Raw genomic sequence first — 114,810 nt, 5'->3', positions numbered from 1 at the left:
TTTCCCAGATGGTGCCTTTGTGTTTTGGGGGGTGTAGTAATGCCCTAAGAAGAACTTTCTTCTTCACCCCTGAAGAACATGATCTCTGGAGTTCTCCTTTTCATCTCTAGTAGACCCCAGACATCTGGAGCTGCAAACATTGAAGGACGGCTGTAGGGTTCAGAGAAGCCAGGAAGGATTGTGGAGCCTCTGTGGGTAGCAAGGAGGAAGCCAAGGGAACATACACAGAGCCAAGTCCCTCTTAGCCAACCAATGACAGAGCAGGCAGCAGAGAGCTCTGTGGGTAGGCATTAGGCAGCAGACCCTGGAAAGTCCCCATCAGTAAACTAGCCCGCAGTGGTCTGCCAGGAAGACCTTTCCACCCTCCGCCACACGGTGCCTTTATCCTACCAAATGGGATGAAGTTTCATTTCTACATATTTATTCTTTTAATTTCCTAGTTTTCCATTAGCAAATACAGATATCCTTGAGATACTGCATCTGCTATTTGTTTCCAGTAACACACCCTGGTCCCCAGTTTCCTCTTTTACACCCCACCTCAAGGAGGCATTGAAATCCATAAAAGCAAATGAGAAGAAGCTGACTTTGGCTCAACCTGCAGCAGGGCCTCCATACACCAACAGTGCAGGGGCTCCCTGTGAAATCTGAGGGCTCCAGCCACAGGGGAAAGAAACCTCACATTCCCAAAACGAAGAAGCCCCTCCCTCACATCACATGACTTTTTTTCTCTTCTCCTGTGTTCTCAGGCCTTTCCCTCCCTTCCCTTATCTCCCTTTCTGCAAGTGGTTTCACAGCCTCCAGCTCCTAAGTAGCCTTAACTAACTGGTCAGCCCTTCTAATAGATCTGCCAGGGATGGAGAAGAGGAGCTTCCTTCAGGGGTTTGGCCAGCAGGAAGATCTCTCTGGGCAACACTGATGGCGTTTCAGCTGGAGGAGAGTGTCCCAAAGCAGCACGCTCATCCCCCAGTGCTGTTGGGAGGTAGAGGATGCTAGCATCCTTCGATAAAATGGCATGGTGCACACATAGACCCTTCTGTCTCCTCTGAGTCATCTCAAGAGCCCTTATGAGAGCGACTGCTGTGTAAACGCAATGCAAATGTGTTGGCTGGAGAACAAGGTTAAGAAAAAAGTCTGTACACTTTCAGTAAAGATGTGTCTAAAACTTTTTATTAGTTACTTTTTCCCCACTTATTTGTTGAGTGGTGAACACATGGTCAGGTCAGAGGATAACTTTTAGGAGTTGGGTCTCTCCTTTTAGAATGTGGGTTTTGGGGATCACACTTGGGTCCTCAGGCTTGGTGACAAGTGCTGTTACTCACAGAGCCATTTCGACAGTGCTAATTTTTATTGTTGTTGTTGTTGTGTGGTTAATTGAAGCCACAGATGCAGGAACTTGTTTATGACCTATTGAGAGGGAGGGCAACTGGATTTGGTAGTACTGGCCTAACCCAACCCTGTGTTCATAGATCCCTCTTGGCATCCACAGCCTGAGTTCCAGGGGTCCCAGCAGCATAGCCCTAAGCAAGTTCACAGGAATATTCTTGGCCTGTTGACCTTTTTGGGAGCTTACTCAGTTACAATAACATCAAACATGGATCATGAGCGTCTTGGGGCCTATGAGAACTTAATCAATTTGCCACTGTGCTTCGGTTTGCATGTGTCATCCCAAAGTTCACATTTTGGAAACTAAGTCTCAAATTCACTGCTTGTATTTGGAGGGGGACCCTTGGGAGGTAGTAAGAAGTGCATTACGCCAACAGAAGGCTTTGTGTAGACGTACGTGGCTTTTAAAAAAGAAGGACATGAGTTGGTTGGCCTGTTTCACTGTGGAGTGTTCTTTTCCATAGCAGGATATAGCATGATGCCCTTGCCACATGCCAGCTGTGACGTCCAGAACCATGCTCTAAGTAAACCTCTGTTCTTTAAAGGTGACCAGGGCTCAAGCATTTTGATACAGAAGGGAAAATCAGCTGAAGACCATTCATTATCCACATGCACATAGCTCAGTTACTCAGTTCATCAGGCCTTTACATTTCTTATTTTAAGTATGAAAGCAGAAAAGGCACTATTTTGGGGAGGGAGGGAACCACCAAGAGGGAGAGAAGCAGGGCAGAGAAGGACAATGGGAAATAAAAAAGCATGGTGATATACATGTATGATGGTATTACAATGAAACCCATTATTTTATACCCTAACAACAACAACAATAATAAATAAGAGTAGGTGTGAGCAACTCTCCTGGTTTCCTAAGGGCTAAGGAGCTTTTGGGGACACAGGACTTCCGGTGTTGAAATGACAATCCTGAGTCACAATATGGAAGCAGAGCAGACAATGCCCTGAACAGAAAGGGTCACTGCAAATAACTGCCTCATTTCTGTCCATACTGTGTGCAGAATTTTAGCCATTTGAGTTTCTTGTTTTGCCGCATACACTATCATGAATCTAGATCACAAGCCCACAAGCCTAGGTCTTCTGTGGTGCCATAGATTGCTAAGCAACAATGAAGGTAGGTGCCCAGAGCTTTTTGCTTTTATAGATACCCAGAAAGCCTTTTGCACAGGCTGACTTGTTCACCACCAGGTCAGACTGACTGTTTCTTTCCGGCTGTGGGCACAGGGGTGGGGGTGGGGGATGGTGGTTATGTAGCCAAAGCCAAGGAACAGGCAGCTCCAGATTTTCATGAGAACCCTACTCTAGACACCTACTCAAAGACCTCAGTGCGGAGAACTTGGAGCCCGAAGGGCTTACTTATTCATCAGGTGACTAAGAGCCCTTGAGATATTCATCCCATTTTGATAATTGCATCGGTGCTTGGAGGGCCTCAGAGTCCTGGGCAGCTAATGGGCATCTGGAGGCAGTGGGAGTTTACATGGGTCTCCTGGGGGTGGGATGCTATGCAGGCACTGTTTCCCAGACTCTGGTCGATTGCTCACCACAGAGCTGAGAAACCCGCCCCCTTGTCGTGGTGCCCAGTGTCTCAGATGGTGAAACCAACTCAACAATTAGTGGAACTCAAGCCCAGTGCCAAGCTGCTGTGTTCCAGGAAGGGCCAGATGGGGGACGAAGTGTCACTAGGAGTGACTTTGTGTCAGTTTTCTCCATCCAGCCTGTTGACCACAGAGGACACGTGCTGTGTGACTACGGACACTCCTCCTGCCTGTAGCATCTATCTCTCACTTCTGTATTAACTGAGGCCGAGCTTTTCATGCAGGCAAACCTTGTTGTGGATGCACTTGTCTACCAGCTGAGAAATAAATCCACTACATGGGGATTTGATTTTTTTTTCAAGACAGGGTTTCTCTGTGTAGCCCTGGCTGTCCTAGACTCTCTTTGTAGACCAGGCTGGCCTCAAACTCACAGCGATCTGCCTGCCTCTCCCTCCCGAGTGCTGGGAGTAAAGAAAGGCATGTGCCACCACCATCACCAGCAGTGGGGATTTGATTTCTGAAGGCAGATTGTTATACAAGCCTCAAAGAATAGTGCTCATGGGTGACAGGCAGCTCACTTTCTAGACCTTATGTCTCTGAGTGTAGACAACCATCATTGCCTCAGTTTCCCCATCTGTAAAATGAAGGCGGTAGTAGATACTAGTGGCCACTAATAGCCATTGGATATTATATTTAATGAAAAATGAATGCTCAAGTGCTGTAGCTTTTACTATTATATTCATAACATTGATCATGGAGCCTTCTAGACAAATGAAGACCTTTAGGTCCACAGCTGACCCCTCGGGATGCCCTAACCCCTCAAGGACACAGCATGAGTGTCATATACCTGTGACTCTGCCTTCCTTACAAATAAGCTATCTCTGTTTACATACCCAAGAGCTGGGTGGACTGAGAGCTTCCAGAGTGTGACAAGGGGCTGGGCGCCGTTGTATCTGGAGGACTTTCTATTGTTTTGAAAAATTACATGTATTATCAGTAGACCCAGCTAGCAACCAATCAAGACACAGATGCTTGTTATATTTTAAAGTAGCCTTAGTTAACCTGGAGCAGGGCAGATATCAATCCTCTAAACTACTTTCCATAGTGGGGCCTCAGGCATAGGATCACTGTCTCAATCCCATGCCATCTGCTTCTAATAACTTCTACCAAGCTACCGCCCATCTATAAGCCCAAATACTTGCTCATGTTCTTCATCTGGGCCGGATTCTCCATCCATGCCGCTGGTCATGTGCTCCTCCATCTAACCCATGGCAGCCTTCCTCTCTTCACTTCAGGTCTCTCTCCTTTTCTCCTCATGGCTGTCTCTCTTCTTCCCAGAATTCCTCTCTCTCCTAGCCCCACCTATCTCCTTTGCCCTGTCCACGTGGGATGGCTTTTATTAAGCAAAAGGTAAGTCACAGACATCAGGGAGGGGAGTAGGGGGAAAATGGGAGGGAGGGAGGAATGGGAGGATGCAAGGGATGGGATAACCATTGAGATGTAATATGAATAAATTAATAAAATAAAATTTAAAAAAGAAGTATAGTTTAAAAAAAAGACTACAGGCAATAATTAAAAAAAAAAAGGTAAGTCACAGAGACAGTAAGCAGTAATTAGCATCAAAATACATCAGACCATCCCCTCCAACAACTTTCCAGGTCCCTCCTTCAGCATGGGTGGAGAGAGTTGTGAGCAACCTCCAAAGTGTCACCATAGGACTTCCCACGACACACATCTTCATTGACGCATTTTCTTGGTGCTCTGCGTATTCAGATGCTAAATTCTGAGCCCCAAGATCTGATTGCAGTCCAGATGAGAGCATTCTTACCTACACCAAAGGATGTTGTAAGTAATATTCTCCAATATTCTCTGATTGGTTAAGTAAGAAGCTGAGCAGCACATAACTGGGCAAAAGAGAAATAGGTGGGGCTTCAGTTCCTGGTGTTTGGGTACTCAGGTAGGGTCTGTAAGGCCTGAAGGGAAAAGGAGGAGGAACAGGAGGAGGAGGAGGCAGAGGAGGAAGAGGAGGAGGAAGAAGAAAATAAAGTATATGGCCTGATGGAGCAGATCCATCAAGATGAAGTCAGGACGACATATTGATAAGTAGTTTAGGGAATGCAACTGGGAGGTAGCCAGACTAGCTTAGAAGATTAGCGTAAATTATACCTGTCCAGTTATTGTGCTTAAAGCTTGTTCAAATAAATCAATATGTCTCTGTCTCAATTATTGGGGAAGTAGCCTGTGTTAGGATATAGGTCTCTGATGTCATTATTTGCCACAGCCAGGTGCTGCCAGGTGTGTGTGGGATACTAAGGATCCATCAGCCTCCCTAGCTCTGTCTATCTTGTTTTTTTCTCTCTATCTGTCTGTGTGTCTGTCTGTCTCTGTCTCTCTCTCTCTCTCTGTCTTTCTCTCTCTCTCTGTCTCTCTCTCTCTCTCTCACTGTGTCTCTCTGTCTCTCTCTGTTTCTCTTTGCCATGGATGTACTCTCCTTTTCTTTCCCCTTCCCCCTTTCCCACAATAAATCTCCTTCTTACCAGATCTGTTGTGTGGCATCTTAATCATTATTATAACAGCTGGGCCATAGAAAAGCCTTCTAGAATTTAATAAATATTCAACAACAGCTTTTCTGACTCTGTATTCTCCATCTAGGGGACTAATGCCTTTTAGACATTTGTATACTTCAGAAAAAAGAGAGGCCTTGGAAGTCTTCCCTCCTGGTGTGTGTGCCACACAGTCTGTGGCAGGGCTATTCGGCTACATCAGCTGTTAGTTTTCACCCCTTTCTAATTATTATGTGTATGAATAGGAGAGCCAGAAATAGTTTTTTAAAGGTGTATTTATGTTATGTGTATGAGTGCTTTGCTTTCGTGTACGTAAGTACACCACATACATACAATGCTGCCTTTATGAGTGTAAGTACACCGCATACATACAGTGTCTGCAGAGGCCAGAAGAGGGTGCAGGATCATCTGGAACCAGAGGTAGCAGATGGTAGATGGGGCACCATGTGGATACTGGGAACCAAACCTGAGTCCTCTGCAAGAGCAGCAAGTGCGCTTAACTGCTGAGCCGTCTCTCCTGCCCCTAGAAACATACTTCTTTAAGACACAGAGGGGAGAGAGAAGGGTGCACAGAACTGCAATTTGGGAAGGGATTGACTTGGCTGAGGTATGGGTCTGGAACATTCTCTTTACAAGCAATGCATGTAGGAAGACACAGAAAAAGTAGCCTCCCCTCTTTTAGAATCTCAGGGGGTGGGGTGGGGGGCAGAAACCTGAGGTGAAAGAGCTGAGGACGGAGGAGAGGGAGGCTTGACCTAAAGTCCTTGGGAACAGCTGGAGGACTTTAAAGAACAGTATATCTACTGCTGGACCTTAAAGTGTCTGCATGACTCCCACCCCCTTAAGCCTCCCATGAAGTAGGCCACACACAAAGGACGTGCCTGGTTTTTCTTTTTAAAAGTGAAAATTAAGGAATGTAATTGATGCAGACTAGCTAGGACATGGAGAAAGCCAGTACACTGCCAAGTCAGCGGGAAGCAGATGCTCAGAGTTCTAGGTGCCTGGGCAGCCCTTACCCTACCTACCTATGCACCATGTCCCCAACAACACACACACACACACACACACACACACACACACACACACACACACACTTACACACACACATGTGCACACACACATACACACATGGGTGTGCGGGAGAGGGAGGCACAATAGCAGAAGGATTGGTAGAGAAAGGAGCATATACACGGTGAGGTCACATTCTCACAAAATTAATTTAGCTCGAAACAATACATCTTAGCTGATTTCTGAGCTATGGAAAGAATAAAAACACCAGCGTCAGCGGGTACACTGTCCTTTCCAAAAGGACTTCCCATATTTGTCCATTTAACCACAGAATTCTGAGCCTCAACTTTCAGACAAGGAGAGTGCAGCCTCAGGACATCACGAGACTGCCTCAAAGGGACACCTTGCAGGGTCTGTGCCCACTTCTGACGGACCTCTGTTGACTCAGCAGAGAGGCATCTGTTTGCAAGAGTTTCCTAATCATTAGGGTATTAAGTGGTTCCAAAAATACTATGCGATGATTTCAAGAAGGTGAGGCTGAGCCTGGGGTTGAAGATCCAACTCTGTCTTGGCCCTGGAGTGCATGAGAGGTGAGTAGATGGAGCGCAGGCTAGCAAATGGAGTGATGTGTGTTTGGCCCTCCGGAGGAAGGCTGGTGAGGGGGCTGAGTCTCCCAGGGAGGTCAGAGAGGACCACATACAGCCAGAGCCCAGGACCTGCATGTATACAGATGGAGTTTAGAGCCACGATCCTCAGAAGAGTGCTAAGAGTAGCCATTTTGTACCAGGACCTTGCGGTAGCTCTCCCCTAACCTCCCTGAATGCAGGAGTGGCTTTGTTGACGTTTTTCTGAAACGCACCACTAGAGGGAGCTCATGTTCCCACTCCTTTCTGCTCCAGAGCGGTAGACTCCTAGCCTCACAACCATTTGGGAATCAAGCAGCAGATGCCGCCGGTATAGACGGTATAGACTTTTCTATAAAATGACCGCTGTTTCTAAATTATGTTGTGAGACTCTGCAATACCCAAACTGAGCAAGAATCCCAGGGTGAACTTGGATTTAGACCCCTCTCCTCACCAAGAGCAATATCTAGGGATTCCAGGGCCAGGAGCAGAGATAGAAGAGGCAGAAGTAACTCCACAGGGCCAGGTCCCTATTGGAAAGATCTGCCTCTCTGGAAGGGGAGGGAAAGGCTATGAAAAGCAGTATTTATTGGACCTCTCTGGGCACTCTACCCTCGATGGATTTCTTCTGCCCATCCACGAGCCCAGTAATGACATCAAACCCACCGCCCATCGAGGAGGCAGAATGCGGGGTGATTAGATCTATGGGCTCTGGATGCAGACAATTCTTGCTTCCAAACCCTCCCAAACTACACAGAACCTCCGCAGGTCCCGGAACCTTGTCTACCCTCTGTACCACAAAACCCCCAATGCCTAGAATAGAGCCTGGCACTGGAGGCCATTAAATATTTTATGAAAAAGCCAAAGGCTCCAATCGCCAGTGCTGTTTTAACCTTGGACTAGTTACTCTGTGTCTTGTTCTATGTGAAAAGGAACAAACCGTTCTAGGCAAGACAGAATGCTGCAGGACAAGGGAAAACACCTCTAAGGCCTTCGCTCGGAGTCAGTGGCTGGGCAGGCTTCTGTGGTGGTGACAGGATCTAAGTAACAGCCCGTGTGCATGTGTGTGTGTGTGTCTGAGGTCTCAGGCGATCTTCCTAGGGAGACAAGTCCGCCATCATCTGATTTCACAGCTAAGGAAACTGAGGCCAGTGAGGCGGATTGATGTGCTCAACTTGACCCTGCCCATAAGTGGTAATGGACTATTTTAAGACTGAGCAGCGCTGGGTGTGGTGGCGCATGCCATTAATCTCAGCACTCAGGAAGCAGAGGCAGGTGGGTCTCTGTGAGTTCGAGACCAGCCTGGTCTAAAGAGGGAGTCCAGGACTGTCAGGGCTACATGGAAAAACAAAGACTAGGCAGGACTCTATGGTTTTGTTCCTATGCTTAGAAATGGCTTCTAAGACACTTAGAAAAGCCCTTCCGGATACTATCGCCCATAAATGACAGTGTATGGTTTCCACTTGTCTTGTGCCAGTTTCCTGTCAACCATTTCTGCACCTGACACTCACAGCCCATGCCTGCCAGCGCAGGCACCTGGTCCACCAGCCAGCTGCGGATGGCAACATCACCCCGGCCCACAGCATGTGCAGATGCTGATTTCCATGCATCTGAGACTTTGGGACCTGCATCTCTATGAGTTATTATACAGTCTAACGTGTATATTCCTGGGGCATATGGGATGGTGGTACATGTTCACTTTATGTAATGTTCAAACCAGGGTGGCTAGCATGCCTGCCACCAGAATTTCTTTGCGAAAAGGACACCCAAACAGTTTCTCTCCTGGCTCATTTGGACTATGCACACATTGCTGTTAACCTTCACCATCCTGCTGGGCAACAGAACAGAGTGCTAAGACGCATTCCTCTTATCCCGTTCTGAGCAACCTCTACCTTTCCCTTTCTGTCCTCGGCCTACAAAACCCACCATTCTGCCTTTAGCTGCTAGTCCAACTTTAGGATTCCAGGAGTGAGAAAGCTGATCCAGTGTCTGTCTTTCTGGGCCTGGCTTATTTCACTTAGCATACTGTCCTGCCCTCTAGTTTCATCACAGGACTGCCCTCTTCTCTGTGGATGGTGATAGACCTGCATCTTTAACAAGCACTTGGCTAGTTCTAATGCAAGTGCTCGCCCCACTTTGGAAGTTAACTCCCTGCCCCTGCTCCAAGACAGACACCTTCCCTAGAGTTATTTAGTAGAGGATTGTTGGCCCCTTTTGGCTTTTCAGGGTCTCCTGCTTAAGACTGACTCCATGTCTCCCTCCTCCAGACTTCAGGTGTCATCCCTGTGGCCTTACCCTCCAAGGACAGTGCTGAGTCGGCTCCCAGGCAACCGCCAGCCCAGCCTTGCAGAGAACGTTGCACCCAGAAGAGGGAAAGAGCAGACAATGTGAGGCCATTCCCAGGCCTCCGTTCTCCATCTTGCTCTGCTACTACTGGGGAAAAACAGGAAACTGGCAAGTAATTGCTCCTTGACAACCCCTGCAGGTCCACAGCAGCTTGTTTTTGCTGGAATTATATTGAGGGATTGGTGCATTTACGTGAAAATCCATGAGCAGCACAGACCCTTTGTGTCTTTTTTTTTTTTTTTTTGCAGAATTAATTTTTTACTTCATTCAAGCAACTGAGAAATTCTTTTTTTTACATTTTTAAAGTTTTTTATTAATTTATTCAGATTACAACTTATTTGTTATCCCATCACTTATCTCCTCCCATTCCTCCCTCCCTCCCACTTTCACCCTATTCCCCTCCCCTAGGTCCATGGCTGAGAGCACAGACTGACTTAGACATGAACTCTGGTGCCCCATATTTGACCACCTCCTCTTGGTGGGGAGGCCTCATGGCACTCAAAGAAAGAATAAATAGGCTACCAAGATGAGACTTGATAGCCTATGACCATATAGTCGGGGAGGAGACCCTTTGTGTCTTAAAGGCAACCCCAGGAATGCGCCTCAAATTTGTAGTCCCCAAAGCCTCAAGTCATGTGTAGCCAGTGAGGTGGAGAGAGCAGCCCTGGACTGTCTGCAATGGTCGGGAGTGACAGTAACATGACTACACAGTAGCCATGTGCCACAGCCAAGCCATGCTCTTTCTCACCAGAATCCTTCCCATTCCACCTGTGGTGGCAGGAAGATGTTCATTTATTCCTATTTTGCAGAGGAGGAAACTCAGAATCCAGAGAGATAGTGACTTATCCATGGCCACACAGTGGCTGAGTGACAGGGCAGGGACCTGAGGCCTCATGCAGCCAAGACCTAAGCTTTGGTGTTTTCCTTTCAATGTTACTTCCTTTCCCAGGAAATGGGTGTGATGATTCCAGATCTGTGGACGTTCCAATCATACACGTGGCCCTCCTTCCTCTGCAGGGATATCAGGCAGGTGCCGTAGCCAGCCCTGGGCTTGGCATGGGCTTGGCTTCTCTCTCTTGAGAGTCTCAGAGTCAAGATGAGGTGCCTAGGGGGACTGAGGGAGGGGAGGAGGACCTTCCAGAGCCTCCTGGCTGTGGTGTTTTTCACTGTTGGCCCTTTAATTAGTTTTGGTTAGCATGCAGAGAGATGCCCCTGGCGCACTGTCACAATACACAGGTTATCCTGCACTCTGCACTCCCACCGACCTCCCTTATCTCTGCTTTTGCTGTTCCTCTTCCTCCTTCTGCTTTTATGTCAATATTCAAAGGAAAATGGGTGGAACTAGAGATTAGTCAGATCCAAATATGGAATTCACACACACACACACACACACACACACACACACACACACACACACACACACTGTTTGGTTATGACTAACCTGGAACTCACCATGTAGACCAGGCTGGCCTCAAAGTCACAGAAATTTGTTTGCCTGCTTCTGTCTTCTGAGAGCTGGGACTAATGTAGTTCACCATCATCCTTGGACATAGACACACACACACACACACACACACACACACACACATGCATGTGCACATGTATATGGAAAGGGGACTATGAGAGAAAAGAAGGGATCTAAAGGAGGAAACAGGCAAGGATAATGAACGCATGGCTTAGCCTGTTGCTTCTTCTGATAAATAATGCTGCCTTCTTTACACACCTCACCATAGTCTGATCCAACGTTTCCTCTACCTTCAAGATTCTTCAGTAACCTAGTGACTGATTTTGTAGAGTGAGGACTCAGGTGCAGCCCCTCCTCTGGCCAGGGCCAAGCTATTATTATTATTATTATTATTATTATTATTATTATTATTATTATTATTATTATTATTAAAGCATTGATGCAGAGCTGGGTTCCCATCCAGGGCACGGGCCTGTGAACACAGGCACACCTTCACATGGGCAGAAAGGAAGATGCTTCTGGCATCCACAGTGAGGTTACTGCAAGGAAGAGAGCTCCCGCAGGACCATCTGCTTCTCCTTTCTAAGCATCACCTAGACCTCATATAGCAGAGGTAATGCAAGGACCACCAAGACTGTGAACACAGAACACAAAGTGCAGAGCCAGGACTGTACTGAACCCATGGGACCTATGACCTCTACATGCTGGGTTATTTTTAACAGTATGCTAACATTCTTAACAATTCAGACCACAGGACAGTGAGTGACACAGTTATTTCCCATTTTCCAGATGGGAAAACTGAGGCCCAGAGAGATAAAGGAAGCCTGCATGAGACGTACAGGCAAATGGCAGATCCAGGTTCCAGGAAAATAATTAATTAATTAATTATCTTTCTTTCTTTTTCAAGACAGGGTTTTTCAGTAGTCTTGGCTCTCTTAGACTTGCTTTGTAGAACCAGGCTGGCCTCGAACTCACAGCTATCTGCCTGTCTCTGCCTCCCCAGTGCTGGCATTAAAGGCATGCGCCATCATGCCCGGTCCAGGAAATAATTTCAACACATCATCTCAGCTCTGGCACACCATGTGGTAGAACAGCATAATGGCTCTGCTTAGGCAGGGGGACTCAAGGGACAGAGGGACATGAGGCGCTGCTGACAGATTAACCCATGACCTGAGTGTGCAGCATCTTGGAAATGGCTCTTCCTAGTGAACCCGCACCCCAAAGAAACACAAGAGGCACGGGGCACCCAGTAGGTCAGGAGCAAAAGCCTGGTCCTCAAGGGACCTTCCCTGGTCCTGAGGAAGGACGAGGGGGGAGGCTTTTAGTTCATGATAAGCAAAGAAAATTCCATCAGAACTATGAAATCTTAAAGCCTCCCGCTCTCTGCAGATACAGTTTATGTTTTTAAAGAATATTCTGGGACCCTCAGATCCTCTCTTTCCCTCTCACACATCCCTCTCTGAGCCTGCTCTGACCTTAGCAGCTGCTTGGGCCCCAGCTCAGTGCCTGGAAGAAAGTAGCGCCACTGTTTATCATTGTAGTTTTCCCATTCTCAGGAACTCCTAGCTACCTCCTGGATGTAAATAAATACCATAGCAGCTGAGAAGGGTAGGACATGAATCAACTTGATTTCTGCAGAGCAAAACCTCTTACCTGAAAGACACGCATGCTCTATCTCACTACCTGGAGGGAGCAAAAGATGAAAAAGAAGAGGGAACCAATGAGCCAGGACAACCAGCCTGCCTCCATCTTGGGCTTAAACACCATCTTACAGTAAAGACAAACTAGGCTCATTCCTGCTTATGATTAAACCTCTGTTTCTGAAGGACTGCCTCACCTGTAACCCAACTATTACAAATGGTTCTGTACTGCCTGTCCCAAGAAACAGCAACCATGTTTCTGTTTCAAAAAGTTATATAACCATCTATGACTACCTTGTTATGACTACCTGTGGTTCTGACTATCTTGCTATGACCACCTGGCAATCATGAGGTTGTTATGACCAACTTGTTATGCTTCCTCCTTGGGAAACTCCCTACCTCTGAGCTATAAAAACCATTGTCTTCCTCACATCCAATGCTGACCTCTGGAACTTTGTCTTAAGGAGTGTACATGAATCAAAAAACCTTTTTTAATTAATTGTCTGCTTTAATTCCTATGGCCATAATGATTTGGTTTGGTGGTCTTTTTCATCCCATCTTTGGGATTAACAGGACCCAACCAGAAGAGTGGAGAAATAGCGGGCCCAAGAGCAGGTAAGAAAGAGTTGACACGGCAGGGAGAAGCAAGGTCACAGGGGACATCTCTCTTATAACACAGGGTGAAGAGTTTTGTAGGAAGCTGTGCATTCCACAGGCAGATGAACTGAGGTGATTCAATAGCAACCTTAGAAGGCAGGTTTTCTCTAAAAAGGGAAGGCAGAGACAGTACTTGAGGGTTTTCTGAACTCCGGAAGCGAAATCTGGAGTTCTGTCCTCTTCCTTCCTGTTGGAGGAACTAAGCTAGTCTCCGAGGCCCAGAATCGGTGAACCTGTGCACATGTGGTCCAAGTGTCTGCACGTGGTTCCTGAAGGCGGTGCTTTTACAGCCCGTGCTCGGATCCACTGACTGGGCAGCTCCTTAGCCACACTTTAGTGGAAGTTCACACACCGATACTAGCACCTTCACAGCAAATGACCACACAGACTCTAGCCTGGGGCAAGAGTGTGAATTCAGAGCTTCAGGGAAGCCTGGCGCCACTTCCTGAGGCTCACATAATGGCCACAGGGCCAAGGTGAGAGATGCTGCCACCACAGAGCACATTCCCGTACTCTCTGTGATGTGAGGAGATAGCACAGAGGAAACACTGGGCTCTCTCACACCCAGACCAGCTGAAAGCATGTAGGCTAATCATCGTTTCAGCTTTGCAAACTCAAAGGAAAGCTACTTAAACTGCATTTCCTTCAGCTGCAGACCTAGAGGTGAGGAGAGCGGAGAAGATAGTTGCTCTGCCCTCTGCTGGGGAGGATCAGCAGTGTCTCAGTTAATAACAGCCAAGGAGCTGGGGGTGTTTGGCTTGCGCCTCTTGGGTTTGCAGGTTATCTGAGTTGGCTAAGCCTGCCATCGCCTTGTCCCAGAATCATCTGCCTAAAGCACCTTGCTTTCTGTTTTTCACTGTGAGCTTTGTCAGGATCAAAACCAAGCAGCGTTTGCCAACCCTAACACACACAAAAAAGGAAACAAAGCAGAGAGCTGCAAGGCAGCTGTGACTACTGCCCAAGACTATCAGAGCCATGGCTTTGCACAGAGACCACCACGACCATATATGTTTTTACAGAGCTACCTGCTCAGCCACTTCCTACCACCTGGCTATTCCTTCTCCTCCTGGCCAAAGTGGGTTGCATTATGGCATCTTCTGTGGGTTTTTGTTTTGTTTTTCTTTACAAACTTCATTGAATTTGTACACAGTGGCTAGTGCACCTTGGTGTTTAGTGCTCTGCTGTACCTAAGTTGTTGTCATTGTATTATGGTGCCTATCTGCCCCTGAGCAAGACTGTGTGTATGGTCTTTGGTGGCTGATGGGTATCTGCCCCAGGAAAAAACCACTGGGAGAAGTTCTTTCTAGCAAACCTTCAGCTAAGAGTATCTATTTTTAATGTTCCCTTTCCCTCCCCAAGTTGAGCCCAGGTGTCTGTCTGATCTCTGGGTCCAGGAAGGTGTCTCGTTGACTGGTGACTGTTGTTTGAATTTCTGTCTTCCTGTGGTTTCACCAGACACTGCTGTTGTTTTGCACTATCCTGTTGTAGGGATTGGTGCAATGTTCTGGGCCCACCCAGTGACTCAGTAGTAGAGAGAGGCTTCTGCTTCCTCTGAGAGGTGCTAAGAGTATTGGTCAACGTCGCTATCACCAGGGAGCGCCCCTGCAGGCCTCTGCCTTAGACTCCGAGTGCCAGGAGGGAGGCTGCCAGCAGAAGTGACCCCTGGGGACAGCAAGCAGGTCAGAGCTGTGGCTGCTTTCCAACCTCCTTGACCTTCTCTTGCTCCTGCCCCTCCACCCAACCCTCTGAGTCGAAGAACCAGGATGGCAGGAGGCACCACAGGGAAGCATTTCCATCTGAGAAAGGAAGTCTGATCAGAGCCTTCCTGACAGTTCATCTCCCTGTCTCCCAGGGAACCATAGAACCAGCCCCTATGGCTGGTCACCTCCCCAGCAGGCCCCACCTCCTCTCCCACCATGATGCAATGAAGGAGAGTAGCAGCTCCATCCTCTTCTCTGCTTAGACTGGCCTGATGTGGGTGAAGGGGAGCACTGAGTGACAGTCCTCACCACTTCCTTCAAGGCCTGAGGTTTTAGGGAAAGGGGAGGGGATGAAGAGGCTGGCGGGAGGGATCCACTGTCCTCTCTCTCTAAAGGTTTCTGCTCCCAGGGAAAGTTTGGAAGCCTCAGAGGAACCGTGGTGCAACTATTAATGGCTGGCTTCCTTCCCATGGCCTAGCTTCGAATCTACCCCCTTCCCACTGTGACCCTGAAGACTCTTCTAAAGGACCCCGTGTGGCATGTGGCTCACATCTCCCCTCCCCCCCCTCTCTAATTGATGCAGCTATACACATCACGTCCCAGGCCTCACACATTTCAAGACCTTGACTGGGGACACAACATCCTTTCTGGGAACAGGGACCATATTCTTCCCAAGCTGTCATACAGTTGCGGGGATTTCCCTTGAGGTTAGGGCCACATCTTCTCAGTAACTCCTTTTGGCCCCAAATAGTAGAAGCCTTGTGCCCCAAACAAAACGGAATTGCCTGTGACTCATATCCAGCCCTAGTTTTTGAAAACTCTGCTTCAGGAGGTTGGGGGCCAGGAGTGTAGTGAAACTACAGCCAGCTAGGAGTGCAAGTGAGTGTGTGAATGTGTGTGAGGGAGAGATGGGGGGGGGGGTTGCTCCAGCAGCCTTTAAGTAAAATGCAACAGTGCTCTGGCTTTTGGGCTATGAAAATCTAGCTTTATGCCGTCTACCTCCTTAACAGGCAGTCTTCTGGCACCACCCAAACCTATTTAGACATTTTGCCTTTATTAGTGTCATTCTTCTTCTTCTTATTTACATATTTTTGTAGTGTGTATGGATGTTCATGTATGTGCAGATTCACAGATGCGTGTATGTGTCATCTGTGTCATATGCAGACACGTGTCATAGTACAAATGTGGAGGTCAGTTTGTCAGTTCTTTCCCTTCACCATGTGAGGCCTGAGGATTGAACTCGGGTTGTCAGGGTCAGCAGCAAGCTCCTTTACCCACTAAGCCATCTCACCACTCCTCTATATTTTCCATTTTATGTGTATGAACGTTTCTTGCTCATATATATATATATATATATATATATATATATATATATATATATATGTACTCTGTGTGTGTGTGTGTGTGTGTACCAGGTGTCCATGGAGGCCAGAAGAGGATGTTCCAATTCCTGGAACTGGAGTTACAGATGGTTGTGAACTGCTATGTTGGCTCTGGGAACTGAACCCAGGTCCTCTGCAAGAGAAATCGTGCTCTTAGTGGCTGAACCATCTGTCCATCCCTTCCATCTCTTTTCATTTGTTTATTTTTCTTAAGGAGAAGGAAAACAAAGTAGAACGGCATGAGAATAAAAGTCTCAAGCCATGTGCTCCTGAAGGAGCATCCCCACATGCATGGGGAGTAGAGGAATGTCCCTAAGGCCTCCTGTACACCAAGGCTTAGCCTTGTCCCTAGCTCCTCTCAGTCTTCAGCTCCCCCATCAGGCTTGGATTCCAAGCATCATGGAGAAGCCCAGAGGGGCCTCTGTGGGGGACCCTGCCACTAGCTTAGGTGGCAGCCCTGCAGGAGGGTGGCCAGGGTGTGTTCTGGGGGGCATCATGGGTGAAGTTGTTTTAGCTTAGGTTTTGCATATTGTTATTGTTACAAGAGGGAAGTGTCAATGGGGAGATATACAAAATGGGGAACTGAGACTCTTTGCCATTCTCTTTTATTCTCTCTCTCTCTCTCTCTCTCTCTCTCTCTCTCTCTCTCTCTCTCTCTCTCTCTGGTCTCTCTATGTAGCCCTGGCTAACTTGGAACTCACTGTACAGACCAGGCTAGCCTCTACCTCCAAAGTGTATTTTCACACACTGTCGGAGCAAAAGGGTTTCTGATGGGTCAGCCTAACCTCAGCCCCATTCTTAGAAAAGAAGAGGAGCCATGTTCGCCAGCACCGTCTTTGTAACAAGAATCTTATCAAACTATCGAGAATGTTGTAGAACTGCCTTATCTAATCTTCCTCCCTCAAACTCAGACACCCTGGACTCTCCCTTTCATGGTGGGGAGACTGAGGATGAGAAGTGCCTTATCCCAGATCTGAGATAAGGAGCTACCATTACAAATCTAATATGATTATCACCAAACGTCTCAGGGTTACTGGTTCCTCACTGTCTCTTGGCTCCTGCCCTCTCACTCCAGGCTGGTCTCACTTGCTCTGCTCTTTTCTGTTCCTCAAAAACACTCTGAAGCTCATTTTCACTTTAGGCCCCCCTGCCCCCTTCTGTTTGGTTGGATTTTTACTTTTAGTATTTACCACTTGTCTGTTTCTTTCTTTTGTCCTATTCTTGCGTTTCTTTTTGTTTGCTTGTTTGTTTTATGTTATTTTATTATTGTTCTTTAGAGGTCTTTGTTTTCCAAGGAGAGAGAGAAAGGGTGTAGGAAAAAGAGAGAGAGAGAGAGAGAGAGAGAGAGAGAGAGAGAGAGAGAGAGAGAGAGAATAAAAGAGAATGCTAAAGTGTGTAGATTTGGATGGTAGGGGAGGTGGGGAAGATCTGGGGGGAGTTCAGAGAGGGGCAATCATAATCGGAATATATTAAAAACCTATTTTAATAAAAGAAAGATAGAAAAAAGAAATGTGAATTATGCCTAACATAGCAAACAATAAAAAATTATGTAGTGGCACATGCCTTTAGTCCCAGTACTTGGGAGGCAGAGGCAGGTGAATCTCTGAGTTCAAGGTCAGCCTGGTCTACAGACTGAGTACCAGGACAGCCAAGGCTATACATAGAAACCCTGTCTCAAAACATATATATATATATATATATATATATATATGTTGAATAAATAAATAGATGAGGTCACTGACACATGAAATCACTGGGTAAGATCTCAGCACCCCCAGAGTGCTGAGAGTAACTGTCAGCTGAGTGCTCAGTCCTAGACAAGACATCTATACCATTTCCTATAAGGCTCATGGACCATTGTGGAGGAAGGAGTAGGAAAAAACAAAACACAACCGTAAGAGCTGGAAGGTGGGGGGAGGGAGACTGTGAACCGTCATCTTCTGTGGAACGACAACCATTGTAATCACAAACTCACTGTAGCTGTGGATGCCTGCCCTGCGCACTGGGTCTTCACAGAGACAGGCCTGTTAGCAGTCAGGAAGGAGGAAGGTCCAGGGAGAGGAGAGTTAGTTGCCTTCAGTTGTACAGCTGTTGATGATGTCACTAGGTGTTAATGGGCAGCTCCAATCCAATGGCCACACAGATAGCCCTTGTTAAACGAAGTGAGTCACAAAAACCAAGCCAAAAGTCATGAATCTGGGGAAGGAATTTGTAGGGAGGGGTTGATAGAAGTGAGGGGGGAGAGTAATCAGAATACATTATGTACAGGTATGAAACCGTCAAATAACAAAGTTAATCAATAAAGGTGAACTAAACCTTAATGATGCCAAGTGGTCAGCCCTTTTGAGATAAAAACATACATACAAGTAACACTATACAGACGGAACAAGTTGTATTCATGAATGAATGAATAAACAAATATATGCATATAATATTAAGTAATGAGTAAAGGGGCCATGAATTTGAAAGAGACCAAGGAGAGGTATATGAGAGGGCTTGGGGAGAGGAAAATGAGGAGATGGTGGCATTATATTATAATCTCAAAAGATAAAAGAAATATTAAAAATGCCCCATCTCAAAACAAACAAACAAACAAACAAAACTGCAAAAACAAATAACAAATGCCACCTTCTTGTGTGGTGACCTGGATATCCCTTTTAAAGTAGCCCCGAGGGATGCCACCCTGTTTAGTTTACTTCTATTGTAGAACACTGTGCTCCAAGCATAGATCCTGTTACTACCTCCGTCACAGTACTGTCACTGCTTGCAGGGGACCCTTCAGGTCCAGCCTGTTGACATTCCTGCAGGCAAGGGAGTCACCAGCTCCACACCTGAGACCTCAGCCACTGCCCCCAGCACCTTCCTGATAGCTGAATCTCCATTTTCCCCAACTGCACGTGGTCTTGGGAAGCCACAGAGTTTAGAGTCTGGGAGGCTAACTAGAGGGGAGCCTCCATCTCTGCAGCTGCGAAGATGTTAATGTTCACACGGGGGGTGGGGGTGGGGGGCGGGGTGAGACCTCTAGGTGCTACAGCTACTCTGAGGTCACCCATTCTCCTATAAATAACCTTTCACCCATGCTTCACCAGGAAGTCCAATAAGTGCATTGTTTCACCATTCAAAGCTTGGGGGGGACTCCTTACTGTGATAGGTGAGCTGGGAAGAGAAGACGATTTTTCCTGTCTCCCAGGGGGAAGCTCACAGAATGATGTTTCAGTGTCTCTCAGTCATTACTTGGCTTATTTCCCTTGTCCATGATGTCTACTACAGAATAGGGGGTGAGTGTTGGGTGGATGCATGGAGAGACAGAAGGATGGGCGTAAGAATAGATGGTGATAGATAAATGGATGGATGGATGGCTTGATACATGGTGGATGGACGGAAGAATGCAAGTTAATGTCCACTATGTACCAGCCCCCATGGGGATGTAGGAATAAACAAAGAGCTGTCCCTCCAATCAGAGATTCCACTCTGACATTCAAGAGACATTTTTTGTAGTCAGGTGTATCAAGGGGTGGTGGGTGCTCTGGGTTCTGAGGGAAGCTATACACGTATTAGTGATACAAGGGTGACTGTGGAAAGTTGCTGAGGAGAGTCACAATGATCTTGTCAGAGGGCTTTCCCCGAGTCTACAGACAGTGCTTGTGGCCTGTCCTATAGCAAGCCTTGGCCTCGGAGAGGAGGCCTGGGCAGGATTACAGGAACATAGCAAGAAGGAAGAAGGGCTTTGTAATGGCAGGTCGTATTTGTTAGAAAGATGGTTCATCCTTTCAAGGTGAGAGTACAGGCTTTGGGGAGTATGAGGAAGAGTTGACAGGGAAGCCTGGAAGTGGGGGAAGGACTGAACTAATCAGTGGTAAAATCAGAATGTCTTGGAAGAATCAGAGAGAGGAGATTTGGCAAATGGCGGGCATCAGCCCTGGCCAACTCTCTCAGTGTACAAGGAAAGGCTGCCGTGGAAAGCTCACAGATAAACTTGTAGGTGGGAGGACACGAGGGAGTTATGTCTGAGAGCTTCAGTCTTTTCCTGTGAAGTAGGACAAGAGATCATCTGTGGAAATAAGAATATACACAGCCTCTAGCTGCGGGGCTTTTAGGGGATACTATGATTAAGAACCTTAAGATCTCACTCAAGTAGGAAAACCAGGGTTGCAGAAACCAGAGTTGACGGTGACGTTATTAACATCCTTACAAAGCAGTTAACATCAACCAACAGAAAGCCAAGAGCACAGCAGACAAGATAAGGACATGGAAACAGTGCACACATCTTCATTAGGGCTCTATGGCTTATCTGAACGCACAGCCTTCCATTAGCCTGCCGTGTGTGAAACGTTTTAGGACCATTCTACTCTGCAACCTAAACAAAATGTTTACAATTAAAACTTTTCTCTGTGTGTGTATGTGTGTGTGTGTGTGTGTGTGTGTGTGTGTGAGAGAGAGAGAGAGAGAGAGAGAGAGAGAGAGAGAGAGAGAGAGACAGAGAGAGACAGAGACAGAGAGAGACAGAGACAGAGAGAGACAGAGACAGAGAGAGACAGAGACAGAGAGAGAGAGAGAGAGAGACAGAGAGAGAGAGAGACAGAGACAGAGAGAGAGAGAGAGAGAGAGAGACAGAGAGAGAGAGAGACAGAGAGAGACAGAGACAGAGAGAGACAGAGAGAGAGAGAGAGAGAGAGAGACAGAGAGAGAGAGAGAGAGAGAGAGAGAGAGAGAGAGAGAGGCTGTGCAATTGATAGCTACCACTTCTTATTATCAGTATCTTCTCCAACACCCGGATAACAATGGATTAATTAGTACTGGTGGGTTATGATGACCTAAAATCCAGGCTATACTCGGATTCCTTTAGCTTTCACCTACCATCTATCTTCTTTTCCTGAGTTCTGTGTCACAAGTCCTCATCACTCTGGGCTGCGTGGCCTTTGCCAGCTTGACACCAATTGGAGGGAGGGAGCTTAAAATGAATAACTGTTTCCATGGGATTGACATAGAGGTGTGACTGTGGCCATTTTCTTGATTGCTAATTGATGTAAGAGAACCAAGTGTTGGCTTGTTAAGTTGTATAAAAGTAGATGCTGTCTGTATCTAGGGAAATACTACTGTTACTTATATTGCTTACAATGTCTATATTTATTCTTCCCTGGAAATGAATATAATTAAAGGATTCTCATGAGAGAGAGAGAGAGAGAGAGAGAGAGAGAGAGAGAGAGAGAGAGAGAGAGAACCTAGCCCACTGTGGGAAGTACCATCCTTAGGCAGGTAGTCTTGGGCTTTATAAGAAGGCTACTGAGCAAGCCAGTATCAGGGTCCCTCCATGGTCTCTGCCTCAGTTTCTCTCTCTAGGCTTCTGCCTTTGGATCCTGCCCTGGTTTCCTTTGGTGATGGATGGTGAGCTGTAAACTGAAACAAGACCCTTTGCCTGCCACTTTGTTATTGCTTATCATGGTGTTAACCACAGTAACAGAGATATAAACTAAGAAATCTCCGGGGATCTTCTCGACTTGGCCTGTGTTTGATGACCTTTGACGGGCTGACAAGTACTCTTGAGGCTTTGTGTGAATGTTTCTGAGCTAGGAGCTATCTGCACAGTTTTTGACTGTTGTTGGAGATTAGGCTGAAGTTTAGGGGTGGGTGGGGGAAGGCCACAAAGGGAAAGCGGTGTCCTACTGTGCTGACAACATGTACTTCCATGCTGTTAAGTTTTAAATCTAGGACAAAGGAGCTGAGGTGCCTACTAAACATATGGAAGCTGACCTGGCCTCCAGGTTCTCCCAGCATCCCTCGGTCCCTGGGTATGTCTGGAATACTCCACCCTCTGCCCCCAAACTCTCCAGCCCAGGAGCTGAGCTGCCTTTCCCTATTTAATCCATTTTAGTTACCCGCCCCCTTCAGTACATTTGACCTGTTGGCTGCGCAGTCTTTTTCTCATCTCTCCCCTCCCCTTCCCCTCTCCATCTCCCTACTTGGCTCAGGGTCATGACCACTCTGGACTCTCCCAGATGTCTCTGACTCTGGGTATGCTTTTCCCACATGTAAACTTTTGCCTCCACCATATCTAGGAGCAGACATGTTCTTTTCTTTTTACTCTTGGTGATCTTCATCAATTAAAGCATGTTCATCACACTTCTCCAAGTGACTCCCTCCCTTTCTGTGCATGTTGTTTGGAGGGAAAATACTGCACACCCCACACTTAAACACTAGGGAATTCCACTCCATCTCCCTGAGGCCCGTGCAACGCACCAAGCGTTGTTTCTACTAGCTCTGGAAAGGTCTCGGGTCTTCCAGCAAGGCTAACCTTCAGTTTTAGCCTCCTGTTGTGACTTTCTATTGTCCTCTTCCCTGCCATGAGCAGCCAGCCCTTCAGGAGCCCAGGAAATTGAGGCTTTGGTCTAATGCGTTACTGGTGTGGCATGGCCCAGAATTCCACTTTCTTCCCCAAGGACACATTGATTCCAGTAGCTGGGCTGTTTTCCATTTAAATGTCCTTTAGCAATAAACATGCTGCCTCCAACAGTGGGCACTGAGTTTGCTTTGTCTGCAGAAACCATGCTGTAACTGGCAGCTTACTCTGGAAACGAAGGAGCTTGCAAAGTTCAGGGCAGCTTCTGCAAGTCCTCCTGGAAACATAATGATTATTCCATGCTGTGTTATCTTACACTGAAGCTCCTATTTCTTGATTTCCCCTCCTTGCACCTCGTAGAAATAGTTTGTCAGGAACTTAGACACATTTTACAGGTTAGGCATCCCTAACCTGAAAACCAACAATCCAAAATACTACAAAATCTAATAAAACTTTTGAAAATTACCGTGATACTGAACTTGTGTGATGGGTCACAGTCAAAATGCAAGTGCAGTAAAATATGTATAAAATCACCTGTAGCCAAGCGTACACATGCACATAATTAAAGATAATTAAAAAAAACAGTATTGTGGGTGCTATTTTTATCTCTATTTTTTTTGGAGGGGTTCCTTAATGCCTCTACCTCCCTTCCAACCCCCGGACCCTAGGTAGGAGAGAAAGAAGGTTAGAAAATAAAGGGGATGCCTTTAGACTTAGTTCTGGCTGGTTAGGGTGGGTTCTTTTTGGAAAATACCAAGCTTGGTCATCAGGATGTCTAGCAGTCCAGAAACAGCAAACGGCAAACGTAGAAGGATGAACAAGCATCCTTCTTCCTCCTCTGTCCATCTCCTCTAAAGCACCCTTCCTCTCTCCCGGCTTTTGTATTTATACCCTCCCAGAGTCCTCAGAATTCCACTAACTCCAGCTGTCAAAGACCTTGGCTCTCTCTGAGCTGCATGAGGCTGTTACCAGCTGGCACGGACCACACTTGGGATTTTTTTTTTAAAAACTGTGTACATAACAAAATTGATCTTTTTTAAAGAAACCAAAACTTCCACTACACAATATTTGAGAAAAAGACGAAGGTTTGGCTGCAACACCTGTTCGTGTGGCACTGGACGACAGCAGTTGGAGTTGTCATGAAACCTTTGCAGCCTGCCTGGCAGAAGCCCTATGGATGCTCAAATGTTCCTCCAATCTCAAGAACCCATTAGTTTTCAGAGCTGTTTGTGGAATTAGTTATTTGGGTCCCAGGTTCCATTTGTTCCTCATAGGGGAATCCCCCCCCCTTTTTTTTTTTTTACTGGAAACAAGCCCCAGGTTTGGTCTTTTTTTTTTTTTTTTTTTTTTTACTGGAAACAAGTCCCAGGTCTGGTCGCCACCTCTGAGTATTGTTGACCCATTTTTAGATAAGGAAGCTGAGCTGTGGGTTATGGAGGAGTCATGTGTGAAGGAATACCGGGTTCAGGCTGGCTGGGCTGATGTGGATCTCTGGAGTGCAGAAAAAGATGATAGCACTCGGGTTTTGTCTCTTAACGAGACCTACACACCAATTTACTTCCAGAGTCGTACAGCATTCTTGGTTGAGTTCAGGCCAGAGTAGCTGGTAACTTAGTATGGGATAGAGCTACAATGGCAGGTGCACAAAGCAAGCTGAGCCATACATGTGCTTTACAGACACAAGTATGTGCCTGCTCCTCCTCTGCACACACTGCTGTGTGTTAGAAAAACATATCAAGGTTACCTAATTTATGACTTCTTGTGACTCATTGCTCAGAAAAAAGGGAAACAGTGTTTTAAAAACACATTTATTTATTCATTCATTTATTTGGGGGAAGGAGGGACGCTTACCATCATGCTTGCATCAAGTTGCAGGAGTTAGGAGTCTCCTTCCACTATGTAGATTTTGGGGATCGAACTCAGGTTGTTGTGACAAGAGCCCTTACCAGGTAAGCCATCTTCCTAGCCCCAAAAATTTCTACTTAGTTAGTTAGTTAGTTAGTTGGGTAGTTATTTAGTTAGTTTTTTCAGGATAGCATTTCTCTGTGTATCAGAGCCCCTGGCTGTCCTGGACTCATTTTGTAGACCAGGCTGGTCTCAAGCTCACAGACATCTGCCTGCCTGTGCTTCCCTGAGTGCTGAGATTAAAGGTGTGTGCCACAGTACACAGAATAAATAAATGCACTCGTAGTTTATCTTAGGAAAGGCAAGAACACAATGGTAATGTATGACTGTCTGAAACTGAGTGGAAGAGCTGCTGAGGAAAGATGGCCCAGATGGGTCAGCTCAACTGTGAATCTGGTACCACCTCCCAGCTTCAATAGATGCTTTTGAAGTACCCACTTGTTCTTGGCAATACATTCTTTATCTGAAGATATGCAGAAAACCAGACCTGGACCGGGAGTGATGGGTTTTCTTTTTCCAGTGTCTAGTGAGTAAGGATGGAGATGGGGTAAGGTTTCTCTGGTTATTTATAAGGAAATTTCACAAGTGTGTAGGGTGGAGAATCAAGAATTCTTGCTGCTATGAACTCAGAGACACAGGAGAAAGTGTGTTTCCTGCAGGGGGCCTTTGCAGAAGCTCCGCCAGAGTCCCCTTTCATCTACTCACCCTTTTCTTTTGACATTCACTGAACACATCTTACTGCTCCCTTGTCAGGTACTAGTCACTAGCCCTCCAGACTGGACCAGGATCCAATACTGTCCTATGAGGTAGGTAACCAGCAGTTGAGTGGGGTCAATACAGAACATTGTTTATCATATGGGCCAAGGGACTCTGGTTTGGGGGCAAGTGGAATGGTGATGCTTAGACAGGGATTCAGAAAACCTTATTTAAGCCAATTTGGACAACTTGCTTACTCTTAACCATGTCTCTGTGTCCTCATTTATGAACCCCACAGATAGAACTAGACGATGAATTAAAAGAGAGTGGTTTGAAACAATGTCCCATGGCATGCCCATGCTGTGATCTTTAGCCTTTCACCTATGAAGGGACATCTCGGTTGCTTCCAATTCTTGGCCTCTGGGAATGAAGCTGCAGTGAACATGGTGTGTATGACTTGGCTTGTGTGCAGCATGGAGGAGCTTTGAGGACACTGCGCTAAGTGAAATAAGCCTATTTTATAAAGATAGATATTGAATAGTTTCAGATAGATGAGTTTTCTAAGATGATCAAACTCATAGGAACGAAACCTGGAACGGGCAGTTGCCTGGAGCTGCAGGGGGAGTGAATTGCTGTCCAAAGGTCACGGAATCTCAACACTGAGGAGAAAGTCTCCTAGAGATCCACCATACAGCAAAGTGCCTAAGACTGACAGTATGATGTATACACACACTTGTGATGGACACAGATTTCATACTGTGTTCTTTAACCACAGAGAAAAGGCATAAGCAAACACTACTATAAATATGCTTTATGAATATTTACATTCATAGAAAATGAATAAAAACAAGAGATGATGAAGGGCCATTAATGTGTAGCAAAAATTTTTGTCTAAAATATAACAAAAAAATTTCTACCACATCTGTAAAGTTTTATTTCTTACAACAAAGAGATATGAAGCAAATGTGGGCAGAATATTACCTTAGCTGAGATAGAGATGGATGTGCATTGCTGGTCATCATCTTTTATGACGTTTGAAATATTTAGCAGTAGTAATTAAGAATAAGGTCATGTTTAACAGAGTGTTTGGTACAGGGAAGGGCGCAGAATGTTTCAGCCAAAGAACACAACTGAAAATTCAAAACTCATTCAGAAGTCCAGAGCTGGGAGAGTGTTTCCTACATGGATCACAGCTCCATGAGGCAGGGGTGTGTGGGAGTAAAAGCTAGGGCAAAGTTATGAAGAGCTGCCACTCCCTGATGATGTGTGCTACTTGGGATCGCGTTGAGCCTGACAGCAATGTTCCCTTTTATCCTAAAAGTCCTCAAATATCCAATTTATGCTAGATCCAGCATATCTGATGTCTGCCCACAGTCTTAGGCCCACCTTTCTATAAGAATGGCCTGGCAATTCTTCTAAGGCTTCAGACACCTAGGACCCACCCGAGCTCTGAGTGGGAGGATTTGGTGAGACCTTGGGTTGTGAATTTTCCCCAAGATCATGAGCTGAGAGCCTTTGACCTGCTGATCGAGCCTGGTCTTGCCCTCCCCTTTGCCATGTTGAAGGCTCCCTAGGGCAACCATTATGGAAATGGAGCCTAGAGAGCCAAATAAAAATTCCCCGAGAAATGTAAAGAGGCATTGAGTTATGAAATACAAAACACAGTAAACACTGCAGGAAGTTAACCAACATGGGCATCTCTTCCTCTGAGATTAGCTGTTGCTCTGGGCACAAATCACCCTTGGCAGTTTCATGAGCCTCATAAGGGCCTCAAATAAAGTTTGCTGTGTTAACTCAAATTATTGCCTATTTCACGAAAACCCTAAGTGGTATGTGCTGAAGGCTCACATGGTACCTGCTCCTTGCTTTGGATTTGCTCCCCGCCCCTTGCAAATTCCATTTGATTTCTAACAACACCCACCAGGATGTGATATAATGACTCCATTTCCCAACTGGGAAAATTAAGGTTCAGGGAACTCTTGCCCAAGTCGGGGTTAGTATTCCAATTCAGGCCAGCGTGCTCTGTACTGTCCGTGTGAGGACTCATATGGGTATGATATTTCCTTAATCACGCATTGCTTGTTCCACTGACATACTGGAGAGGCTGGTATAAGCCACGCATGCGCTGAGATTTCACCGTTGTTAAAGATTACTCTCCTGGATAAACTGCCACCATCTTCATCAGACCAGCCATTTCAGAAGATCTCCACAGCTGGGCCTACTAACTATAGGAGGAGGAGCAGGAGAGTCACAGGACCCTCACCTGAGTGTCCAGACTCTGCTCCCAATCAGTTGTAGGCAATTCTCCCCTAACTGCATGTGACCTCAGAGACAGGCTGGGGAAGGAACAGCGGGGAAAGCTTCATGTCTGCAGTCCTGGGGACTCATCCTCCATCCTGGGTGCAGATCTTCTAGCACGGCTTCTTTAAGATTACCCATGCTCCCATGCTCCTGCCCCTTGCCTCTCGGCCCTTGTTCCCTATGTAAGTCTGATAAACTCATTGGTTCTCCAGGATGAACTTTGGAGGAGTTGCACCTTGCTTTGCCATTAGAACCTTAAGAGAAGGAGGTGGCTGTTTATTTCATCCCGGGGACAGGAATTTTAGCTTACACCCACCCTCCATCATCCCCATGGAGACAGGTTAAATGGGCACCCAAGGGTGTGTGACAGAAGAAAATGTCACAGGGTGACAAGACACATCTCCGTGGCCAATGGGCAACAGCCTAAGGGTGTTGGTGCAGACAAAACCTGAAAAGCTCACATCCTCCATCCAGTGGGTCGCGGGCATCCAGCAAAGAACCCTGAAGAAATAACCACAGTTGTGAGGGGCTGTTGAGGCAAAAGAAGGCTTTGTTTCTGCATCACAACAATGAAACCTTGGAACCAACTTAAAGACCCAAGCAGAGGGAATCACTGAAATAAATTCTGGTACCTGCATCCCGCAGGACACTTAGCAGCCATTAAAAAGATGTTTGGGATGGCATTCAATCACGAGGAAAGCTGTTCACAATATGTTGGATATATGAAACAACATTTAAAAATGCCCCACAGGGGTGCTAAATTAAATAAGCAGAGGCCTTTAGCTAGAGGCTGCCTCTGTTCTCTGAGTTCCCATAAACAAACTACACTATAGTTTGGTATGTAGACAAACTGAAGCCTAAGAGCATTTTCTATATTTACTTTTTGGTAATAGATGGCCAGGTTTCAGCTAATCATACAGAGATGAGCTTTAGCCAATCATAGGTAGCCACTGTGTCACGCCACATCCAGCTGTAGCCAATCAGGTAATGTCTCTGCTTTATTTTCATAGTTGGCTTATAAAAGCCAGCTGCTCACACTGTGAGGCTTTCTGACTTCTCATCTGGACCTGAGCTCTGCAGACTCATGAACTGTTGTCTCCCCAAATTAATGCTGTTACAGCTGTCTTTTTTTTTTTTTTTTAAATAAAGGCCATAAAGAACTGCATAAAAAGTGCAATCTCATCTGAAAAGTGAGAAAGTTTGAGGCTGGAGAGATGGACCAGCAGTTAAAAGTGTTTGCTGTTCTTCCATAGCTTGGTTCTCATCAGAGGCTCATAGCTGTCTGTCACTCCAAGTCCAAGTATCTTTATAGATGGCAGGTATGCGTGCACATGCATGCATGCATGCATGTGCACACCCCCCCCCACATTTTAAAAACAGTTAGACATATTTCTCTTTTAGAAAAAAGGAAATGCCAGTATTTTATTATTGTACTGATTTTCTCACCTGTATTTTGATTATGTTTCCATAATGGTTATGCTTTACTTCTGTTGACAGAAAAAAAATCATAATGTTGGTCAAACAAAATAAGTCACAGCTAAAAGGGATGGAAGTGATGAATATGTGAGGCCAGTTTTGCCTACTAAGCTCATCTGGCTGCCTCCCACACCTCTGCCTTCTCTCTGTTCAATGCTCTAAAGAAGGGACAAGGCCTCACTCCATTCTAAGCACACATCTCAGGGGTTTCCAGGAGATGCAGAAATCCCTGTGCCACGCTCTGGTGTGCTCCGTCCTGTCAGAGGGAGTCTAGGTTCTGTGGCTCTGAGTGGTCGGTGCGTGCGTGTTCTTTACTCAGTGGCTGTGTGCTCCTGATGCCTCTAAACCTTGCTGAACCCAAAGAGGCGCACCCCACCACCACCACCCAGGTCGAGCTTCTTTAGAAGAAACAAGAGAGGAAGTTGAAGAACCGCCATATCTGGAAAGATTCCTGCATGAGGAGAAGTCAAAAGAGGAAGTGAACTTTCCCAGAGTCCCGGGGCCCTGAGTGCAATCGTACTCAGAAGTAAGTGACAGAGCTAGCCAACTTCTCAGTCTGCATTGAGGGTGAGCAGACCAGAATCTAGCTGTAAGCTGTGGACAGAGGCGGGTGCCCACAGCATTGAAACAGCAGAGAGTTAGGGACAAGTGTTTCTTGGGAGAATTTACAGGTGCTGTGGCAGGGAGCAGAAGTGGCTGGTGTCTCCGCTGTCATTACAAGAGGCCTCCTTGGCCTTTTGTGTCAGCGGGAGAAAAACCGGTTAGGGTGCTCAGCCAGACATACTGGGGAAAGGGGGCAAAAACGGGAGGCTAAGTAGTTCCAGAGCCCTAAAACACTTGGGGGTTTCCACTGGGCCATTCCCACCTCCCTCTCCTGGTACCCTCTCCTACTCCATGGCCCTTCCTGACCCAGACCCAATCATCCGATGGAGAGTTTTCTCTGGGCTGTATGTGGTACCCGTCCGCATGAGAGACAATGTCTCCACCATCCAGTCATCCAACCGAGAAACCCCCAGTGTGCTTGCTTTTGGCACGGCAGTCAGTCTTCTCCTCAGAGCTTGACGGTACAGTTATTTTGTGTTCATCATCTTTTCTCTCATTGCTTGAAGGGGAAGTTAATTCTCTGAGGGTGGAACCTTGTCTGCCTGTGCATTGCAGTAACCTAGTGCTTAGAAAAGTGCCTTGTAATGCAGTATGGTTCAACTGAAAACTTGCTGAAAATTGCAAACGGAGGAAGGAAGGAAGGAAGGAAAGAAAGAAGGAAGGAAGGAGGGATGAATGAGGAGTGTGTACAGGTAAAGAAAAGCTCAGAGTTAGATTCAGACCCTAAGACTGAGCCCAACTTCATTTCTTACCCGAAGGGCTGCCACTGAGTCCGTGTTCTGATTGTGGTGAGGGCTATGCGGCACTGTGGGGTTTGCAAAATGCCCTGGCGCGCAACCAACACTCTAAAGAGCTCTTTACTATCCTGTCATTCAGAATAAAGAGGGAACTTTTGCTGTGGGGTGGAGTGAGAGAGCGTGAAGGACAGACAGCAGGCAGGAGAGCTGAGGCAGCCTGCTCCATTTCTTGGAAAGGGGAGGAGGAGTGGCGGGACCAGCTTTAAGAACCTCTCTGTCACCACCCAGATGGGAAGAAAGCCTGAAGCTGCGTTTAGGCGTGACCCCCAAATTTCATGTATGAAAAAACATAATCCTCAAACCACACGCTAGTGGTATGGGAGAAGTGGGACCCTTTGAGGGGAGCTTAGGTCTTGAATGGCCTGATACATCTGTGGATTAGCAATCCATGAATTGCTGCAGGAATTCTTCTGTTGTGAAAAAAAAAAAAGCCCCGCCCCCACTCTCTTCTGCTTTACAAAATAAGGCCCTCGGCATGTTTTGATGCAGCAAGAGGCCACCATCAGATAGACACCATTGCCATGTAGACTTTATAAGCCACCCAGGAGTGGGAAATGGACTATAGCACCCTGTTACTGAGTCGCTCTGCTCCTGCATAGGTACCAGCACAAATGGCCCGTCTACCGCCAGTGGCCGGCAGCAGCCGCAGCTGGGAAGAGGATGATGATCCTCCAGAGTCTCCACATTCTATAGCCCCCACCACCTCCCTGCCGGCTGCCTTTGCATCTTACCACACGGACTGCTGGGGTAGAAAACCCAGGTTAGCCGCCTTGGCATCTTTTCTTCCATGTGACGCAGTAACTCTTCAGACCTCACCGTTGGCCAGGTTTGCAGAAAAAGAGGAAAGCTCAGCCAAACAGGACAGCACATTCTGGAGACAATGGGGAGGAGAGTGAAGAACAGCTAGCGCAAGGAGAAAAAGTAACAACAGAGCAGAGGGCTCACAGAGAGCCCTGGGAATACAGAAGAGGCACCGAGGAGAAACACTGAGGGAGTACAGGGTGATGGCTGGGGGGCCTGGCGTCCGGCACGGCTCTGCTGATCACACTTTGTGGCTTCAGGCCAGTGACTTCCCGCTCTGAGTCCCAGTGTCTCAGCACCTGCTCTCTTGCCTACCGTATGCTAGTCATTCCTTGGTCCATTAAATCTACAATACCTTCTTGAACACACCTCCTTTGCGATGTTGTAGAATTTGGGGATTCAGCAAGGGACAGGGGTGGCAAAGCCACATTATCATATCATTGTATGGTCATCTCCTATCCTACCATATCACATCACATTGGTCCTCATACGGACAATGATCAAACTAGTAAAATATAGTATAAAATTAGTTTGGGGTAAGGAGAAAAAAAAAGCCAGAAAAGGGAGGATAAGGAGCCTACTATGAAAGGCTGATCGTAATAGTTCATTTTAATTATCAAGTTGATACAATCTAATCACCTGGGAACAGAGAGTCTCCCTGAGTAACTGTCTCAATCAAGTTAGCCTGTGGGGCTTGTTTGTGGGAAATTATCTTGATTAATTGGTTGAGGTGGGACAACCTGCCCATCATGGGTGGCACCATTCCCTGGGCTTGGGGTACTGGGCAGTGTACAAAGGAGAAAGCTGTGTGAGGACGAAGCATGCGCGCAGTCGTGCTCGCTCCTGAGTGATGTGGTCAGCAGCTGCTCGTTCCTATTCCTTGATTTCCCTTTAATGATGGACTGTAATCTGGTTTCGTGAACTAAAATAAGCCCCTTCTCTCGTGCAAGTTGCTGTCGTCTGAGTATTTTGTCACAACATTTGGTAACGAAACTAGGACAGAAGCCTCTGAGTCAGGACCCACGGAAGTGAGAGAGGACGTTCAAGCAAGAGTTCCCCAGGCAGAGAGACTTCCGAACGAAGTGCTGCCTGTGAGAGAAGACCTTGTGGGCCTCCATCCTTCACACCCTCGAGCTGGACCACTAGCTGAGCATCCCCTAACAGCTGGCCTAACTCCTGAGCCTCCCTCCTTCACCTCAGCTCTGTGGTCTTCACTTCACACATAGCTGGTCAGGATGACTTTCACATGTGAGCAGATGTCATCGCTTCCTGCTCAAAACCACCAAGCGCTCCCCATGCTCAGGACAGATGGTCAAGTCCATACTGTGGTTATCCTGCAGGTTCTCAAGCTGCGCTCTCTTCCTCAGCCTTATGTACCTTCTCCTACTGCCTTCACTGCTAGTCCTGGGCTATTCAAACAAACCTTAGTGTCGACTCTGGATACTTTTCCCACAGTGATCTCATGTTGGGGTTCCTTGCTCCCTTAGATACCACTCATTCAAAGCCTAAGTCCCACCCAAGCCAGCCCCTCCTGCCTTCTATCTCCTTGCTGCATGCTATTCCTGCCTCCCGTCAGTTAATGAGCATGAAACAGGAGCACTAATAGATCAAATGTCTACTGTATGCTAAGCACCCCCAAAACAATCCCAAACTAATCCACCTTCCCCCAAACTCCCTGGGGATACTCATACTAACCACATTTTGTAGATCAATATCTTGAGACAAGAGAGGCTGGGAAACTTGCTTAAAGATTCCCAGCTGGTGAGTTTCAGAGCAGGAGTCACACTTTGGAGCTTCCATGGCCGGCCACAGCACCCTGGCCTATTAATAGCAGGCAGAATTCTGCCCCAGTGGACACATCACGTATGTGTGCTGCCTCACATGTTATATTTAACTGTATGGGGTATGTGCTGCCAAACAAGCAAGGCTGGGATTCTATTTTACTCTTGTTTCTTTAGTGTAGGCGGCCAGGGTGGCTAGTGCACCGCAGAGACCCAGAGCTCCTGTTTGCTTCTTTGTCCTTGTCTGTCATATAGGCATGGGACTGCTGTGTCTCAGTTTCCTCGTTTTGCTGTTTAGGAAGCACTTTAGGGGACTGCGGGAAGTGTCTTTGGGGGCCTTGTTTCACCATCTTTAGGTACACCACAATCTTTATTTTACACAATCTATGTACATCCTCTGAAGCGCTTCAAATCATCTCTGTATGACTTGAACATCTAATGCAATGTGAACAATCATTAACTACATGGCTTAGAGGATGACAATGAGAAAAGAAGTCTACATAGATTTAACATGGATTTAATTCTCTTTTGACTGTTTTCAGTTTGCAATTTGTTGACTCTATTGATACCAACCCATGTATAAAGAACACTGAACCACATATATGTATATTATATAATCACTACTATATAATTGTATATAAGTATTACCTATAGTTGTATATATTATTATAAAAGAATACAGACACACACACACACACACACACACACACACACACACACACACATATGGAGAGAGAGAGAGAGAGAGAGAGAGAGAGAGAGAGAGAGAAGACCTGACACAAAGTAAATGTAAATGCTAGTTAATTATCCTTCCCACCATTATTATCACCTGTTAGACCCTTTTAGACCAACAGTGCTGCTTGTTCACTCCTGAATCCCATTCTTTGGCACAAAGCAGATGTTTAACAAATATTTGTTTAATGACTGAGCAAGTGAGCTGAACTGAGCTTGGGGCTTGAACAAGGTTATAGAGACACAATGGCAGTGGCTCTCTTGGGAGTCCAGCAAGGAGTCTAGATGAGTGAAGAGTGTGAATAGCCCTTGGGTCAAGTGAAGAGTGTGAATAGCCCTTGGGTCAAGTGTAGAGTGTGAATAGCTCCATGGGTTGAGTGAAGACGGAGAGTGAAGAGAACATAGTTTCAAGAGAATTTTCTTTGGCTGGAACAGAGAGGAGCACTGTGGTCCAAACAGAACATATATAGCTAGAAGTGGCTTAGGGCTGTCACTGGAGCCAAGTGACATCCTTTAGGACCCAATGTCTCTTTAACGAAAGCCTTTGGATCCATTTTCCAGGGCTCAGCAATACGCAGGACACTGTGCTGGTGGACATCATTTGTGTGTAAACAATCTAGTGACATTAGTATGAGAAGCAGATGACAGAACTGACAGCTGTGACTGTCAAAGAGCCTAGAATGATGCCATATGTCTTAGGTCGTGCAGTCTCATGTGGAGAAGGTTAACGTTCTGAAGAACACACCTACAGTTAGCCTGAGTGCACCTTCAGTACCGCAGTGCCACAGTAATCCCTTAAGTTGCCCTTTCTTCTTCCAACCCACGTCCAGTGTGCTGACAAGCACTGTAGCTGCCAAGTTCATCTATATGACTACCACACAGTCAGGGACTTTACCAACCACAATCTACCTCCATTCGCCTTGCAAACAGGAGGATGTACATAAGCTTCGCTCTAAAGTCTTAGCACCCTTGGCATGAGTCATAGCTGTGTCATCTTGAATGCCTCACTGTCCAAGTAGGTCATGGGGTTCCTGTTGGTGATTTCAAATCATTCTAACTTTTTTAAAAAAGCCTTCATTTTTCAGCAATCCTCAGCCAGTGGCATGAAGCTCCTGCAGGCAAAAGAGTTAGTTTGTTAAGCTTACATGGTATCTATCTATCTATCTATCTATCTATCTATCTATCTATCTGATCTTTTCAGCTGATTTCAGAAAGAAATTACACTAGTCCAAGTTTAAAGTAGACTGACCTCAAATGGTTAAGTTATACAAGCTGTGAGGTTTTAAAACCGTGACAAAGGACAGAAGTGAAATTCTCCTCGCTGTAAGGAGATCCTCACTCAAGCCTCAGAGAGTCACAGGCACACACACCTCAGACTTTAACTGACCATCCCCAGCCAGCTCAGTCTCTGTCAGAAAGTGTCACGAGTCACACTGCTCACCCTGTAGCTGAATGGTCTGAGTACTCAATGGCAGTACCACTGCCGCAAATGATTGTGTGGACAGTGGTTTCCTGATGTTCCTCTGCTGAATGATTGCATGGACAGAATCCTCAGTGCCAGCAGGAATCGGGCTATCTCCCTTGCTGGTATCAATGAAGGGGCCAAAGTGTGGATGCTCTAATATGGCTTGTGGAAGGCGGTTGTCGGAGAAGAAATCCAGCATATCCAGAAGCTAGGGGGATTGAGGAAGAGGTAGGTAAAGTGGCTCAGAGACAGGGTGGATCTCTTTCATTCATTTTTGGGTTGAGTTAGCTGATTAATTAGTTTCCTGTTTCTCCTATTACAAATTACATGGTCTTAGAGCAGTGGTTCTCAACCTTCCTAATGCTGTGACCCTTTAATAGTGTTCCCCATGTTGTGGTGATCTCCAGCTATAAAATTATTTTGTTGCTACTTCATAACTGTAATCTTGCTACTGGAATGAATTTTAATGTAAATATATGACATGCAGGATATCCAATATGTGAGCCCATGGCTCACAGGTTGAGAACTACTGCCTTAGAGACTTACAACAATATTAATGCATTACCATACAGTTCTCAGTCAACAATCCGATGCATCTCCTTGAGGGTAAATCCAGGGCCAGTTTTCTTTCTCTAAGTTCTAAGAGAGACACCCTTTCCTGGCCTTCAGCAACATCTAGAAGTCACGCATGTTGACTCTCTGTCTCTGTCTCTGTCTCTGTCTCTGTCTCTGTCTCTGTCTCTGTCTCTGTGTCTCTCTGTGTCTCTCTGTGTCTCTCTCTCTGTCTCTCTGTCTCTCTGTCTCTCTCTCTCTCTCTCTCTCTCTCTCTCTCTCTCTGTCTGTCTCTCTCTCTCTCTCTCTCTCTCTCTCTCTCTCTCTCTCTCTCTCTCTCTCTCTGTGTGTGTGTCTGTCTGTCTGTCTGTCTCTGTCTGTCTCTGTCTTTCTCTGTGTAGCCCTGGGGTGTCCCTTTTCCTTGTCTCCCCATGCTTCTGCAATTAATCTTATACCATGTTTTAAAGAAGAAGAAGAAAAAGAAGAAGAAGAAGAAGAAAGAAGAAGGAGAAGGAGAAGGAGGAGAAGAAGAAGCCACTTGTGTCTGGCTCATGCCCCTTTCTCCATCTCCAAGGCTCACACCAGCATCACACCTCTCCATTTTAATCGCTGGACACAGCTCCCTTTGTTCTGTTCCCGCCTTCCCGTAAGGACCATCATTTATAGCAAGCCCGGCTGTGTTCCATGCTTCCCAACTGCACAGTCTTCACAAACACGTAAGGAAGCCAACATTGTTATAACAATACTGTTATTTGGGTTTCCCCATCCTTGTGGGAAACTAAGGCAGAAAGAAAAACTTGAGTAAATCACCCTGGGGGCTGCTCAGCTATAGTGTGGTTGTTGAGGGATTCAGTGGTTGTTCCAACAAGGGCTTCACCCTTATTAAGTTCTGCCTTTGAGAAGAGATGATAGCTTGTGCTTTCAAACTTTTGAGGGAAACAATGCTTGGTGCTGAGAGACTTGTACTTTCAGATATACAGAAGGGAACTGTGTCCATCCTGTGGTCTCAGATTACCCTGGAAGCCACCAAAACAGGAACAAAAAAAAAAACTCAGCCTCTGTGTCAGAGGTTGTTTCCATTTGGGGAATTCTGGGCTTGAAGCTGCCTAGGCAAGACTTCCTGAATCACAGGGTGTGTACACCTCCAAAACAGCCTGACGTTAATGTTCATTCATCAGTCAAGGGATGGGTAGGGGACTGTGTGGGGAGAAAAGAGGTATTAAAGAAGTTGGGGTGAGGGGCTGGAGAGATGGCTCAGTGGTTAAGAGCGCCGCCTGCTCTTCCAGAGGTCCTGAGTTCAATTCCCAGCAACCACATGGTGGCTCACAACCATCTACAATGTAATCTGATGCCCTCTTCTGCAGATAAAGCACTCATATGCAATAAATAAAATAAATAAATCTTTTTAAAAAAAAAGAAGTGGGGGTGTGATAGAGTACGTATGACATGGGCTGGAGAGGTGGCGCAAAGGTCAGAAGAGCTTGTTGTTTATCAGAAGACACGGGTTAGGATTCGGGCACCCATGTAGTAGTTCATATAATCCCAGCTCCAGGGCATACGATACCCTCTTCTGGCTTCTGTGGGCACTGGACATGCACATCATGTATATACATACGTGTAGGCAAAGTACTCCTTCACATAATACACTTTTTAAAATGAGAGAATACATGTGGCATGAAAGGAGAAGGAGATAGTAGGTAACAAGGAAAAATGATGACAACTGGCTGGAGAGATGGAAGCTTGCTTAGGAGAACCTGGAGATTTTATTAGCCTATCCCAAGTTTCATTTAGAGCAAAGGACCTGTGTCATTTCTCTAGCCCAAGACCAACAGGGGTCCACTTCTGGTAGGGGAGGACGAGACAAGTGCTCTGAGGAGACTTCACTCTCCCAGCAGCTGGGCGACAGCCGCGACTGAGCTCAGTGAACAGAGCGTGTGGCTGTCACATTCTCAACACACTCTCCCGCCTGACTCATGTTCTGCTGACAGAATCCTGATTTCTCACTACAGGCAAATAGAGTTATCATCTTTCTGGGACAAGTGAGGAATAGGGAATTCCACAAATGAGACAGATGAGACAGGGCAGGGAGATGACTGACTCATCAACACGGGGAGGTGGGAGTGGGCGAAGGGTACCCTGGCATTTGTATTCTCTAGGAATGCCCCCAAGGTGTGCCTGTTGCTCAGCATCTTATAACTAAGGCTCCTTCTGTTTTCACCAGCATCCCTGTTCCCTGCTAACCTGTCTGATCACCCTCCAATGGCGCTCCATGGGAACGTTGCAGAATAAATCCCCACTACAGGATTGTTTGTGGGTTCTTTTGTATCTGCCTTTAAAGAGAGGCAGACAGAATTAATCAGCTACTGAGAGGATCACGGAATGCTAGCACAGAATGGAAGAACGAGCATTGTCTGGGGAAAGGAAATTAACTGGAGACGTCTCTATGTTATATTGGGTACCATGGACCAGTAACAGCTTCATTTATCAACAAAAGCACCATGAAGGATGTTGTGCGGTTCAGCCCATCCCCTCACTGTCTTTAAAGACAAGAAGGGCAGGGGATGTAGCATGTGCAAGATCCTAGGTTCAATCCTAGCTCTACAAAATAAAAATATAAAGACTGGGTGATGTTAAAGGGAACTCAAAGTCAGACCCTCCAGTGGTGGGGATTCACCACCAGGCAGCCTGTGGTCCACTGTGTAGTTAGACAAGGCTGTCCCCTTTATTCTTTTTTATATTGCATGGGGAAATTGAACAGTAATGTGCACCTGTTCTTGCACTTAGGACCCTGAGGATACCTGCAACAGAACTCAACTGTAATCTGACCAGCAAGGTAGCCTACTAGAAGGATTCAGGGATCTCACACATTTGCAAGCACAATGTTCAGAATCAAGCTTGAGATGTAAAGGCCCAGGCAGCAACTCAGGACTCATTGTGGCCCCGAATGGGAAAGTTGGGAGTTGATGATCTTTTTCTTTATCCAGTTTCCCCTTCTCCTCCAGCACCTCACCTCCAGTTCATCCTGATGCAGCAGAGCTATGTCTCGCTGCTAGCAGTGCTGTGTCTCTCTGATTGCAGTGCTGTGTCTCTCTGATTGCAGTGCTGTGTCTCTCTGATTGCAGTGCTGTGTCTCTCTGATTGCAGTGCTACATCTCTCTGATTGCAATGCTGTATCTCTCTGATTGCAGTGCTATGTCTCTCTGATTGCAGTGCTGTATCCCTCTGATTGCAGTGCTACATCTCTCTGATTGCAGTGCTGTGTCTCTTTGATTGCTATGCCCTGTCTTTCTGCTAGCAATGCCCTGTCTCTCTGATTGCAGAGCTGTGTCTGTCTGCTTGCAGTGTTGTGTCTCTCTGCTTGCAGTGCATATTTGAAGGGCTGGGCTGCATGACAAGCTATAGTAGAAGTTTTGGTTTCTTTAATAACTCAGTTATGTTACATAAATATGTTTTTGCTTTAACCCCAAGTGTGGGACATGGAGCTGCCTTAATTTATCCGCAGCTGATAACTGCTTCATGTGGGGGCATGGTCTTTCCCAGTCGGAGATAGTTTAATTCTGAGGACTCTGAAAGGATAGAAATACCACAGCCCAGAGAGAAAGGGACTGCTCAAGGAGAGAGAGAGAAAGAAGTGCTTCAAGGAGATGGTCGGAGGAGGAGGAAGGCTGCTGGTTTGTCTGCTGTTTGCTGGTTTGCTGGACTGCTGGACATCCTGATGACTGAGATTGACATTGCCCCCAAAGAACCCAACGACCCTTCTCAGCTGGAAGTAGTAAAGAGTCCTTCCCCCCCCCCCCCGTCTCCCCACTAACTGTCTATCTCTTCTACCCATTGTTGGGGGGGGGGGTTGGTGGAAAGGAGGTAGAGGTATAAAAACCCCTAAATGAAATAGATTTTTAAAAAGCATGCCTACAACAAACGCAGCATCAGACTCTCTTAGCCTGCCCCTCCCTTCCTCTCTAGAGAAGAGCATGTGCAAACACAGGGCGAAGGGGTTCAAAGCCTGGCGGATGTGGCCGGCAAGACCTGTTCTGGGTGAGTGTGGTTACTCAGATGTAAGGTTTCTACCCCTGGAAACCATGCCTCTTAGCATCAGACCCCATACTCTACCTCTGGCTCTGTGTGAGGCTTTCAATAAGCAGGTTCTCACCCTGTGCCTTTCTCTTTCTATTTGTAAAGCGAGTATGCCAGGATCCCTTCTGCTCTCATACAGGGGACGCTAGAGTTTCATGGTATAGTACATAATGCCCCACCTACCATTTCTTCTCTCCAAACCATGGAGGCCCCAGGGAAGTGGTGGTAGACTTTCTCAGTGCTTCGACTTCACTTAAAACCCACACCAATCCCTGAGTCTTGCTACTCTTTTTTTTTTTTAACCTCAAATCTTCCTCTCATAACGAGAGGAAGCTAGGCTAAGTCTGGCCTTGTTGTTAAAGGCTTAAATCCCCCTTGCTGTTTATTCTTGTACTCTGTCCTCCTCCCCCAGCTCTGCCACCTTCCAGCTTGACTGTGGAAGAAAGCAAAGGTTTCCCACCTATTAGGTAGAGAAGCTTGCCTTCCCCTGTTTTGACCTTGCCCACACCTACTCACCCTTCCTGGCACTTGGGGAGTTTCTCTCTGCAACATAATTATCGGAGTTCAGGTTACTAAAGTGAAAAATAGGACAGAGAAAAAGAGGAGGCGTGACAGGAAGTCCAAATAAGCACTTCCTCCCATTCACCTTTGAACTTCAGAGGCACCTCAACTGAACAGCAAAGCAAACGAATCAGAGCGAGAAGACTTTTTAAAAAAAGAAAAGAAAAGAAAAAAAAAGAAAGAATGAAGTTGTCAGCCACCAGGAAGTGGAAAATGTTACTGGTCCTTACCTTGCCTAGAGCAGCTCACTCATGTTTTCCTCCTGTGTTATCCATGGATGGGGGAGGTGATGACAATGTCCAGGATGGAGTGGGGGGGAGCTCTCAGTGGCTGTGGAGTCAGCATGGATGCTATCTGGAGAAAGGCTGGAATGGGGCTGTGCAAATCCATTTTCACCATCTCCTATTCTGCAGCTCCAAGGAACACTGGACTTCCCCAGGTGGCAGTGGTCCAGGGTCCTGTGCCCTGTTTCCTGAACTTTTTGGGAAAGTGTTCTTTTTTTCTGTGCCATAGCGTGTGGTGTCAGATGTCCTGCAGCTTTCTGGGTCTTCTCCATTGGCTCCCTCTACTCCTTTTTTTTTTTTCATCCAGAATGATCCCACACATAGGTGCCATCTCTATTGCCTGCCTCTAAGAGTGGTGAGAAGAACTTCCTTTAGCCTCTGCCTTAAGGAGGTCGACATATCCTCATGTGCAATGTTCCTACTTTTCCCTCTTCTCTGGTCCTGATGTGACAACTTCCCAGGATCCTTATTCCACAGGCACACACAGGACCAATAGCTTCATGGCCTCTTTTTAATAAATAATCATTTTTTATCATCTCTAAACTAGTTAGTAAAAATGTGGTTATGGCCTTTGTAGAGCGAGGAGAAGGTGGTTATAACATTCAGAGGTAATAACCACCTCTGACCTGTGGTTCTTCTGTGAGTAGAAGGAAAGAGGGGTGAGTGGGTGCTTATACACCTATGCTTAGAGGAAGGAGGCAGGGAGGAAAGAGAAGGGATAAATTTCCATTGTTTGGGGCTAAGTTCTAATCACCAGACATACTTTAAGTTGATTTCTTTCCCTCAGCTTCTCAAGTCCTATTCTTTGAGCCCCTGCCACTTGTACTTGCTCAATGCTGTCTGTGGGATGTTCTTACCTAACCCTGAGACATGTGGTTGGTCCTCTCTGTCTGCAGATTCTATAATCATACATTCAATCAACAGCAGATGGATAATGTTTTAATAATTGGACCAGCAGTGAACATAGAATTTCTTTTCCTTGTCTTTATTCCCCAAGTGACACAGTATCACAGGTACACACAGAGTGTTGTTACTGCTAGGTATTATCAGTCCTTGAGAGATGGCTTGAAGTATATGAGATGAACTGTATGTGTTATATATAAGAACTGTACAATTTTTTTATAAGGAATGTGGGCTCTGACAGATTCCGGGAACCAATCATTGGCTTAGCTAACTCTTCAACTTGCTTCTTCATAAGCACTAAGTTTCTCTACCTGGTTGAAGTTGAGAGAAACAGGGTCGACCAGTTGCCTCATCACAAGAGTCTCCTTTGGTTCCAGTGCTGGGCCTTAGCTGGTCCCCACCTGTTACTTTGCTTCACACTCATGCCAACAGAACAATACCTTGACATGAACTGAGTTCTTGTCATCCTGATGCCACTGCTGTCTTGGATGAATGAAAAGACTAGCCCAGGTAAAGAGACCTAGTTGGAACAAGTGAGCTGACATATGGTCACATACATACTTCTGATTTCCTGAGAGCCTTTTTTTCAGAGATTTTCTGCCTTAGGAGTTTCTAGAACACTTCAGCCAGACACAGGAAATGTAAAACTTAAAATTATTGGGAAATCACCAAGGATATAAAGAGAAAAGTCTAAGGCCTGATGTAAGCTTCCCTTCAACTATCTGTGCTCTCTCTCTCTCTCTCTCTCTCTCTCTCTCTCTCTCTCTCTCTCTCTCTCTCCCTCCCTCCCTCCCCTCCATATATATATGCTTTTATACATGTGTGTGAGGTACGGGTCTGTGGTCCAATGGGCAGGGGATGCAATGTGAAAGACATTTCATATCAACAACTCACTAACTTTTGTATGCTGCAGACCATAAGCTGTCCCTTATGAATACATAGGACACTGTAAAGGCTCTGCAGACAAGATTTGTTTGAATCCCAACTCCATTAGGGGCATTGTAAAAGCATCCCAGACCTTAAGGAGGCATATGGGAAGGGCCAGTGGCTCTGGGCTTAGGTATACTCTGGACAAGACTGCGGAATAGGGAGCAAGCAAGTGGCTTCTCCACTTTGACGTCATTGTAGGAGTAATAACTTGGCCAGTGAAGGGATGCTTGGTGTAAAGTTCTCATCACATCACCTGACACACTGGAGAGGCTTTCTGTGACCTTGCACATCTACTACCTTCATTGTCATTGTCCTGGTCTCCTACTATTGTGACTATCTTGTTACCGATCCCAATGGATTGTTAATCTTGACAACTTTCTATTGGATAGTTTTTCCCAAAGAAGTGTAGTGTTTACATTATCTTTAGTCTATCTTCTGCTTTTGTGTTGTTGTTATTGTTGTTTTACCGTGAGTTGCGTGAATAATATTTAAAAAGTACAAAGACAACAACCCTCCCCTCCCCCACCACTATTGCTTTTGTTCTGAAGGTTAATCTGGAATGTTTCTTCCCACAGAAGTTCTCTATTGGAGAGACTTTGGTTGATTGGTTAATTGATTGATTGACTGGGTCCAGAATTCCCACCAATCCACTCCTCTCTACAAGGCTCTGTATAAAGCCCAGTTTATTCCATCCTTACTCTACTTGAAAGTGATTGCTTTCCATTTTCAAATGGCTGCCATAACACTGATCTGAAAGATGAAATAATGTCTTTCACTAGTAAGGGAGCTTTGGAGCAGCAAGGCAGTGGTCCATTGAGCATCAGCAGTTGTTAAGTGCTTAATGTAACCTACCTGGGCTGATGCCTCTTGCACATCTTCATCATGGACCACTTTCCAGGGGCTGGACCCAGCACTGCATATGTATCTCATTTTATGCTCTTAACTAGGTAATGAGACTGCTACTAGAGGCAACAGGGCTTCCTATAGTGTATATAAAATGAAAAACATACATGACTAAGGCTACCATTGACAAAGCTTCGGGAAGAACACCTCAGGTACTAATGGTGCATTATTCAAACATTGGAACAGAGAGCTATGTACATTTGTGTATCTGTGCATTCCCGTATGTGCAGTCATGTATGTGCACATACATAGGGAATCCTGGAAACCTGTGTTTACAGGTTGCCTTATTGCACCAAAACATACTCTTAAGTTCAGGTCTCTTTCACTATCAAGAGTTGTTTCAATCTATGAGAAGTGTACAGAGTCTGAAACTGGTGGAGGAAAGAACAGATCCCCATTTCCTATCTCCAGGCAATATACTCTCTGGCTAGATCTATGGTAGAATCCATAGCAGATGGAATATAAGGCAAGAAAGCACAGTGTACAGAAGGTGCTGTGCCACCAATAACAACAATTCTTTAAACTTTTTATCTTTACATTTGCCTATCAAAGTTTTATGTGCATAGCCATTCTGTTTTCCAAACTTGCAGATACAGAAACTGATGATCTAGCCTGTCTCTCCATACACAACATTCACATAAGAGATGGAGCTGGTCCTCTGCCCTGTAGCATCCTTCTTCACTCTGCCCGGCTGCCTCGCTCACCAAAGACCCACTCATCGTAGCACAAAGAAGCAGCTGCAGGTGTTTCTGCTTTCAGTAAAAACAAACTGAGGGGAGGCGGGGTAAGGACGTTGGACAACATTGAGGGACTGTCATCTTTCTTCCCTCACAGTTCACTAGTGGATGAAAGTATAGATAAGTTTAGGGAACTGTTAAAAGAGAGTCTTATCTGCAAAGACCCAGCCAAGCAGTAATGGGGTATCCAGCTTTGGGTGTCTAAAATTCTAATGAAAAAAAAAACTCGAGCGGACACTGGAGTTTAAGTCTCCTTTGTCTTGTCTCCCACTTGTCTTGTCTGGGGTGTTTAAGCCAGTGGGGAGTTCTCTCTCTCTCTCTCTCTCTCTCTCTCTCTCTCTCTCTCTCTCTCTCTCTCTCTGCTTTGTGAGTCCCCGGAGCTGTCCTTCCTTGTTTACTTATTTAGAAGTCAGCAGAGGAAGTGGTAAAGGAAACTAGCTGAGTCGTTTTCTCAGAAGAACCATATTTGTTCACAGGGGAAGCCGTTGCTTTTTGGAATCTAGCTACAGCAGAAAAGACGCCTGTTCAACAAGGGTGTTGCCGAGGGCAACTGGGAATCAGAAAAGCCAAGGGCACCTCAGAGACCGAGATCTGGACCATTTCTCCGTTTCATGGCTGCAGTACCTCTCCTCAGCTTGTGAGCGTCCCCCTGAACAGCAGCCATGGCCTTGAAGAATGTGCCCTTTCGCTCTGAGGTCTTAGCCTGGAACCCGGACAGCCTCGCTGATTATTTCAAGAAGGTGAGTCTTTTACTTTTGGGCTTCTGGTTGCGCTGGCATGCCTTCGGTGGGGTGGCTAGAGACTGGAGGGCAAGCACGGACAGAATACAGAAAGTGTACAAGAGAGTGGTGGACTTTCCACCTACAGCTAGCTACCTAACTGGGAGCAGGCAGTCGATTGAGCTCCTTTGCCAATGGGTCCTGTAGAGAAAGATATGGGCTGAACAAGCCCCTAACACATACTGGCTGTGCACCCAGTGCTCTACAGACTGTCCCCACTGTCACAGGAGTTCAGGGTTACCATATTAATGATCTGCACTGACACCATTGCATTGCTACAACGTCAGTATTTTTGCTGAGCTGAACACTCAGTTCAGGTCGGAAGTTCTCAGTCTTATGTCATGGGGGTTGCATTGCAGTCATGCCTGTTTAGCTTTAAAGCACATGCTCTGAAGTGCAGAGGGTCTCTGTGGTGAAGGCTACTTACTAGGAAGGGAGAGATGGAGCCTGGGATAGGAGCAGGCTGGTCTGGAGGTAGAACAGAAGGCTGGATGAACAATGGTGTTATGATGTCCATTGTTCATGACCCCGGAAGAGGGCTAGAATCTCTTTATTGGCCAGAGTCTCACTGGAGCTTTATAAGAATTCTAAAAAGCAGGTCAGGTGACAGACAGGAGCCTCGGGATAGTTAGGGACATGGACGACCTCAGCAGATTTAGAAGTTGGGCTGGACCACAGTTCTATTGTTCTGCCTTCCAGGCTAGGAGGAGATAGTCAAGGGTCCTTTTTTTTTCCTCTGATAGCAGGGACCACATGTCTGTTTAGGTATATCCCTAGCCATATAACTTCCCTAAGGCGCTTATACCATAAGAGGTCTTATGAGCTTCTATTGTCCCCATGCCTGCAGACTGGCTTCAAGTTCCACTGATATTGCAGGCAGTGATGATGATGATGATGATGATGATGATGATGATGATGAGCTTTAAAGCTAAGACCAAAGAAGTCATCTGCTTTGCCCTTCTTTTTTTCCGGAAAAAATGGAAACCCAAGAGAATAGAATAGCCTCATTGGGGCATACAGTCAAACCTGTACTCTATCCAGTGGTTCCTTCCTAACCAACAGAAGAAACTGAGGATTTTGTGCAGGTGTAATGTGCCAGGAGCACTGCCCACAGATCCTGCTATTTGTCGCCCTTTGGGCATCTCATTTTGGTTACTTTTCTCTTTCAGCACTGTGGGTAGGACTACAGTCAGGCGACTGAATTTTGAAGCATGCTTTTGAGCTACTTTCCTTAACTAGAAACCAAGTAAGCTATGGCAGAAAGGTTAACATTGCCATGGTGGAGTGAAGTCCTGAATTAGGTCAATAGAGCAGTGAGAACGGACTCGAGAATTAAGGCAGGGAAGTTCAAGGAGGAACTAAGAGGCACAGAAAGGTCCCATATTGTCCCATATTCAGGCATAACTAGGAGATCATGGAACCCCAGGGTGCCACAGATAATGTGTAGGTCAGTTCCCTTCTGCACAGGGTAGGCTGTGGGTCCCAAGTAGACATCACTCTGAGTACAGGGAAGGAGGAGGTTTCTCCTCAGGGATCACAGACCTGGGTAAAAAGCCACATTCCAAGGACAGGCCTCATCTTCTGATGGGAAAGAACCAAGTGGAGGACTGAGGAAGCTGAGGGGAAATGGGCGATCCCAGAAGGAGCACCCCCTGCCACACACACGGATGAGACCCTTCCGATTAGAACTCACTGGTTCCCCCAGAGAAAACACTCTGTGAAATGACCACAAAGTCATCCAAGGATGCTCTTAGAGGGCTGTGTACCATTTAAAGGGTTGACCGGAAGTATAATACCTGCAGAAGCAGTAGGGTTGGGCTGCTGGAACTTCTACCCAGTTCTGGAGTCAGACACACCTTGGTTTGAGGTGTGCCCTTTCCAGCTACCAGCTAGCTTGGAGACTTACTGTTAGTTACTTCATATCTCTGTACCTAACCAGTGAAACAGAGGTATGGACAGTAGCTAACCAGATGACATGGAAGTGGGGGTGAAAGGAAATGTGTGTGAGGCACCAAGTTCCGAGTTATCCTTTTCTTCTAACCAGAGCTTGACGTGGAGGCTCTGCCAGCCTGGGAAGGCTTTGTGTCCTATTGCCTGAGATATGTGTGTGTCTTGCCCTGCGTTTGTGATGGCAACTGTGAGGACTAAGGCCACAGTCTGCATGTCCCAACCTCTTCCAGTTGGATTAGGCCTGGCAGGAGAGCATTCCTGGGCCACGCAGTCTAGTCACTGGCTCATAGCCTTGCGTTCTAACCCTGTTAAACATACCTCACTATGTGACCTTAAGCCAGACCCTTCTTCCCTCTGGGCCCCAGTCACCATCATTTACAAAGCTGAGTAACTGCTTGGTCAGTGTCTAATAATCTTGGAAGCTAATGAAAATTACTTAAGGTGCTTCTTAAAAAACACAGATTTTAGGTCCCAAGACTCAGATCTTACTAGACTGCGTCAACTGTCTAGGGTCAAGACTGGAGCTCTAGGGTCTAGGGTCAAAGTCAGTATTCTGCAGAACCAGCAATCCATCTGATAGTGATCGTAGTAAAATGAATTAAAAGAAGCTGGCAGTTCCAAGAGCCTGCTGCACACGCTGCATGTGGGTCAAGGGAACAGCTGGGTATGGCAGCTACTACCTGCCCTCAACATTGACCTATAAATCAGCTCCCTAAGTGCAACGTTCACTCTGCCCTTCTAAATTATGAGGTGACAGCATCTATATGTTAAAATTGTTATTATTGAGACAGGTTCTTGGAGTGTATCCCAGACTTGGTCTTGGACTGACAGCATTTCTGTCCTCCTCCCTCCGTCTTCTGGGTACTAAGGTTAGAGGCACGTTGCCACCATGCCCAGCTATATTTACTTTTTACATATTGTTTTTGGTCATAAGATAAGAAATTGATTTTAAATTTTTCTCCGAAGAAGATTGAACTGTTGGTGAGAAGAATCTAAGGTCCTCAGATAAAAAAAATATCCTATCTTAAATTCCCCAGGCCTCAATCTTGGAGGTATTTTAGATGTGAAATTTTGTGCTATTGAGGACAGAGGCACACAACAGTCATAGGGTAGCTTTGAACACTAACCAGGACCTTAAAAACACATATTTCTATTGATAATACGACTCTATTCTGAGAATTTGACTTCAGCAATTTACCTTACATAGAAAAAAATTAGGCAAAAGAACATCTCCTATGCATTATATGCTGTCTGGGCATAGCATTCGGCTGTACTCTTGGTTACTCACTGTGGGCACTTATGTAAGCGGAACGTTAAAGCCACGCTCTGCAGCTCAGTTGTCACATGTGTCACCTCTCCACCCATGCAAGTCGTTTAGCTTTCTGTGTCTCACCTGTCACCCATGAAACTGGAGGATTAAGAGACTTACAGATGGGAGCTCTGAGGGCCCGCAAGGGAGCTGTGAGAGCAGGGCCTGCCACATGCAGGGCACCCACTGCTAACCAGCTCATCCCTGGGCTGAGAACCACCTGCAGGTTAGATGTGATGGGGGTGACTCGGCACATGTGGTCCTCGACAAAACATTTAGAACATGTACATCTCAGTACCAGACAGTGTTTACATTGTTCTTTTTTGGTCACTTAAGGGGGAAAAGTCACAGTAACAAGCCTGAACAGCAAGTTGATTCCTCCATCATGTTTAGAAACAGGGCAGGCATAAATGATTGAAGTGGTCACCTATTTTGGGGAGCCACAAGACAGGGGCTGGTGTTTGGTGTTTTTGCTGTCAGTTTTTGTTTGTTTGTTTGTTTTTAACCTGCTCTCCTGCCTACTGGGTGGCTACCCTTCTTGGCCTTTGAAGACAGTGTTTTCCCAGAGGTTCTGGTGCCAAGGACTAGAATGCACAATTTCTCCATTTCGGACAGTCCCAAGGGGGTAGTGAAAGTCTGGCTGAGGTGGGGACTTGACCCCTCTGTTAGACAAAGGATCAGGAAGGGGCTGGCTAGCCACAAGTACCACAGATTGCTAAGCTCAGGGGGAGGCAAAGGAAAGGACATGCTGATGACACCTTGTCCTTCTCTGTGCAGCTGAACTACAGGGACTGTGAGAAGGCGGTGAAGAAGTACCACATTGATGGCGCTCGGTTTTTGGTAAGTCCTTTGCAGTCTCACACATTGAAACCAAGAATGTGCTGTGTTCTGCCCAGCAGCTACAGGGCCAACCGAGCTACCTGGTCCCTGAGACTTCCTATGGTCAATGTCTGTGGTCAATGCCACAGAAAGCCCTTTGTTTTGTTTTTTATCAAACAAAGTCTCTCTCTTTCGCCCACTCTCAGTGTCTGTTCAGGAGCCTTGTCAGCTCTTATACAGGCAGCAAGATACTCTCCAAAGACATATGCTGAAGGAATCTCAGCATAGTTTAACCATCCCTCACCGCACATGCACACACACACATACAGACACATACACACACATGCATGAACACACACATACTTACACAGGTATGCACACATGCATGTGGCACACACATACACATGTACAGACACATACACACAGACACTCACACACACATGTGGAAACACACATACATGCGCACAGACACACACACATGCACGGACACACAGACATTCACATGCGTGCATGCATACATACTCACATGCGTATGCACACATGCATGCATGCACACACACACAAGTGTGTACATGCTCTCACACACATGTATGCATGTGTACACACACACACACACACACACACACACACACACAGACACACACACACAGAGTTACAGCTTGAAATTCTGCTCAACTGTCATGCATACCCTTGTGAAGCCCAGGTGGTTAGCAGGAGAGACCACTGAAAAGCTGGAGATTTTCCCTCCTAGTTGCTAACTCTGCATACACACCCACCGAGTGAACTAAAGGGTGACCAAGCCCCTTCATCTCCATCTCCTCCTACTTATAGACTATGCATACTGACTGTCAAACAGGCATGTGACGCTATTCTCCTCATTGTAATTCTACAAGCTTTAAATATAGCCCCATGGTTCAGGTCCATGTTGAGTTCATGCCACCAAGGGAAAAGAGACCTAGCTCTGATGAAGGCAGAGGCACTTGGCTGTAAGGGAGGTGGTTGTCAAATTGTATGTCCATATGTCAGCAAAATAGCTTGGCCATGAGACTTCACCCAAGTTGAAAGGGACCAAGAGATCACATGCTGCAGCTTGCTACCCAACACACCGACTCATTCTTTAGATGCCTCCCTGCCTTACCCCCTGCTTCAGTTGCTTTAGGGATGGCAAGCTCACTCGCACCCTCAATCTCCCATTCCTTCCTGGGGACTTCTGAAGTCTGAAACGAGTCCCTTTTTCATCGTAGATCACGCCATATGCTGGGGAGAGAGGAATCATTCCAAAAGGCTCCTGCCTTCACGAAACCATTTTGTTTCGGTTTTTTTGTTTGTTTGTTTGCTTTCTTTCTTTCTCTTTTTTTTTCAGCAGAAAGATACCTCAAAGAAGACTTTCAATCACCTCATTTACACATGAGTAAACATATGCAGAGGTGTTCAGATTTTTTTTTTTTACCTAAGTCACAAATCTAATGATTAAACCAAAGCATGCCTTTCACTTAGTCCTATACTGTGCACATCATTAGCAATGTTATTGGTCCATACTAAGCTTCGAATGAATAGAATGCCTAGAGTTTTATTGTTGTTATTTTTGTAACTACACTCAACCCGTGTGCTTCATTATGATGCTTTGGCATCGAGAAAAGAGACACCACTTTGAGTAGAGAGGGAGGGCAGCATCTTTGAAGAGGGTCCTGGTTGCCCTATTGTCCTGGCTAATCTTGAGTAAGCGTTTGTCCCCTGCCCCTAACTCCCCCTTTGCTTCCCTCTTTGCCAACTGAGGGCCACGTACAGGGTCACAGTGGGGGATAATAATGTCATTTCTCTGCTCTGTGACTTTCCCCCAACTCTCCATGTGAGCGTCACGCCTGAGCTGACATGATATGATGGTTGTTTTCCTTGTTCGAGAGATGGTATCTGAACATCTGTGTCCTCTGGTCTAACCTCTGGGACCCACCAGCTCTTCAGAGAAATCAGCACATCCTACTCCCCCCTGGGGATAGGAGGGAATGAAAAGGGGGCGGGAGGGGCCCGAGAGCGGGGAGCAGAACCCAGGAGCTGCCGCTGAAGCTGGGGTATTCTGAAGTGCACAGTCCAGCATGGGTGATCCAAGCTCTAGTTACTCACTTCACACCTCTTTGTCCTCTAGAATATCCAGGACTATTCTGCTATTGAACACAACAGCGCCTGCCAGCCTCTTTCCCTTTGCCTCTCCCCTCCTTTCTCTCACTCTGCCATTCTCTTCCTTCTTTAATGCCGGAACTACTAGCCCCCCACCCCGTCACATTAGCCTTAATGGCACTTTTGCTTAACACTGAGGAGAAAGGAACGCTCTGTGTGTGTGTGTGTGTGTGTGTGAGAGAGAGAGAGAGAGAGAGAGAGAGAGAGAGAGAGAGAGAGAGAGAGAGAGAGAGAGAGATATGGAGATGTTGTACTTTGAAAAGCTCTAAGGAAAGAAGGAATGTACTTGATGTGTTAACTGGAAAGGTGTGTGGCCTTTCTCAAGGAATAAAAAGTACACAAGTGGACACTCCGGATTGAGACTTGTGGAGGAAGCCCCTAAACTCAGGCTCCATCCAGCCTGTGGAGAGCCTGGGGGTTGTGTGCTAGTCATCCCAAGATGGCTTCTAGTACCAGATCTATATGACAGGCCAGATCAAGAAGGGAAAGGCAGAGACAGAAGGGGCACGGTGCTTGGTGAATGCATCCTTACCCCCTTTGCAAGAAAACAGAAGAATGGAACCACCCTTCTGCAAATCCTTATCTCGTAAACTGCAGATTACATCTTACTGGCCACAAGTGAGTCATGTGACTCCACCATCTCCAAGGTAAAATGGAGAGTTAAATATTTTGTAAAACTCATTTTCCACCCTGAACCAAATTCAGGTTCTGATAATAAGGAAGACGCAAAGAATGGGCATTGCTGGCGAGCGGCCCTGTCTGCCGCCTCGCCTCTCTCTGGATCCCTTTCCTGAGCCCAGAATAGCATTGTGATTCCAAAAGCTACAAACTAGCTCCAGTAAAGGCCAGCCCAGAATGGCAGGAGGGTTTGAAAGAAGAGGTGGAGAAAGTTGTGTCATACAGCAAAACCTCCAAAGCCAGTCTCAATATTTCTCACCTTCCTTCCCAGCTGCTGTCTATGTTCTAGAAGCATTCCTTCCTTCCCATCATGCTCCCATCTTCTGTCTCCAGCCATGGTCACATGGTCACATACTCTTCTCCATCTCATCCTCCCTCAACTTTCCCAGCATGTGTCTTCTTCTTCTCATTCTCCCTAAGCCCCCTTCAACCCATCACACCACACTCTGACAACAGTCTTGGTCTTCCACCTTCTGGGTACATGGCTGTTCCCTTCATCCTTTGTAACCTGGGGCCTAGTCAGAAAAGGCACCACAAGTCAACAATGGCTGAGCCTGAAGCTCCAACAATCAGGTTGCCAAGACACCTCAGTCCGAGCTCCTCTCATGTCGCTAGACCCTAACTGCTTCCTTTCCATGTACAGCTGGGTGTGGACCTGAATCATTTGGGGTGAAAATAGAAGGAGGTTGCCAAATTTTGCCCATGAAAACAAATTCTGTTTGGTTTCACAAATTTTTTTACCCATGTTTGTTTATTGAAATCCTTTTCACTTATAACTCAGGAGATTTCACATCAAATTCCAATTTCAAGATCCCCTTTGGAAAAAGCAAGCCTCCCAAAGGGTGTTGCAGAGACCATGGTGCTCTGTCCTTCCTTTGTTACCCACCTGACCAGGACCCTTCCCGTGTGTGTCTTCTTTTCAGAACCTGACAGAAAATGACATCCAGAAATTCCCTAAGCTGCGGGTCCCGTGAGTATACGCTTGGTGGGCAGCAGGATGGGAGCAGGCTGATGTAAGGACCTGTCCAGGGGAAGGGAGCCAGGTGTATACTGATGCCATGTTTAATGGTAAAGCAGGTAGTGGGGTGGAGGACAATGGCAGGGGCTGGGGAAGAGGAACCACACTGACGAGGTAGAAGAAGGAAGTAACAGATGCAGCCCTGCTAGTGGTTGGATGCTTTCTTTGCCCAACACAAACTTCGACATAGGATTGTGTGTTTCGCTTCCTGTCTTTTTGATGGGGTAGCTTGGGCCTATGAACACAGTACCAAAGTCAAGAGACGCCACGCTTTCATCATGGCATCTTTTTGAAGATTTATTTTATTTTAAAATGGTGTGTTTGTGTATTTACACGTGTACGTGAGACTAAAGGTGCACTCATAGGCCAGAAGAATGTGTCAGATCCCCTGGAGTTAGAGCTACAGGCAGTTGTGGTGCCGCTGATGTGCGTGCTGGGACAGAGCTTGGACCCTCTGTTAAAAGCAGTACATGGAGCGGGTGTGGGGGTGCACGCCTGTAATCCCAGCACACAGGGAGGCAAAGGCAGGCCGATCTCCGTGAGTTTGAGGCCAGCCTAGTCTACAAAGTGAGTCCAGGACAGCTGAGTCATCTCTTTAGCTCCTCGTGGCATCTTCATTGACTTGTTGGTTTAAGATTTCAGGACTTCTGGTTTCTGGTTAGTAAACAAACGTGTACCCAAGTAGATAGTGGCAATGGAGATGATTTTATCTGTCTATACTGACTTCTCTGAAGAGCTGCTAGTGGCGTAGTGTTAAGAAGAATGTTGAGGAAAAGGAGCTGTAATTAATTAAGTAATGTCAACCCTGGGTACTGAAATGGGTCATAGCAATATGTATATTATGACATGTATTTTTTGTCATCCTAGCAGAAGCCTCACATGTTCAAATTATAGAGGCCAGGCAGGTGGTATAAATATACAAAGTAGGCCAGGCTGCCAACACAAATCCCTTTCGAGTTCTTTCTTTTTGTTATCCTTGAATACAAGTGTCTCTTGAGAAATATTTTTACACTGATAGAAGGACAGGAGATCATGATTTTGAAGGTAACTAATAGAAAGGTTGGTTGATGGTGAAACAGTAGGGAGCAGGGCTGGTTATGGCAAATCACACACATCACGTGTTCTAGCCTGAGAACACAGCAGCCACTCAGCTCGGGCCAGTATGGACCCATTGATGGCCAGTCTTCAAACTGATCAAAAATAAAAAAAAAAGCTAGAAACATGAGTTCAAATGCTCTATGTCTCAATCTTTAAAATATTGGCTCAAATGTTTTTAAACATTGTAAAAAATCAAAATAAAGTTGCTCGTGAGTTTGACTTGCTCTTGGTGCTACCAGTTTGAAACAACTACTTTGGGCATTCTCTTGAGTTTTTTTATTCTCTTGTCCTAAGGTCCCCAGAGTAGATAATGCTGCAAAGAAACTATCCCAGAGAAGTAGGAAGCTGGAAGATTCCTTGAGTACGTAGGAACTCCAGAGAAGTTCAAATAAGTAAAATAGACTAAGCCTGGCTATTGGGTCTCCTTTGTGCAGAAAAGTGAATGAAATGAAAGTATTAAGGGCTCACTTTTGCAGCTGCCAATCTTTGTTAGTTCTCCCTAGGTTTATTATTTATTTATTTATTTATTTATTGGTAAGGGCCAATGGATGATTCAATTTAGGTTAAGTCAAAGATACGGTCCTATCGGCCCGCCAGTCATACCTCAGTGGCTATCAACGCGCGCCGACTACTGTAGCGGCCCGTCTTCATTTGCTCTACTTTGCTCTACCAGTTGTCCTACTTTAATATCAGTTGTTGCTGTGAATCTACTATGCCCAGTTTATAGACTGGCCTTTGTCATACGTATGCCTGTACAAGTAGACTCATCATATATATTATACGAGGCTTAGTATCACCTATATCTTCAGGCATATCTGCTAGGGGACTTCCTGCGGACAAAGGGGGGTGACTTTCTATGGGGAGTACAGGCAGAGGACATTTCCCGAGTGACTCTCGAAAACAGAAACCAGAGTTCTGGGGTACAGGAGTCAGAACTGTCGGCCTTCGGATACTTTAGGTTTTGCTCATCCTGTGTTTTGAAATCACCAACGGTTTCACGGAATTTATTTCTTCAAAAAGAGATGGAAAGTATAATTCGAGGTCCATAGTCTATTGTGACAGCAGTCAGGCAAATCTGCTGTCCAGCCTCGTGTTGAAGTGGGGTTCGTTCTCATGAACTTACTGTAGTTGTTGCCGAAAAAGCACAGTGACAATTCCTATGCTTGCCCTCTGTTTCCAGTCCCCAGCCCTGGGCAAAGAGAGCTGGGAAAGCCTACATCTGATGGATCCTCAAGTTGAGGAGGCAGAGCTGAGACTGCAGGAGACTGGAGTCCACTAACCAGGTGCCAGAGCAGAGAAAGCTGGATAGACGCAGTTCAGGGGAAATTCCTAGCATCCTTTTCTAGTAGGTGCTAGTCAGCCTGTGTATAGGAGGAAACTTGTGCCTGACCTAAAAACACTATCCAATCAGACAGGTAACAGGAACTAAAGGGTTGAAAATGGTGCTTGTTTCTACCAGACAGGTGTCTGGATGCCCAGATTTGGAGGAGAGTGCACAGAAAGGGTGTGCCTCCAAAATGAAGAATGACCAGTCCTAACCTACAACCTATTCTGATTCAGCCCAGTGAATCTTAAAGACAAGGCAGAGGTGATACAGACTGTTTTTTAAGCAACTTTAGTACACCTCAAACAAAACGTGACTTCTGCAGAAGCATCCGTGATCAAACAGAAACACAGCGTGCAGCGTCTAGTCAGTAATTAACAAGGAAAGAAATAGGGAACTGTGACCCTCAGTGGAGGAAAATAGACATAGCTCACCCAGGTAGCTGGAGCTATGGGAAAGGAGCACAGTAACTGGCCTCCATGTGTTCAAAGTCAAGCTGAGGCACAGGAAACACAGATATGCACAGAACTACTTGAGATGAAAGTATCTGAGATGGGGAGGTAAACTGCGGTCGTTTCACTGTTTCTCGAGAAATGAGGTTTTTACAGAATCACTTGTCAGTGTCCTAGTTACTTCTAGGTTGCTGTAATCAACATTATAACCAACAGCAACTTGGGGAGGAAAGGGTTTATATGACTGGCAGACCACAGTCCATCATCCGGGAAGCCAAGAAAGGAACCTGGAGGCAGGAGCTGCAGCAGAGACCTCCAAGGAAGAAAATAAGTGCTTGCCACTTGCTCCCAGGCTCACAGAATGGTATCTTTTTTATACAACCCAGAATCATCAGTCTACAGGGCACCACAGTCCACCATGGGCTGGACCTTTCTCCATCAATTAGCAATCAAGAAAATGACCCATATTCTTGCCTATAAGCAACTACCTGGGGATAACTTCTCAAGTGAGGTTCCCTCTTCTCTGGTATCTCTAGTTCATGTCAAGTTGTCAACAACTAATCACACAAGTCATTGAATGAACATGGACACAGAACAAGAGAGACTACCCAAAGTCTAATGGAGGAGAAAGTATCACCAAGCAGAAGGTCACTGGGGAGCTGGGGGCTGGCTTAGGGGCAGAGTGCTTGCTGAGCATTCCTCAGGCACCAGGTTTGCTCTCCAGGGCCTGAAGTGGGCAGAGCATCTGGCAACTGTGGATCTAATTCAACTAGCTGAATGTGCAGAAGTAAGGTTCTCAAAAGATGTACCTGCCAAGCAGAGGAGATACAGAAATAAAACACACGAGGAAACAGTGGCCGAGAAATTCCTAAGTTGGATAAAAAGCGTGAAGTCCACAGATTCAAGAGGCTTCACAAACCCTAAGTCTAAGACACAGATGGAAGGCTGCGCTGTGATGCATTACCATCAAATGTCCCCAAAACAAATGGAACAAATAGAAATAAACAGTGAGGAGAAAAATCAGAGTAGTCAGAGAAGAGGAAACACATGGCCCCCTGAGGAGTGACTATAAAGACGAGTGAGGCAGGGAGGCTTCTGTCACAAACAAGGACACCAAGAAGACCCTTAAGGAGCAGAAGAAGCAGCCTCAAGATCAGCAAGTTATTTCAGAAATGAAGGCAGACGCTTTAGCCAGCTTGTCTTGACTTCGTCTTCACTACGCTTAGGGCTACTGCGCAAATAATCAAAATAATGCCCTGATAACTAATAGTCTGTGAGATTCGTGTTTCAGTTAGAGACCTCAAAGCACATTTCTGCCTTTGGTCAAAACACAAGCACGATAGAATGGGAGCGGTGGTGGCTGCACTTGCTCATCATGTAGAACTGTGCCCGGCACTTAGTAGGCATTCAATAAATGTGTGTTGTCCTAATGGCTGACAAGTGCAGGTAAAACAGGACTACTTCAGACATGTAAAATCAGAAAGAACTCATCGCAAAGGCAACACTCCAACAACTGTTAGAGAAAAATCTCCCAGGAGGAAGGGAACGGCACCTGCTGCCAATGTGGATCTTCATGGAAGGAAGCAAAGCATCGGAAGTAGTGGCCACGTGCCTGTAAATATATGGTTGACCGTTTGACAACATCTGAGTTCCATCTCTCAGTTTGTATACAAATTACTATTTCATGAATACTTCATTCATTTGGCAAAATGACGCTAGATGCCTACAATGTCTCTCAAGACTTGTCAGTGTGGGACTACAAAGATAAAGGATGGATCCACACAGAGGATGCTTGAATTGTAACACAAAGGGCAGGTAACGGTCTGTTGGCAGTCAGACATAGTGGTGCATGTCTGTAATCCCAGCACTCAAGAGACAGATACAGAAAGATCAGGAGTTCAAGGCCAGCCTCAGCAACATAGAATGAGTTAGAAGCTAGCCTGGGCTACGTGAAACCCTGTTGCCAAAAAGAAAAAAGAAAAAAAAAAAGAATGAAGGAAAGGGAGGAAGATAAGGAGCAGTAACAGGAAGAAAGGAACCGTGGAACATTCTAGGGGAAGGAAGCATATTATAAAAGCACAGGGGATAGGATACTCATTGGCACTACTACTGTGTGAGAGAGTCTGGGGCATGTGCAGGAGGGCAGAGGAAAACAAAGAGGTGAACACAGCTAGTTGCTATGTGCTGTTCACAATTTGTTAAGGCCCCTGACCCTCTGTAAGGGTTAGTGAAGGGAGTGTGCCAGGGAAAACATACATCTCGGATCTGCCCAAGATCTGCCCATCAAAGATGACTTAGAGAACCAGCTGAGGACATGAGAACAAGTGAGATACGGGCATCCCTGTACTCACAAGAGGCTGCGAGGACCCTGGGCATGCTATCTCAGCTCTCTGAGGCCCTTGTTCCTCATCTGCAAAATAGGGATAATGATGGGGCTGACCTCAGAGGGTCAGAAGGAAAATTAGAGGAAATACTGGGGAAACAAAACAAACAAACAAACAAAACCCCTCACTGAATAGTGTAAACTTGTCTTTCATGCAAAGTCTTCCTAAGTACAATTTCCAACTTTTATCTAATTCTCTTTTGCTAGAAAGAGAAGGTTACAAAATGGCAGGGGCACAAGGCTATGGGTCAGAGGGATTGATTCTACAGCTGAATTTGTCTCCTGCCTCCAATGATAAAGTTACCCATAAAGTCTGAGCCTCAGTTTCCCCACCTGTAGAAGATGAAAGTAGTAGTTCCCATGGAAGGAGGAATATGAAAGGAACATAAATCCCTTGGCTCTCTTCTCTATAATATCTATATTTAATAATGAGTTTCCACCATCTTCTACAGAGGTTGATTTGCCTTGAGCATTGTCCTAAAGGGCTATGAAGAAGGGATTGCAGTCAAGTACGAAAGCAAAATAAAATCACAAGCCTCTGGTATTTCTGTGTCCTTCCCTACTACTTAAAATACCAGAGGTAAATGGAGACCCAAAGCTGGACAATGTACAGGGTGTAAGGGACTTTGGAGTACTCGGTCCTAAATGGGATGTCTCTCTCAAACCCCTCCACCATCACCCCAGGGCTCAGGGAGTTATTAGGAGAAGAGGTGGAAAGACTGTAAGAGACAGAGGTGACTCCAAGCCTTGGTTGACTCCAAGGAAACACTGACTTCCAGACACAACAGGACTGCTGCATATAAGGACTCGCAGAGACTATGGCATCATGCACAAAACCTGCACAGGTTCAAGCCAGACGGGGTCCCAGCACTGAACAGAGGACATAGACACCCCAACCATAAAGCTATAAGCAAAGAAAGTAGTTTTCTCCCATGGAGTCTCACTGTGTATATTAACCACACTTTAGGGCAGGTCTCATGTCCAAATGTAGTGAGCCAACACAAAACGAACTCAGTAGTATTTTGTAAGGGAAAAAAAAAGTTAAGTAAATTTTATTTAAAAAGCTGATTCCGTAATGAAATTCTCTGTCTGCAAATGCAGTCACTCTCTTAGGACATGGTTAATATTAAGACAGCCGAATATTTTCACGACGAGGGGAGCATTGGTAGGGGTGGTGCAGGCAACAGATAGGTGTGAGACAATTCCCTCGGTTGTGAACACTCACAGTGCCAGTGCCCATCGCTTACAATGATTAGATCCGTCGGAGGAGCAGGGCAGAGCCATCTGCTCACGTGTCTCTCCTGGTAAAGCCGCAAGCTTCCTAAATGCTGAGGCAGCCTCCTATCTCCTCTACACAGTGCTTATCTTTATACCCAAGGAGGAGGAGAAGGCAGTGAGGACGGAGCAGGGGGAGCCTCAGAAGAGAAAAGAACATTCTCTGCCTGCAAATAAACAATCAGTCCCCAGCAACACAGAAGCAACTATTAACTCAAAGCTTACCTCCAACACTCCCCTTCCTTCTACCAGCAACTGGCTCACCCCAGTCCGGGTACCCAGCCCCTCACCCTCTTTCCCCGTGAGGGGTGCTTCGCCTCAGTGGCCACTCAGCTGCATGTGGACGCTGACTTGCAGAGTTTCACATGGGGGGAAGCAGAGCTAATTATATTCACTTGCCACGAGTGTGGTTGTGAGAGCCAAGTAAAACATAGGTGCAAAGCCCATCTAAAGAATAGGGGAGGTCATGTTGCTCCCTGAGACTTCCCATCTCCCTGTGGTGGTCCACTGAGGTCTAGGAAGCCAAAAAAGGCCCTTCCTGCATCCCCAGACAGACATAGGACTCTTCCTGTGGCTAAGGAAGGACTTGGAAGCTCTGCCTCATGGTTCAAAAAGGTGGATATTTGAAGGCACTTTGTTTGCTTAAAGAAGCTTGAAATTCAAAGTAGAGGCTATGATGGTGCCAAGGTGTTCTGGGAGGCGGGGGGGGGGGGGGGAATGAGGCCAGGGTTGCAGAAGACACGCTGGTAGTGCCACTCCAGGCAGGTACAGATGTCTATCCTGTCTTGGCCCTAGGGACATGCTGTTCTAGAGGGACCTCTAGGCAAGATATCAGCCTTTCAAGAGAGCACACCAATCAAAATGGGGGTAGAAAGCACTTTTACCGGACAAGCCACGACAAGAAATAGCCTTCCCTTGTACGCTAATTGGCTACTGGACAGCTACATATGGGACAAGTGCGTGAGGCGATGCCCAGTCTTTCTGCGTGTCCTGTGCGCTGATATTCCCCCACCCCCGCCGCATTTGTGCTCTCTCCCTCTCCCACGTCTTCTCCCTCTTCCTTCCCCTTTCTATTTCTTTCTTCTTGAGTGATCAGCATATTTGGTTTATGCCCACAGGCAGGCTACAGGCTACAGTTGGTAAACTACAGCAGACTGTTGAGAAGAGAACCGTGGAGCAGGTCTCAGATATGCAAGGCCCTTTAGTCTCTTTCACTCTGTCCTCCACCCTTATTCCCTTTGTAAGGACAAACTTCCTTCTCTCCTTTTTTCTCTTCCTTTAAAAAAAAAAATAACAGTTTCCACTAAAATCAAGAGTGACAGGAGTTACTTTGCAAGATTTTCTGATCATTACAGCCACCTCTGGGCTGGGGTGGGGGGGGGGTTACTCGCCACCCACTGTTGATTCTGTGGATCCTGGGATAGACGTGGGAATCTATGTGACAGATGCATAGGTGGTCCTGACAAGTAGGAAAGCAAGTAGTCAGAGGTAACCTACTTATTACAAAGATGGAAACAAACAAACAAACAAAAAAACCAAACATCTGTGACATTTGCATGGAAAATGGGGTGCCGGCCTTGGGGAAGGACATTATCATTGGAATCTCATGCCTGCAGTTTCTTTCTGTTTCTTGTGCCTCATTGGGAGAGGCAGCCTGTGACGATTAAGTCTGGCCCTGTCCCACAGCAAGTTAGAGATGCTTTTGGCCCCGGGGACTTGGGCCGTTATGTAACGCACCCTTCAGCAATGGTATGACTTCCTTTGAGAGGTTCAGAACCTTCCCAGGGCCAGTAGCACCCTCAGCGGAGGAAAAGCAGAAGGAACTACTGTGTGGATGCCCAGCCCTCTCTTCCTCCTTCCCTGGTTGGGGAGAGAGGGCTGGGGGTGGGGTGGGGTGGGGGGAGTTTGTGGGGAGAGGGAGAGTGAGTCACCTTTGCCATTCACTGTCATTTGATCTACTGGGGGTGGGGGTGCAACTTTGTCGGTTTGTAAAAAGCTAGCCTGACACTTCATTACCCTCTTGTTAGCAAAGCAACCCAGCAGCCTACCTCCTCCCAGCAGGGGGCCCAGCAGCTTCTAAGCGTTCTCAGAACGCCCTCCTCTGCAGGAAGGTGACAGGAGGCCAAGCTTTGCTGCCTACCCTTGCCTGCTCCAACTCAACCCTTTCTCAGCTCTTTGCTGCTCTGTGTGGGGCCTGCGGTTTAGCATTTCCTTCCTTTCCAGTTAGAGCCCAGGCAGCCCCAGCCTGGCTGTTAGAGATACTGGTGAGAGCTGCCACAGCCCAGAGTGGGAGACGTTTCAAAGAGTCAAAGCATGTGGGAGCCGGTTAAAGGCCAGCTAAGCTCTGTGGGATGGGATCACTGAGTTCTGGCTCAGCTCCATCCGGCTTCCTCAGGCCCTCACTCAAATAGTTCCCACTTGTTGAGTGCTGGTAGCTTTAACTTGCAACCCTGTTTTCCTGCCCAAGCTCTCCCAGCACCATCACTTGGACATACACAGTTCTTTCTTCCTTTGAATATTATTTCCTGAAGTATTTATTGTTAGCCAGGTGGCAGTGTGCTTCTGTGATCTCTCCTCTCAGGAGGCTGAAACAGGATTATTTTAAATTTCAGACCAGCCTGGACAAGGCAGTGAGGACCCGTCTCTCAAATAAACATTTATTAATCTCTCCCTCCCTCCCTCTCTCTCTCTCTCTCTCTCTTCTCTCTCTCTCTCTCTCTCTCTCTCTCTCTCTCTCTCACACACACACACCCCTTATTCTAGCTTTCTTATATTTTTGTGTATATGCATATGTAGACATGTGTGTGAGTCTATGTGAGTGTGTGAACGTGTATAGGTGTGAAGTGTGTAAAGACAAGAGGTCAGCTTCAGGTTTTATTCTTCAAGAGCAATCCACCGTGTTTTGTTAGAGCAGGGTCATACATTGAGACCCGGGCCTTCAGCTGGCTATCCAGTAAACTGCAGGGATCTGCCTGTCTCTGCCTTCCCAGTGCTGGGATTACAAGCGCATGAGACCTTCCCTAGTTTTTATGTGGTTGGAGAGGATCAAACGAAGTTATAGCCTCAGGTTACACAGCAAGCACTTTATTGACTGAGCCACCTCCCCAGTCACCTTCGTTTGTTGTTCTATGATTCACTGTGGAGTGCCCAGCAGAGTTCTTGTACTTAAAAGATGCTTAATGCTTGCTTGGTTTTGTTTTGTTTTGGTTTGGTTTGGTTTGGTTTTTGTATTATTTTTTTGAGACAGGGTTTTTCTGTGTAGCCTTGGTTGTCCTGGACTTGCTTTGTAAACCAGGCTGGCCTCGAACTCACAGCGATCTACCTGCCTCTGCCTCCCCGAGTGTTAGGATTAAAGATGTGCACCACCACACCCGGCTTTAATGCTTGTTTTTTAAGTAAGCAGGTGCCAGACCATAGTCATGTCACAAACGTCCTCATGCTGTGTTTAGAAGAAACTAGGAAGTGACCCACCTCCATGCTTTAAAGCACTACTCACTCTAGAACAAGGCTGTGACCCTTTAGTGCAGCTCTTCATTTTGTGGTGACCCCTCAACCATAAATTTATTTTTGTTGCTATTTTAGAACGATATTTTTGCTACTGGATAAATTGTAATGTGAATATCTGTGTTTTCTAATGGTCTTAGGCAGCCCTTATGAAGGGGTATTTTGACACCCCTGCCCTGACAAAGGGGTCATGACCCACATGCTGAGAACTCCTGCTATAGATGATGATTAAAGTCTAAAGTTTGAACAATGGCATGATTATGGAAGATTTACTGTTGCCTTATTTGTCTGAACTCTCGAGTCTCTAGACTGCTCAGATCCATCTGCCTTGTTGTCACTCATATGAGAGTCCTGAGCAGTTGGGAGCTCCTGAGAGTGAGGAAGGAATAAAAACATTAGGACTGTTAAGCACTGCCCTTGCTAATCTAGGAAACTTGCACAAGACTAACTTGTTCCCATGAGCTGCCAATCAGCAGAAGGGACACAGATTGAACATCATTGTTGTAGCTAGGAAGCAGCTCCAGAGTATCTTCTCCCAGGAAGAGGACAGCACAGAGACAAGTGCACAAGGGTGTGGTACCTTGAGGGGATACCGAGTTGGAAACTAGAGATGATGGCTTTGTTGGCATGGTGTGTGTGTTGGGGAGACCTCAGGTGATCCTCAGCGTTAATGTACAACATTCCTTTATTTGTCTGAGCTTCTGCCTCCTCCTGCAAAATATAATTGAGATGATCTCTGAATCTCCCTCGCTACATAATCTCCAAAGAGTGTGGAGCCCACTCACCAGGGAGGACCTCCTGGAGGCTGGAGTGTGGACTCTCCTGTTCTGGGGCTCTAAAGGTTGAGATGCAGCTCAGGAATCAAGGGCATCTCTGTGATGCTGGGCTAGGGGGGGCCTGCTAGTCCTGTATGGACATACCTGAGCACACAGGACAGTCACTTATTTTGACTGAAGTCAGGCCTCAGGGGCTGAGGACCACTACAAGCTGTGCCTTTATTAGGCATGCATTCCCAGAAGAGTCCATGTAGGTGATTTAGTTTTTCATCACTATGACAAAGTACCTGAGCAAGACAACTTAAAGGACAGATTTATGTTGACTCACCACTTTAGAGGTTTCGAGTATGCTCTTTGGCTCGGTGGCTTCTGGGCCTGTGGTGAGGCAGAGAACCAGTATGAAGGGGTGTGGAGAAAATAGCCATTCGTGCTCTTCATGGTGGCCAAGAAGCACAGCCACTCACTCGCGTCACGGTACCCAGAATGCAGAAAGATACAGGAGACATGAGGCTACTAGAAGGAGATGCCCAGAGAGGAGAAGAAGATACCCACAGAGGGTGGGGTGAGCTTCAAGGACAGTGGCCCTTAAGTGTCTTAGCAGTCCCTGTATATTCTGCTTGATTGCTCTCAAGTCACAGCTCACATGGTTACTAAGAACAGACATCCTCTCCCCTGTCTGTCCCTCTTTGATAAGGGAAATTACAGGATGGCTCTATACGATTACAATATTATAAAAATAAACCATGAGACACAAGGCTGGGCAAGGGGGTGAAGATAAGTCTTTCACTGCCAGTGGGGTCTACTGAGATGTCTAGACAACTGTAGCTTTTCAGCTGGGGCAGGAGAAAGGTCGTGTACACACAGGTCTTAAGCATAATTTATTGCTACTTTAACATTTTTATTAAAGTATATCTGTATAAAATGTCACTTAACACCTTTGCAGGAAATGTTGTCAGTTGTGTTTACATTCTTGGCTTTAAGATGACAAGAGTCTTTGAGCAGATCCTGGGTGAGGGGCTCTTCACCTGCATCTCCATAATTTGCACCATTTTTCTCTCCTGCCTCAAATAAGCTAAACTGTTGCTTTATCTAAAACGTCATGACCTGGTTATCTCTAGAAATGCTCTCACAGACACATAGGAAGTGTGATGTCCTCATTTCTTAGACATCTCTTAATCCAACCTAATTGATAAGCAAGATTGACCATCACACCACGTCACCAAGGAGACACAGTAGGGCACAGTGTTGGGGGAGAGGGACAACAGGATGAATAACAGCCCACTGGAGGGTGCAATAAGAAATACACATGGGCAGCTGAGCCTCTGGGTCTAACACATAGCTTGATCATGCATATGAACCAAGGGTTAGGGGACCACACCCTATGACTGACAGAACAGTAAGTGCTACTACTCCAGTGTTCAGATCCTAGGACCCCAGACCTTCAGAGGGGGGAGGAGGTGGGAGTAAGCTGACCCCTTTTTAAGGAGAGCTCAGAGCCAGACTTTGAAGGCTTAGGAAACATAGGTCAGCAGGTGGACAGAGGGCCTCATGGGAGTTAGAGAAGTGGTTGATACTAGGTCAGGTCCCGAGGAAAGAGGTGACAGGTTCTATCTAGGTCAGAGCAAGGTGTGAGGTTGGCTTGGGGATGACACAAAAGAAGACTGGCCAAGTTGGGTCTACATAGTTGGAGACCACATGGTTCAGGGAGGGGGAGGCCAGGAGGCTGTCTCTCTTCATGTGTATCTTTATCTTGTAGGATTCTCAGCAAATTAAGTCAAGACATCAACAAGAATGAAGAAAGAAGAAGCATTTTTACACGCAAGTGAGTGTGCGGCTCTGGCCGAGGCACCACTACAAGGCAACTCAAGAATTGAAATCCCAACTTGAGCCTTTAAAAGAATCTGCAGCACTTGTTTTGCCCTGGCTGTTTCACCTGTGGTTGTCTCCTCTGTCCCAGGGGTCATGAAGACAGTGCCCAAGGGGGGGTGGAGTTCCCACTTCCTGGCGAACATTTTGCCCCCAGATCTAGGACATCAGGGGACAGTCCTTAGATCTTGAAACAGCTTCCTTCTGCAACACCATTGCAGCTTTAGTGGTCTCCAGAAGCTGCAGGAGACAACCCAACCCTGGTTGCCAAGCAACGTGGGTACAAGTCTTGGGTAGTGAGACATAATCCCCATTGGTGCAGAGGGCTAGCCTGGGGAAAGGAGATGGCCTTAGATTGACAGGCTACTGAGATGCTGTGTTTTGCCTTTACAGACCCCAGGTTCAGCGGTTTCCTGAAGAGACAGGTAACAGTACTGGGGCTGAGAGGCGATTGCTTTAGGAGGTGATAGGTGCTTCAGTTCTGGTCTCCTTGAGTGCTGTGCATGGGACTTGACTCATTAGCTCCTCAGCCAAGTCTTCATCACATAAGAGTTTGGTTCTCGCTGAAAGGAGGAAGGATGCTGCTACAGAACTCTATTGTTCTGTGGGGGAAGCCTAGACTTAGTGTTGACCATCTGCGCTGAGCTAGTGTCTGAGTCTTTCAGGCAGTTTTCCACACAAAACATTTAGATTTGGGTTCCTGGACCCCACCTAATCCTGCGTGACTTTTATATACACACAAAAAAGATTAGGTACCACTGCTGCTCTCTGGTAGAATGAACTCTTCAGATAGAAATACTATGGCCAATAGTAAGTTGCTATCTTAGTATGTTTTCTGTTACTATAACACTGCTCCTAAAGCTGGCTACCTTATAAAGGAAAGAGGTTTATTAATTTCAAAGTTCTAGAGGTCTAAGAGCATGGTGCTGCCATCAGTTCAACTTCTGGCTGAGACTTCATTACAAATAGCATCCTGTAGGAAAATGTGAGAATAGAGAGGATCATAGGTAGAAGTGACCAAAATACCAGGAGTATGCTTGTAATAAGCAATCTAGTCTCTCAAGGCCAAGATGATTCCCATGACACCAACTCCAGTCTAGAGAGACCCACGCTGGTCTCCAGAGAAAGATGTTAATCAACGCATAGGGTCCTTTGACTTAATCATCTCTTAAAGATCCCAACACTTCTCAGTACCATTACAATAGGATTTAGCATGAGTCCTGGCAGGGAAATTATGCTCAGCACACAGTTGCTGGCCCCCATGCATGAAGAAGGAAGAATAAAGGCCTGTGATGGACACTGGGAGGGAGAATTGCCCAGACTGGGTGCTGATGATGGCGCTATCTCCTTTACAGAAAGCCACGAAGAGGACAATGGCGGCTGGTCATCCTTTGTGAGTACAGCTTGGGCTAAGTCACCCGTATAGCAATGGCCAGAGTGGCACTGATCTTAATGCTGAAAAAAGAGTAAGATCCCTCCACTAACAAGGCATTGAAATAACCCATTTGTGGGCCCAGAACATTTCCAGCTTTGGGGACTCAAAGGTTTCTCTTGTTACGTCTCTGCCCCTCTGGCTTAGAAGCAACCATGGGCAGTGAGTGCGCTCAGCTGTGACAGTAGAGCATTCTTGATGAGTACAGAGGTGGGCTGTAACTCACTGGCCACACTATTTATCACCACCACCATGTCCAACAGCACCTCTTCCCTTTCTACTATCTTTCCTAGAAATCTATGCTACTGTAACTTTTCTCATGGACGTAAGTCACCATTGGCAACACAGAGGGAAAAGTATTACAGGATGAAGTGTTAGCTCTGGAAAGGCTCCCACACCAATCTTACATCTGAAAGGTCACAGTGACGACACCTTTCAGAGTCTGATGGACTGTCCACTTCCTCTCACATGACTTCACATGGTCACCACATGCAAAGCCAATCGGGCAGGGACTAAGAATTCTGTGGCAGAAGAGAAAGCTGGCGGGGGAGGTGGGGGAGGGCTGCTGGGGGATGTGCCTTGTGCAAAGAAAGCCCTTTGCCAGGTAGAGACAGATGTGGGGCGCAGGCTTCCCAACTCTCAGTCTAAATGGTCTTTCTGGTAAGTGGCCACCTCTGGGCCTTTTAAAAACCATGCGCAGAGTGTCCCCTGTTATATTGGGATTCTAGTAAATAAAAGTATTTCATTAGAAAGAAAATGGCTTTTCGTAAAGTCTTTTTTTTTTAATGGAAAAATAAAGGAATGCAGCAGATTCATTTTGTACAAAAGGGACAGGAAAGCTGGTTTCCCCAGATGTGTTTGTACTTCAGCAGCTGGATCTCTGTCAAGGCTTGTCTTGAGTCCTCCGTGCTCACCCAGTCTTCAATCCTGTCCCCCAAAACATGAGTTCCCAGTCTCTGGCAGGTGGCACCCTTTGTAGTTCCCTTCTGTGGCACATCTTTTGGGAGGATGCTGGGGTCTTGGGCAAAGATCTCATGGAATCCATACTGTAAAATGTCATCCTGTGACACCTGTACAAGCTGTGCTGTCCCTTCACTGTGTTGACAGGAAGATGACTATGAAAGTCCCAATGACGATGATCTCGATGGAGAGGACGATGGTGACTACGAGTCCCCCAACGAGGAGGAAGAGGCGCTGGTGGACGATGCTGCTGATTATGAGCCCCCACCGTCCAATGATGAGGAGGCCCTGCAGAGCTCCATCCTGCCCGCCAAGCCTTTCCCCAACACCAACTCCATGTACATTGGTAAGAGCCTCTTCGCAGCCTGCTGGTCCTGGTTGCCCTGGAACGCGATGTCTATTAGCTTCTCTGGGTGCTGATTCCTGCTTTTCTGAAAAATCTGTGTGGCTTGTGGCCAAAGACTCTGCCTCTCTGGACACTTCTTCATGAGTGAAATGGGCTAACAATAGAACAGAGGAAAACGGCTTGCTGGGAAGAGGGCAGTGATGTGGTACTGCCACCTACAGATGGCCATAATGAATGTGAAAATACTCAGAGGGGTTGGTCCTGTCTTTACAGTGAGACAGACTTTAAGATACTCCTCATCTGCCTGCTTCTCTATACTCACATATACTTCATTCATTCATTCATTCATTCATTCATTCATTCTCAAAGTCATAAATGTTACTCTTCTCCTATTGTGAGCCAGATGCCATGTGCTGGAGGCCACCAGGAGGAAAGATGTACCTTTGTCTTTTGGGAATTACTTTTCAGTGGAGGAAGTGACAGAAAATGAACATAGGCACACTTGGCTTCTTCTATATCCAGGGAGCAATCTCTCTCACCCTGGGAGCTGTGCTATACTCTGTTTCAGACTCCATCCCAATTTGTGTATTGAAGGACAGAACACTAAAGCTAAAAGGCAGGGAGCTTCAACCATCATCAGGGTTGTTCTAGACTTAGGAAAGTGGGGTAGAAAAGGGAAACCAGGTTGGTGGTCATCTCTAGGTGCCTGTCACAAAGATGTAGAGTGAGCAAGACAGTCAGACCTCATCAGCAAGCACTCCTAATGCAGTGGGTGATGCAACACTAAACACACTCATCGCGTTATTTCACGACGCCTGAGTGATGAATGGGTTTGCTTCTCTAGGATATGATATTTGAGTGATGGCCTTTGGCTGATAGTAAATAGTGTATTAAGAATGAGCTAGAGTTGGTTAAATGGGGCTGAGTGGGGGAAGGGAGGCACATTTGAAGCAGTTGAAACGGCAGCGTAAAGGCCCCTGAGGTCCCAAGGAACATGGCCTATCAGAGGAGCCAAAAGGTGGCCTGTGGTGTGGAGACCAGGCTTGCCCTTGCTCCTTGCCTGAGCCCCTTCCTGGATGTCAACAAAAGGGCGGGATCAAGAGAGTACGCAATGGCTTGTCCAGTCCAACTTTCCAGACCCCCTCCACCATCTTCCCCGAACTAACAGAGTCAGTCTCTTAGTTAGAATTTCTGTAGCTGTGGAACACCATGGCCAGAAGTGCACGACGCTAGGCGGTCCTTGCCCACTTGCTGCTCTTGCCTCACTGTTCCCTGCTGGCCTCTCCCAGCCAAAGGGTTAAGAAATCCCAGACTTGTCAAGCTGGTCTTGGGCCGTTCTGTGGCAATCGCCATCATGTGAGTGTCCGTCTAAGGTGAGGCCACGTGCTGTTTAATTTGGCAACAGAAATAGGGCCATCTCCTCCCTGTAAGGGAGGGGACAGGCAGAAGGAGGAAGTAGAAGGGCAGAGCTGCCCAGAGAGCACTTGGCAAGGGAAGGAAACACCAGAACAAGAGGCCCAAGCGGGTGGCAGCTAGCTCAGTCCTGATAAGCAGCTGGCAAGCACAGTGTGAGGAAATGAGTGCAGGCATCCACACATGTGTCTCTGTGCATGCCTAAGTGCCAGTATACACTCATGTTTCTGGGCACACAGTTGAGCACATGCATGTGAACACACACATTTGTGCTCTGTCTGTGCGTATGTGTACCTATATGCACACAGACTGATGTGTGCAAGCGTACATAGCCTTGTATGTCCACATATGTAGAACTGCAGCTGAAACACTCACTGAGGTAATCCTGTGGTGGTTTCCTTTGACTGGCTGTGTCTCAGATATTACCTGTTTGTGAGAGGCATGATGGGAGTTTTCCGCCTGTATATAAAGAGTCAAACCAACTCTGCCGGAAGAGGAACAGATAGGGGCGAGGGTTTCCTGCCTCCTGCAGGGCCCAGGCTGGGTCTGACTATAGCGGGGACTCGTGCTGGTGCTGATGGAGGCCTGGAGGGCAAGGATCTCAGGTGCTCCTGGCATCCCAAGCTGCATGCTCAGGCACAGCACGTTCCAGAAGAACTCTGAACTTAGACAACACTCACTTCACATTTTCATTCCCCCTCTCCCCCTTTCCCCCTTTCCTTTCTTCTTTTCTTCCTTTCTTCTTGCTTTTTGTTTGTTTGCTTGCTTTTATTGTTTTTGTATTTTTGAGAGACAGGGTTTCTCTGTGTAGCGCTGGTTGTCCCGGACTTGTTTTGTAGACCAGGCTGGCCTCGAACTCAGAGACCTGCCTGCCTCTCCCTCCCAAGTGGAATTAAACAACAGTTCTTTCTTTTTAATATTATGTTTCCACAGATAGGCCTCCCACTGGCAAGGTCTCCCAGCAGCCTCCGGTGCCTCCCCAGAGACCAATGGCCGCCCTCCCTCCCCTGCCAATAGGACGGAATCACTCGGTAAACCTCCTCCGTTTTTCTTCCAGGCTACTTTGAGTCCGCAGCAATTCTTTCTTCCTGTACACAGAAAAGGAACTAAGTATCTTTACCTAATTTTAAGATTGTTAAGAGATCTTGATGCCAGGGAGTGCACACTTTCACATTCCACTCAGTGGTTCCATTTTGTGGTGATATATAAGCAGTTTCTATTTATGTCATAATATTTTGGACATATTTTTTTGGAACCATAAATAACATGAACTGCGTGTGTAATGAAAGACTCCCCTTCCAATACTCACTGTGCTACCTCCACTATTTTACTGTTTGGCCTGGCATCTGGTGTTGCCTAGGTTCTCTCCATCTAGGCCGCCTCCTGCAAAGGGAACTCAGTATTGCGCCACCTGCTGGCCAGATAAAAAATTCTAGGGATGGACGCCTTCAGTCCCAAGATTTCCAAAGCAGTGTAGTCCAGGAGAAACCTGCTTTTCCTACTCTTTCAGCATATAGTCCAGCTCCTGTGAAGCTCAGTCTAAAGAGTCAGGACCTGGCGATGTCCTCTTCCCACAAGTGGCCAGGACACCTTAACAACTGTGGCAGGAGCCAAAGTGTCAGAACTAAAAGGGGAGACCAGGGTGAGAGGAGAAGGGCCTTGGCAGATCCGGAAACCTTACAGTAGTGAGAACCCCCTTCTCCTAGATGGCTCCCTCCTGCTGGCATAGCACCTCTGCAAAGGGGCTTCATGGAGCCCAATGTGTTTACAGAAGGCATTTTTGCTTTTCAGGCCTAAAGACTCACCTCCACCACACAGGGAGGCAGGATTTGCCCATCACACCCACAGCTATTGACTGGGTGGCTACTATGCCCAGTGTCCTCCATGCTGGGAGCACAGAATGTGCCGACTTTCATAATGTTTTGATGATAAACAAGTACACAGACGTAGACATGATCTGGGTCTGTGGTTAGGAAGGCAGGGGGCCAAGGGACAGACATGACGGAGGTTACAGAGCTGGCACAGGACGAGCCAGTCATGTGGGGAAGAAGAGGGAACATTCCAGGCAGAGGAAACATAGGTAACGAGATGCTCAAGCATACCTATGAGCTTTGGGTTTTGTGAGAAGTGTAAGGGAGGCCCTTATGCTGGGACTCTGCAAGCATCAGAGGAGAACACAAAAATGACGTGGCAAGGTGGGCAGGGACATCTTGTGTAGGGCTTCACAAGGGGCTCCTGTTTCATTCCTAATTTGACTAGAGCTCAGAGGGCTTTGCAGGGAAGTTTCCGCTTGGTCCTTTGTTGTGCAGAAATCCCATTGCATGAGAAAGTGAGGAAATTAAAGTTCAGAAGGGCAGCAACCTCAGCAGCACAGATGACATAGGATATGGTTAGCTGTGTGTGTGTGTGTGGGGTGGGGGTGGCGCTGAAGATAGGGAAAGGGGATCCAGATACATTTGGGGGAGACAATACCACCAAGTCTAACAGAGGCCAATGTGGAAAAGCTTCCAAGCATTTGGATTTTTCTGTTTGTTTGTTTGTTTAATTCCTCACAGCCACTGTCTCTGCCCCAGCCCAGCCATGAAGAGCCCAGCAGAAGTCGAAACCACAAGACAGCAAAGTGTAAGCGCAGGGCTGCCTTCTGCCCACCGGCCCACCCACCTAATCCTGAGCCAGACGCTTTCTGCTTTTAACTGACCTCAGCCTTTTCCTCTCCAGTACCTGCTCCATCAATAGACAGAAGCACAAAACCTCTCCTTGACCGCTCACTGGCACCTCTTGACCGAGAGCCCTTCACACTAGGTTGGTATTACTCCTATTCTATGCACAGTAATAACGGCTATGTTTATAGAGTGTTAAGTGTACTTTTTTTTATGTACGCCATCTCATTTTACTACTGGCACAGCGCTGTGAAGCTGTGAGAAGCACCCCTCATTTTAGAGAGAAAGAAACCAAAGCACAGAGCAGTAAATCGCCAACATTACTCAGCTACCAAATGATAAAGATAAGGACCTAAATCCAGAGCTGCCTGATGTCAGAACCCCTGCCCTCAGTCCCTGGCCTGTGCCTGCTGCATTGTGGCTGTGAGCTGTGTGTGTTTTGGTGAAAGCACAGCAGGATGCATCTTGGTACCCAAAGGCTGAGAGGCAGAGCTGGAGTTAGCTGTTTTGGCTGCTATTTAGTAATTCACTGCCCCAGGAGGGTGTTACTTCCTCAGGCCACAGTCAAGGAGGATGTTCCCTTAGGAGAAAATGCTTTATAAAATTCTGAGGTACTATTCAGACGTCAAACTATTCAGACGCCTTTTCCTGTGGATGTGTGCAGTTGATTAAACACTGTGGAGCGTTCTCACAAGTTACTCATGAGCCCAGCTACCTTGGGTCCAGCAACCATTGTGTAGTTAGTCTTTAATTCAACTCTAACATTTAGCTACCATTTATCGAACACCTAGGATGGCGCAAGAGCTTTATATGTGGAGGCCAGCCCAGTGACGGGATGTGTTACCAGCTCCACCCCTCAGACGATAGAAGGGCAGAGAGGTTGCATAGCATGCTCCATTTGCAAAGGAGGGTTAACTCTTGAACCCACATCTTTTTGTCTTTTGCACCCTGTCACACGGCACTGAGGTCCTGGGCTGTGGGTGGGCGTGGTCAAGAAGCACATAAATTGAGTAGCTACGGGATCCAGATCTTGGCTCCGTCCCTTCTTCTCTCCAGTGAGACTCTGAACAAGGCCTTTGCCTTTTCTCTGCCTCAGTACTCTCCTCAGTTGGCCAAATGACTCTGAGATCTTGGATTGGAAGATACATCTTGCTGTTGTTTCCCTGATTCAGATGCTAACTCTGTGGAGTCATGAGAAGCTGTGTTGTCTGTCTACCAAGTTTGGAGTTCACGGCAGGGAGCTGTACACATTGTATAAAAGGAAGGCAGGCTGACTCGGACTCTAACCCTGCTCACTAAGCCAGGGCATCAGCAAAGTAGGACACAGGGGTCAACATTTCATAGTTATCTTTAGACACAACTCACTCCTTTAAAAAGTCACCTTTTTGCTATTTTTGTAGATGCTTTAGAGATATCATTTCCTAGTAATACAAGATTGAGTTTTGAATCATATCCTTGTCCATGACACTGGGGGGGACCTAGCTCCTTCTGCCAATGCTTAGACTTTAACCATGTAACATTTAATGAGCCCAGAGCATACACATATCAGAAGATTGCCATTGGGTTGGTTGGCTTGTTTCTTATGAATCAAATACTTTCTAGAAAAAAAAAAGTCTACTTTGGCCAAAGAATATTAATTTGCTTTTGGGATAGCCCTTCACAGAAGATACTTAGTCTTAAACTCTAAGTTTTTACTAGACTTCTTTTGCACCATAAGTTTTTCAAAGTAGACAAACTTCTTAGCCCTTCAGGCTTATGGTATGTTGTGAATAAATGACACAGGTGGACTATGTCAGCATGCACCTGAGGGTACTAAGCATGGGAGTCTGGGAATGAAAGAGGAGCTAGCCAGCATTTGTCAGAGCCCACTTATCTTGTCCCTGACCTTGAGTATGAGTTATCATCTGACTTCACAGCTGAGGTAACTGCGATCCAAGATGCTCAGGTATTATCATGCTTGCTTCCAGACCTACTGGAACCTCCTTAATAATGTTTTTTATCTCATCTAGCCCATAGGATCTCAGGAACAATAATAATGAGTTGTTTTGAATAACTTGGCATTAAAGAACCTTCGGATTAAAATAGTTGGCTTCGATGCCATCTGTTCTCAAAGAAATCAAACAAAAATCATTGTCACCACCATGACTGCCACGTCAACCACAGCCACCACCAACATTACATTGACTGTCACCAACACCATCTTGGCCAGCACAACTACCACCACCATGACTGCTACCACAGCTATCACCACCACAACTACCACAAACCAGCACCATCACCAATAGAATGTTCTGATATACCAGGACAATCTCCTAAAGCCTTTGTTCCCAAGTTCACATTTTTTTCAGAAACCAAATGGAGTTCTTTACATAATCTCAAGAGTACTACAGGATTTGGAGGGAAATTGCTCCTTCATGCCACACCGGTTTACTTCAAAGACCAGAATATGCCAGACAACAGATGCATACGCCAATGAAAAAACCGAAATCCCAAGAAGATATTCACCCATTTGTTGCTCTGTTTTGTTATGTCACATATTGAAAACAGCACAGGCCCCCTCCAATCTCATTAGCATGCGCACAGCTGTGTGACTTAGGCAAGCCAGGTGGTATTTTTAAGCCTATAAAATCAGGTGCTCTGCAAACAAAAAACAAACAAACAAAAACCAAAAGAAAACCAAACTAACACCCTTCCAGATCTGAAGGCCAGGAATAAAGCCAGTCTTCCTCTGAATACTGTTTTCATCAGAATCTGTTTTCCAACACCTACCTCATGCTTGTCCCAAATGTAATGTTCTGTGCTGTCTTGTTTACAGGAAAGAAACCAACGTTTTCTGACAAGGTAGGCTGTGTTTATGGTTTGTTTGTGGTTTTAGTTTTTGTTTGTTTTGGTTTTTAAAATCTAGTCCTTATTGTTTGGAAAGTGCCTGACCCTCACATGTCATCTCTGTTGTTTTGCAGCCCGTGGCCCCAGTGGGAAGGTAAGTAAGTCTCTGTTGTACTGTATGAAGGCCCAGAGATTCACCGCCCAGTGAAAGTGGTTTCTTACAAATCCTTTCCCTTAACTCTCAGCAGGGCTCTTGGTGAGCATTTACCCAAGATACAAAAGCCTCCTTTGCCACCAGGCATGGACAGACATGAAAGAAGTGAAAGAAGCGGACCCCTGACAGCAAAGAAGCCACCGGTTCCAAGGTAACTGTCCTGTGCAGCTTGAATTGGGCCTTTGAACTCCCAGTAGTGGGGAGGGCGAGGGCTCCTTTTCTTGCTAGTTGGATGAAAAGTGCTGAGGTCTGTGAAGAGAACAGGCATGGAGCTAAGGAGCGAATAGAAGTACTTTGTGGGGAGATGGGTGTGTGTGTGTGTGTGTGTGTGTGTGTGTGTGTGTGTGTGTGTGTGTGTGTGTGTGTGTGTGTGTGTATGTGTGTGCTGAGGGAGGCCTTGTCTGAAGCCAGTCTAGTTTTTGTTTGGACTTGCCCTACCTTGTCAGACTGAAGCCTGAGCAGCGCCCAGGAGCTGTATTTGCACTTCAATTCGTAAAAGAGCAGGGAGGAAAGACGGAGTGGGCACCTCTACACTTGCATTAGCCCTCCTTCTTTCTGCTCAAGCACTTTTACAACCACAGGAGACTGGACTCTGTTCTAGCAGCTTTCGTTCTGCTATAAAAATCATGTACGGTCTATTTAGCAAACGACCCCAGTGGACTTGGGTTCTGAGCCAGCCCAGCTACTTGGGGAGGGAACTGTGAGGTTCATTAGCTCATCTGTCGATCAAGATTCATAACCATAGCCTTGGCTTGGCTGTTGTGAGGAGTCAGTCAATATTAGGGCTAGAGTGTGCCAAGAAAATCCTCAGTCATTAACTTTCGTAACATTTCAATGCATTATCTAACAAATCAAAATACATAAAAAACCAATCATAATGGCCAAAATATCAAAATTTCCAATTAAAAAGGGAAGAAACGGTGAATGACATGAGAAACATCTAACATTAGCTATTCAACAGATTGTCCTTCTCTTCCATTCCCCCTTCCGCCCCTCCCTCCTTCCCTCCCTTCCTCCCTCCCTCCCTCCATGCCTTCTTTCCCTCTCTCCTAGGAAATACAGATGCCTCTGCAGTCTTTAGACAGCTAGATCAAAGCTATTGGATTGGCCTGTCCATCTGTACCAGGGGCACCAAGGCCCTATTAGAAAAGCCCAGAGCAGGGACCTTTGCCAACTGTTTTCTTATTACTTGAAGGGTGGGCCCCGTGGTGGCTGGTTTAAAACCTCAGCAAAGAAGAATATTACTGAAAGTGTTTTTATTTGCTTAGAAAAACATCCACTCTGTGAAATGTAATAGCTACTAAAAGCTGACTAAACACATATATATGTATATAATTATGTAATTATTTGCTACAGCAGCTCTGTAGAACAAAGGTTTGCCTAACTCAGCCTGCAACGATAACAGAGCACCCGGTGGCCACATTTCCCTTCTCTCCCTCCCCGCAGCTTTTCTGCTGGCATTCGCAACTTCCCCTTTGGCCACGGCTCAGTGGGTTTTATTTCTCCTTATGCGATTTACTGAAATTATATTCTGGGGCTGGCTCTTTGAATTTCTTGATGCTCATGTCTCTGCTCTCATTCATTTCAGGCACGGAAGGGGACCAGACAGAAGAGAGCCTGTAAGTGTGGGATGTCATTTAATAAATGCTTGGCACTGGGACAGCCAGGACAGGCTCTAGGGAGGTGGGACTCCATCTGCCTTGCCCTCCTCTGAAGTCGGGTAACAAGAGCAATGAGTCAGATAAATGCCAGTGTCTGCATCTTTTCACGTGGAGTTCATCGGGCCGATTTGCCTAGCTCTGAAGATCTCGAGGTGGCTGGCTTCCTGCAGCCTCATTCCCAGGAGTAATTAGCAAGGAGAGTGAGGGACAGGAATGGATGAAAAGGTCAGGAAGATGCTGCAGAGTCCAATTCTGACAGAAAAGTTTCCAAGCCTGCCTTTTCTCCTTTGAAAACTTCCACAGCTCACAAAATGGGGGTGGGAGGGTGGGGACGGGTGGGTGGGGGAGCGGTGTAGTGTTGCTGGATGCTACCTTGGGAAGTCAGTTGCTTTCTGGGGCTTTCTCAGTTTTAACAGTGACAGACTTAAGTCCCGGGATTTCCTTAGGCACACGGAAATGTCGATTGTTTACACCTAGCTTTCCTTGTGCTTCGAATTCGTGACCACATGTGGCATCATTCTTTCTCTGCTAATGGGAGACACCAAGGCTTGGTGTGATAATATGCTCAGATTTGCACAGGCAGTAAATTCAGATTCCTTGAATCTGAATATAGGTCTGTCTGAGACTCTCTGTTCTCCGTGCTCTTTTAAATATATTTTTAATGTTATTATTATTTGTATTGTATCTTTATAATGGATTGGGGCAGGTGCACATGTGCCACAGCATGCATATGGAGCTCAGAGGACAGTTTTGTGGAGCTGGTTTTGTCTTTCCACCTTTATATGGGTTCTAGAAATTGAACTGCCATCAGGCTTTGTGTGGCAAGTGCTTTTGCTCACTGGGCCATCTTGTTGACCCTAACCTTTGCTTTCTTGGTGGCCATCATAGATGCCTTTTTTTGATCATATGTTCAGGCAACAATGGCTGGGGTTTCTGAAGCTCTGTGTTAGGTGCTATATTTGTTGAAATATTATGGAGACAGGTACCCCAACATCACACAGGCACAACTGCACATCATCATGGAATAGTCTATGTGAGGGACTAGGAGCTAATGAGAGGAAAGGCGCTCTAAGGATCAGATCCAAGAGTGACTGCTTAAGGACAGTGAGAGCTACAGTGAATAGTCCTCAAGTGCTGCAGAGAACACAGACTAGGGCTACCCTGGTTTCATTTTGGTCTCAGGAATGTCTGAGAAGATAGGAGGGATGGCTATGGGCATTCCCAAGGCATCAGGGCAACAGCCTGCTACAGAGACACAGGGACAAAGTGGAAGAGGGACAGTGAGGCTAACTAACATCACATCCCTGAGGCACCCAGTCTCTGAAGGATTGAGTCTCCCCTTGAGAATCTAAGGTTATACCTTCCTGAACCAATGCAGACATGGCAACTGTGCTGGAGAACAGTGGCACTCTGGGGGAAACTCCTCCACGTTTATTTGTGTGGCCTTTGCCGAGACTCTCGGTTGCTTGGCCTGAGTGATTCTGACTGGTGGTAGCACTGAGGGTGGGGAGCCTTATTAGATAGTACTCAACCAATGCCAAGCACTCACAGTAACTAACTCAATCCTTACAAAACAGTTTGGGGAAGGTACCACTTCATCACCACTGGGCCGGTCTACCAAACCAGCTCAAGTTGGCTGTTTGATTTTTCTAGCCAATGGCAGACCTGCTTTGTCCTTTTGAGCATCATTTCTTATTGGAGCAGGAGAGGAAATAGCCTTTCTCTTGTCTGTCTCACAGGGTGGCCTTGCAGTTGAAAATAGTAAGAGATGATGCACCTTGTAAGGTGCCCTATGAATAAATGAGGGGCAAGAAATGCAAAGGAGAGGCAGGAAGGAGGCTGGGGCTGCGGGGCAGACAGGCCTGGCTGAATCCCTGCCTGCTGCCCATGGCGAGTGCTCCAAGAAGCTCAAGTATCATTGCCAATGCAATTAAAGCCACTGGAGGGAGCTGACGGGAACATTACATGAGCGTCTTAGACACATCACAGGGGTTGCAAATGTTGTTATACTCAAGTCCCTTAGGAGCCTCGGACCTTCTTTCAAGCTGGGTATTTGAGGGAAATCTCAGATTGGAATGTCTTTGGGCGGCTATGGATATTAGAGAAATCATAAACCACTTAGCAAGTTCTAGCTGGATTGTAAAGATGGGGAAGCTCTAGAAAATCCTCCGCAACTTATGTGCTGTGAGAAAGCTGTAACTGTTAAAGAAAGAACCAGACACATTTCATGACTGAGGAATGGCTTCTTAGGAATTGGGTTTTGATGATAAGTTAATATCTTTTATTATGTTCCCCTTACAGGATGAAGATGATGGTATGTCTAGAAATCTTTATTACAACCCATTCTTACTCCTTTAAACTCTCATCCTCTCATTTTTCTGATCAGCTATTTAAAGAGAATTATTGGGTATGGAACCCCACATGCCAATCAACATAAACAGACATATACCAATTGCTACACCTCATTGCTTCAGTAAAATGTAATTACTTGGTTGGATTACAAGGAGAACTTAGGTGCATGTGTAATAGTTCAGAATACCTAACTGCACAGAAAATTGCGTATAGCCAGGGGTGGTGGTACGTACCTTTAATCCCAGCACTCAGGAGGCAGAGGCAAGTGGATTTCTGTGAGTTTGGCCCACAAAGTGAGTCTAGGATAGCCAGGGATATTACACAGAGAAACCCTGTCTTGAAGAAAAGAATAGGAAGAAGGAGGAGGAGGAGGAAGAGAAAGAATGAAGAAAGAAAAATTGCATTTGTCTTGATAAAATTTTTTCTAATATTTATGTTCTCTAACATTTATAGATACAAAAATCAGTAACTGTGAATGAATTTCAAAAGACAAAATAAAAAATTTCAAAAGGAGAAAAAAACCCTAAAATTTATAAGGTTTCCCATTAACAAATAAGAGTTTTAAAACAAAATTAAAATTTCACTATAGAGAACAATAGCAATTTTAAGTGATTCCAAGGTGGTGAATTATCTAGAAAAGCCACGGATAGGTTCTCTTCCTACCATTTGCTAATTATGTCTAATATTTTGGATTTTGTCTCTTCCTTCCTATCAACTGGTTATGATTTGAGCTGGGGGGGGGGCGGTACTCTAAATGTCTTCAGATTTGAATTCTGACTACTCATTTTTCTTCCCTGCCCCTACAGCGCATCAAAGACCGTTGCCCCAGCCGTCACTACCTCCTATGAGCTCCAACACATTCCCTTCAAGGTCTGCCAAGCCAAGCCCCAAGCACACATTCCCGTTGTCTCACATGCCCGGAGCCTTCTCAGAAAGGTTGGTGGCTGTGCCACTCAGTTCTAACTAGCCATAATGTCTGGTGGCTTCTGTTCTCATTTCATGTGTGTTGCTGTGACAAATATTCTGATGGAGATCACCGTAGGGAAGGAAGGGTTTCTTTCCTTTTACAGTTTAAGGTTGTAGTCCAGCGTTTCTAAATCTGTGGGTTGTGACCCTTCAGGAACTGTATTAAAGGGTTGCAGCATTAGGAGGGTTTGCTGTTCTAGTCTAACATTTCAGGAAGGCCAAGGCAAGAAACCAAGTAGCCAGCCGCATCATCTCCACAGTCCGGAGCACAGAGAAACCAATACACCCATGCTGCCTGCCTGCTTGCTTACTTTTTTTTTTTTCTGGCTGTCTTCAGTCATATACAGTTCCGATTCTAGCCCATGAAATGGTATACTTACTGTGGCCTGGATCCTCCTACCTCAGCGAACCATTCGGGGCAATTCCCCACAGATCCACCCACAGGCCAGTGTGATCTAGATAACTCTTCAGTTGAAACTGTCTTCCCAGGTGATCCTAGGTGTGACAGACTAACAGTTACAACTAACCAGGACAGTTTAGCATTATGGTAAAGGCCAGGTAGTTTGAGAAAAGAAAAAAGAGAAAGAAAGAAAGAAAGAAAGAAAGAAAGAAAGAAAGAAAGAAAGAAAGAAAGGAGCCAGTGGGCAGAGCTGACTAAGGAAACAAGGAAAATGAGCCCGGAGAACGTCTGGAAGTCTGGTTGTTCTCTGAGTTTCTGAGTTTGAGGGGAGTGGTGGGGCTGACTTGTCCCATGATTGTCCAAGGAATGGACTCATGGCAGATGTTTTCACTTGCTTATCTCAAGGGAACAGCATTAAGAAACCCAGGTAACTGAAGTTCTTGGAGCTCCTCTTCCATCTTGGCTGGGGGAAACAGAGAATGTGCCTCGCACCTGACAGAGGCCAAGCCCCCATGCTCAGGCGTGGTCCCTCAGAAGGATTGTTTTCTCGAAAACTAGAATGTATCAGTCATAATAAGACCAGGAACAGTCACAAAGGCATGGCTCGGAGAACCCAAGCAAGTCCAAGACCATCGCTGCCCAGGAGAGCCAATGGGCCGCCTCATGTGGCTCCTCCCCAGGGAGCCTGATGCCAGGGTGGTGTGATGAGCACCAATAACAAAGCAGGGAGCACCTCCAGTCTGGCTTCTTTAACCCAAATCCCCAGTCAGGTCCCATCACCCTAACCCAACTACAGCCTTGTTCTCTTTCTGTTTCCACAGTAACATTGGCTTTCAGCAGAGTGCTTCCCTGCCGCCGTACTTCTCCCAAGGTTTGTACACTTACGACTTCTGCCTACCAACATGTGCATGGGGTTACCATATAATGTGTCGGCAAAGGCTTTGTTTCCTAAAAGTATACAGCATCTCCATTTAACACTTAATTCAATGTCTGCAAGGTACCAAGAGCTGCTGGAATGAGATACTACATAAAACGCCATGCACACACACGCGCGCACACGTGCTCAGTCACCAGAAGGCCTGCCTTTTCCTTCACCTTCCCACCCAGACCTATGTCCCTGATGGTTCAATAAAGAGCTCAGAGCAGTGGTCAGCATCCTTGTAGTTTCAGCGATGAATCTGCTCTCAGGTTGTAAGTTGGGAAGCATACTGAAAATATAGATTACAAGAACCCAGCCTCAAGAAATTCAGAACGAAACCAGATATGGTGGCTCATACTTGTTATCTGGGCCCATGGAAGGCGGATTAGGAGTCTAAGACCATCTTCAATGAAAGCAGAAAGCTTGTGGCCACCTAGGAATAGATTGTATGAGAGACGAATAAGTAAAAAGAAAAAAAAATGAAAGCCACGGTTCATGTGCAGAAACAGCAGATTTTAAATATAAAATCATATTAGTATGTTTGATCTACAACTTAGTAATATATCTATGCATTTTACACAAGCATCATTGTTACTGGGACACATCATGCCATATGTGAGAGCCCACTGCCGACACAATGGCAGATGCTAAACCTCAAAGTTGAGGTGCCAGTGTTCATCTTTACCAGGTGAGGTCCTGTTCTCTACTCACCCCAATTTTCACAGGTCTTCAGAATCACAGTTTTTAAAAGCTCATGGGTGTCAATTGCCTGTCTCTTATAAGCATCTGGGTTCCAGATAGTGCCTTTACAGCATTTCTCAAAGCAAGACACATCGGATTTTGGAGTTGGTCATGGGCCTTGTGAATACACACAGTAAAATCTTTTAGAACGCTGTCTTAATCAGAGGTGATGCTTTTTAAACCTCAAGCCTGCCAGATAGATACCTTGTTCCCCGTCTTTTACATGGGATGATGCAACCCCAGGAAGCTAAGAATTGTACCATGTGTTGTCCAAAAGCCATCAAAGGTCCCATAACGACTCGGATGGAGATCCAGACGTCAAGGGTGGTAGCTGACTGCAACAACATGTGTGCACACTTGCGTAGCATAGGCAGATCGCGGTTCTGTGCTGTTGGCCGTGGGGCACAGAAACAGACAGCTACGCACTGTAGCATTTAGGTCTACTTGTTCTTCTGTAGTGTTGGAGTTCATTCACTCTTAGTATTCTGACTGGGCACTGGGGACCCAGAGAAGGCTGGAGCTAGCAGCTAAGGCCCAGGGTTCCCTACTCACAGACAACGGTGAGGAACTGACCCAGGACTCCTCGGCTCTTCCTAGCTGGGCCTCCTTTCCTCAGTGGATCCTGACACAGAAGCACCTCAGGTGCTTTGAATCATGCGGATTCCCAGGACTCTGGTGGTGCTAGTGCCCCAGGGGTTCTCACTTAGGCAACGTAATGTTTCGGAACCACAGGCCTTAAGACTTGGTCCTGCCGCTGCTGCGTGAAATCTGCTCAGACCCTCTAAGCCTCACACCCAAAAGAAAAGCAGCGCCACTCTGGTCACGTGGCCCTGAAGATTAAAGACAGCGTACAGAGCATGCCTTATTTAAACCCAGATAGAGTTGTGCTGAGCAAACATTTGTTGGAGGAACAAACAAATCACAGGAGAGTGAGAGCACATTCGAGACAACAGGACTTTTCAGTTCTTTTCAGCTGTTCCGATACAGAAACGAGCCTTGGCACCCACAGCACAGTCAATCTGAGAGACATTCTCCTAAAATGTTCAGCAAAAAAGAGAGGGTTTTAGAAAAGAGGATGCACAGGCTGAGGTAATCTTTCAGTGCTCTGTGACAAGCTCTTGGCTGAGCCGATAGTCTGTGGTGTCCGTTAGTCCAACGGTTCTATGTCTTAGAAAGCTGCAGAACCAAAGTAAACAGAGACATCACAGCAAACATTGGCTCTGAATCTAACGCTACTCTCAAGGCACTTCCTGCCGTTCTCTCTGTGAAGAGACTGGGACATAATTATCACCTCAGTGCTGCCAAAGTGTGAGCTGTTGGGAAAGCACTCATGTGTGCTGCTATGGCAGACGTCTACGATGGGTCTGCTTTATGCACGTTCTTACTGAGGCACACAGTAAAACAATTGTGGCGGTCTTTCTAGATAGGCCCACATTATGCTGTAGCTAGCATGTTTAGGGGCTCACTGAAATGTTGGGGATCTCTCCCAGTTTCACCAGCATGGTACAGAACACTGCCCAAGCACCCCCTTGGAGCTTTAGAGGGGTGGAAATTATCTTTTCTCAACCTCTTGTTTTTGAAAATATCAAGTACTCTCATGGGCGCATCCGGGATGGAGGCACCAAGAGATAATAAATACAATGGCTGACGGTAAGTTAATTTTCAGAATGCTTTGCTTTGAAGGTGCCAGCAACAGACCACCTCTCAGAAATGAAGCCAGAAACTTACCCTTGCCAGTTCCGAACAGGCCTCAGCCTCCATCTCCTGGGGAAGAAGAGGTAATGCAGCCTTCTCTAATTTTGTTAGCCTTTTTTTTTTTCTTTCTAGCAAAGGGAGAGACCATCAGCCGCTCTGCAGTACTTGTGTCTTCTGTAAAAGTTTTGTGTTTGCCATTTAATTAAGAGAGTAGCTGTGTAGCTCAGTAGTCACACCCTTGCCTGGCGTTGCTTGAGGCCTTATCCTGGATCCACAACATCACACACAAGAAGCCAAAACCAGAGGGAAAGATGTAGGTGAAAAACTAATATTTTCTTTAGTATTATTTCAGTCTTCAGGAGCATTAAGAAATGGGAAACATGGGGGCTGGAGAGATGGCTCAGAGCTTAAAGAGCACTGCCTGCTCTTCCAGAGGTCCTGAGTTCAATTCCCAGCAACCGCATGGTGTCTCACTACTATCTATGATGTGATCTGATTCCCTCTTCTGGCATGCAGGGTACATGCAGATAGAGCACTGCATACATAATAATAAATAAAATCTTTTTAAAAAAATGAAATGGAAAAAATGATGCCATTTTCTCATCTGTTTCCTGGTTTATAGCCTTAAAAAAGTAAGTCTCTTAGTCGCTCCATTAGGACAGATTTTTCATTAAGTACATTACTACTGTATAATAAACCAAAGAAGTCCCTCTATCTCTGTCTTGCAGGATGTAAGGGTCTATTATATAAGGGAGGCCCCTTCACAGCTGCCTCCGCAGCCAGTGACACGATAAGGAAGCAGTCCACAAAAAACGCCTTCCATGTAGCCCCATCTAAGCGATTCTAGTCAAGAAAACAAATGTTTCACCCCTGAGAGAACTGAGGTGGTGGTTTACGCGAGTTGTTAGTAGGTTCGTTTTCCCTTTTTGCTTTGTTTATGTAACTACAGAACTTACAGTGCTTTTTAAATTGTTCTTATTTGTAGATGCCATTAGATGAGGAGTGGTACGTCTCTTATATTACCCGACCAGAGGCAGAAGCCGCTCTTAGGAAGATAAACCAGGTATCCCTGTGCTGTTTATTTTTTATGCGGTTATAAATGTTAGTGGAGGCAGAGAAAGGGTGTTGACGTGCCCTGGGTCTTGAGTATGGGCCAGCTGCTGTTCCTGCTGCTACGTGCTGTTCCTTTAAGACCCATTAGTGCTACCACCCTACCTTCTAGCATCCCTAGAATGTTCTCTCTGAGGCATCACTTGGGTGGCAGAAATTCTAAATTAAAGGAAATCATATGTCGGTTGGCAGAGATGGGAGGAAGACGGCCTTTCTTCGCCTGTCACAGCGATTTTCAGGCTCAGCAGCGGATTGGAGCATCTGGGGGAGTTTTGTTTGTTTGCTCATTTTGTTTTAAAAAATCTGTATTCTTGGGAGCGGTTTTAATTCGTGGGAGTGCAGTGTAGGCTGAGGGAGTCTTCAGACTCACCAGGTGACTCTGAATTCAAGCCAAGCCTGTGACTCACTGGTTTAGAGGGAAGTTCCTTTACCAGATATGTTTTGACTGGCTCAATTAACTAAGAATTTTGTTATTGCGAATTTATGGCTCTTTAAATCCCATTCTAATTAAGTATATAGAGGAAGGAGTGATTTGTAAGGCTCTTACTAATTAGGTCTATTTTAATATTAGATCTTTGTCATGCTGTATTACATTGTAATAAATCTTGTATGAACATTTAAAATGCAGCTGGAATGGTGTGGCACACGCCTTTAATCCCAGTACTCAGGAGGCAGAGGCAGATCGATCTCTGTGAGTTCGAGGCCAGCCTGGTCTACAAAGCAAGTCCAGGACAGCCAGGGCTACACATAGAAACCCTGTCTCGAAAAACCAAAACCAAAACAAAACAAAAAATTAAAATGCAGAACAAAACACATGCTTTCTAAATATTGGGAGGGAAAGAGTGACAAGAATATAGAAAGTCCACAACACTTTTGTTCAGGTATGTGATGGGTAAAGGCAAAATACAGCAATTGTGTGGGATAAGGGAGAGTTCATAACAAATGGTATGTTCTGAGTGGGAACTTAGAAAGGAAATTTAAGCTAATTAAGAGAAGTCAGCAGTTATTCAGTAAGTGAGCTACCTTATTTCTTATGGCCCTTTATCCACTCACTTATTGATTGTATTTATTTTTTATTACTGAAGGCTATTTTAAATTAAGAAGCTTAAAAGATATTAACTTGAAAACTTTGAATACAACCTTGATTGCCTTTCTGGATAATCAAAAGTTTCAGGGTACTTGGGGTCCCCAGCTGTAAGGAGAACTCAACGCCAATTAGACAATGACAGCTTTGCAGGTCCTAGAGGGTTGTCTCTTCCAAGCAATAAAAGGGCCTGGTTTTTACTTCTGCCGTTAATAAGAAGCACCTGTTCCTGCAGGACGGCACCTTCCTGGTCAGAGATAGCTCTAAGAAAACAGTGAAGAATCCATACGTCCTCATGGTGTTGTACAAAGACAAAGTTTACAACATCCAGATCCGTTACCAGGAGGAAAGTCAAGTATACTTGTTGGGGACCGGACTTCGAGGCAAAGAGGTAAGGATGTCACACTTCACTCTTTCTCCCAAATGCATGCTGCATAGCAACTGTGCAGTTAAATTGCATGCTGCACAGCAACTGCACAGTTAAATCGCATGCTACATAGCAACACGCTGTTAAAAACTTTAGTGAGGTCCTCCACTCACTGAATTGAAGGAAATAAGAAAATTACTACGTGCCTAACACCACCATAAGAATCTTTCTTGAATTCTCATTCTAAATAATTCAACATCATAAGTGTAGCCTGTATGAGGTGTTTGGGGCCGAACCAAGGGCCTTGTGCACACCAGTCAGGTGTGAGCACTGACTTCTATCTCTGGTCCCAAAATGTAACTTTTAAAATAAAAAAAATTTGAAAAAATACATTTATGAAGTGTCAAAGGTAGCATTTTCCATTATATGTATGTATGTAAGATTATGGTATGCCCATAAAACTTTATTTAAAATACCATCAGAAGGACTGGAGAGATAGCTCAAAAATTAAGAGTACTTGCTACCCTTGCAGAGGACTGGGGCTCTGTTTCCAGGTCCTACACTAGGTGGCTCACACTGTCCTGTAACTCCAGTTCCAGGGGCTATGATGTCCTCTTCTGGCCATTGTGGGCACCTGCATGCACACGGTACACTTACAGATAATCAGGCACACACATGTACACATCAATACCAAAACTTTTAATTTAAAATCCTGTATGAAGAAACAGAGAGACCTAGACTAGTGATTACTGAGATACATGGGGGCATTTCTTGTTAAACTGAGACATTTGACTCTGTGAAGATCGCCAAAGAAAATTTCAAAATATTTATTTATTTATTATATGCATGCCCTGTCTGCATGTTCACCGGTAGGCCAGAAGAGGGCAGCAGATCCCATCACAGATGGTTGTGAGCCACCATGTGGTTGCTGGGAATTGAACTCATGACCTTTGGAAGAGCAGTCAGTGCTCTTAACCTCTGAGCCATCTCTCCTGCCCCCCACCCATAACATCTTAAGACACATTTTCTAATGTTACACAGAGAAAACCAGCTGAACAAAACATTTATAGAGCGAGAACAATTCACTACTAACGTCCATCCAAAAGACTTTAAGCCAGTGACAGTGCTAAGCCGAAGGAGCATGATTTTGGTCAAATGTTAGGGCCAGCAGCTCCATGCTGACAGCTGCATGTGTTTCTCCAGAGGCAGTGTCACCTCCCAAAACGTCTCCTGCTCTAACATGAAGACACAGGTTTCCTTGGAGGAAGGTGCCTGGATGGTTTGTCTCAGAACAAGTACACAGTCCTGTTTGGGTACAATTCGACTTCTGATCACATCTAGGGGGATGGATGAGACCAGTCTACCTGGACCAGGTTGTGGATACAAAGATGTGGCTGCTGAGGCCTCACACTGTCAAGTGTGGAGGTGACTGGGAAGCAATGGTTACACCACGCTAAAGCTTCAGAAATGCGCAGTCTGAACTCCTGGTTCCTTACACCTCTCAAATAGTATGAACTGTGGTGACGTGGGGATGCAGAAACCCAAGAAATGGAAACCAGACACCAATACCAAGCCACAGGCATCAAGATGAAAATACCTAGGGTAAATGAGCCGCTACAGAGGCTGAGATTTTATTTTTAAACAACTTTTGTTTTTGTGTACCCTGTGGCACCTGTGTGGAGATCAGAGGACAATTTGTCGGCATAGGTTCTCTCCTTCCTCCACGTGGAGTCTGGGAATTGACTTGAGGTCATTAGGCCTTTTACCCACCAAATCATCTCTCTGGACCAACTTAACAGTTTTACCTCTTAATTACAGTTTTTTTGGACATTGAGGGAGAAACCTCTAAAATACTTGACAAATTTTATTTCTCTCATAATTCCTCCAAATGAATGCAGATTGAAACACCATAGTTATGAAATGTGTACCGTCCGTTCTGGTGTTAACTCATCTCCCCCTTTGACTTTTCCAGGACTTCCTGACTGTATCAGATATTATTGACTACTTCCGGAAAATGCCACTATTGCTCATTGACGGGAAAAATCGAGGCTCCAGGTACCAGTGCACACTAACATATGCTGCAGGCTGTCCATAGCGAGGGAGCCTCCTGCTTCTGCTCTCACTGCGGGAAGATCAAGTGGCCTAAGGGAATGGATGAACACTTAGGACTGAACCAAACCCCTCAGCGTGGACACAGAGTTCTGCCTTTTCCTTCTAAAAGGTGTCTGAAGATTGCTGAGTACCACATAACTTATTTATTTTCTTCGATGTTTATAAAGCACAGACGTAATCCTGTCCACGTGTGAAGTCTAGGAGAGCATGGAAGTACTTCAAGACATGAGGTTTTGAACATCCATTTCAAAAGACAGTACTTTATACCGCAGAAATAATGCGGGCAAGCTTAAAACATACCGAAACTGATCACTTTTGATATCACATTTTATAAGAAACTTTCGTCAGGCTGAAGCAACTTGTCTTCTACACCACTTAAAATGATTAAAATTCATTTCCCGCACAGCAATAATTCAAGGGGCTCCAAAAATGTAACTCCATTCTTTCATTTTGGTTTTTCAGGGTGTGCTTTTATGTATTTTTTTTTCTCATCATGAAATTAATGTATGTTGGGATAACTTCCTGGGATTAAAGTTATCTTTTGCTTTACTCGATTAGATCCTTAAAACAATTCCATTGTTTAGTCCGTGCTATTATATTTTTGTTTTAAGGCAAATGGAAGCTACACATACTAGACAGTTTTAGATTCAGTGATGCAGCTTTGCTGTCAAACATGCCTGGACTTATGTTGTTTCTCTATCACATCCCCCCATATCTACATCCATAGTGTACTCCCTTGAAAAGCATTTTCTAGTATTGAAGACCTTCTGGAACTATGAGCAATGCTTTGCAGACAGAACGACAGACAGACAGACAGACAGACAGACACACACACACACACATACACACTTCTAGCCCACCTTCCTACTAGACACTACTTGTATTGGTTGGCACGCTACTGTTGCTCAGTGTGGTCGCCGATTCCTGGTTTTGTTTTGGGTTGTTCTGCTTTGGGGTCAGCCTGTGATGTGAGGAGGCCATCAGCTGGGAAACAAAGAGAAAGAAGAGAAGAGAAGCAAATCTCCCTCATGGGCAGCCGCTTGCCAACCTAACTTCGTTCCACTGGGCTCTCTCTCTTAAGGTTCCACCACTGCCCAGTGCTGCCCTGGCAGGTGGGTGTGGGGGCCATTCCTCTAGCCTGTGGGCCGTTGGAGAATACTTGCCTAAAGCCCTGTTCTTGCTTTTCTGTCTTACTAAGCCAGCGTTTGGTGAAACTTGGCTCATCCTTCTCTGATTGGCTTTGAAGCATCTCATTTCTTTCTTTCAGCTTATAAATCTCACTTAACAAACATCACAGGTGGACTGTTGATTTATGTTGGCTTAACTCACCATTTTTGACCTTATGATACCATGAAGTGATGCCTGTTAAGTACAAACGTATGCCAAAGTTTGAATTGTGCTTTTCTTGGGCTAGCAACAGGTGGTAAGAGCCTTGGCCAGCCATGTGATCACCAGGGTACCCAACAGAACTTTACATGCTATATGTTGCAAGTGTTTTTTTTTTCCTTTTGGGGGGGGAGTTATAGACACTCAATAAATTAAACAATTTATTCAGTATTTTAAGACAAAATCGAGGCTTTTTTTAAGGTGACTTTGCCCAGCGAAAAGCTAAAGTGTGTGATCTGAGCATGTCTAAGGTGGCCTAGGAAGACCCTGATGTTCAGTAAGTATGTACAGTAAATGAAGTTCCAATTCACAGTATTTCCTCTCTCCACTATAAGTTTTTCAAGATATCATCAGTGTAGGCAGAAGAGAATTTCCACTACTGTTCATGCTTAGCAAGCCATAACCTGGTATCCACTGAACACTGGCAACCTTTGTTCTTCCAATCTCATTCCCTTGGGATGATCGGCATCATTGTGTGACTTTTATTGACAAAAAGTTTTGATTTCTTTGATCTAAATTTTTTCAAGTGGAAAAGAATATTCTAAAATTTTAATTTCATGAGTTAAAGGACAAACTTTTTGTTTGTTTGTTTGTTTGTTTTGGAAGGGACCTCAAAATTCACCGGGCTAGCCTTGAACCTACACTAAGTAGGTAGGATATGGAAATGCTTAACCAGTGACAACAGTACTGTTCTGCAAAGCCTTGCTCTTTCACACCCAGAGCTCTCAATTTAGGATCCAGAACATGGACTTTCTAAAGCTGAATGCGCCCTGTATAATTTTGTTTCCTTATCAGAATGTTCACCAGGGATTTACAATGTCCATACTGTGTGAAATACTGAGCAAGGTCCTGAGAGAGGGTACCATGATACTCTGCAAGTCCTAGGACAGAATAAGCTCAATTTGTGCCTTGCTTTATGGTGCTGTTTTTATATTTAAAGGTGATGAGAATTAAGGACATGGCAGATCTCCAAGTGTCCACTGGTAGTAATGATGGGTAAAATTGTCAGCTGGGTTTTAGAGTCACTGAAGGGTGTGTGGGTGAGGATGTTTTCAGAGAGGTTTGTCTGAGGATGGAAGACAGCACGCCCCAAATGTGGGAGAGTGCACATAGCACATCTTTACAGCCTCTCTTGGCTTCATGATGGCAGACACGATGTGACAGTAGCCTCATGGTCCACCACTTTCTCCTCCCTGCTATGATTGAATGTATCTCCTCAAGCTAAAGCCAACCCTGCTCCCCTTAAGTTGCCTCTTCTCAAGTGTTTGCTCACAGAACAAGGTAAGTAGTGGTGGATGGCATAAGACGGAATGTAGTCAGTCTCTTAGGGTAAAAGGGCAAAAGTGAACCTGGAAGGTAACGTGTTCTCTTACAGTCCTATGACTGCAATCATGGGAGTCTCTGTTTTCAGGACTAGCAACGTGTGTGCTTTCAATTCTATTCTTCGGCCAGAGCTTTGCCTATCTGAGCCATGAGCCTTATGCCCCAGGTCTTTGTTCAAGATTAACATCTTACAAATCAGGAGCCCTCTCTGAAGCAGAAAAAAATCAGTCCTTTTTTTAGGGTCACCAAAAGACAAAGCTACCTGGCACAGCCATGTTGAATAGGAACAGCAAAAGTCATGAAGCCAGCACAGCTGTTTGACAAAGCTCCAGCAAAGATGAGTTGAGTGATGCAATCACTGTGGTATGGTCCCCTACATTTTGGCCTTGATTTCTGTGTTGCATGCTTGGGGAGTTTTTATTATTTCTACAACTTGGGGATAGATATTGGATCAATGGAAATTTGCTTCTGAATCATTTACACTCTCTCCCAGGAATAGTGTTCCTCAGATTCCCCAGGAATGTCCTGACTATCCTACCCCTCCTGCTTTTAGGGAAATATCTTTATCTGGCTCTACCTGAAGATATTCCTTATGCTCTGGAGGTTGTGACTCAAATAATTATGCTGGAGACCTCCTTATGAGGCTCTGACTCAAGGAAACTCTTGGCACATCTGCCCCTCGATGTTCCTTACTCAGGAACAAGATAATCAAAACAAAGTAAACTTAAAAAGGTGACCAATATCCAGTGGCAGGCTACAGAGTTGGCAGCAGAGCCAATTAAAAGCCTCTTCCTAATGATGGACAAAGAATGGTGTGGATAAATGATCAAATAATAAAATATTAAGACCTCCCCTTTCTTAGAAAAAGTTACCTCATTCAGGCCCACTGTAGTGTTGTATGACCAAGGAACAAAGAATACCAAGATTAAACATATAGAGTCTGTAAATATATGAACTATAAACATCCTATTATACCAGAAATTAAATAATAACTGCAGCAGCTTTGGCCTGAAGACTTTAACTTGGGGCTAATGATAATTAGCAGTCCGGCTATATAAAGTTGATTATACGTAACAATCTGCCCAGGCTGGCTTGGAGATTTTCTTTCTGCCCAGTGCCCTTGAAACCTCAAGAGTTAGCAGCCTGAGAACAGGCTGTCATGCTTTGACAAAATGTCCTGAAACTTTAATATTGTTAAAAGTTGGGCTATGGGGCTGATTAGGGAAAATGATTGTAAAAGATAATTCTGTTCTGTATGGTTTATCAATGATGACTTAACTTATGACCAAGCAGAAGTTAAAACATGTTTCTGGGCACATAACTGATATAATCTATGTTTTGGAACAGCATGAACTCTATCCCTGCATACTTAGTTCTGTATAAATAAAGAAGCACTCTGACTGCCAGTGAGCGGCCAGGATGTAAACTCCTACCTATCCCCATGCCTGACCTGGTCCTCTCTTGCCTTCCTCATTGCTCTTGCCTCCATCCTTCTTTATTTTTATTTTAATTTATTCATATTACATCCCAATTGTTATCCCTGTTGTATCTTCCTGTTCCTACCCTCCCTCTCTCTCCTGCCCTATTCCCCTCCCCTAGACCTCTGACAGAAGGGGACCTCCTCCCCCATCATATGACCATAACCTATTAGGTCTCATCCAGATGACCTGCTTCCCTTTTGTCTGTGTGCCCTCCTTCACCAAGGAGAAGTGATCAAATCGGAGGAGGGTACTAGAGTTCATGTCAGAGGCAGTCCCTGCTCCCCAAGAACCCTGGAGAATGAGCTGTCCATTGGCTACATCTGAACAGGGGTCTAGGTTCTCTGCATGCATTGTCCTTGGTTGGTGCAACAGTTTGTGTAGGTCCCCCTTGGTCCAGTTCTGCCTGTCTCGATGGTCTCCTTGTGGGGCTCCTGAACCATCTGGGTCCTTCCATGCCCCCATTCTTCCATACCAGCAATGAAGGAGTGTTCTCTTTTTTCCACATCCTCGTCAGCATGTGCTGTCACTTGAATTTTTTATCTTTAGCCATTCTGATAGGTGTAAGATGGGATCTCAGAATCATTTTTATTTGTATTTCCATGATATCTAAGGGTGTTGAACATTTCTTTTAGGTGTTTCTGGCCATCCGATGTTCCTCTGTTGAGAATTGTTTCTGTACCCCATTTTTTAATTGGAAAATTTGGTTTAGTGGTGTTTAATTTCTTGAATTCTTTATATATTTTGGTTATTAGCCCTTTGTTGGGTGTAGGGTTGGTGAAGATCTTTTCCCAGTCTGTAGGTTGTTTTTTGGTCTGTTGACAGTGTCCTTTGCCTTACAGAAGCTTTTCAGTTTCATGAGGTCCCACCTATTAATTGTTGATCTTGGAGCCTGAGCTATTGGTGCTCTGTTTAGGGAGTTGTCTCCTCTGTCAATGAATTCAAAGCTCATATCCACCTTTTTCAGGCCCTGACCCTCACTCCAGGACTGGACCCCACCAGCTATCCATTGCTGTGCTATTGCCTTCTTCTACCAGCACATGGAGAAGCCTGTCTACAGCAGGGAGAACAAGGACAGCACTTCCAGCACAGATAGAGCAATTTCCAACATCAGACTTCCAGCATTAATGGAATCAGTTTCCCTTTGCGACATTTCACACACACACACACACACACACACACACACACACACACACACACACACACACACGAGCTCACAAGAAGACCAACAGAACCAACTAAATAGGGCCCACAGAGGTTTGTAGAGACTGAAGCACCAACTAAGGACCATATATAGACTGGACCTAGGCCCCTTACACAGATGTAGCCGAAGGGCATCTCGGGCTTCATGTGGATCCCCTAGTAAGGGGACCATAGGCTGTCTCTGACGTGGACTCTTGCCTGATTTTTGATCACTCCCTCCTAATGGGGCTGCCTCACCAGGCCACGGTGGAAGAGGACACACTCAGTTTGGATTTGACCTGATTGCTGCGGTAGGTTGGGGGAGGGCTCCACTTTTCTGAGGAATAGGGGAGGGAGAGGGAAGGGGACGAAGAGGGAGGGAACATATGACCAGAAGGAGGGGCGAGGCGGCTATGAATAAACAAACAAACAAACAGGAAAACACATTGTCTTTCAAGAAGACAATATGTGTATTTAAAATTTTATACTGTTTTAAATTATATTACTAAAATTCTTCCAAAATCTTAAGTCAACAAAACAAGAAAACCAAAACAAAGACAAAAAAAAAAATTCAGTCAGATAAATTGATGGAAGCCAGGGCTACATCTGGTATCTCAGGCTCCTCCAATGGGTGGGTTGTTTCTGCCTCCTCGGGGTCCTCTGTTTTCTTGTGCTGACCAAAATGGAGATTGAGGTCACAGAGCAGGATCTGGGAGAGTTCTGAGTAAGAGAGAAGACACAGTGTCTGGGGTCAGAACAACTCTTACTGCTTTAAGGAGCTATTTCCTCACTTCTAATGACTTTTCAAATATTACTGATCAAGCTACTACCCAGGTGACCCATTTTTGAGTTAACCACGGGTATAATGTAAAAGCTGACTAAAAAAGCTTTTCACGCATCTACTCAGTGATCTTCCTACACTGTACCTTTGTGTAAATGTATGTTAAAGCTAGCTAACTTACACATGTACACAATGCAGAGAATCGGGGCCATCCATAAAACATTACAAAGATAGGCATCTGTTTTCAATTTAAATCTCATAGTCTTTTATTTTCAGTGTGTCTATGGTGCCCACATGCCTCATGTGTGCTGGACAAGCAAGCCCTCTTTCATTGCTACATGGCCTGGATATTTTTATTTATAAGGGACAGAGAACTGCTGGAAATATCTGCATAGAGGCTTATTATATAAAAATATAGGCAGAAGTTGTGTCTGTGTGTGGCCGCCCCTGGAGTAATGCTTATAAACAGTAGCACACGACACAGCAGGAAGATGGAAAAGAACCTGGCCCCTGTTGACATCTTTATAACTCTGAATTAATTTCAGGGCTGCCTCCACTTCGGATTGTCACCTCTCATGGTGCACATCGTGTAAGATATTTGTTACTTGCAGTTGCAGGACTCACAAGTGACCTAGGCAACACCTACAAATATCTGAGAGTTGTAAGAATAATTATACATTCAAAATCATTCTCATGAATAATAATGGGGCTTATAGGCGAAGAGAGTAGGGGTGTGGGTTTCAGCTAATCCCTGAGGAGGCACTATCTTAAATGAAATGGGCCAGACACAGACATAGGGGAGGGGAGTAGGGGGGAAGTGGGAGGAAGGGAGGAATGGGAGGATACAAGGGATGGGCTAACAATTGAGATGTAATATGAATAAATTAATTTTAAAAATTAAAAAAAATAAATAAAATGAAATGGGCTAACTAATGAGAGTTCGCCAGCATGCTGGCTGAGGGAGAGCTTATCTCCAGAAATACTCAGTCACAGAACTAGCACATGGCCAGGAGAGAATAAGAGACCATATCTATGACTGACTAAGCACTCTGACATATATAGGTCTGTTATTACACCAAGGATATATTTAAAATGAAAACCACTTCACTTACACAATGGGACTTTTAATTCTTAATCTGGCATAACCTCAGAGGCTGAGTAAGGATTCATGGGTGAAGACTGAGTTTTGTAGGGTGTGATATAGTCATGTAGCTGCATTGAAGGGAAGGGTGGGAGGTCAATTTAGAACGGTTAGCTACACGGGAAGGCGTGTTTGTGTCAGAACTAGGGATTCGGGCTTAGCACCTTTAAAAATACAATTTAAATTATACTATAAACACTTAACAGGGCACTTATAACTAGTGGAAAACTACCCGAGCTGAAGTACACATTAGCTTTACCATGTCTTTTATAAAGGTGGCATGCAAACGTGTTGGCTGACTCCATCCTTACCTTTCATCTTCTTCACCTCCAAAGAGATTGTATTAATGTTCTTAATCATGGCCTCCACTCTTTGCTTGTGGTCATAGTGATTATTCTTAAACATCTGATTATAAAAGAGAAACAGAAGCGCTGTGCACACCAGAGCTTTTTACACTGCGGAGTGAGTGTGAGATGCCTCGGCAGGCAAGAGCACACAGAGGTCCTCCAACCTAAGTTCAGTTCTCAACTCTCACACTGGGCATCTGCCTCCCAGAACTGCCTGTAACTCCAGATCCAGGGATCCAGGGTTCTTTCCTGGCCTCTTCAGACACCCGTTGCACACATGGGTTATTTTCAAAAGAAATATTTATGTAAAATTTAAAAATAATTTATAAAAGAAAAAAATTGTTATTTCAGGACTGAAGTCACTGTTTTTTCTTGGACCCAGGAAAGCATCAACCTGTTTTGTTTTTCCAAGTGAAAACTATTGCAAATGGGATTTTTAGGGCGATTCTCTAATCAAATCACATCCACAAGATGGGCCCTTACAATAGAAATAAGGGTCCCTCTATAGGACTCCTCAAAATTTACAAACTATTACAGTTTAGCCATTGTGTGGGAGCTTTCCTAATTGTACGTGGGTTCACTGTCTCTTATTCTTGAATGACAGTTCCCACTTGTAGTTTCTTTAAACATATGTTAAAACTAAAATGTAATGTGGTTATAAGTAAGCACTTGGCTATCTGAAATGTATAAATCACCACACTGTGTTATGTGCAGTACAGTAAACAGATCTAACCAAGACTGTCTACGGAGAGATAGTTCTCTAGATATTAACTAAGCTTTTCGTCAAACCCCTCAAAATGACTTGAAACAATAAGCCGCAGTTACTTCAGACAGCTCCTGCTGTGTAAAAGCTGAAATCAAACGAATTATCAAGTGAAACCTTGTCTTTGTGTTTTCCTGTATTTTCCAGTCCTTTGTCCTATTTCCCCTTAATCCCTTTATGGTAGCTGTAAATTCATTTCTTTTCCAGTCATCAATGAATAAAACACACTTTACATCAATCTCTAAGACCCTGAATTTTGGTCCCCCGCCCCCCCCCCCCCCAGACAGGGTTTCTCTGTGTAGCCTTTGGCTGTCCTGGACTCCCTTTGTAGACCAGGCTGCTCTCGAACTCACGGCGATTTGCCTGCTTCTGCCTCCCAAGTGCTGGGATAGTAATGCCAATAGCAATCTCACTTGGACATACCAAACCCAGGATTCGGGTTTGAGGGGAAAAAGAAACGTAGTTTTAAATAATTAGTGTAAAGCCTAATAATGCTAAAACATGAAAATGAAACGAAATAATCGGAATGCCCTGAGCCCCACCCAGTGGGTGGAGGAATGTCAGAAGACTTAGGTTGCCCAAATCCCAGAGGGCTGGCTACAGTTCAGCCTTATCGTTATTCAAATGACACTTAACTGGGCACAGAAGATCCACGCCCTGAAGACTAGACAGCGTCACAAGCCAACATGGCACACACTGAGGTCGTGACGTCACTAACACACTTGCTCTCAGGATACAGCTCAGAAGCCCCAAGCTTTCCTCCTGAACCACTGCAACACCTGTGTTGCCACTGCCCAGCGCCTGCTCCAAGGCGGCTGAAGACAGGTAGCCTCGGAGTTTCTCGAAGTTTCCACAGCCCTCGTCCACCCACCGTGTGCCCCTTCTCCACCCACTCCGAAACCCAAAAGTTAGCCTGGTGATGAATGGCTTCGAATAACCCTCACCTTTCTAACTGTTCACCACAAATAAAAGCCTCGCCACACCCCCAACAGTCAGCCAGCTCAACACAGGGTGTGGTGAGAGGGCGGGAAAGCCAGGCTATCCTTCCTGGTTGGCCAGCATCGCTGCCCACCCGATTGGCTACTGTCATGGACTACAGCAATCTGATTGGATGATTTCTACACCTATGGCATTCTGGGAATTGTAGTCTTAGATCGGAAATTCAACGGAAAATTTTGGATTCTAGGCTGTGACTCCTTCTGATAGTACCAAAAAGGCTATGACATTTTTGCTTCCTACGTACTGGCTTTATAACTCTTACCTGTATTATCTTTCCATAGCACAGTGTTGGAGGTAAGGGCAGATTCTAGATTGACTGTGTTTTGGGTTGAAGCCGACTCTGCCACTCGTCAGTTGCATAGATGCAGATCGACCGTGTAACCACTCTGAGACCTTATCTCCTTCCCGATCTTATGGAGCTACAAAAGTATCATGGGATAATACTTTGAGGACTAAGTGAGATAATTCATCGGAGGTGTTTGGCGGGTGGTAATTGTCCCGGAACAGTTTGCTAGTATCATTCTTATAAAATTTTCAGATGAGTACGAGACAGAGGAGCTGACAAATACAGTGGTTTCTTGTCAAGTGGAGAAGCTGGAATTCAATCCAAGAGGAATCTCTGCCACCACAAGCTTAGAAATTGGCCCACGTCTCGAAAAATCAAAAAAAAAAAAAAAAAAAAAAAAGAAAAGAAAAAAAGAAAAAGAAATTGGCCCAGGCATTTCACATGATGCTCTGGGCTATTATCCTCGACCCGCTAAGACCTTAGGTCTCCAGCAGCAGGTGCTAGGGCATTCTGTTTTCCCTAGGTCTTGCATATAGTTCAGGTGAGCCTCCTTGAACCGTGCCTTCCTTGCAACCCACAGCAGTCTGTTAGTCACTTTATGTTTAGCTTACCCTCCGCTTAACAATGCAGAAATTGTCTGATGGAAAGCAAATGAAACTAAGCTTCAGCTCTGATCATAGCTGGCTGTATAGGTCTAGAAGGCAACCTTTTTCTCCCAAGTCTTCATTTTCTCATTGGGTTTCCTTGTGAGAGGCACAGGCTAAATTTCACTCACTGTTGGGTTAACATTTAACTGCCTATTGTAGCCTATATTATTATGGTACCTATAAGTTATTATTGCTATCATATCTTAAACTTCCCTCTCTGTCCTTTTAAATTTACTTAAAAAAATAACACCACCAGTATAAGTGGAATAAAGCATGACCAGCAGGTAACAGAACACAAAGGCAATGAAAATGGGACAATATTTTACATTATGTGAGCTTACCTCTTGATGCCATTTCTTCAGAGCCTGGTCTTTATTTAAATGAGTTCTTGTTGGTCAGGAAAGAGTTACAGACAGTCTAGAACAACCCGAGGCTTCTATCTGAATGGAATCAGAAAGACTGAAAGAATTGGAAGAGCACTCACCCACCATCAGCAGCACATCCTTTTTGATGCCTATGTGCCCCATATAAGCATCCTTCCTATCACCGGTGGGATTTGTCCATGCGTTTGGCAATCCAGGATTAGATGCTCCCTGACAATCCTTCCCCTTTTAAGGGTTGCTAATCCTCAGTATGCTAGATATAAAATTTCAAGTTCCCAGAGACAGCCTTTCTGAAGCAGCCTAGTGCTACGGTTTTATACAGTTTCCTGTGCCAGTATTTCTCTCACATAATATTTTTAATGTAAACACTTGATGTCCTATTTCTGTTAGACATGGTGAGTTATGAGCATATAAGTAGGCTCTAAACAATTGACAATGAATGTTCTCTGAGCTGATTCTGTATCGTGTGCTATGTTAGGAGATTTTCTCTTCTGGCAGCTCTGAAGTAGCTATTATCCCAGTTACATAGAAAAAAGCAGCTTACTCTCACAGAGCTTAATTCCTGCCCTGCTCCAGGGGCCACAGCCAGGAAGTGATAGAGCCAGAGTTTTTTTGAGTCTCTGATTCAGTCTGTGCACCATTCTGGCCGTCTCCTAGGCCAGGGTACCACCCTGGCATCCTGGATTTTTACCCCTCTCAAATTTCTGTGTTAGCATGCTAGCACCCAGCGCCTCAGAACTCTACTCTACTTGGAAAGCCTTTAGAGCAGTGATTGTGCCTTAAAACAGAGAGGCTAAGATTTGACCGCCCCCCCCCCCCAGGCACATCTGAACAGTACCTAATATGGCGAAGGACCCTAAGATGTAGAAAAAACCAGGGATGTTCACACACAGAGCAATGAACATTCGTGGACACAGCAGGAAGGAGGCCTCCTGCAAGCCCAGGAGCCTCAGAAGATACCAAAGCTTTGGACCACTGGACCTTGATCTTGCAGCCTGCAGAACTACCACAGGCTATTTCTGTTGCTCAACATACTCTGTCAGCGGTGTCCTGTTAGGTCTACCTAGCACACTGTTGGTAAATGAGCCCACCCTGGCTCCCAGTACTTTCAGTTTTAATTGGCCATTGAACTTAAATAGACACAGAATAACGCAGACACAGGCACATAAATTTGGGGTAGTCAGCACAGAGTGACTGACATGCATTTTCTGAGTTAAAGAGAGACAGCAACAATACAGAATAGAACATGCTAGCCTTAGTGTCTTACAAAAAGCAAGGCTAATTTAACATCAAAACAGCAGGAAGAATACAGTTTCAGAATAGAACTGACTTACCAGCAAAGCTTACCATGTGTCCTCTTTTCCCTCTTCTCCCTTATTCTGAGGTGGAAATTTCACCTCGTGCCTGTGCAGGTGTGTAGGTGTGCTGGAAACCCCCCCAGTAGATAATAGCAGCAAAAGGTGCGCAGGGGGGGGGGTGTTCGGAAGAACTATTGTTTTCGTAGGTGTGCAGAGATAGTGTCATAATTGGAGAATCTTGAAAGTCAAGTGCTTATGAGGGCCGAGACAAGGTAGTATGTGGGGTTCAGGGTGCACTGAGTCTATTTCAGAACCCATTTAGTGTTTTCACTAACTGGCATTGCCTTTACTTACTGGGCTTAGAACTTGTCTTACTGGACAACAAAACCGTCTGCCTGCACATTGGCTCTGAATCCCTCTTACAGATTGGAGTGACTGTCATTTACAACAGGACATCATTTGTTATTCACAAAGAATTGACTTCATATCAGTGAAGAACTCGGAAAGGTCAGCTGTGGCAAGCTGCTGCCTTAGGCGACAATGACAGCTTATTGTAGTTTGTTCTGTCCTTGAGCAGCTAGTTACACATTCTGTTCTTGTGGAATTTTCCCCAAAGAAAATAAAACCTAAAAGACATGATCTGCTACTTACAGCTTGGGACTCTTATAGTTGAAATCTAGGGGGACAAAATCTATTGTCCTTATTAATTTTGCAGTAGCACTTTACCAGAACCCAACACAGGTTGCAGTTCTTGAGTCTAATCTTAATCAAAGAAAGGAGATTAAAAAGCTGGTTAAATTCCCCATAAAGAGGAAAGCTGTTTCAGAACAAGGTGATTAAGCTATTTATGGAGCTGAATGGAGCTCAGTCTTATGGCAGAATCTTGACATAAAGCCTTAGTTTTTAGGAAAACAAATTGAGTAAAATTACCTTAGTTTGGATGGATCTCAGGGCTCCTGCCTCTCTCCTCTGCCTGCTTATTGTCAGTTAAAAGTGCTGGTTACTGTGTCTAAGGATGGATGCTCTTGGGATTCTCGGCTCCCGTCCCTGGGAACATGAAGTTTTGAGGTAGCAGTCCTGATGCACACTAGCATCGTTATCTTAAAGGCATAACCGGGGCCAGAAAGATCAGGAAAATTTCCTGTAGGTCCAGATGACAGGCTCCCATGGCTGACTACAGGAAGGAAGCAAGGAGCACTTAGAAGACCCTGGCTACTGTGATGGGAAGTGAAAGTTAGTGTCACTGCCTACTGCCAGCTTCCAGAAGCTGGTGCCAGGCAGTCATTTGTTCTTTCTCCCAGGGAAACACCTTCTGAAATGTAGACTAATGTTAGCAACCTGAATCTACATTGCTCCTCACATACCTCCAAGTAAGTGATCACAGTTGTGTCCCGATATCTGTCTCCCTCTGAGATAGGGAGCTACCCAGATAAAGCTGCCAGGTAAAATCTAGGATACTCAGCTACATTGGAATTTTACAGGAATAATAGAAAATTTCTAGGAAGTGTCTTATATGACACACTTAGGCTGAAAATTTATGATTTGTCTGAGATTCAAATTTAACCAGGACCCCTTGCATTTCTGTTTGCTAAATCTGGCATATCTCTAACCCAAACACTTCAAGTGTGAACACGGCAGTTGCGAATCCTTGTAGTCAGTGGGTGCAAAAGCCAAGAGAAAGATGAAGCCTCCCCTCGAAGTGTTCAAAAATATTAACATGGATGCACTTACTGTGTCGGGGTTTGTCTCTCCTTTTCCTCCAGTGCCCCTGTGAGGCCCTAGTTGTCGGAGAGCGCTGGCACTGTCCAACGAGGCACTGTGTTTACCAGTTGCTTGCCATGCCTTTTTCCTTGAAAATTCTTTGTGCTTACCTTCTTAGATATCCCTTTATCTAGCAAGGCGTATTCATGACACAAGTTGTGTTTATTTCCAGAAATCCACCAATCAGAGGATACCTGCCTCTGTCCCAAAATAAAATATGTTTCTAATTCTATTATGTCAGCCATCCATCCCATAACAATACTTCCTCTGTTTATTAAAGGCATAGATCCTGATCTGACGTTGCCTGCCTCGGGGCACTGTGCTCCCCCCCTACCTCCTTGCATTCTCATCAGCTGTCCATGGAGTGAGGAATGACATCTTTATGGAAGGATTTATTAGAATGAAGTCAATTGCGCTAGGCTATAAGGGTACTCATCTTTTGTTATGAAAAAGTGCATATGTGTATAAAAGCAGATTTGGAAGACTATCCCAGAGCACTTGGGCAAGGGTAACTAACACTTATCATTAAGGATTTAAGGCCAGCTTCTTTGTCATTTTTTTTTCAGTTATAATTTAGCCCCTAGTGCCGTCTCTCTGTCTGAAGTTCTTCTGATCGTTGTTCAGCATGGCAAACGAGCCACATTCAAGCAGAGCTCTTCAGACCTTACGATGATGTGCCACCATTACTCAACAGGTGTGTAAATGACTTGGCAAATCTAAGGAGGGGCCCTCTGTATCTCTGTGGTAACCCAGGTGGCCTGTGCCCTTACCATACCCGAAGGAACGCTGGCTTACAGCATCCCTGGGCGCCTTCTCCAAGACTCAAATGCATGACCACAACCCAACTTACTACATTCAGGGGACATTTTCTCTTTAGATAATTATGTAATTCCACATCTAAATAAGATCCACGTCAGTAAAGAGCTTTGGGTGGAACGCCTGCCCCAGCTTGGGTGGAAACAGACTCACACTGTCTGCTTTGATCACTGAGGTGTGATGGAGGTACGAGAGCACACTTTCAAGATCTTTCCAGTTTCGCTCATTCTGTCTGTTTAGTGGCCTTTTCTGTTACTGTTCTCTAGTTTTGTGTACCCCATAATGGAAAGTCAAGAGCTCATGCCTGAGATACGGTTTATAAAATACATGTTTCTAGATGTGTGTTTTTGTACACAAAACTCTCCCTACATCTATTTCTGCTGTTATGTCCTGGTGTAGGACAACTTCTTTCCTACGGGATTGTCCTCACTGCCACCCACAGCTACTCTTGCCTGCTATGATCCACTTTTCCCACAGGACGGTGGGCTAAGCTGTTGAAAGTGTAAATTGGACCATGCCCATCCCTCCTGTGAGCACTCTATTGATTCTCTCTAGCACTGGGAACAAACCTCACCCTGATCCACCAAGCTCCACTTTCCTTTATATTCTTCCCCTCCCTCCTTGTCCCCCACCCACCCACCTGAATCCTGGTGCATGATTGTGTACAGTTGTTTCCTGATGAGCCCCGCAGATGAGTTCCTTGGCCTATGGGGAACAAAGCCATCTGTCTTCTCACATCACCCCATCCTGCACTGCAGCCCCTTCTTTGCCTCCGTGCAACACTTGCTAGTATTTGGGGGAACGTTTGCATCTCTATGTCTGTGCATTCATTGTTGGGTTTCAAGCTGGTCTCCTTTCTGGTAACACTTAGTAGGGAGAGCACCGTCCTGATAACATCCTTCACCCCTCTGCCTAGTGCGATTCCTGACACACAGTAAATGCTCAGTGTCTTTATCCAGCAGCTGGATGTGCAGACTGGACATGGCCATGGCAGCACCCTAGAAGGTCAGAAAAATGAAAACGAGTGTTGCCCTCTGGTACTCTGCAGGATGCTAAGCCAGCCTTTGGCAGTAGAAGCTGCACATTGACGTCTTCTGAGACCTCTAAGGACAGCAGTGGCTGGGCAGACGTTATGAATTGCAGCCGTCCACACACGGCAACCCCAAACTAAGGGCATCCCCATCATTCTGCCAAAGTCCCCACCGAGTAATAGAAAGCAGACTCAGAGCTGTTCTAAAAGCCACAGCAGGAAGGACCTTGGGACTGTCTCAGCTGTGGATCGTCATTTAAATAAAAATCAGATGACTTAGGATCTGTCCAAAATGAAGGATGTTTTAATACTTTGTGTGTAAAAACACTGGTATTTTGCTTCTGTTTTATTAAACAGATTTTATTATTTTTCAGAATCTTGTCAGGGTAATCATTTTATGGGTAGATGAAATATTTAGCCCTGCACTGCAGGACTTCTTTCTCAGCAATTACCTTGTGGCACTTCTTCTGTAATTAGGTTTCCGCCTAGGACTTTTCCCTGGGTCTGGGTAATAAATGAAATATGACCAGAATTTAAATTTGTCAATTACATGCAAGCACCATGGGTAAACACAACAGAGCCATGAATTCCAAACCGCAGGCTGTTCCTGGGGGGGGGGGGGCTGGGTCAGATGCTCTGAAAATTAAAATGGAAATAAAACTACTGACTGCCAAGCAAAACGCAGCCCCCAAAGAAAGCAGAGCTCCCCAAACACTCCTGTGTGATCCTTCCAAACTGTGAGCTCTTGATTACAAATTCTTCTAGCTTGAAAAAATGACAATTCCAGGAGTGAGCAGTGGATTTGCATCAAAATAATTCATGTAGGTTGTGCTTGCCTGCCTATGAATGCATTTCTTGAAGCCAGATCAGGGCAGCTTGGAGACACAGTAGGACTGAGCGCCAGAGGATCCTGCAGCCTGCTAGTGGCACCTTCCATGAGCTGTTCAGGGAGATTTGGAGCTGGGATCTGAGGTCTCCCAACAGCTTTCCCTGACTCGACTTCAGTTATCGCTCCTGTGGGGCCCTCTGCTGACCATCTCTTGTACAGGGGGATGTCTTAGCTTTGGTACTGTTAGAGACTGGCAAATTATATTTCATTAACACACACACACACACGCACACACACACACGTGCGCACACATGCACGCACCCCATCACTTATTCATTCAACTAGTATGACTCTTCCTTCAGTCTCTCTTCACTGTCAATCACCATGTTACATTTTATGCACCTAGCACTGAGTCCAGATGGGCAGATCTTTAGCTGTCTGGGTGGCTGTGATGTGGCAGAGACAAGCTGGTTCCCAGACCACACTAGTACAGTCCTGTTGATGCTCAGGACTATGACATGATGAGCAGTCCGTCATTAGGAGGGTTCATTGTTGTGCAAACTTTGTAGAGTGCAGCTACTTCTGTAAACCGAGACAATGGTACATCACCAGGGCACATTAGGTTGCATGATCTCGTGAGACCACTGTCCTGTAAGCAATCCTTTGCTGACCGAAGCATCCATATAGAGCTCATGATCTGTATATGAAGTGACCACTTAAATAGACATTGTCCATTGTGGAACGAGTCATATCACATGAGTGATGCAACATGGACGTGGTGGCTGTCGGCAATAGCTTCTCTGAGGAAGGGACATCCGAACTAGGGTGAGAAGGAAAGAGTTAGGCAGAGGGAGCATTGTGTTAAAGAGTATTGAATGAGGGGTGTGGGGGATCAGGGACAGAGCTAAATTCAGGAGACCCTCCTTATCAGCAGTTTCTCTCTTTGTGGTTTCAGTTACTTGTCATCAAACATGCTACTACTGCCTTAATAGTATACAGCAAGTATGCTATTGAAATACTTAGTAGAAAATTCCAGAAACAACATAGTTCATAAGTTGTAAATAACTTTTATTGTAACATTGTGATGGCTGGCTTTAATGTCAGCTTGCCACAAATTAAAATCACGTAAGAAGGGAACTTTGACTGAAAAGTGTCCCAGTTCCTTTAATTAATGTTAGAGGGCCCAACCCACTGTGATCGATGCCACTCCTGGGCAGATGGTCCTTGGCTGGATAAAAAGTAAGATGAGCAAAGCCATGGGGAGAAGCTAGGAGTAAATTTCTCCATGGCCTCTGCTTCAGTTCCCGCCACCAGGCTTCTGCTTGCATTCCTTCCCTGACTCCTCTCAGTGGCCTGGAGTGGCGGAGTGCAAGTCAAACGAACTCTCCCCCTCCCAAGGTGCTTTTGCTCATGGTGTTTTGTCACAGCAACAGAAAATAGACCAGTGCAAATATACTGCAGTTGTCTTATTTTGCTATTAGGTTCATTAATCTCCCACTGTGCCGAATTTGTCAAGTAAACTTTATCGTAGACATGTACATATGCAGAAAGCAGAGGAAGACCTGGGTAGGTGAAGTAGGAAGTGGATATGTATTTTGACATGGGCCAGTCATGCTAATCCCACTTTCCCATACTGACCTAATAGACGTGTGTCTATGTGTCTGTACCTTCTTCATTCCCTCACTGCCCTGGCCAGGGTACCAGGACCCTAGACACACAGGACACGGAGTACATATAGGAAAATTTAGGGTATATAAAGAGTTTGACATTACCTCAGTTTCAAGCCTCCCCAAAGAGTCTTGGAACATTCCCCTCCACAAGGATAAAGGGGTTGAGTCCTTTGGCAAAACAGAAAATGAGACCTGATGCCAGCTACAACCGGCTCAGCCCAGTCAGAGAGAAAGACTGAAAAATAAATGCGGCAGACACTTTGGGGGTCTCAGTAATGCCAGCGATGTGTTGAAGGGATGTAGGGGAGATTGCTTCCTAGGGAAATTTCTTGGCAATCTTAGCAACAGCATAAAGGCACAGCTTCTGCCCAGCTGAGCAAGCTTGAGCCCAGCTTGTCTAAGCCTCAGTGCCCTCGGGTGTACTGTGGGTATAAATCATTTCTGAGGCTCTCATAATGAAATGAAAAACTAAAGATCACACCTAGAAGCTCTGTTTTCCATTGTCATCTGTCACCAAGTTCATGCTGAGTCTTTTCCCTACATTTTGTGTTCATCTTGTTTCCAGGCTCCATGTGAATAAAATACATGCCCAAGTTTCTACATAAGGAAGCCCACTTAGAGTGCAAAGTGGGTTTAAAAGATTTCCAGTGTCCCAGTCCTTGCACCGAGGCCACACTTGCTGGATTTGGGATGCAATGCTCAGAACGGATTGTTAAGAAGAACCCAGAAGTTTCTAACAGCCTAGCATGACGTGGTTCTGCGTGTAAGTTCCAGCTCCATGCTGTGTATGACAATGGTGCTGGCTCTCAGGATTTGGCTTCTGCCTGTCCAAAAGGAGGGTCATTTAAGAATTTACCCAGGAGGGCCCTTGTGAGTGTGGCACTTGCCTTTCTCTGCTAACATATGCTAATGTCCCCTATTTTTTTTAAAGGGTAGGAAATTGTGTGGTTAGCCAAAGAAAGGGGTTAGAGTGGGAATGTCTTTTCTATTGGCCCTGGAGTTTCTGTCACTTACAGACTTCTTTCCCCAAAGTTTATTCTGGCATGAAAAAAGAGGAAGCTGGCTCTCTGGAGGTCCCCAACAAGCTGACAGATGTCCCCTAAGGCAGCTTTCAACAGAGCACTATTCTTTATCATAATTATTATTCTTTGTGATTTACAGTCGGACTATAAGCCTTTGGGCACAGTCATGGAGCAGGGCTGGAATTAATAAATCTGATCTGTTTCCTTCTTAATTCATGGCGCTGACAAAATTAAAAAATGGAGACGGGTGGGGAGAGACTAAGCAAACTGGGTTCAGAGGCAGGCGTGGGATGTGTGACAGAGCATGACCGGGTCAGACCTGCAGCTACAGCAAGTCAGGCTAATAGATCAAGGGAAGCTTGAGGATTCCCCCAGAAAGCCACAAACCTTTCCAGTCCAAACCCATGTTGGTTAAGGATTCTACAGCTCTGGGATCATGCACAAAAGTGTTAAAGCAGCAGGCTGCACTGCCTACTGCTGTAAGTCCTAGCCAGGGCCTGAAGGTCACATATCTAGCTATGGGTAGACCTGTGCTCCCATTGAAGACTAAACCAAAGCCTATGGCTTTAATCTTTACCATACTGGCTATGAATGCAGCATATTATACTTGTTTAAAAATTTATTGTGCAACCTCGAATTCATCCAGGTGAATGAAAAGAAGTCTAATAAGTGCACATGGATGTTTTTCTGTCTTAGAGTAATTTCTCACTAAATTTTCTCTCCTCCACTATTTCCCAATTATATGATATTTACTACGGGAACAGCATATTAGAGAAAATATTGTTTCCCGAAGTCACCAAACTCATTGTTTGGATCTTACACGTGCCTTATAGGCCCAAGTGCTAAAAGGCTTGGTTGTCAGCAGTATTGGTAGATGGTAGAACCTTAGGAGATGCGCATAGTCAAAGAAATTTGGATCATCGGTGGTTGGTGTGCCCTTGGGAGGGATCTTAGGATCCTGGCCCCTTTCCTGCTGTCATGAAGGGAGCAGCTTCCTCCATTTTGGAATCTCGCCCACAGTTACGGGAGGTGTTGCTACAGGCCCAAAACAATAAGACCAAAGGACTGTGCACTAAACTTTCTGAAACTGTGAACCCAATAAACATGTGTTTCTTAAAGTCATTCACTTCAAGCGCTTTGTCTGAATGACACAGATGCAACAGCAACAGCAGAAATACAGACACTCAGGCATTGTGCTGTCCCTCAAATCCCATTTTTCGCCAAAGTCACGAAAGCCATGGGAAAACCTTCATATCACACCCACCTTAAGAGTAGACGTATTTTCCCCATTACACTGTGCCCATTTTTTGGTGTTGGGACATGGCTCCAATCACTGCTGAGTCAAGAAATGGTAAACGGCAATGGTCCTCAGTGGGCGTTTTGTCTCTATTGCAAGACAGCAGGATCTAAACTCTCCCCTCAGCAAGATGTCAGTCAACATCGCTGGCATTTGGGGTGTTTCCTTTTAGTGAATGCCAGCAGATGCCCAGATGCTATGCATCCTCTACCACGTCCAAGTCAAGTCCTCACCTGGGCCACAAGCACCTTCTCCGCATTGCTAGGCTGTGTACTATAGTCAATGTGTTATTTTTTTAAGTTTTTTATTAAAAGAACTGAAATTGTTCACCATAAATAACATTTGTGGACATAGGTGTGTTTAGCTTATTTTAAACATTATACAGTATATAACGTGTATCAATATCACACGGCACTCCATTAATATGTATAATTATGTGTTAGCTAAAAATGAATAAAAATTAAATCTAAATATATTCAATTTACAATTATATTTGATGTTAGGGAAATGAAATATAAAAGAATGATGAACAAAATACAGTGATATTCAGAAGTGAAACAGAAATACTACTTTAAATGAGAAGGAAAGTAGGGGGAAAGCCCCTAATTATCACGTGTTCCCCCAAAGAAAAGTAAGTGACCTTCAGTCTCTTAGGAAGATGTCGCTATTGTAATGCACAGCCTTCCAGCCTCCCCAACCCCTTATTGTGCAGCCTTTGAGAAAGGACTGATCTTTCAAATGTCCTAAATGTTTAAGAGGACAAGAAAAGTCCTGTTATCCCTCTCAGAGAGAAGGCAACCATAATCTCTATTATGTAAACACTTTCAAAGCAGCAGCCTGTTCAAAGCTGTTGCTAAGTCATTTGTTGCTATAGCAATGCTTGGTCCTGGAGGCAACGCACAGCCATCCTGACTCCAGCCTTCAAACAACCACCCCTATCTCCCTCACACCCTAGGGGAGGGCTCACTTTGCCAAAGCTGTTCATTTGAATTAGCAGCTCCCATCTCAGCCATTTGAGTTTCTTGTGCTTGCTACCCTGTCCTGTCAGGGCCTTTAACAGCAGTTAGAGCAATATATTGAGGTCTGGGGGGTTTGGATCAGCAATTCTTGGTGTTCTGAGGACATCTGAGGTAAGCAATGTTCTCCGCTGCCATCTTGGATGCTTGCAACAGAGGTCAAAGCGAAATTAGATTAGTAGCTTAGGGGTACAATCTTGTCCCGATTAAAAAAAAAAACGGTGGCAATACCACAGTCACTAAAACCCACATAACCACCGGACTAAGTACAAATCTGAGACTGTTCTGAACTGCTCTGAGGAGGTTACATGCAGCTGCAGGGTATTCATTCTAACTGTAGGAAGAGGCTCCACATGCTTAATGTGGACGAGGGCTTGCTTTGGCTCACACACCTTCAGACGGTCCGTGGTTGTTTGGCCCAAGTCTTAGGGTTTCTGTTAATGTGATAAAACACAATGGCCCAAAGCATGTTGAGGAGAAAAGGGTTTGTGTGGCTTATACTTTCATCATTGCAGTTCATCACTGAAGGAGGTCAGGACAGGAACTCCAACAGGACAGGAAACGTGAGGCAGGAGCTGCTGCAGAGGCCATGGAGGGGTGCTACTTACTGGCTTGTTCCTCATGCCTTGATCAGCCTGACTTCGTATAGAACCCAGGACCATCAGCCTAGTGATGACCCCACCCACAATGAGATGGGCCCTCCCTGTCAATCACTAATTAAGAAAAATGACTTAGATACTCACCTACAACCTAATTTTATGGATGCATTTTCTCAATTGAGGTTCTCTCCATACAGATAACGCTAGCTTGTGTCAAGTTGACATAAAACCAGCCAGCACAGCTCATTGTATTTGAGCAGATTCATTGTGGCATGTGTGTGTGTGTGTGTGTGTGTGTGTGTGTGTGTGTGTGTGTGTGTGTGTAGGAGTCCAGGGATAAGAACTTACAAGGGCTTACTTATCAGTGGTCTACTTCCTCCAGTGAGGCCTTACTTCCTGAAGCTTCCATACCACTATCTGGGGAACAAGCATTCAAAACATGAGCCTGTAGGTGACATTTTCTTTTCAGACCATAGCAGAGTCTTTAAGATGTCCTTGTTTTCAGATGGCACCCTTTCACTCGGGCCAAGTCCCCAAGGTGACTGAGAAATAACTGCACTCGAAGACTACATGTTTACTGTGGGATGACAGTGCCACATTAAAGCATTCCTATTGGCTAGTCTAACCTCATCTTCCTAACCTAAAAACCCCATATCCAGGGAGAGCTTTCCTGTAAGTGAACCATCCGTGATGGACCCAGGGAAAGAATGCCAAGCCTGACCATGATGATTCGTCTTAATTGATAACTTGACAGGTTTAGAATCATCCTGGAAACAAACCTGAGGTTTCCTAGATAAGGTTAACTGGGGTAGGAAGACTTGCCCACAATGTGGACCACAGCATTCCATGGGCTGTGGTGTTGGCATGAATAAGAAGGAGACAGGGGCCTGAGCAGAAGCATGCGTTACTTCACTCTGTTTCCTGATGCAACGTGGCCAGCTGCCCCAAGATCCTGCCACCATGATGTCCTCACAACATGGACTGTACCTTTGACAGGTGAGCCTTTCTGTCCTCACGTCGCCTTCATCGGCCATCTTTTCATAGCAATGGAGGAAATAACAGAGACACTGATAGCAAGCTGGGTTTGTTACTCTTGCTCCTGCCCTGCTGGGTCGCCCCAGATGACTGCATCTCTTCTCAAGGGCTTTGCTCCATCCCTCAGAGCTTGTCAATTACCTCTTGCTCCAGGCTCTGCGTTCTTCCCTTAGACCTTCTGGGCTTTAGCTAGAGATACACCCTCATTAGCCTACTTTATCCATATTTGCCTACACCGTGGCCAGCTGTCACGTATACACTACCCAGTTTGAATGTGCCCACTGTTTCCTGTTGACACCAATGGATTCGCTCCCCCACTTCTCCTCTGACTCATCACCGTCCTCATTTCTTCCACAATAGTCACCTCAACCAGTAATGGCTTCATGCATTATGTATTCGTCCCCTCGCTCTGAGAGTGAGTTGGGAGAGGAATGGGGCTTTTCTGACTTCCTACCAAACACCGCCCCCCACTACAGTCAGGATATCCATTTCCACAGCCTGGCTGTAGCGGAAGCGCTGGCTTGTTAACCAGAGCAAAACACGGGTGCCTGCTTCAGTGGAATTACCCAAAGGCTCCCGCTTCGAGATGGAAACAAAGGCTGTATTGCAGGTCTCTTTTTGAGCCAAGTTCCTTTTTCCTTTCTTGGGCTTGTCCTGATAGTCTAACCTCTACCCTTCCCTCATCCCCACCCCCGTCCCTGTTGGGCATGGGCTTTACCTTTCTTGGTGGTCCAGCCAAGTGGAATGTGTTAGTGATGTCACATACCTCCCGTCTAGTCTAACCTGGTCCTTGATCCTCTTGCAACCCCTCTCCCTCAGCCTGTGGCCTTTCACCCCGCCAGCTCTGTGCCAAAGCTGTAGAGGAACCGTGCAAAGTAGAAGAAAGTGCAGGTCCACGTTCACAAAAATGTGCTGGGACTCCCCACTGGCCGTTTGCTTAGCTGGGTGAAATTGAATGCACCAAGAGCTCTGATTGCTCATGTATGACAACAATGAGACAATCATCTGGGTCCAGGGCTTGGAAGTTGAAGCTATTTCTATTATACTTTGTTTTGATTTTTTTTTTTTTACCCTTATCGAGTTCCTAATGTACGCAGGATGAGTGTTGCTGTAAATGGTAGTGACTGGGTTCAGTGGTCTCTGTCTTTCGGCACTGAACTGCTGAGCTTGCTAATGCAGCTATGGATGGTGACCTTTGATTCAAGTACTTAGTTGACCCCAATCCACTCCTTCCTCTGCTGTTGACCAGAAGCCTCACAGATAGCATAAACAGTTGATTAGTACATATTCAGATATGTAATATACGTGGAGAAGTTGTCTAGAACCGTGAGAGAACCTCTTACCTGCAGTACCCGGCTTCCTGGGATGATGAACTGATGCGTTGGGATAATGAGCATCCTGTGATGCTTCAGAAGCTACTCAGCACACTTGAGCTCACAGCTGGGATGGTGTAGGGGCTGGCAGAAGCACCAGATGTCCTTATGGCGTTGGTGCCTTTCTCTCCACGGCAAAGGGTGTCATGTGTGGTGGGCAAACATTTCATGAATGTTAGCATGTAACAGTAGATCTGTGTGTATTTATGGTAGTGGTTCTAAAAGCAGACAATTATCTCCATAGTTTATGGACTCATGGCATACCTAACTTTTTCTTCACTTCTTCGGTATCACTGGGCTATGTAGTACTTCTGTTCCCTGGCCGTAGGAGTTTTTCAATTTGTAGTAAGTTTTAAAACAAATCTGCATATACTTAGGCTGCGCCACCCACCCAAGCCTGTATTACTTGTGGGTCAACTGTCCTGATGTGGTCAGAAACAGGGTCTTGAATTTTTGTTTCTTTTCCTCCCTCCTTCCTTCGTCCCTTCCTTCCTTCTTCCCTTCCCACTTTCTTTCCGCAGGACTGAAGTTGGCATCCGATGGGCTGTTGATGCAGGCGGGGCTGCATTTGGCTGCTTTTACAGCACTCAGAAGGGAACAGTGATCCCGGTGGGTGACTTTTTGAGATTTAGGACCACTCAGTACAATTCACAGTGCTCAACTCTTCACCGTGCAGTATATAGCTCCCTGAGGCCTGGGCTTGCCTGCCAGCCTCACCTCTCATCTCTCTAGTGCACCCATACGCCAACCTCCCGTCAGTCAGACGTGCCCCAGCCTTTGCCTTGGTTGCCCTGCTCGCCTCGCCTTTTCTCCTTGTCTCCTTGCAGAACGTCGAGCATGCTTCCAGACACAGTTGCTTCCCTGGGACATTAAATCAGTGCTTCTTACAGTATAGTCTGCTTGCAAACTGTCTCCCCAGTGAGAGACACCTAATAGGGCATTTTGACTAAGTAATTTTATGGCTATTGAATCTAGCAGTCATAAGCCTGTTTTATGGCTCACATTTTTCATTTTATTTTTCTACTAATTCATTTTTATTGCACTGCTGTCCCTCGATGTCCACAAGGGATTGGTTCCTGGACTCCCACAGACACTGAAGGCTACAGATGCTGAAGTTCCTTATATAATAAAAAGCTGTGGAGTTCATATGAGATACATACATACATGCATACATACATACATACATACATATATACATACGAACGTAAGCTATATTCTCCTTTATACTTGATGGACTGTAATATCTAACACAATAATTGCTATGTTAATAGTTGTCAGATTGTATTATTTAGAGAAGAATGGCAAGAAAAATGTCTCAGTGTGCACAGTTTTTCTGAGTTCTTTCAACCCATGATTGTGGATGTGGCGCTCAGGTGCCTTAGTCTGCATTCTATTGCTGTGGTAAAGACTACGGCCAAAAAAGCAACTTGGGGGAGAGTGGGCCTATTAGGTTTGTGGGTCTTGAATCACAGGCCATTAAGGAAAGACAAAGCAGGAACCTGGAGGCAAGAGTTGAAGCGGAGGCTGTGGAGGA

At 45.7% G+C, this 114,810-nt stretch overlaps 1 protein-coding gene and 2 long non-coding RNA genes across 12 annotated transcripts; 2 read left to right on the top strand and 1 right to left on the bottom strand.

The window, feature by feature from the left end:
- The first annotated feature begins 44,282 nt into the window (after positions 1-44,282).
- On the top strand, positions 44,283-89,363 carry LCP2 (lymphocyte cytosolic protein 2). The gene is made up of 21 exons (XM_084762900.1): positions 44,283-44,890; positions 48,966-49,028; positions 52,784-52,830; positions 65,447-65,512; positions 65,950-65,981; positions 66,912-66,949; positions 68,096-68,294; positions 70,641-70,738; positions 72,263-72,329; positions 72,426-72,509; positions 75,183-75,208; positions 75,328-75,347; positions 75,439-75,558; positions 76,996-77,026; positions 79,370-79,382; positions 80,227-80,356; positions 81,608-81,657; positions 84,130-84,224; positions 85,127-85,204; positions 86,571-86,726; positions 88,675-89,363. The coding sequence occupies exons 1-21, from the start codon at positions 44,813-44,815 to the stop codon at positions 88,795-88,797; spliced, it is 1,614 nt and encodes a 537-aa protein (XP_084619026.1). The 5' UTR covers positions 44,283-44,812; the 3' UTR covers positions 88,798-89,363.
- A 5,266-nt stretch (positions 89,364-94,629) lies between these two features.
- LOC311586757 lies at positions 94,630-102,764 on the bottom strand. 10 transcript variants are annotated; one of them, XR_014775643.1, is made up of 6 exons: positions 102,560-102,764; positions 101,759-102,002; positions 99,489-99,587; positions 98,477-98,633; positions 96,417-96,510; positions 94,630-94,903 (listed from the first exon to the last, which is right to left on the bottom strand). It is a non-coding gene; the product is annotated as an uncharacterized lncRNA (long non-coding RNA). The 10 variants fall into 10 exon arrangements; XR_014775644.1 differs by having other exon boundaries at positions 99,489-99,583; XR_014775646.1 differs by having other exon boundaries at positions 101,759-101,875; positions 102,560-102,760.
- LOC311586758 lies at positions 98,644-104,793 on the top strand. The gene is made up of 4 exons (XR_014775653.1): positions 98,644-98,863; positions 98,933-99,041; positions 103,156-103,283; positions 104,365-104,793. It is a non-coding gene; the product is annotated as an uncharacterized lncRNA (long non-coding RNA).
- Positions 104,794-114,810: the final 10,017 nt, after the last annotated feature.

Source organism: Acomys minous (genome assembly GCF_964271855.1).
Source record: "Acomys minous genome assembly, chromosome: 16".
Taxonomy (NCBI): domain Eukaryota; kingdom Metazoa; phylum Chordata; class Mammalia; order Rodentia; family Muridae; genus Acomys; species Acomys minous.
The sequence above is the reverse complement of the archived record's forward strand: the minus strand, read 5'-3'. Positions and strand labels throughout refer to the sequence as shown.

Coding starts and splice junctions, on each gene's coding strand:
- LCP2 (XM_084762900.1), top strand. CDS start 44,813: ATGGCCTTGAAGAATGTGCCCTTTCGCTCTGAGGTCTTAGCCTGGAAC. Junction 80,357..81,607: donor CCCGGAGCCTTCTCAGAAAG/GTTGGTGGCTGT, acceptor CTGTTTCCACAG/TAACATTGGCTTTCAGCAGA. Junction 85,205..86,570: donor CTCTTAGGAAGATAAACCAG/GTATCCCTGTGC, acceptor CTGTTCCTGCAG/GACGGCACCTTCCTGGTCAG.